Raw genomic sequence first — 143,223 nt, forward strand, 5'->3', positions numbered from 1 at the left:
AGTTTAAGGGTAGATTGGTTGGAACAGAGGTCAGTATTCCTACTCAGTCTTACATGTGTTGTGGAACAGGTAAGTCTGATGATAAGCTCTAACTATATGGATGCTAATGAAGTAGTGAACTATCATGAAGAAAAACCACAGTTGGTATGAATGTGAACCACCTGGGCTCTATGATAGCCATGCAAGACAAATAACCTAGTCTACAGATGCATTTAAACAATGCAAGCATTTATCATGAATGCTCATGGCTCCCAGAACTCACACATCAGCACCTGTGCTGAAATGTCATGGAAGCAACTCCTTGCTTCTGCATCTTGGAGCTCTTGCTGAATTTTTAAGATGAGGAAGTAATGGAAATGCTCCGAGTGGAGAAAATGCACAAGCTGGGAATACTTTGGTGTTTCACATCCTTCCAAATGTGCTCTATTCTGATGACCAAGAAGAATAACTCTATAGACCCTGTATAAAGTTTGTGCTATTGGACAAATCACAGTATGGTACTATGTGAAGAAGGTGAGCCACATAATTTACACAAAAGTTACTTTTATAAAGCATTACTGTCAATGTTCTCCATGTTCACTTTTAAATTCATATGAAACCTGCAACTAACAACCGTATATAAAAAAAAGTGCTAGCTTCTGCACCCACTTGCTTATATCATGAGTCACTGGTAAATCTGACTGGCCTCCAAACTGTGTGCAAAAGAAAAACTTGCTGTGGGTTAATGAAGTTAGTGGCACTGTGAGTACAGAACTTCTTGCCCCCAAACCACCACTTGCAGCTAAGAACTTGCACCATATAAATGCACTTTTACAAAGTCCTGATTTAAGCTTTGTGATAAAGAAAGTATACCAACATAGTTAAAATATATTTCAACATTTTTACTCTAACCTGGCCTAAAATTGCTTTCTCTCCATCTTGAATTATGAGCTGTTACAATATATTAACACTAGAGTACAATCCTGTCAAGAAGACGTACTGTGTGGAAAGAATGTAGTGCCGTAACACTGTCGTTTTCTGCCATTTAGCTACATAAAATAAGCTGCAAAAGGATGAAAATCTGGGGGGGGGGGGGGGGAAGCACTGCAACATGAGGTAAATGAACTGCAGCAACTGTAAGAACATCATTGACTCCAGAGAAGTAAGGCTATTTGGAACTGTGATATTCAGGCCGTAGTTATGCAAATGTGTGGTATACATGAGGGTGGCAGGACAGCAATAGTACCACAACAGTACAAGGTAAGCTGCATGTTGCTTACACGCCAGTAACTAGAACTGTTAATGTGCTCTGAATATGTTATTTTATTATCTGTTTCATGTTACCTGCTACACAGAAGTGGCACCAACTATCTACCAAAGCTTTACCAAAGCATCCTTGACATGCTCAAAACAGTGCGGCACACAGGGGATAGAAATCAAAGATGATCATCATCATCATCATCCAGACCTCCTTTCCCACCCTAGGGCAGGGTAATGTTTCTGAAATTCAGAGTTCCTATTCATTAACAATAATACACATCTGTCTTCAAAAACAATACAGTCAAGGCACATGGCCATATTTTAATTCAGTAGTACAGTACAACTGCGGGTCACTAATTCGTTTACACTTCTTCAACTGATGTACCAAGATTGCAACATTTCATCACTGTTGACCAACCTGACAAAGATTTTCATAAACATTTACACATATGAGGTTTTAAAATACTGAAATATTAACCACTTCAGTCATCACCGATTACCTCATTAAAATCTAAATAATTTTCAAAATTCTTTAAACATTAGGGATTTCAAGCAAATTAGCTTCCTGTAGTTGTGATAACTAATTACTGGGTTACGCAAGTTCCTATTAGGTTCTGACACTGCGTCAAAACTATAAAGGAACAACTGTGTCTTGACCCCAACATTTGCTTGTATGTTTGTGCTGAGACAACTCCCCAATGAACTGCTCCTAAAAACATGCACCTTACAGTGATGTGGTTAAGTGCCATGTATCTGTGGATGAATTATACCCTCATCAGGAAGAGTAGGATGGTTATCTGCCCATAAATGTACTGGACTATGGTACTGTATAAACTCATATCCACGCATCTCAGAGGGGTATTATAGGACTGGCTGTTACTGTTACTGTTTTTTAAATGTTTACAAGTACTGTACTATATACAGTAATTCATGCACTTGAATACTCATGACACTCTGACCAAGAATTTTCCATGCCTGTATTTTCTACAGTGTCAGCTTCCACAGCATGAGGATGTGAGAGTTTAATGGCAATGGCAACTGTTTTACAATTCACCTCTTCAGTCCAAGTCTCTAGGCTGCATAAAATTGCTTTGTGGTAGCAAGAATACAATAAAAAATAAGTAAATAAACAGAAATAAAGTCACCACACTGACAGGGTTATTGTGACTGTAATTAACCCCTCCAGTCCTAGAGGTCTCTCCTAAGCTGAATCAATCTGTCATGCACTAGCAACAAAAATATTTTATAATGCTATTGCACTGAAGAGGTTAATTAGTCATTCTTATCTTAACTGCAGCAGATAAAATGCAACTATAAGTACTTTCAGTCAACTGCACAAATCTGGGATTTAAAATAAATTATAAAGCACAAAGATAAAGTCAAAATGAAACATTAATGTTTTTCACCCGCACAAGCACAGAGATGGTAGTAAGAGTTATATTGTTACTTTGTTACAAGTCATTATTTTTGTAGACAGTGTTGCATACTTTTATACTTCCAGAAATGCAAACAGTTATGTTAAAATTTAGTTACCTGCATCATTTTTACTTCACCTGTTCTATACATTGGACCATTCACTGTCTAATAATTTACACCATTTCAGGTTATCCTTTATTTTTTCTGTTTCTAGATCAAGTACCTTAATTACACTCCTGTCTTCATTCACGATGATGTCCCTTCAAGCTTTTTAAACATGTAATTCTTAACACACCCTTTAAACTTGACAGTGAGGTTCAAATTAGCAGAGCTATGAAAATGAAAATATTATTACCCTGTTATATATGTTTCCCTCATAATAAATATACAAGTCATTAGAAGACCCGACTACATCTTATAGGACATACTCTGTTAAATGCTATCACAACATGCACACACACTTACACATTATACTCCCATACCTCACAGTGTTACACTGCACACATCACAGTTAACCTCATACTGCCATAATTCACAGCCACATCTCACACTGCCACTCTTCACACTGCACACTACGATATCTAACAGCCACACCACAAAATCAAAACTTACATAGTCACACAAAGAACATCTAACACCCAGTAGCTCCTGTAAATGGGATCCCCACCTGTTCAACTAAGCAGAAATTGATCACTTACTGAAACTCTACCTGTGTATTAATAGGTAGAGAATGTAGCCTGAACACTCTTTATAACACTTGTATATTATGGATTTTACAAAGACTTTTATGCCTCCTTATGTTACTTAATGAGACAATGAGTTATTCTCCTGTTTGTTTACGAGTCTCTCAAGCACCTCTTCCTTAGTCGCTTATTCTGCATATTGGAAAGGGGTATAAGACAGCTCAAATACTGCCCCTTGTAAGGTGCAGGAACCCAAGACAAAAATACCCTAATCCAGAACATTCATGGTAGGTAACTGGCCACACATTAATTTTCTCTTGTATATTGTAAAGATCTACATACATTTGCACTTTGCACAAATAAATTACAGGAAAATATCAATTTGCCACATGTGGAAATAAACTGTTAAGGAAGAGGTGCTTGGAAGCCTCTTCACTGATTACAGTGAGCCCCAATACAGTACGTGATCAAGTTACTGTAACTTGGTCTAAAACTGCTACCTCTCCAGCCTGAATGCTCAGCTGTAAAAAAAAAAAGAAAGAAAGAAAGAAAAAAAAACTAGAATATGATGCTAGTTATAAGAAAATGCTATAGAGAGGATATAGGACCACAGCACTGTCTTTTTCTGCCTCTGGACTATGTAAAATAAGTTAAAAAAGGACAAAAGTCTGGGTCAGGTTAAAGAAAAAGAACTAAAGTGTAGAAGACTAGGCACATCCAGACTAACCATCATCAACATCCTGGTCTCTCTTTCCCACCACAGAATGGTGTGAGGTAGGGTCCAAAAAGAAAGAAAAACCTTTAAAGAGTGGAACTATCAAATATTCTAAACAATAACATGTAAAAAAACAAAGAACCATAGATATTGGCATTACAAGGAGACCAAAAATAGGTAAATAATCAGGAAACAGATCTGCATTATTAATACTCTGAAATACTCTGAAAGAGAGAGGGTTACAACAGACCTCAAGCATTCCTTGATTATTTGTGAAGCATCTTTCAGCATAATACATAGTGAGCCTACATGTCACATTCCAGGGCATAACCAACAATGAGGCAGGTAGAAAAACAGAAATGGCAACAGCCACTGACATATTACCCCCTTCAAGGCAGAAAGAATGGTAGATGACTAAGAAAGCCCTTGGTGGAAATACCTGATCAAAAAATCTCTCATTCTCCATCAGAAAATCAAACTGACACACACATATTGGGCTTCCATCTCAATTAGACATTAAACCACTAAATCCACATACTATATTGCTGAACAGCTAATTAAAACTAGGAGTTGCAAGAAAATTACCATATAACCTTACCTTCGTTAATACACATCACGACAGCCACATATTAACCTAATCCATTACAACTTAGTATTCACTCACATTATCTCTAAAATTTTTATTATCTACACAGTTTACATAAATAACATGCGAGAGAACAATTCCATCACTTTTAACTGTCCTGTGAACCTAAACTCTATGAACCCAGGAATGGATTTCTGTATTACTCTTGCCACCTTCAAACAGAGACTCTGAACTGGATGAACTTAATAGAGCCTCCATCAACATCTTCACAAACAGAGGTTCTTCTGATGAAAAAAATCGTCACGAGGTAGCAGAAAGAAAGGTTAAAAATATGTCATCGGATTCAAGGGGTTAACATTCTCATCTGTAACATATCAGTACTGTGTATTTTTTTTAAATATCAACATATCAGGTGAGCAATAATAATAATAATAATAATAATAATAATAATAATAATAATAATCAATAAAATGACTATAAAAGTAATATTACAGTAATAATCATAGCTTCACCTTTTGTTTCTCAAAAGTACCAATTCTTCCTAAGCAATTCACTAGCACTCAAAACATGTTTGTACCTTTAAAAGAATAATGACACCACTCAACATACAAAGCAAACTACACTTGCAGAAATGGCAGCTACTAAACCCTGTAATAACAAATAAAAAACAAAAATAGGCAACAATAATGAAGACAAATCCTGATGAAATTAATTAAAGGCAACTTACTGTTTCTGTTTTTGTCTGTGGTGCAGGGAGACAGGGGCAGGAGTTGACGATGAAGAGGATGACCCCCCAGTGCAGGGACCAATGCCCTTCGAGCCTGATGATGCCCCCTGGAAGAAGGAGGAGTCTGGCATCAGGAAGTTGTGAGTTGATATTTCTCTCACTCTCTCTCTCTCTCTCTATTGAGTACTCGGTACTGTTTATATGTATTGCCCCCAACGTGTACTTATTCACAGAATCGTCCATTTTCATACGTGTTTGTACAAGCTCTTGTTTATGAAATATTACTTTAAACTGATGCTATTCTCACCATTTATCTGTTTCCATTGATTCTAACATATCATTCTAACTCACTAAACAGTGATATATTGAAACTGGCTGATTCTGTCACATTTTCACTAGAACACTGAGTTTTCTTTTGATGATGTCATTCATCATAATCTCCCTTGTCAAGATCCCTCTGGGAACCTCCTTTATGGTGGAAAGCTGTAAGAGAAATACCTTAAGGTTCACTGATGATTTATTTTATTTATTTATTTTTTTTTTTTCATTATTATTATTTTTTTTGCATGAGGATCAATGTAGCCGTTGATCAGTCACAAACTTTACCACACCTTAGCTAAAGCTAAGAATACTAAATATAAGTCTGCTACTAGTGTACATCCTAGTTCTTACACATCTGTTTTCCTGTGCCTTTTACTTTATGTACAAACACAACTTTGAACATCTGTGAGGATTGTGGCATGCACAACTTTACTAAGCCCATCTGTGAGGATTGTAGCATATCCTGTGGTACAATATGCATTATACAAACATTTCCATGATGACTTCTGTGTTTCAGCACTTGACAACTTGTATATTTAACAAAAACACAACCTCTGTCTCCTCTCCTATTCTAACTTCATTTTTTTATTTTTTTTATATGTATCTGTCTCTGGACATGGCTGTTATGCACATTTCTAAGGCCTAGAAGTCCACCTACCACACACCAAGATAGGTCTAATCAGATAATCATAATATCCACCATCTCTTGGGCATTATATTCACCACTGGTGTGATGGTGAACGTATTTTTATGATGTCAGTGGGTATTGTGGAAGCCAAGATCCTCAAACCATTCTCAGCAACAGGTGGAATAAAAAACCACAACTACATAGTTCCTAGCCCACTGCTATATCTGTTCAGCCACCATCACCACCTACTAGCAATCCCTGACCTGGTTTACCCTGTGAACATTTCAGCTTTGGCCTGCTGGGATCCCTTGGGTCCCGCCTGATGCCAGCGGAAGCAGAGGGGCATGCAGGAGGCAGGGCAGAGGGCAGGCAGGGTGGTGAAGGCAGGATTAGGAAGCTGGTGAGGGGATAGGAAGGGTGTTTGTGCCTCTCTGCCACTCCTCTGCCTGTCTTAATCACCATCATTATCTTAACGATCCATTTACTCTGAGGCCAGAATCCATTTCTAACAAATACTTTCCATTCATGCAAGTCAGGGTAAACAGTTAACAAAGAGCATCCCAATTTGCTGATTCACACAAGGAACACTCTTTCTCACTGTCACCTACTGTACACTGTGTCTGTTAGTGAGACACAGTTTGGCCAGATGTGGCCCAACAAGACTGGGTGTTCTTCCAAATTTTGTCCAACTGAATAGGCTGTATTAGAACAAGTGCAATTCCAGCCTCAGTCTGAATGCATCACAATCCTATTTCTCAATAAAAGATGGGGCAGGTACTATCCAAAACTATAAAAGGTTAAGCACAAACACAGAGTAACTCATTACTGTAGCAGGCTGGGTATTTGGCTTACTGGTAATGATGAAAGTGGGAGTGAGGCACCAACTGAGTGGGTTTCGGTGTTTGTGTGATCCTGATTGACGTGACTTGTATATCATACCCCTAACAAAACTAACATATTTAGGAAATAACTCAGACTAACAACAAAGCTGCTTTGTAAAAAGATCTCAGTAAATCAAGGGATGTTTTCATTACTGTACATTACTATCCAACAATGCTTCTACCAGTACTGTACAAAGTATGGTACTGTACAGGAATATGCTAAGCATTTTCTCTGATTGTATAGTATCCACTTAAATTGTTGAATTATTACAACAATCATGTAAATCACAAAACTGCACTCAGTCAGATGGTGTGCTACTTATCAGTATACAGTACTGTGTACAGTAGCTATGCACAATCTGTCAGCATTCTTACTTGTGTAGGTCTTAAATCAACACATCTCTGACTGACTGACATAAATTAACAACATGAGGAACAAACCATTACTGTCTTTTACCTTCTGTTACCCATTGACTTTGCTGGGCAAAGTGTGTGATATGTTATTAATATGACTGACCTGACAGGTTGGCAGAGCTATATAAATAATGAGATGATTGTCATATGAAGAGTAATGAGGGGTGATATATCTGTTACAAAAAATATATATATATATCTTGCTGTTATGTGGTATATATATATATATATATATATACCACATGTTATCAGTTTTACCTAAATACAAAGTATTTGAAAATGGAGCTATGTGATAAAAAATATATAATAATAATAATAATACTGTGTAAGGGATAAACAGATGCTTACTGTTATTAATTTCCAACTAGCCATTCACTGGAGAAAAAAAAAAAAGTTTCATAGTACTCTTTGTGAGATGTCGAGCCCTAATGCTAGGATATCACTGTTCACAGTCCAAAAGATTTATGGGTAGGTGACCAGACTAAACACCTGATAGCACATGATCAAAAAACATTGCAGCCACCTTATGGGCATTTGAACTGATACCAGTGGGCATGTTAGATAGGCTGAAATTGTTGGAAAGCCAAAAAGAAGCTCAGCTATCTGCCAACCTGCACAGCCTTTGATTGTACTCTCCTGAAACCAATCCTATCCCTTTATCACATTCTCTTTAGCACCTATATAACAAGCGTATTTTCTAAGCTAAATAAAATACCTCACCATAACCTGGACATAGCTAGTACTGTAAAAGGTATTATATAAGAAAGGGGTTATACACCACCAAACATTAGCAACCGTCACTCATAGTTCTTCAGTTAGTATTCTCTTCAACCAATAACCCTAACATATTCTTGGTTTTCTGATTTTTATATCCTACCACAAGTTACAGCTTCAGTACTGTATTATTTTTCTTAATTTCAAATCCGAACACAGTCTTAGGCTTCTGATTCAGTTCCTGGTGCTAGTTTCTTTATCAGTATTTAATATCATACTTCCCTCTACTAATTTCTATATTCATCATCATCATCATCAGCCATTGCAAGTCCACTGCTGAACAAAGGCCTCCCCCAACCCTCTCCATGAATTCCTTGGCTAAGCCAATCTCTGCCATGTTTTTCCTGCAAATTTCTATATTACTACTCTTTAAATCACAATTTTCTCTGCTATTTCACATATATTCATTATCATTCACTGTTTATACACCCGAATAGTACAGCATAAACAACTACCTTACAAAAATGGATTCAAAACAATTTTCCTTTTTCCCCTGGACCAAAGTATCTTCTATGTACAGTAGTTTCTTTTTGCTACTTTCTCATGATTAACCTTAAGGGTTTATTAACAGTATAACACCCTCTGGCCCCTACATCTCCAAGGGGGTAAAAACGGATTGGGTGTTACTCTTTTACCATTACCTTTAATAATTACCTCCTGCTTCCCCAGTTTCCGGCGGTTGTTTGGTGATGAAGGGACCAGCTCGGCCACCAGCCCCAAGAAGAATATTCTCGGCTTGGGACGCCCGTGAAAGTAAGCACTGTTACAACACTCCACTCCGATATTCAAGCCCAAAGGTCACTGCGGCTCTGGGCTGTTGGGTCCTGTGGATGTGGAGATTGGAGAGGTTGGTTTCTGTAAGCGAGTGGTTGATGATTCCCATAAGTTACATATAAAACCTGGAAATTGTAAGTTTGAATACTGTATATTATGGAACAGAATCCTAACTTTACATGTGCTATAAAGTCTCAAGAAATTATTAGTTTATAATATGGTATGGAACTTGAAATATGTTTAAATGTGCTATAAAACCTGAAAATCATACAGTATTTTTTCTTATACAGTATTTATAATGTGATGCTTTGAAATATTATTCTTATATATGCTGTGGAACATGAAAATTGATGGTTTATATATATATATTATGGAGCTTGGAAATTATTTTATATATACAGTAATACAAAACTTAAAAATCTGACTACATGCTGTGGAATCTACCAAACAAGTATGGTATGCTGGCAAAAGTTATAAATATTTCATGAATATTTTAGCCCCTTCACTATGATGATGTATTTTCCATTTTATTTTTGCTATCAGATAAGTTCATTTAGATTCAGAGAGCCCATGCCAGAAAAGGGGTTAACAGAAACTATATCTAATCCCTCTAACTTGAACAGTTTATTTTAAACTAAATAACATCAACTGGGGATAGCAAGAATGAACTCGATATTACATCACGGACTGAAGGGGTTAATGCTGATAAGAATTACAGTATGTTACTGAGTTCGTATCTATTATTATTTCACACAAGAACTTACAATAACGCTTACCGATTACTTGATCCACTGAGCTTTAAATTTGTCCATAAAAGTACATGATGTACATTTTTAAACTTCTGTCCATAAATTAGGTGGTAAATTGTCTCTACAATATGTTTAGGAATATGAAAATAAAGACGGAATTCTCTTAGTAATTGGAGAGGCTGGATACTGTGATTCTTTTTGAGTTCAAATAAGATATCACAAACCTAATATTCAAATACCGGTAATCATAGGAACATGTAAAGTCTAAATGTTTTCCCCAAAAATATATATCAGAGAGGTACCATCTCTGAGTGAAGACAGTAGATACTAAGCATACATGTATAATTAAGAGTGGTGATATATATTGTAAGACACTAACAAAGATCAGCATGATTTAACCTAAAAAAAAAAAATAAGAGACTAACTAAACCACATCAGAACCTTCCATCATTACAATACACACTACTGATGATACAGACACTTTGTAGTACGGATAACGTATTTAAAAAAGGAAAAAAATGTGACTGACATAGTGTTTTGGACTTGGAGACTGGTGAAGGAATCATCACCCAATCAGACACCAAAGATGATAAAATAGGTAAAGAATAACATACATAATTTTAATTCAGTATAAGCAAAATGCATTTCTTAGACACAGTTTAAGTACTATGGAATTTTTTTTCTCATAAGGTAATGACAGGTCTTCCCTGTACAGTGCAGCAGATATTTCTTCAGATGTAACGAGTACCAGTCTGTCCAGCATTAACACACGAGTAACTTTTTTTTTTTTTTCTCTCCTGACTCTGGGCATAGACTTCACGACCTATTCCCTGAGGCACAGCAGTCCTCCAATAAACTAAACATCTGCACATGTCCTAAGCTGTATAAATCCTCCACAGCACTTGCAATGCTGCACAGACTTTACGGGCAATGAAGAGATATATGAAGGTAATTTCACTGGTTCCATACACAGAATATTTAAAACATGGCAGCAGTTAAGTAAATGGTATAAAGTGGTTGTGTGATTGTGCTGTTGTATAGTTCTGGCATTTTTTATACCATACCTTGCAGTGATGGAAGGTTCTATACAGTAATCTAGTAACATTATCTGAAAAAAATCTTTATTACTAATTACAAAGATAACATTTATTGTGCTTTATAAGGCAAAAGTTTGAAAGATAAAATCAGGTACATCACACTTTACTACTAATCACTGTTGTTAACCCCTTCAACAAAAGAAATCCTTCTTGAGATGCATAAAACTGGCAGTAATAAGATAGTAAAAGACATCAGTACTGAAAGGGTCAGTAGAGATGCCTCCTCATACCTTAAGAGGTGGGAAAAGTATTCTGAATGATGATGATCATCAGTCATCACGATCATGATGATGTTGATAAAATTGTCCAGCAAAATTAAGAGTGAAATAACTGAAGATGCCATTGTACTGAAGGGTTTAATGACAATGTTTGTGTGTGTGTGTGTGTGTGTAAAAATTAGGACCCCCTCCAACCCCTTGTGTCTGCCACTCACATAAACCAGTGGCTCTTGAGGTGATGAAGTTGTGACTACGGGCAAAAATGGTGTGGATTTATGAGGCTTTCTTGCAAATCTTCCTTACCAGCTGCTTTTTGCTAATGGCCTCTTCATATTCTCACTTTTTTTTTTTCTTCTTCTTCTTCCCCAATATCACTGTCAGATCTCACTCTCAGGCTCTTGTGACTTACTCCTGGCAAAATAAATATCATCTGGCAGTAGCTGCAGTAATGCTAGATTTGTTCAGGGTTAACGGTGACACTCCTGACTCTCCCATGCTCCGATGACTCATTTTCAGCTGGATTACAATACAGTACTACAAATGACTACAAAAGGCATGACCATGAGAGTTAAAGATGCATAACAGCACATCAGTGCTTAATATCCAAAATATATCACTAGAAAAGGTGCAAGAAAGCCTCCTAAGCCCTTGAAATTAAGGCCCAAAGACTGACCAAGAATCAAGAGAGAGACAGAACACGACTCCATTATTGAGAAAATAAGGCTGTATTATCCCTCTGACCAGCTGTGTGAAGTAGGAGAGAGACAAGAAAAGTTTCATCAACTGTTTCATATTCTGGACAAGTATTCTGCATATTTCTGTGGTGTAGTGGCAGACATGTCAGGTATATCTGCACTACAAGTCAAACCTAAGAGGCATCAAGATATTTTTCTATCGTGCCTATTAAAGCCAATCTGATCATGTGATGCCACCAGGAATGTTGCTCAGTCATTTAACCTTTAAGGATATTATGGGACTGACTATAATCACTTTTTTTCCTTGGGCTATAACAGGGGTAATCAAATGTATGAAGCACTACACCTTCAGTATGATATCTTGTATGTCATATTTGCTACTGGACCACCAGAAAATATTAATCAGCTTAGAAGTGTCTCGTAGTGATGGGTTAAGAAAACACAAACATTAAACTCTATTGGTACATCTCCCCATTGCCAAATAAAATAATCTGGCATCAGTAAACAACACGTGAAGAAGGCATCATCATACTACAGGAGTTAAATTACCAAAAATGAAACTGAGCTGGATCTAGAAATGTACGCTGGTCAGAGTGTTAAATATACAGGCCTACAATATATTTTTCTCTTGCTTCTGTAACTCTCTCTGTCATTTTATAGTTTATCTGGATCATAGCTATTAACTGTTGAAAAATGTATTGTTAATTTAGAGACTTTATGTATATATAGTACATCCTATAACAATGTTTTCAATTATTTGTTTCTCATATTTTGTAAACTATACTGTAGTGTAGTCACTTAGGAAACTTGTCTCAATATCAGCCAAAGTTAATGACTTACTAGAGTCCAGTTGTTTTAACTTGGCAAAACTGAGCCATGCCCCCAACTTAATGCTGAGCTGTGATTAGGTGAATGCCAAGGGACTACTATAGGCAAAAAGTTTATTACATACTGTAATTTTTAAAACTATAATTTCATCATCAACCTTGCAACTTTTTCCCCACACACCTAAAGACTACACCTGATGGTGATATGACTTTGAAAGTGATATAAAAAAAACTTCTTACATGGAAACAAGAGAGAGCTGTAGCATTGTATTTCCTACAATTACATCAGCCAATCGGCTACAGAAGGGGGCTGGGCAATTTAGCCAGGAAACTTTAAAAGGACTATATTTCTAGATACTGTAACAGTAATGTGTCTAAGAATTACAGTACTTGAACTACTAAGCTTTTATAACAAGAAATACTTGTAATCCTGACGACCAATTAACCCTTTCAGTCCATGTGATGTCCTTCTTTATCTATTCTTGCTGCTGTTTGATAGTTTTATTCAACTTAGGAAAGGTCTCTCTTATTGAAAGGAGGGTAGTAGTAGTAGTAGTAGTATTCTGAGGTTAAAATGAAATATGAACCCATTGGACTGCATGCTGAAGCTGCCCTTCTCTGGCAGTACATCATCCACCTTTTGGGGGATACGGAAGAAGCTAAGGGATGTTTGCATAACTAAGCAGCACACCTGTCTGGCTACATCAGTGCCACTGCATGGAAGCATCCCTTTCCAGTCTTTCCTCTGTTGAATAACATCATCATGAAAGTGTAATAAAATTTAGAAAGACATCCCTTGGCTCAAAGAGTTAAGTTATACAATGCAGTAAACTGAAAGCAAACTGCTATATGAACAGGATGATGTACCAAAGCTTTAGTTCATACTTCCAAAAACTGTCAGAAATTGTAATGTATAGCGTAGAGTGATATATTTTGTAACTTAGCGGGTGTTCTAGGGATTTAAACTAGAGTTGTGGCGAGGACTCCTAGGCGTCTGTGCATTTTAGACTCTTTGTGATGGGTGATGATGTGATATACGTTTGCTATGAGCCTATAAGTATGTGCAGGGCCATTTGAAAATTACAGAGTCAAAGGGATTTTGTGGCGGTGAGGCGAATATTTTAGTTACCCACTACATTTTTAATTTTGAGTGGGAAAAGGGGGGTGACAATGATGACAGGAATGATAATGATGAGGACAATGATAACAATAATGTATGACAGAAGATTAAATGGTGATAAAACAGTAAAGGTCAGTGCTGCCATGAATGAAGCCAATAGTAAAGGCTGTGCAGTCACTTTCACAAAAAAAATTAACAAAAGAGAGAGATGGAGTTAGTAATCCCTCTATTATCCAGACGTCCATTACCCGGACACTGTGATCTGGCTGTTCGAAACCATTATTCGTACATTTTTCCATTTTATCCAGACAAAATGCATGTGTCCGGGTGGATATGGTCGCGCTAACATTTTCGTGCCCAGCCAGGTGGAAATAGCCCAGTGGTGTTGCTGTCTGGCTAGGTAGTTCACGCAGCATCCGCTAGAGACCCCCCTCGGTCATTCTCAGTTCCCACGCAGTGACAATGTAGTGAACAGCTCCTCTCTCACAGCAGTTATGGCAGAGCACATGGTGGCTTTAGTGGCTGTTCTCTACCTGCTTCAGGCCTTGCCATTCCTTGCATGCCTCTTCCTAGTGTGTGTGATGATGGCCCCTCCACCAGGGAAAAGGAAGAGGGTAGTGATGACTAGAGAACCGAGAGATCCTGGGTAAGACTGATGCAGGATGGTTGAATCGTCAGTGTTAACGTTGATTTTATTCTAGCTTACTGTACTGTACCATAATTTTATTCCATTTAACCATTATGTTTTGTGTTCCCACAGCATTTTTGTGGAGCTGATTTTTCATGTTTTCAAGTCACTGCAGGGTATGGCCCTTCAGTCGTGATTGCTTGTCTGTGGTTGATGGGTCTGCTTGACCATGGTAATTGCATGGCTGTGGTTTATAGGTCTGGTTGACCAGACAGAGTAATTTTAAACTACAGGAACAAGTGTTGTACGATGTACTTTAGTAGCCTTTTATGCTGGCTTTCAAAGTTAGGTTATGTATGAAGGAGGGGCAAGGGAAAAATCCAGTACCCAAATGGAGCCAATACCCATTACCTGGACATCCCTTTGGCACTATTATGTCAAATAATCGAGGTATTACTGTACTGTATTCTTGTAAGCTTGGGATGCTCCTTAACACCTCTTCCTGACCAGTTATGTCTGCATTGAACATGTCAATATTCTCTTGTGTGACACTGACTCACCCCATCTACAGATAGGATAAAAGGAGGTCTGGATGATAGTGATGATGATATGATGAAAACTAGGTCAGTGCTAAAAGAAAATTAATACCACAAAAAAGATTATTAAAGTGTACTATGCCAACAAAGAACAGAAATGAGGTGCTGTGCAGCCTCCTCAGCACACAAGAATATGGTATAACTTTCACTGCAATCACAGAAAATAACAGAGAAAAAATATTACAGATACATGCTTTTGAGCTAAGAACAACTATTTCTTGACGGTTCATTTTTCGGGATGTTGACATTTTGTAATTTTTAAATGGCCCTAAAAGTGTACATTGCATATACCTGTACTGTGTCTGTTATGGGACATTATACAATCAAGCTTTGTAAATAGGATGGCAAAAAGAAAAAAAATACAATTATATAAATATTATACTGATATACTGTATACAGTGGTGAGTAAAACCATCAGGAAGCTTATCTTGGAGGGAAGATAATGGTTAAGTAATTGGTGTTCATGACTATGATGATTGGTGTTAATGTGAACAGTCTCTCTTTGTTTATAGCCAGTTCATTATTAACAATCTCAGGCTCACATGACTCACTCTCACCTAAACTACATTGTCTGGTTTTAGCTGGAATGGAGTACTAAAGTGGACCTGACCATGAGAGAGTTAATGAGGACAGTATTATAACTCAGGATTCTATTACTGCACTATTTTACTTTTATTATAACTTGGCCTAAAATTACCATCTCTTCATCTTGAATGCCAAGATGTAGCAATAAATTAGCACTAAAGATGACCTAACCATGAAAAAATGCTATGGAACAGACACAGAGCAACAGCACTGTTGCTTTCTGCCATTGAGCTACTTGAAATGTGCTGCAAAGGGACAAAAATTTTAGCCAAGTTAGGGTGAAAGAACCACAGCAAAAATAAAACCCACAATGCAGTGACTGCAGAAGGACTAACTGTAATGATAAACTGATATTCTTCTTTCTCAGTAAACCGTTAACATTGGGCCGAAACTCTGGGATAATGTGAAATGTATAGTAAAACAAAATCATATCGCTCATAACCCTTTGACTGCTGGGATAATCAAAACCACCTCATTATTCTAATACAATACTGTACCTGTGTGGCTCCACAGCAGTACACAAGAGCAGTACCAGGTTTATGACAACAAAATTCATACTGCATGTAATCCTTGGACTAAGGTTTACTAGCACTTCTCTCAACTAAATACAGTATATATGTCTCAGGCTAGGCCCACATCAAACAATTGCTGATGTGGGCAGTTTTGGATCACTGCAACCTGTATCTGCCCACATCAAGTGGGGTAACTTGTATGAGTAAAATGATGCCAAACTCCACACTGCAACTGCCTGTGCCAGCAGGCATTTGGTGTGGATGCTGCCAAAGGCAGGCTAAATAAAAATCATATCTAGCTAAATCCACAGCAGTACATAACAACATAATTCACATCGTTTGTAATAATTTAACCACTGAGATGACTTTTAAATGGACTATACTTTGTTCAGATTATCTCGCCGTAAAATTTCATTTTCACCATCTTCAGTTAACAGTGGAATATATTGCTGATCATGAGGAAGTGCTATGAAAATGATGTGAAATTGTGGTACATGTATCATCTTACTGTGTCACCAAGTTATGAGAAATAAACTGCAAAGGGATTAAAACTTCTGACTAGCTAAAATGAATGAACTAAAGTGCAAACCATTTCAAAATAGCCTGAAAAAGTAAATCCACTGAAACATAATGGTTACTCATGAATAAAAACTGCTCTTAGCCTAACCACTGGAATTTTTTACAGGTGAACAAAATTAACTGAATGCTAAATAACTGAATAAAATACTGTACTGTAGTTGGGTGAATCCACAGCAGCAAAGGGTTAAAAGAAAGGACCACTTTTTGTTACTAACATTACAGTACTATCAAGGGTACTTGAAGTGTTCAGTATGGTGATGTTCCTTTGTATTTTATTCTCACTACCACCAGACTGTATTATTCTGATTAGGGAAGACCTCTCGTAGTGAATGAGAAATTCTCATACAATAATCTCCTCTACTCTCTTCATTCACTGCAAACGGTATTTCCTCAAACTGAGTAAACTATCTGATGGCTGCAGGAATAGAGAGAAAATGTCACCATACTGAAGAGGTTAATGTATCCATACCTTAATACTGTATATGAAATTTATATAAAAAAACATACACACAAACCAAAAGAAATTCATAAACTGATGCTGAAACTATGAAAGCATTACCTTTTACATATCAAGTGTTCATATACTTGAAACCACAAATAAACTTTAAAAAAACAGAACAAAAAAAAAGTATTGTGCAGGTGAATACAGACGTAACACTGACAATCACATAGACAACACCAGAAAATCACTGATGAACGTGTGAACCCAGTCAATGAAACACAAACACAGAAATTATTGAAATACACACACACACACACAAACACACACACACACACACACACACACACACACACACACACACACACACACACACACACACACACACACACACACACACTTAAAAGCTCTATACAGTACTGTACAGTACTTAAGTGATAAATGCATTAAAGCCAGAACATCATGACTTATGTTACTTAGGTACAGCACTTCAACTTTTGATTTAAGATTAAATCCCACACAAGGAGAGAACTTGCTTTAAGCAAAATAAGTTACAAATTATGAAAATACAGCAATGTGTTGCACAAAACTATCAAATCTCCCACATGAAACTGAAATTCTTTCTGTGCAAAACTAGTTTCTCATGTACGAGTATAACAATGAAACTTGCTGCTTGAGGTTATGAAGTTTGCTATACAGGTCTATAAAACCACTGCTGAATGAAAGAGAAATGCTTGTTGTACAAAACTGTTCAATTTCCACATTATGAAACTATAATATGCTTTTGCTGTCCAAAACAATTAATTGCTTGGTGTACTAAACAATAAAACTCAACTTTACAAAGTTCAAAACACATATCGCTGGCACTCAGCCCAATTCTCCGACCATATCCTGTCCAGTCATTGTTTAATGTGATTGTATGCTTCTTGACTTGCATGCAAACTGCTTTATAATGATGTAAGCAAATCTCAAACAAATAGTACTGATAACTACGGTAATTCCCCTCAATTTCATTTCTTTGGAGGCATATGAGGCTGGTCACCTATGCCTTAAATGTTTGAACTGAGTAGCTTAGCCCCAGGGCCCTATGCTGTTGATGAGGCAATGAAAGGATTGAATAATGAATGAATGGACAGATGGAGGATTATAATGTAACTGACTGTATTGCCCTTCCCAAATCATCTTTCTCTGATGTTCACTAAATGTAATACAGTATCAGGTTAGGTGTCATTATTACACATCATATCCGTTGGTCAGTCTCAATATCAGTCACCAAAAAAATAAATACACATACAATAATATTTACACAAATACAAATGAAGAATAAAAAAAAATCAATGGCATATTCGGCGGCTGTAATTACGGGGGTATTTTACTGTAGATGCTGTGCTATTGACAAATCATTCAATTATATTATGGTATTCTATATTAACTGCATGTAAATTTCATACTGTAATTATTCTTGATGGCTGTCTTCATATGTGTGCTGTAACTAACGGCAGTCCTGTCCATTATTTCTTAAGCAAAAGGCATATTTTTAACACAGAGATAGTGAAGATGTATGCAAGCCCTGAATTTGTGACTGTCAATTATGCAGCAATTATATGCACTGGATGTGGTTTGCCTGCAGGTTATGTTGCAGAATGCATTTAGTAGCAAAGAACCATAATAGTAACTCCAGGTTTACCTGGATATGAACCCAGTGGACTGCAGGTTGAAACTGCCCTTTTCCTGCAGTTCAGCATCCTACTTTTAGGAGATAAGGAGGAAGCTGAGGGATGTCTGTGTACCAGGGGAGCATACCCAACTGTTTATCAGTGCCACCACATGAAGGCACTCCTCTCCAGCACCCAGCAGTGAAGAAGAGGTGCTAAAATTCCAGCTCTAATCATGACTCATTTATAAAACAGTTAAGAGCATCCTGTGTGCTTACCCTGCATGCCACATTACAGAGCACAATTAACATAGCAGCAGAGACTAAACACGTTTTATTTGCACCATGAGTTACACAAATGACCGTGAAATTGGGGGCTTTCCAGGACTTTCAGCATCTCTTGTTTTGAGAATACAACTAAGAGAGTTTTGATAACACGCTGTTTTTATCCAGGCCAACACCCATTGTCTTCCCTCCAAAAAAACAGTAACAGTCACATTTTCAAGAAGCCAATTTTCTCACCGGAAACCTTTTGTGAAGCTTTAATTTTACCCTAAGATTTTGTGTGACAAAGTTGCACACCTACTATTCGAGCCTGCACTAGTCTGATTCACTGGCACCACTGTAGTCTCTGGGCATTGGTCTCGTGGGCTTAGGAGTCTTTCTAGTACCTCTTCCTTAATCCATTGGCAACAGATTACCCCTATAGCCAGGAACCATAATCCTATAAGGCGTGAATACAAACAAACTGCCTCCATATCATCCTGTCCTCTGCTACCTTACTGCCCTCTCTACTACTCACATCCTCCTCTCCCATATGACTGCCCTCTCACCAACTCACACCCCATTCTCTCATACACCTTTGCATCCCATCTCTCCACATTATCCTTAGTCTCCCCTTACCTCCCACACCACCTCTCTCATATACATTATTCTGGTCAGTCTGTCATTCTCCATCTCCTCCTAATCTGCATTTTATACAATCTTACTGTGTTCAAAAGGAAGATTAGCCACTAAAAATCACAAAATATATACACAATTATCACATTTAATGTTTTTGTCCAGAGAAAGGGAATTTGCATTTTATTACAACTTCTTACAAATTACTGTATAGATATATACTGGTAAGGAAGAAGTGCTGGGGAGTCTCTTTAACCAATGAGGAAATGTCCCAATGTGTTGCTTCTCAGTGCAGTCGCAATTCTGTGTCCAAATTAATCCCTCTGGTACACTGGATCTTTGTTTATTTGAACTGTGCCAATGCCAGATGACTTTAATTCAGCTTGGCCCCTTTAAATCAGTGATGTATTTCTTATACTATTCTGGCTGCCTTCTGATGATTTTCACCACAGGAGAGATCACTTGCATAGAAGTCTCTCAGGAGATGAATAAAACTGTATGAAGACAGTATGACAAAATGGAAATGACATCTTTAGAAAGAGGTGATTAACAGAGATCTCTTTTGTTTAATATGAGGGGGTTGCATGATCTGAACAAAATTATCCAGGCATAAAAAGAATAAAACAGAGATGCTGTACTGGAGGGGTTAATGTGTGGTACTGTAGTCGATTATTGGCACATTTTTTAGAAGTCTGCCATCGTGTTTATCGGTATGTTAGTGATTTAGCTTTGTGGGAATTTTATTAGCATTCAGGATCTTTCAGCCTCATCTTTAGAAATCAGTTTAGCTTTAAGTCAATTTTGTGAGGACACTATGCCCCCCAAAGAATAATAGTTTGTCTTCGAGTTGTCTAGCATTGCTGTATTTTGTCCAATGTGTTGTGCTTCGAGCTGAGGCACATGCAACACCCCAGCACAAGGCGATCATCTGAAGGATGGATGAGTACCACAAACTTAATTATGCTTATTACTGTAATGGGGTTTCTACCTCACAATGTGGGGGGGAAAAAAAAAAAAAATGGTCTAGATGCTGACGATTGTATTTACAGCTCATTTCTTCTTCAAATCAACATCGTCATAACTTTTCTTTTTAGTATTACTGAAGAAAATTCAGAATGACAATGATGAACATGTTGGCAGCTTGCTTGCATCTTATGCTAGATGTGGCAATCAGGTCATGAGTTTGTAGGGTAAACCATGGTTTATACACACTGTATAAACATGGAAAATGCCACTATGATATCTGTGTTTAGTGCTTGAATTGGTTACCATCATTTTAGTTAAATCCTACCTCACCCCATACTTTAAGTGCGAACTAGGGTTAAAATGATAATGATGATAAAGACGATGAGGATGATAGTGATATTGACAATGAAGAGTTAGTGCCTGAATTCAGTTGATCACCTGGTGCATGATGTCAACATATTGTTCAGTGTTGCAGTGTTTGGGATGTGTGATGCTCCACACATCAATCTGGGACACAAAAACGAAAATACGAACTGGAGGGAGGAGGTTGTTATTCACTGTTGCTTTTTACAGATTGTGTATATATAGTTTTGTTAAGGGCACACACAAAAAAATTCAAAATATTTCTCTCAATGTTGATTTACTATTGTCCCATGTGTGTACGTATGTATGTACAAGATGTAAGTTTTTGTGTGTATAAGTGTGTGTGCATGTATGAGCATTTTTGTGTAGTACACAAAAGTATTAACCAAACATTCTTCTTTTTCTTCAATCAACCAATATTTGCACAGCATCTTATTTGTACTGCATACCTTGTTCACTTGTTTTAACCTCAATTCTTGTTTATATAAAACAGCAGCCTTCGAATACTGTGCAGTTACTGAAAGCAATGTTTTTACCCACAGGAGAGCATATAAGTTACTGAAATACATAGTGGCGGAAAAAAAAAACAATGAGCTCTGGCTCTACAACAATGAAATGCAATGCTGACAAAGAAAAAATGCTGTATAAACAGTTCAGCAAAAAAATAATAATAATAATGATAAAAAAATAAAATAAACAAGACTAAAGCTGAGAACCTATGTAGGTGCTCAATATTAGCCCCTTCTTTTCCATTAAAAAAAAAAAAAAGTGTAATAGTAAAATATTAAGTAAAGGAAAAGTAAAAGGAGGAAGAATTAGGAGAGTTCAGTATTCTCATCAGTGTAAGCCCCTAACATCACTGCAGCCAAGAGATTATCTTAAACCTGTCAACATCCACAATATTACAATCAGTACACTAGAAAAAAAACAAAAAAACTCACTACTACTAGTATGCTCTCTAGTGATAACTAGCACTGCAATTTACCTGGGTATTAAAGCAATGAGGGAAAAAAATTGCTTCGGCTATTTGCACAGCACCAGTAATCAGTAAATACCTACCAATGCCATACTGCAAATTAGTCCAGAAAGTGTACCTAACCCCTTCCATATGATGACATTTATACAATAATTTATTCTGACTGGCCTTTAATTATTTTATTCAGTTTATGTAGGACCTCATGAGGTTATTATTGTTGTGAATCCAGTGGACTGCAGCCTTAACCTGCCCTTCTATTAGTCCACCAACCCATTTTTTGGGGGTAAGAAGAGAACTGAGGGATATTTGCATAACCAGACAAGAGTGTTGCTGTTGTACTGGTGCCACTCCATGAAGACACCCCTCTCCTGCACATCTGGCTGGCCCTAAATTTTTACATTCGGCTTATGTAGTAACTCACGAACTAAAACGGTTACAAGCAATGATCAATAAGCCCTGCACCACCAAGAGGTCTCTTTTAAGCTGAATAAAATTAATTGGTTGCAGCAGTAATGTCAGGGTACTGACGGGACCGACATGTTACAACCAGCTGTCTATGCTCTCCTTTGATATTAATTTCTATCAATTCTAGTATTTATGCTCCCCAATATTAATTTCTTACACTACTTGTTTAAGTCAGAGTTGTACATAACATATATTATTATTATCTTATACAGTATATGCTGTAGTTTTAGTTTAAGATTCTCAGTTTATATTATATCTATATATACAGTATCTGTACTAGTATATTTAATACTGGTTTATATATATATAGGTATATGGATATACCTTATATACAGTTTAATCATTTACACATCACTTTGTTTTTGATACCACAAAATCCATTCACAGTGTCTATAGAGCATGCAAGTTAGTTAGTGTTGTAATCTGTGATGTGGGTTGGCGGTATGAAATAAAATGACACGAAAAGCTGGCTTACCAAAAATGTTGCTATCAAATTCTATAGTCTCCCTGGCACTGTGCTGTTGCTTTTGCATTTTTTGTATACACTTCTATTACTTGAAAAGCTTCATCCAGATGGCAGATGATAAAACAATGTTTATTATGGATATGGATATTCTCTTTAAAACTTATGCTATACATCTATAATTTCAAAGGCTTTCTTTATACCAAGCTTTCTAAATAATATTCCTCAATACTTTTCCCAAACCAGTGCATATTTTAAGTTACAGCCATGTACATTATTTAGAAACCTTTCCCACATCCCCACTGATACAAATCTTCTCTGCTTCTTCCAAATCTCTGAAAATATTATTCTTTGTGTATATATATTTTTGGGGAGAAATATTATTCTTTATGTATGTACATTTTTATTAAAAAAAAAAAAAAAAATACATCCACAAAGAATAATACTTCCTGAGATTTGGAAGAAGCATAAAGAAAGTCATAGAAATACCAGTGGGGATGTGGGAAAGGTTTCTAAATAATGTACATGACTGTATCTTAAAATATGCACTGGTTTGGGAAAGGAAAGCCTTTGAAATTATAGATGTATGGGATACGTTTTAAGGAGAATATCCATATCCGTAATAAACAATGTTTTATCCTTTCCTCTTCCTTTTGCCTGCAGGTAACTTTATACTCCCTCTTCTGTTTTTCTTTCCTTCATTCTTTCCTCTTCATTCTGCCTATGGGTGACTACACTGAGTTACAAGCCAAATGGTTTCCCATACACCAGGAAACCATTTACTACACTGGGTGGTAACCATATACCCAAATTATGGCACCTGGTGGTTTAGTGGGTAATTAAGGTGCTCCAATCGGATTGAGCCTGTGTCGGTTTATATCCAAGGGGTGGTTGGGGTTTATTGCTCGCGTAATGCCACTTAGGGATGAGTGAGGCTGGTCACTCTCACCTTAAATGTCAGGACCAACTTGCCTAGCCCCGGGCTCCTGCGCTCCACATGGGGCAACATAGGATTGGATGATGGATGGATGGTATGTATATTTTTCTCTAAAACTAAACACTACTCCCAAAATACTAAAATATTGTTCCTTGAGTATGTATAATGTCTCAAAGTTTATGGGCTTCTCTCAAATCATGACATCATTGCTCTGGCATTATTTTTGCAGCACCAATATCTACATGTACATTTTCTCTAACCCTGTAAGCTTATCCCAAATCAGTGAAAATATTACTCTATGTTCAATTGTAAATATTTTTCAACACCTCTTTAGCAATTCATCACCTATTGCAACATTACTCTTTATTCATTTCTTTCACAACATCGATGTCCATGTGTTAATTTTTTTGTACCAATTATCCTATTCCAAATACAGTATTACAAATATATGTGAAACCATGAATAAATGTGGGCATTGGATATGATGTGGTTGTGGTGTAATATAATATTCATGTGCCAAAAGAAAACAAATGGTTATGTGCTATATTAGAAAATGGTCACTATGTAGAAAATGATCGATGTTTTGTAAAAACTTCACCACTTAAATGGGATGACATAGGTTTCATATTTTATTCTTGCTACTATCACATGATTAGGTTCAGCTCAAGGATGATTTTTCAAACTAGTGGGGCTCAATATAACCTTCATTAAACCCTCCAAACTGAGAGGCCTTTCCAAAGTTGAATAAAATGGTCTGGCAGCAGCAAGAATAGAATCTGAAAATACATCATCACAGTGAAAAGATTAATATTTTATACTAAGATCTGATTTTGTAACACAGCATTCACTCCGCTTGTACCCAGCTGCTTGTTTTAAAAATGTATGATAATGTGAGACGGCACTGACCTGCAAGGTAGTACTGAATATTCTCTTCCCCAGAAAATAAATACAGTACATAGAATTTTCATTTCTACTCTGTAATTTACAAAACGAAGAAGAACCCTGCTACTGTATATTTTTCTTGCATGTACAGAATTTGATTATCAAGTACAGTACTGTAGTATTTTACTTTTAACTATGACAGGCCTCTCCAAGAATGTACAAAATAATCCACTAATACCAAGAGTAATATTTATAAGTCACATTGACGAAGTTAATGGTGAATATTTCTAATGTTTTCACATAGAGGGATCTCTCCTAGGCTGAATACACCAGTCTTGCAGAACCAGGAGTAAAATGTTAAACATGCCATCCTCTGAACTGAATTAAACCGTTTGGTAACAGCAGGTATATATATATATATATATATATATATATATATATATAAACTATCATACCAAAGAGGTTAAGAAAGCAAATACCGTGCTGTAATCAAGTGCAGTACCATACAATATTCAGTATCAACCCTGCAAATCAATACCAGTCCACCTTAATGCAATTATTGGTGATAGATGTTTGCCATATCACACGTTACAGCTGTCACTACTGTAGCCTATTCTCGGGATGGTATACTTCAAAGGGATTGGCTGTTACTTAGTACTTCTTTATATTTCTTTGCACCTGTACCAAATCAGAATTTAAGTATAGTAAAGGCAGTGGAACTCTTTTGCACTCACTATATCAGCTGTTCATTCCCAATTATTAGTGTACGTCAGATGAATCTTTTTCTCAATGGGTTTCAATGAGGGGAATAAATAATGTATTCTCACTGCTTTCACCAACTTCATATTCTCATATTTTGGTTGTAATTTTACAATTATTTTTCCAAAGTGAATGATTATTTGACAACCCATTCACTCCAATGATGTATTTTTCATTATAGACCCACCATGATTTTTTCATGCAAAGAAGAATGATCCAAAGGCTGTACAGGGCATTTAGCTTTGGAAAGATTTCACATTTTAGAGATAATAATAAAGGGTACATCTAAACACTCTAGTTCAAAATGTCTCTCCATTGCTAAATAAAATCACCTGTAGATAAATAGAATTAGAATGGAAAAAATAAATTAATGGACTAAAGGAGTTAACTTCATTCATAATTTATTATCTAATCCAGTACTATTCAGAGACAACTCTACCATCCAGTTATGTAAAATTATTCTGTATCCTAACATAGTAATTATTATGTTTACAATCACTTTCAGTCCAGTATTATCAGTGTAATCTTGCTGTTATTAGTAGGCTTAGGAGAGACTTTCTAACTGGAGAGTCAAATACAGCCTTCAACAACCCCTTCCAAGTATGAAGTCTTTCCGAAAGTGAATAGAATTTCTGGTAGTCACAAAAGCTGACAAAAAAATACAACACTGGACTGAAGCGGTTAAACTACATTGTAAATTACTGGTTCCTGCCCAACTCTTCGTACAACAAAACCTACATTAAAATTTCAAAAACAATTCTGCATGGAATGTATGGTGATGAGCAAAAGTAATTCAAACTGTACAATAATATTATGGTAATTCCTGGAGAGCTTGGACAAAACTCTTACTTATAAAAATTTAAAATGGTGACTTCCAGCTCCAGTCTGCATTTTTTTATGTGAAGGGGACACACTGTTACTGTTTTTCTTATAGTTCTCCAATTTTAAAACTTTCTTATTCTACCTCATTTACTGAAGAGAAATAAGGTGACAATGAAAATGATGATGATGACTTTGCTTCCTCTCATTTCTAGAATCAAAATACCCTGTCCTCTACATGATTAAGAAAAAAAAAAAAAAAAAAAAAAAAAAATTACAACCAAGCTTTCTGGGAGTTACCATTCTGTAGCCTGTATATGGCTGAGTGATGGACCAGTACAGTATTATCAAACCCTTCAATTCTGGCAGCATCATTTTAAGTTCATTATTCCTATTATCAAATGATTTTATTCAACTTACAAAAGACTTCTCGTACTGGAGGGATTAATGAAGGCGATATGTAATCCCTCCAGTTTGAAACATCTCCCAACAGCTGAATAAAATCATATGATTGTGGGTAGAATACCATATAACAAAAATGATGTTATCGGATAATAGGGGTCAACTGTGCGTGTATGTGATAATGTCCCGTTTCCGCTTGCCTTTGTTTCATTGTAGCTGTCGTGAATATACTGCATAGTAGATGCTTTAAAAGAATTCTGAGGTTTATTACTGAGTTAACTTTGTGTATAAAATAACCCATATTATTAACAGTTGAGCAGATACGCAGACTGAGCAGATTATATGTCTATTGATAGAGGATTTGACAGACTTACAAACAAACCTGCATTTTATTATTACATAAATGAGTGTGCCATTTTTTTTCTTTAAATTTATCTCGGGTTCTGCAACTGCTACATGCTTGTTTTTGTAAGCTAGTGATTATTGTGATGGAGACCAACACTGAGATATTGTAATTTCACACTCCTTGGTTTGCAATAAATTGCTCAACTATACTTGGCATTTTCTTTCCCTAAAACAAGGAAAGGGAGAGTGAGGGAGAGAGAGCTGGGCCACCGTACAGTAAATTAAGAATCACTGCCTAATAAAGTTCCACTGTTACCTATGAAAGTCCACTGTCATTCTTTTGGAGGGACAGGGAGGGGAAGTGAGAGATGGTCATACTACCAGGCAACACAGTCACTTGGTTCTTTTGGTGCCACCATGAAAAGGTGTCCGTCACCAGCACCAGCTTGTGATTGGACATGTATATAGTGTACTCCTTATACAGTAATATCTTTAACTGCTGGTGTGAAAGAAAGAAAGAAACCATGCACAGGTCATCTCACTGACTATGTAGACTTTCTAGCACAACCTCCTCAGTGATGTATCTTGTATATTACACCATGATGTTCTCCTTTGCATTACTCGTAGCCTTTACGTACCAACATAGTGCTTTTTGCAAATGGCATTGGCAAAAATACTAGCATATCGTATAGAGAAATAAAGTGGTTCAAAAAAGGGGCAAGAGAACTAACTAATCCAACAAGAATATGACTCCAAGAAAGCCATTTAGCTGCCATACCTCTATGGTAGGAAGGGTTGGCTGCTCCACAATACGTATGCAAGGGGAATTTGTGATCAGAACACTTTTAACATCTCTTCCTCCCTGCATGTTATAAGCATTATAGCTTCCATCCCTTCATCATCCAGGAATATAGGGGTCCCAGAAGAGGCTACTCACTTCATTCAGGATGAGGGTGACAGCATCTGAAATAAAATTACAATCACTTTTATGCTGCTAAATGATACACTTGTTGGGCCAGAAAGCACTCCAAAGCGAAGTGCGGTTAAGAAACGGCTCTCATCTGGGCAAGTGCCAAGTGGTCCAGTAGGACCAGAGGCACTTGTCATCCATATATAACTAAAAGCCTTACTCATAGATGGGGCAGCCTCAAACAAATCACCCCCATGTCACAGTCCTCCATCATTAGGCTGCCCCCCATTCAACTTACAGTAGCAACTGTATAGAAAAGTTGTGATATTCTGGAACACAAACCTTTACAATGCTAACTGTCAGTGTGGGAGTCACTTCCTGACTACGATCAATCGCTTCTATTTTGTTCAGGATACCAATAGCTATCATCCTACCAACGACAATGAAGAGAAACCTACTCTAACACAATAGCATATGAACGAACTACGGTACAGTACTTCTCTTTATTTTCATCATCATCCAGATCACCTATGGATGGGGTGACAGGGGTTTCAGAGAGCAGGAAAAAACCTGGTTCAAAGAAAAACTAACCACTTTACTATTACTACAGTACATTAGACTCTTTCTATACCGGGGCAGTTGGGGAAAGAAGCCCTATCCATTAAAACCACTAATCAGGTAAGTCTTATCATGGAGGTGAAAAAGTTACTGTGTGCCTCAGTGTAGGAGGCAATGATATTAGTAGCCGTAAGAGTGAGGTACTGTGGAAAAGGTACAAGTTGATGTTAGAAAAGGTTAGGGAGGGGGGAGGAACCCCTGTAGTGCTTGGTGTTTTACCAAGGTGGCGGGTTGGAAGGGAATGGTTGAGCAGGGCAATAGGGTTTAATTGCCGCCTTGAAAGGTATTGCAAAGATAATGCAATACCTTTCATAGACAGCTGGGACCGGTTTTATGGACGGAGTGCCTTGTATAGTTGGGATGGGACTCATCTTAGTAGGCAGGGAGTAACTGTTTTAGCTGGAATGATAGATAGGGAGTTGGAGGGATTTTTCGAGATTGAGAAGTAGGTGTACAGGAAGATGCAGCAACTACACTCAGAAATCATTATTACCATGTTTGGATAGATGCATCGATACTTGCAAATTAAGAACAAAAGTTCAACCAATAGTGTAGATACATCCACTCAGGCACCTCAAATTGAGCAGGCGATGATAGATGATAGAACAAACGATGATAGAAGGGCGATAAGCGATAGTACAAAAAATTGTTATATTAGTAAAGTAAAGAGTTTCCCAGTTAGTAACAAAATAAATAACAGTAAATGCCAAGGTAAAGGCATAACTACTCGTAATAATCTGAAAATGCACTACACAAACAGCCGGAGTTTATGTAATAAAATGGATGAACTGAGGGCTTTAATTTGTACAGAGAAAATAGACATTGCCGTTATTAGTGAAACTTGGATGAATACAGACACTCGAGAATTTTTAGCAGAATATCAGATAAAAGGCTATAATATTTTTGTGTCAAACCGTCAGGGAAGAAAGGGGGGAGGGGTAGCTATTTATGTAAAGGATTCATTAAACTGTTACAATAAAGCAGACATTAAAGTAAATAGGGACACAGAAAGTGTCTGGGTTGAAATTAGTAACAATAGGGAGAAATTAGTCTTAGGAGCAATTTACAGATCTCCTAAATTAAGTAGAGCTGATAGTAAATACCTCTGGGAGGAAATTAGGAAAGCATCACAGTCCAGCTTAGTAATAATTGTTGGGGACCTTAATCTGCCAAGGATAGATTGGAGAAATCAGACAGGAGATGCAGAGTCAGAGGAATTTCTAGAGGTAGTACAGGATAATTTCCTTTATCAGTATATCAGGGAGCCCACCAGAGGTAATAATATACTAGATTTGGTTTTAGCTAATAAAGAAAATATCATTAGCGATATAGAGGTTGGTGGACGACTTGGTAATAGCGATCATGAAGAAATTAAGTTCAAATTTATTTGGGATGTCTGTTCCACTGAAAATACCTCCACCGTTCCTAATTTTCGTCTAGGAGATTTCGATGGCTTAAGAGCTTATTTTCGAACGGTATTCCACAGGGAGATTAGCTATTTGAGGGAATGCCAGGTCAGTGGGGATCCCCAGGTCATAGGTCAGGCGCAGGAAACAGGTGGGGATGTCCGTCAGGTGTCTGTGAGGGGGGAGGTGGTAGATAGGAATGTAGTCCAGGTGACGGAAATTAACTCAGCTCCAGTACCAAACAGACGTTCAACCAGTGAGAAGTATAACGATTTAATAAATATAATACACGGAGGCCAAGATAGATATAATCCTTCAAAACCGTTTAGAACTAACAATTCAGAACCAAGATGGTTAAACAACAGATTAAAATCTCTCATAGGCCAAAGGAAAGGAATATATAGAAAAATAAAACGTGGAGAGGAACACTTACGTAACCGGTACACAATTTTAAATAGAGAAGTAAAGAGGGAGATAAGAAAAGCAAAGAGAAGTTATGAAATTAAGGTTGCAAGCGAATCAAAAGAAAACCCCAAGGGTTTGTATCAAATGTACCGAACGAAAAATAAAGATAGGATAGGACCACTCAGAACAGAATCAGGTGACATTACCAGTGAAGATAAAGAAATGTGCTCCATCCTAAATAATTATTTCATATCAGTATTCACCAAGGAAAATCTAAGCCTGGTCCCTCAAGCAGCAAATCTTTACCATGAGAATACGGAAAATATTCTTAGTAAAATAACCATTAGTAAGGAGGACGTATTGAAAGAAATTAATAAGGTAAAACCTCAAAAATCGCCAGGTCCGGACGATATATATGCAAAAATTATAAAAGAAACCAAAGAAGAATTATGTCAGCCACTTTTAACGTTATTTAATGACTTTAAGTTCAGGAGAAGTTCCAGAGGCGTGGAAAACCGCAAACGTAGTGCCCATCTTTAAAAAGGGTGATAAATCAGCTGCGTCGAATTATCGTCCGATAAGTCTAACGTCAATAGTAGGAAAAATGTTAGAGTCAATTTTGGCAAATAAGATTAGAGAACACTTAGAAAGTTTTAATCTTATAAACGAAAGTCAGCACGGATTCAGGCAAGGACGATCCTGCCTCACAAATTTGTTGTCATTCTACTCGGAGGTCCATGAGGCAGTAGATAGCGATAAAGCTTACGATGTTATTTATCTGGACTTTAGTAAAGCTTTTGATAGAGTCCCACACGAAAGGTTAGTTAGAAAGGTTCGAGCACACGGTATAGACGGCGATATCTTAAAATGGATAGAATCCTGGCTGAAAGGACGAAAACAGAGAGTATTAATAAATGGAACTAAGTCGGACTGGGGATTAGTAACTAGCGGTGTACCACAGGGTTCAGTACTCGGTCCCTTATTATTTATCATATATATAAATGATCTAGACTTAGGAGTCAATAGCAGAATCAGCAAATTTGCCGACGATACAAAAATAGGGCGTATCATTAACTCGACTGACGATTGCCTTAACTTACAAAAAGACCTCGATACATTGTCCAAATGGTCTAAAACTTGGCAAATGGAATTTAACGTTGAAAAATGTAAAGTACTTAACGTAGGCAAGACCATTGGAGATACTAAATACAGCTTAGATAACAAAGAAATTAGCAATTCGGAATGCGAGAGAGATCTAGGAGTTATGATTAGTAACGACCTTAAACCAAGGCAACAGTGTATTAATGCGAGAAATAAAGCAAATAGGGTCCTAGGATTTATTTCGAGAAGCGTGAGCAATAGATCATCTAAAGTAATACTGAAACTTTATCTAGCATTAGTAAGGCCACATTTAGACTACGCAGTACAATTTTGGTGTCCTTACTATAGAATGGATATTAATTCGTTAGAAAATGTACAGAGAAGAATGACTAAAATGATACATGACGTCCGGAACCTGTCATATGAAGACAGACTAAAAAGACTAAGTCTGCATTCGCTAGAGAGGCGTAGAGTAAGGGGAGACTTAATTGAGGTGTTTAAGTGGATGAATGGTATAAATAAGGGAGATATTAGCAAGGTACTTAAAGTGAGCATACAGGATAGAACTAGAAATAATGGTTTCAAACTAGAAAAATTCCGTTTCAGAAAGGAAATCGGTAGAAATTGGTTTGGTAATAGAGTAGTAGACGAATGGAATAAGCTACCTAGTAAAGTAGTTGCTGCCTCATCCATTGAGAGTTTCAAGCATAGGCTAGATAAGCATATGACAAATAAGGGGTGGATATAGAATAAAGAAAATCTTATAACCAATACTAATTCAAAAAAATTTTCTTTTCAGGTTACACTATGATAGTCTCTACTGTATTCTTCTTTCACACTTTCCTGTAAAATGTCCGCGCCAGTTTTTCTATACGGCGTGGTGTTCTTTCTGACTTTTTCCTGCCGGCTTCAGCTGGAGGGTTTGGAGGGCGGGGGAGAGCCTTCTTCTTTGCTATCCTTGTCTCATTCTGGTAGTTCAGTTACTCTTCTGGGAGCTGCCTAGCATGGGCCAACCGGCCTACTGCAGTTGTCCTCTCTTCTTATGTTCTTATGACAGGGTTGTGATACCAACTCAACGTATGGAAGAGAGACTTGGACCTTGTTGGAGGAACACAAGTCAAGAGTGAGAGCAATGAGTTATTTGAGAGCATGTGGTCACATGGAGAGACAGACTGACACATGAGGAAGTGAAGGAGCATTGTGGTATAGATGTGGATGTGATAGGAAGTGTAAGGAGAAACACACTGAGGTGGTTTGGCCATGTGGAGAGGATGGAGAGCAAGAGACTCATGAGGAGAGTGTATGTGAGTGAGGTGGAAGGGGGGAGAGGGAGGGGGAGGCCAAGGATGAGGTGGAGGGATGGAGTGGAGAGGTATAAGAGAGAGGGGTGTGTGAGCTGGGAGAAGGGCATTGAAATGGCGGGGGACAAGCGGCATGGAGGCGATTTGCTTGTGGCCACCCCTTACAGGATTGAGACATCTGGCAATATATATATATATATATATATATATATATATATATATATATATATATATATATATATATATATAATGGTAACACGGATGTGATAAAATGGTTAGATATTACTCCATAATGTCATTGCAGTTTTAAAATTACAATAAATATGAAGATACCAACTCCTACTCGCAAAGAAATATAGGTAGATTTGCAGTTATGGACAGTCAAGTTTAATCTGATTTTTTTTTTTCTAACCTAACTAACAACTGATCAAAACCTAATTAAACTGATCATTCTGGCCAATGTGTGGTGTGATTGTCCAAAACTGAACAAATAGCAAAATGTACAATACTAAACAATATACACGCAATAAACTCTGAAAGTTGCAGCTGCTCGTACGTGCATGGCATGTAGGAAGGCTGATGAACGGTATGAACGTCTGAAAGCAGTCAAAAATGTCAGAGCAGGACACGTAATAATAATAATAATAATAATAATAATAATAATAATAATAGTAGTAGTAGTACTAGTAGTAGCAGTAGTCGTATATAGTAGTAGTTGTACAGTAATAGTAGTAGCAGTAGTCGTATATAGTAGTAGTTGTAGTGGTATAGTCTCACCAATCTAAAACCAAGGTTTGGGTGGAGTCTAGCCGGGGATTTCCCGGCGTACAGCGTTGCCTTGTTTCCTATACTCTCATTGGCTAGTGGCTGACCTGACACCGTTAGAGTTCGTCCGCTCCCATCTCGCCACCTGGCCTGACATGACTTCACCCACTTCTGTGTGTGTGTGTGTGTGTAAAGACAAACTAGTTTAAGTTATAAATATAATCAAAATAATGAATTTAAAAGTCGCATTCTCTCTCTCATATAATTTATGATTTTTTACCTGGTTATAGCCTTTAAATTACACTCTACATATTAAAACTTAGACTTTCTTTCCACACCACCCAAGAGGTAAAAGTCACGGCGCGTTTTTTTTTTTTTTTTTTTTTAAGAGGTTTCCCCGATAGGCCTATTCCTCTTCTCTTACAGCATGTAAGAAATTATCATGAATCCTCCTCATCAGAAGAGGTGAGAGTGATTTTCTTGGGAGACGTAAACTCTGGAGAGTTGTTTTCTTCATTATCTCTTGCTTCTCTGCGTATTGCTTCAATCCTGCTCTTGCTAAGTCCTGTTGCTGCAGCTGTTCGATGAATTGCCCTTGACACATCATCGAAAATTCCTCCGTACTGCTTCTCCTGCAGAAAATACTGGCTTACGTTGAAGGCCATTTCTTTGGCTTGACTATGTAGATGCGAGCGAGTTGGCGTAGCTGTCATTGTGTCTGCATCAACATAGAAAGTGAATAGTGGAAGCACCTGACAGAAGCTTAAATCTCCCTCCAATGGATTAACTCCCAGTATGGGCCTGGTGTTGCCGCTCGTGAGTGTTTTAACTTATTTATTTCTATTAAGAAAATAGCGTATGTTCTACTGATTCCTTCAAATTATATTATAAACGTAATTGTTACATTACTTACCCAACTTAGAACTACCGTGAAAGTCGGTAAAAGTAACTACATGTTTTTCAGCACCACTGTAAAATATGTATGACACGTTTATTTATTGATGTACAAGAGCCATATGCATTACACGTTTACCTTCCTTTGATATGCTAGAATACTTACGTTTATATTGTATTAGTACGTGTGTACCTATCTGTGATGCCTATTACATATATAACAGAATCTACTCATCGCTCGTTTAGGAAGTATGGCATGGCTGCACCCAGCGCCAGACTCCACCCGAACCTGGGTTTAAGATTGGTGAGACTTTTTTTATAGTAGTAGTAGTAATCCTCGTCATACGTATATACTACTGTACACTAACAAATTCAAACTGAAGCGACAGAAGTTACCTATTTTAATTCTTCACATTGGAGCTAATATTCAACTAAAGACAGTATTGATTATATATTATGCATCTTCAAATTCTCAGGCTTATTACGCAGTAAAATAAATAATCATACTCACTATAATACAGCAGTGCTCACGAAGTTTTGCGGAGACAAAATTCAACGCCCCGCACCACGTTTTGTTCAAACTAAAATGTCGCGCACCTAAAAACGTACTAAAAAGATGCTAATATCACCGCTTACAAATTAAGTATTGGTTTTAAGTATTTTTATGATTGTTTATGTGACATCAATTAAAGCTAACTTAAACAGAACGCTTTTCTTATAACCGAGGAAGATTTACTTTTTCAAATTTTACATAATCGACTAAATACATGTACCTACCAGTACTTACGCGAAGGGAGGGCTGGCGGGTAGGGGTTGATTACTAAAATTACCGAACTCTCCCGCCGCCCATACTTTAATTTTCTAATATTCTTTATTTTCTATCTCAAATCACAATTGATCAATGACTTCCATGAATGGATTATTATCAGTGAGGTTCTAATCATAATTTCTGGTATTAACTCTTGAGAAACGGATTGTCGTTTCTAAGATTGAACTCTGCGTCTTTACACATCAACCGCCAACTCTTTCAACTCGAGGACGTCATTATTAGTCTAACTAATTTCACTCGTCCTCATTCACCATAGGAAATACGCTCTACAGCTTTCTATAAGTGTTGAGGGAAATGGCTTTATTATATGCAGTACATAATTGCGTTAAAAATAAAAATAAGCATGGCTGGTGATGGAGAGGGACACCTTAACGTTGCTGCACTGTGCTTGGTTATACAAAGGTCTCTCAATTACTCCCCTACTTCACGAAAGGAGGATGGTGGATTGTAGACAGGCAACTTAAGCCTGTAGGCCATCAGGTTCACGTATCAGATGAACCTACATCATCATTATCATCACGGTTCGTTTACCTGCAGGCTATCAGGACATGCATCACAGAAGAAAGAATGCCTGTCGACCAATGAAGTGTCATTAAGGGAGACGGTTAATTTTGCTAAGTATGTCTTTCCCTATAATACAACCTGCAACCATCAGTGTTACATTCTGGTTCCCAAGCTGTACAGTATTTTCCAAATCCAACAGTTGCGAGCTGCTCTTACACACACACACACACACACACACACACACACACGCACACACAAAGGATGCGGGAACGTGAGTGTAGGGGGCGGAGTTAAGAAAGAAGGCGGAGACTGGAAAATCAATCCGCCAATTACGCGAGGCGGGCAGGTGTGGAGGAGGGGAGAGCGGGATACTTAAATGGCGGGCAGGGCAGAGAAATTTCAGTATTTCTCAGATCTCTATCGTTTGCGGTTGTCAGTCCGTAGCTTCCTTCTCAGTCAAATCACTCGCTGTTGAAGTCAAGATGGCGCGGGTTGTAGGTCTTGTAGCCATTATTCTTGTAGCGTTTGTGGGGCCTGTCCTCTCCCGTAGCCTCCACCACGAAGAGATCATCCAACGTCTCTGGAAACGTAGTAAGGACAATATTGAGAGTAACAACGATTCTGAAGGCTCTCCCTGGTACCATCACCCCTTGATACAGGATACCTACGACAATCTGTGGGAATATCTAGACCAGGCCAAGGAAGCGAGGTTCTGGCTGTATGTGGTTAATACTTACGGCGATCGGATAACAACGGAGATCAACAAATTAATAGCTGGAGGGATGAGTGGTATCAATGATGCAGCAAAGGCGGCTCAGTCAACGGCGTACAATTATGCACGGGAGGTAAGTTATTGCTGTTATTACTACTATTCCTACTGCTACCACTACTACCGCTATTACAACTACTACTACTACCACTGCTGCTGCTACTGCTACTACTATTACTGCCATTATTATTATTTTTTTTCATACCAAGGTCCTAATTCTAGTAAGTTTGGAAAGATTTCTGGCACCTCCTCTTTAATATAATTTTTTTTTTTAAGTTGACCTAAAATTGTCATCTCTATCTTGAATAACAATCTCCACTGTCTCCCTCCTCTATCTGTCTCTCTGCTGTATCACTCCTTATCCGTCTGCTGTGTCTCTACATCCTCTCTCTATCTTTATTGTATACATCTCACTATCCGTCTGCTGTATCTCTCACCCTCTTCTCTATCTGTCTCTATATTATCTCTCCCTATCTATCTGCTGTCTCTCTCATTCTCCTCTCTCTATCTGTCTCTCTATTGTATCTCTCACCTTCTTTCCCCTAACTATTGCTGTATCCTCTCTAACCACACACTCTTTCTTCCTCAGACCTGCCACAGCACTCTCTATTGCCACGTCCTCTCTAACCACATTCTCCCTCCCTCAGATGTACCACAGCACCGTCTATGAATCCAAGTGTTTGGAAAGGACCCTCTGCTACCTGAACCCAGTGAGAGAAAGGCTACTGGACTCCTGGGCCATACAGCGGGTCATCTTCTGGGCTGCGGTCCAGTTCAACATGCTCCCGGACCCGATGGAGCGACTGATGCAGGCTGCTTATGCGGTAGCGGACGCACAAGTAACGAGCCATGCCTTGTGTGAAGAGAAATTTGCTTGTGATACATTCATTTGGCCGTATTTTGTTCAGCTTTTTGAGGTACAGGAATGATTGTAATGTTTCAATTTTAGGGCTACACCAATGATTGTTTCAGCCTTTGGACTCCGTGATTCTCTTGCTGTAGGTCGGTATTCAGGATGGAGATAAGCAAATTTTACGCCTAAGATTAATGGAGTACACACGTTTTCTTCGTCATCATTATTATTATTGTCTTTATCACCATCTTCATCACAACCTTCATCTTCATCATCATTCAGACCTATTTCCACACCTAAGGATGGGGTGAGGTGGGTCCAGAAAATAAGATAGAAAAGGAAACTGGCGAGAAACTAATAAAAACTCTGCCTCAGTTGAATATGGCATTGTCTCGTCACTACATATTTACCACTGATCTTGTTGTCACTGCACCCCCATTGCTCTTCATCCTTATTCATGGAATTTTATTTATTTACTTTCGGTTCACCTCGTTTGCATTTTTATCATTAGTTAAGTAATTTTGCTGTACAGTTATTTGAATTTCAGGTTCTTGCTTTGTTGTCCTTATTGTAATAATGTATTCATAGTCTTAGCCCTTTTACTAAGTATTTTATATTTTATTTATGATGCTTTCAGAAGATTGTATTAGGGTATGGGTAATTTTTTCAGTCTTGAGGGCTTACGTAGTTTTTTTTTTTTCTATGTAAGGAAGAAGGAACCAAAGGCCAGAAGCCCACAACTGTTCCCTTCAAGAAAACCCATATAGCCTTTTACTTAAGTAAGGATATTTTTTAGACACAAAAATTTCGCCTGAGGGTTATACCAATCTATATTATAAAAGCAGCTGTGCCTCTGTACGTGGTTGTGTGGTAAATTACATACTGTAGTCATCCTGTTGGTGGTCTGTGCTTGTAAACTTGACCGCCGTACTGAAGAGGTTAAACTTTAGCTGTGTCTGCATCACTGGTCAAATTGTCTACCTCAGTCATAGTTTTGTAATAGTACTTAAGTGTGTTTTTAATAAAAATTTGATTATTATATTCAGTGTATTCGTATTTTTCACCAACCATAGTCTAATATATATCTGTGTATATGAGAGGGAGAGAAAGAGAAATACAAAGAGAAAAAGAAAAACATCAACTCTTCACTTTCTGTTGGCAAAAAAAAAAAAAAATGTTATAGACAATGCACTTCCCAACCAGTTTCATCACAAAAAACAAGTAATTAAATGACATACCGGTAGTGCTTCTTAGTATACTGGAAATGTACTAAAAATGTTCCATATAAACGTTCATAAATTTAACACATGCAGGTTCCTAGACTCGATCTTAGCTACATGATAAGATAATTTAGTTTTTTGTTTTTAAAGAGAGGGAGGGAAGAAGGAAAAAGATGGAGACGGGGAAGAAAGAAAAGACGGGGGGGAGGGAGGGAAGTAAGGAAAGAAAGTAGAGAGGAAGGGAAGAAAGGAAGGAATGAGGGAGGGAAGAGAAAGGATGGAGGAAATTGAAAAAGGAGAGTAGGAGCAAGAAAGGGGGAGAAAGGCATAGAGAGGAAGGAAAAAGGAGAAGGGGAGTGCAAAGATCATGTATAATAACGCTCCCCTTCCACTCCACCTGCCGGGTTGTAGCAGTGCCACCACATGAAGGCGTCCCTGGCCAGGTGGGATGAAAGACCTGCATAATAATAATAATAATAAAGTGTATTGTGAAAGAATCCCCACCTGGTTATTAAGCCATGTGATATTCCTAGTCAGAGAGAGAGAAGAGGGGGTAGGGGGGAGGTATTATCTCCTCCTTTCAGTTTTCTCCCTCCCTCCTTCCTTATCTTGCCTCTTTCTTCTTCGCTATCCTTGTCTTATTTTCGCAGTCACACTATTAATGGACCTGTTTAAAAGAGGCCAACCAGTATACTGCAGTTATTGTTTTTTGTTGTTCTATCATCTTCCTCCCTCTCACCACCCTTTCCTTTCCTTTGTCCTTTTCTCCCTCTCTTCCCTCTCCTTTCTTTTTTTATTCATTTTTTCTTCCCCCTCCTTTTCTCCATCGTTCACCCTATTCCCTCCCTTTTTTTTCGTTTTTTTCCTCTCTACCCTTTCTCCATCGTTCACCCTATTCCCTCCCCTTTTTTTTCCGTTTTTTCCCTCTCTACCCTTTCCCCATCGTTCACCCTATTCCCTCCCTCTTTATTCCCTCTCCTTTTTTCATTTTTGCTCCCCTCCCTTTCTCCATCGTTCACCCTATTCCCTCCAATTCCCTCTCCTTTCTTTTTTCATTTTTCCTCCCCTCCCTTTCTCCATCGTTCACCCTATTCCCTCCCTCTCCTTTCTTTTTTCATTTTTCCTCCCCCTCCCTTTCTCCATCGTTCACCCTATTCCCTCCCTCTCCTTTCTTTTTTCATTTTTCCTCCCCCTCCCTTTCACTATCGTACACCCTATTCCCTCCCTCTTTTTTCCCTCCTTTCTTTTTTTTTCCATTTTTCCTCTTCCTCGCTCTCTCTTTCTTTCCTCTTTCCTTCCTTCCTTTCCTCTACGATTGTCTTCAAGGAACTGCTTACACGGGTCAACTGGTCTGCTGCAGTAATCCTCTTTACTCATGTTATTATCTTCCTCCTCTCCTTTTTCTTCCCTCCCTCCCGCCCTTCTCTTCTCTCCTTTCTTTCCTCCCTCTCTTCCTTCCCTCCCCCCTTTTTTTCCTTCCCTAGCACTCCTACCTCCCTATTTCATTGTTTCCTCTCTCTCTCTCTCTCTTTCTTTCTTCCCTCCCTGCCTCCTTTCTTTTCACTCCCCTTCTCATTTTTTCCTCCTCTCTTTGCCTTCCTCCCCTCTTTCGTTCTTCTCTCCCACTCTCCTTTTTCTCTTTCTTCCCTTCCTCCTTCCCCTCTCATTCCTTTCTTCCCTCCCTCTCTATATTCTTTCCTCCCCTTTCCTTCCATTTTTTCCCTCCCTCTCTTTCCTTACTTCCCTCCCTCCCTCCGTCTTTTCTTTCTTCCCCTCTTCCCTTTCTCCATCCCTTCCCTCCCTCTCTCCTTTCCCTCTCCCGTCTCTTTCTCCTTCCCCTATCCTTTCTCTCTTCCCTTCGCCCTCCCTCCACCCATCTTCCCCTCAGCCTCACCCCCCATTAACAAGACACAAGGGAGATGAAAAGCTTGCCTGGTTTGGGTCAGTTTTAATCTCTCTCACCCCTCACTCATGCCTCCACCTGCACCCACACCCACACCATCATTCATACCTACATCCACACCCACACCATCATTCATACCTATACCCACACATACATACATGCACACCCACACCATCATTCATACCTACACATACACACCCACACCCACACACATATCCATACATACATACATACACACACAACAGAGCAATTGATCAATGGAATGCACTACCGAATGAAATAGTGTGTGCCAAAACAATTCACAAATTTAAGGATATGTACGATAAATATGGTCTAAAACACGGGACAATACGAGCTTGACTCATTCCTGTAAAGATACAATTAGGTAAGAACACACACATATATATATATATATATATATATATATATATATATATATATATATATATATATATATATATATACACACACACACAGTCTCTCTCTCTCTCTCTCTCTTTCTCTCTCTCTCTCTCCATCCTTCCTAGAAAAAGGATTGGAGGTCATTAGCCTGTTAAAGCAAACTCTCTATAGTAATTAATCCCCAATCTATCATAATGCCCTTTGTTTCTTTCCATTAGCAAGAATTAACATGTTATATCCAGTGGTGTAGCTACAAGGGGATCCGGGACCAAATACACTATTATACCGGTTTTACTCTAACGACCTAAAGTTGACACGTATCTCTAGTGCTGTATTATGGCAATAGATTTACTGTAGAATGTGGTGTATGTCACGAAGAATTGCTATGGAAAGGATGTAGAGCCATAGCATAGTCTTTTTTTTTTCCGTCACTGAGCAACGTGAAAAAAGTTGTAAAAGGACGAAAGCATGAGTCTGGTTAAGATTAAAGAAATATAAACTTTTGAAATTTTGGCTTTCGGTATTTTAGGTAGTAGTGGGTCCTTGCAGAATACACTTAAACACCGCCCCACCCTTATTGGTGAATATTTGGATACGCCACAGATTCGATCCAGTTTAAAATGTCCAGACTAGAACGTGTACGCTTGGCAGTTCAGCGAAAATACCTACAATAATGAAGTATTTTGCGTGTGTGGCCATTCATGGTAAAAATTACGAGGCACTTGATATAAATTTGGCGAATATTCATCTTATAATTACTCTGGCTTTAGTAATGCCTCTGATACAGGGTCACTTGGACGAGTTTAAAGGATAATTACACCTGACTACACTATACACAAGGGAGTGGGATGTGTCTGTCAGTGGGACGTGGGGAAAGGATTGGAAGTTGTGAAACCTTTCTCATATTCACATTTATCAGGCAGGGAATACTTAAGCCACTCTCTCTCTCTCTCTCTCTCTCTCTCTCTCAAATTCACAATTATCACGCAGGGAATGCTTGATTCTCTCTCAAATTCACAATTATCACGCAGGGAATGCTTGATTCTCTCTCCTATTCACAATTATCACGCAGGGAATGCTTGATTCTCTCCTCTCTCATATTCACAATTATCACGCAGGGAATGCTTGATTCTCTCTCTCTCTCATATTCACAATTATCACGCAGGGAATGCTTGATTCTCTCTCTCTCATATTCACAATTATCACGCAGGGAATGCTTGATTCTCTCTCTCTCTCTCTCTCTCTCTCTCCTGATCTATTGCTACATCTCTGCACTGAAGGCGGACATGGCAACTTTAGGGGACTACAAGCAGGCTGTTCCTTGAAAAGAGTAAAACTTTTGGAAAGATAAACTGAAGCAGACAAGATGATTCCTGCTAGATTCCTTTAGGACTGGCTAGACTATTCGAATAAAACGATAAAAAAAAAAAAAAAAAAAAGCTCTCCCTCGATCATCAAACCCTCCAGCCAAAGGTAACAGAAAAGTGATAAGGAACACAACGCTCGCAGTCAAAAATTAATAAATAAATAAATAGGAAAGGACGAAATGAACACCGGAATTATTAGTGAAAGTGAAAATGTCAAAGAACTGAAGGGGTTGAACTTTTTCGATAAGGGGTTTAGCTTTTCTCTGCATAAAATTCCTTCTCCTCCTCTCTCTCTCTCTCTCTCTCTCTCTCTCTCTCGGTGGTAAGACATTGAAGGTACAAAGGATTTATAAATATGCCAACTACGTCCCCCACCCCCCAAGGGAGGCTTTTAATCCCTACCGTGTTTCTACCTTAGCTTAAGCATTTCCTCCTCCCCATCCCACCACCGCTTTTCTTTGTGTGTGTGGATCTGTCTGTCAAGGCTATACAGTACATGAATAAGAGAAGGGTAACACGATTTCCTGCTTCCCCTTCTCCTCGCCAAACAATCCAGCCAAAACTGGATGATTATAATATACAGTAGAATTGTCTGGAATCGCATACATCATAATAACTTACAAATTATTCTGAAAGTGCAATTGTGCAGTCATTGCCACAATGACAAGCATGATTGTGCAAAATCTGACTGACGAACAATTATCAGCATCTGATATTCATCATTCACTCCAGTCTTAGCCATATATAATGAAATTGGATACAATATCGCCATGATTGCACAATCATGCCTTTCAAGCTATTGTTCCTAGCCATACCTCTCAGCAGTCTTGGTGAGCTCCCGTCACCTCACACTCATAATCAGCCTCTTCCTTTTCATCAAGCCCATGTGACTCATGCTTTAGGATATGAAAATTATCTTGCGGCCGTTGTAGGAGCAATAGGCGGCCGAAGGAGAGGACTATCACCACTGTCACGATTAAAAAAGGCGGGAATACCACCGGCTTGCGAGTGAGCCTACTATATAGACCTGTATTTTTAATCCGCTTTGGATACCTTCAAGAACGTATCCGTTAAATTTAATGTTTCATTTATAAAATTAGTGTCGATATTATAAAGACAAATAACAAAGGGAATAGTAAACTGTAGTATGCTAAGGAAATCGCTAAGGAGGTGCTAGAGATCCTGCTAAGCCATGATACGCATTTTGAATCCAACAAGACTCTCGGAGTGTTTTTCATAGCTTCACACGCACAGGGTTAGCACAAATTGTACGGCAATGGCTGCTTTATTATTTCAAAGCTAAAGACGAAATTACTGTATTTCACCAATGAAGAACGTTTCCAAATGTGGATATACAGTAATCATTTTTTTTTTTCCACCTGAAAATTGGGTGTGGTAAGCCACAAAATAATGAAAGAAAAAGTACTAAGATGGAAGACTATAAACACCGTGTCCAAATGGGCAATACACTCATTCACACATAATTCAAGTTCCCGGAATCCTAGATCCATCTGACAGGTTAAACTACCTGCACAAGTAATCGATAGATGCAGTCCCTATACATCTGCCAGATGGCCGATTCAGCTACACTATATATGCATGCAGTACAGATGACTATTCATAATTGTGGTAATAAAACAATTTCCTGTTTTCCTCTGTATTATATCATAAACATTACATTTATTTCCTCTTCAAAAAATACCTGTACAATAAAAGCTTACATAACAATCCATTTATGCCTAAAAAAAAAAAAATAAATAAAAATAAAAGCTGACCTCAGGAATGGGTGATTGACATTCACATTTCTACAGAGATGCATGGCGATTATTTTCACACATATTATATACAATCTGGGACAAAAGTTTGCCTACTGATTCACTGCATTTACTTCACACTTAGGGCATGTCTGTTACTCGCCTCCCTGACCAATCATATCAGACAGAATCACATATGGTCTGAGAAACATATCAAGACTCTCTAAGGTTTGGAATATTATCCAACAAGGAAAGTAAGATGTAGCGGAAGTGAAATATTAGGCAGAGAAACATGCCAAGTCTCTCTCATCTTAGGGATATTAGCCAACAAGGAAAGTAAGAGGAAGTGGAAGTGAAATATTAGGCACAGAAACATACCAAGACTCTCTCAGGTTATGAATTTTAGCGAGCAGAGGTAAGTGACAGGTAGAAGAGGTGAAATATTAGGCAAAAGAACATAACAAGCCCCTCTCAACTTAGGAATATTGGCCAGTGGAGTGCAGTGAGAAGTAGATATGGTAAAATATTAGGCAGACATACAAAGCCTCTCTTAGCTCAAACATTAGCTAGCAGAGGAAAGTGAGAAGTAGAAGAGGTGAAATATTAGACGAATTTTTACCCCCCAACTGTACATTAGGTGTTCTGTTCAGCAGTGAGATGAGAAAATTTATACATCAGGCAGTCAGTGTACATAACACAAGTCAGGAATATATTATGAAAATAAATTGGATCTGTCACACTTTTCAGCATTTAAAAAAAATTAGACCCACATTTTGAAATTCAGTTAATTTTCTTCACAATAAAAACAGGTGCTGGAGAGGGGTGCCTTCAAGTGGTGGCACCAACATGAGGTTACAACAACATCCCTCAACTCCCTCCAAATGCACTGACCAAAAAGGGTGGCGGCCCTCAGAAAAAAGGGCAACAACAGCCTTCAGTCTAACAGGCTCACCTCAAGATGAACCTTGGTCCACAACAACAACAACAACAGTAATAACAAATACAATTCTGAGATGTGGGTATAATTTCTTCCATTTGAATCATTCACAGCACTGTACAACCACCTTACAATCAACCCTATCGTAATTATCTGTTGTTGCTGGAAGGGCAGGGAAAGCATCAGACGGATTGTAATAGTGAGGACATGGATTCATGAAACTTGCAACTACTTCTCTATCATAACCAGAATCTGTGGCACTGATGTGGAACCTACATGTGGTGGTTTTGTGCATCCTTGGTGTTGCACATTCACCCAGGAGCCAAGCCTCCCATTTCCTTACACCTCGCTGTGGGAAGGCCTCTGGTCTGACACTGGTGAGGTGCTGTCTACCACAAGGGCGAGCGAGTTCCCTGCACAGTATATGTACTATATTGTACCTGTAGGATGGTGCCACAGAAGCAGTTGACGGTCTGCATGACCAAACAGATCTGGGTGAAGCAATAATAACAACAACAACAACAACAGCCAAGCATTGTCTTTGCATGGAGAGATTCAGCATCTGTTATTCCTTTGTCTTTCAAATACAAATTTGTGACAACAAACAAGTACTCTTGGCTTGTTCATTAATCCCTGCCCTCATACACATAATGCAGCATAATCTAAACTGAAGAAAATGTCAAGAATCACACAATTTCAGCAATAAATATCTATTAATACAGCTGTACGATCACTCCTTATTACTGTATAAGTAAGGAACATGTTCCAAAATAACAATATTTTCTATATACAGTAACAGGTAATGCAAATTAGGAGAAGCTGGGAAATCCCCTCTAGAGGTAGTAATGGAACTTCAATAGGCAATTTTTGGGTAATTTACGTTAGATTTAGCGGCAGAAAATAACATGGAAAATGGCAATATGACAAACTAAATGTAGTCCAATGCTTTACTTGCAGAACAAAGAGTTTTAGTCCAAAGCATAAATACAGGTAAGAAATTACCATACTGTACAAAAATAAAACTTATGAAGCTAAAAAAAAAAAAGAAATATAACAATAATGGACGAAATAAAAATAACTGTCGTACCTGGGCATTACAGAGGTTAAAATCATCTAATTTTTTTCTCCTGTCATCTGGTGGTATCATGAATAAATAACAAAGGTGGCATAGTGAAAAAGATATGAATGGAATGATGGCACAACACTGAATGATGAAGATGACATGGTAGGCATTCAGAAAAACTGTAACACCCTGAATGAATCTCATGTTTACAGTGTCTTGCACATGACAATCTCACAGTGTAACAGGTAAAAATTAAATTAATAAAAGTGTAACAGATCCACAATGGTAAAACATGACCTTCAGAGTCTGTAAGTCCACATTAAGAGTAACAACAAAGACAACATCCTTGTAAACAATAAACACATGATGACATAATAATCATAGAGAACTGCTGCTCTACACAAACATTAGATTCTGTGTTCAACTGGACAATGCTGATTTATCCCCTTTCATTCAGCAACATATTTTTACCCTACTCCAGATGATTTTATCCAACTTACAAGACACCCCTACAAGAGGAGTCATTGAGGGGTATATTAAACCTTGCAAGTCTGAAAGTCTGTCATAAGTTGAACAAAAACTGACAACAGCAACAATTAAAAATACAGTATAAATAAAGCACTGGAGTGACGGGGTTTAAGATGATACAAAATTTTACCGAAGACTCTGTTAACTTCACCCCAACTCTGTTCTCACATTAAATTACAGTTCTGTATTGATCCTGTTCCTCTTTGGGGATCCCCATAATGGTAATAAAGGACTGGATAAATTTACCTCTTTGTGAATGGAGGTATGGGGAATTAATGGATTACCTGTATATTCTTAATTCTTGGAGATCAGTAATTTTGGGCCTCTATTTCAACACTCCAGACCATAAGACATTAACAGCTGATCCTCTATTACCTCCATTAGGGTGTTCAGAACTGAGACTATGCTACCACATTTCAGCACAATTAAGTGTACTGTAGATAACCAGCCTGTTTCCCTTGGTGCCAATGCATGTTCCACAAACCTCCAGTTTCAATACAATTATTCAATGCACTTTCATGATACAACACTACACAGCCACTCCTAGAGATTCTCCCAAATCCAAAAAGGTCTCCTCTATGTTGCACAAAATCATCTGGCAACAGAAAGAACAAAAACAGGAAGTCAATATACAACAGGGGTTTCATAACAGGTGAAAGACTGCAGTGCACATACAAGACTGAAAGATATACAGCAGATGTGTTGATTTTCGCAGCAACATTTAAAAAAGTTGTCAACACCATCATCATCAACATCAGCATCAGCATTATCACTATTCAATCCCAATTTCCCACAGTTTCAAAGAGCCAACTGGGATCCACATACAGTATAGGTAAGCACAAACAAAAATAATCTAATAAACACAGTAATCTCACCTCAAAATGTTTTCTGGTGAACAGTGCTAACTTTAAACATTGCAATATTTTGTAGGCAATATCCTGAAGTATTAGCATTTGATAGACGAGTTGAGTGTTTGTCAAGTATCTAAAAGTACAAAGCTTGTGGCCATATGCTTATCTCCTCAAATCCCATGACCTTGGGTTTTTTCTTCTTCCATCCTCTAGATGACCATATAAAGATTAGGAAAGACTCTGTAGTTGTAGTAGTAGTAGTAGTGGTAATAGTAGCAGTAGTAATTGTAGTAGTAGAAGTAGTAGTGCAGTAGTTGTAGTTGTAGTTCCAGGTTCATCTGAAATAATGAACCTGGTGGACTGCTGGCTGATGCTGCCCTTCTCCACCAATCCATTGTCCTCTTTCCCGATATAGGGAGGGAGCTGAAGGATATTTGTATAACCAGGCAGAGGATCTGCTTGGATATGTAAGTGCCACCATGTGCAGGCATCCTTCTCCAGCACCAGAGACTGTTAACTGGAGGAGTTAGATACTGTATAAGCTTCCTTCACCAGTCCACAACTAATGGGTTGGAGAGGAATGTCTTTACACTGTGGGAATAATATAACTCCTCTACTCCCTACCTGTCCCCCAAAATAAAGATAATGGACTGATGGAGAAGGTTAACTTCAGGCTGAAATTCACTGGGTACACATATGGATTAGCACGGGATAAAGAGAGAGGAGGAGAAAAAAAATTAGGAGGCGATCTTCTATGCTGAGTAAAACCGCTTGCAAGAATAAACAAAAAGGACAACCAAATTCAAGAACTTTAAGCATATGGCCATCAATCTCTCAATCCTAATGCCTTGCAACATCACAAAGCTGTTAACATCAAATATGGATGGAATAGACATTTGAAATAATCTCCAAACAGAAAACACATACAATGTCAGATACCACTAACCTATTAAATCTGATGATGCATTTTTCATTTTAAACTTCATGTGGTGGCCAGTGATACAACTGGGCTATGGAACTACCCAGTTATACATACGTCCCTTAGTACCCCCTCCACTAGTAACAAAAGGTTTAATGTAGACTGTACATGTCTAACTCCTCTAGTACAGAGCTTCCTCCAGGCTGTATAAAACTGTGTACAGATTGCAGACCAAAATGAAAAAGATGCCAAAAGTCTGAAAGAATTACTCCCAACTATGTGACAACATACTATACATTTAATTTTGCAATTTACAGATAATACTATTTAGTTTAGGAGAGAATATCCATACTAAGAGGAGCTAAAGTAACTCCTTCATTAGCACTGCTGAATATAATCAGTGAATAAAATCATCTGGTGGCAATCTGATGAGAATGTCACTGGGTTCAAGGAGATCAGAGAATTAATGAATGCTGTATCTAACCTCTTTAGTTTGAAACATCTCCCCACAACTGAATAAAAATGCTGGTACCAGCAAAATGAAATACAAAATATGTCACCTGAGTGAAGATGTTCTAAGTAAGGATGTAAAAAAATGAATAATTATAAAAACATTAAAAATGCAACATACAACAAAGGCTTACTGTAAACCCGCTATAAGTTTTCCTTCATCCTCTGACATCCCATTTGTTGACATGGATAACATAAATGTAGGGTATTGCATATTTACATGTCCTTTCTCTAATCCCTTCAGTCTAATGATGTACTTCTCACTGTAATCAGGCTACCATCAAATGATTTTAATAAATCCTGGAAGGAAACTTACAAACTGGACAGGACAGATACAGTCTTCAACAAGTCCTTCACCATGAAAGCAGCAAAAAAGAAATCTCTGTCTGTCCATCAATAATCAGACACCTTACTCCCACTAGAGGTGGTCATAAACTGCCTCCATGTCACTCTGTCCTCCATCATCAGTCTGCCATCTGGAACTCATGCCACTCTCACTCATATAACTCTCCATCCATCCCTTCATCTCATCCTTGGTCTTTCTACCTCTCCCCTTGCACCTCACTTACATACACTGTCCTACTCAATCTTTCATTCTCCTTTCTCTCCACAAGGCCAAACCATCTCAAGGTACTACGTGTAACATTTTCCAGGAAAATGTCACTATACTGTAGAGGTTATGTAAACTATCTACCTGTCAATCTATGTATCTATGGCCAGATGCTTTAATCTCATAAGGGGTGGCAACAAACAAACTGCCTCCACGTCATACCTGTCCTCTGATATCTGCCTACCCTCCCCCCAGCTAACACCCTTCTCTCTCATGTATCTCTCCACCCCAACCCTTCATTTTATTCTTGATCTATGCTACGGTATACAATTATTTTACAAAAAACTTCACTGCTTGAAAATAAAAAAATAAGAAATTTTTGTTAATTACAATTCTTAGTCACTAATGTACTTTTTAAAATATGAGACTGTTAAAACAATAAAACATGGGGCACCTCTGTTATGCCATCAAGCCCAGGGATTTCTCATTCATTTTACTCTTGCCATCTCCTGAAGTATTTATTCTGCATGATAAAAACTTTGAGCTGGAGAGGATAGACATAGCTTCAATAAACCCCTTCAGTACAATCCTTTCCTAAGCTGAATAATATCTAAGCTAATTAAAATCATCTGGTAGTGGCATGAATAATCAGAGAGACTTCACTAAGATGCAAGGAGTTTACATTTGGTGAGTCAGTATAACCACGTAAAAGCATTCAGTAACAACACCGTACCACAAGTGACATGTTCATGGAGCACATACTCATCACAGAATCATGCCTCTCTAATTTAAAACACAAATATTTTCAGGCAAGCACCTATGAACAGAGTGCACAGACTATTGTATGCAGTTTCATTCTCAACTATTTACTATTTCTCTGTCATCTGTGAGAGAAAGTATCATAGCAAAAAGTATTTAAATTTTGCATAGCCACCCAAATGCCATTAATTACATGATGTGTCATATTCGGGCATTCATGCTCACCTTCAGCGGGTGGATGATTCGGTACTTTGTTAAATAAAACTTTGATATTTTTTTTCACAGATGACATAAATGCTGGTGTAAATTGTCTCTAACCCCTTGAATCCAGTGACATTTTTTTCATTTTATTTTTACTTCTATCTGATGACTCTATTCAGCTTAGGGAAGACTGTTCAGACAAGATGAGTTAGATACAGCCTTAAATGACAATGTTAGTACAAGAGATTCTTCCTAAGCTGAATAAAATTGTTAGAAAGCAGCAAGAATGAAGACAAAAATGCATCATCAGATGAAATGGGTAAAATTTAATTGATAATGAAACACCTTGGGCAATCTGTGTGTATCATAATTATTTCCATGCAACCCACTATGTGTATATTCATCACATCTGCCCAGGGTTAACTGTTTATGGTACCAGATAAGCAAGAACTGGTGCTGGTTCTGACTGGTGTAAACAGAGTGAGGTGAGGAAGCTCTTTAACTACATGGGTACTGTGATGCTGCTGACATCTGGCACTTCTATATACAAGTTCACAACAAGGACTGCGATGAGATATATGGACAACAGAAGCTCTCGTTAATCTGCTAAGGGTCGTACTCTTGTGAGTTTGTGAGGCCTTCTGCAACACCTTCCTTGGCAATTCACTCAGCATAAAATCTCTCAGTATTCTTTTACATCTTTTTTATATTTTTTTAATATCAATGTACAGTCAATCAAATATGTATTGTGCTAGTGGGCTATGATGACATCCAAAATTATTACTCAAGTCACTGAAGTCCCCAAAACATTAATCACTTATCATCTGAATATCATCATCACCATCTGGACCTCCTTTCCCACCCTAGGGCAGGGTGAATATACATACTATAAAATATCCACTCAATAATATCACAGATAAGTGATACACTGCATCCCTACGTCAGCAGGTTTACCAACGCAAGGAAAAATTATTGAGCATTTTTCATTAGCCACCATTTGGGGTGTCAAATTATTTTGCACAGTGTGAAGCGATACTTTTCTGATCGACTGAACATTGCATTAACCCCTTCAATCCCTTTATGTATTTTTCCACCTTATTTTTGCTACTTTCCCTTGATTTTATTAAAACTTATGAAAGATTTCCTGGACTGAAGGCATTCATTAAAACTGTACCTAACCCCTCCAGTTCAAAAAGTCTATGCCAATAAAACTACCACACAGCACCAAAAATAAAAAATAAAAAATCAAGCAGTGAATGAGTTTAATACCATACAAGATATATCAATGTGCATCACTGAAAAATGGCCTAGTGGGGAAGAAGTGCCAGAATGCCTCCTAAGCTGACAAAAATACAGGCCTAAGACTCCAAAATGTCAGGTCCATTCAGGTCCTGCCTGAGAATGTCTTGACTGCTGGCATCCTTCTGTACATAGAAAAGATGACTAAGCTTGTACACAGCATCAGAAAATAGTCTTTATACAACAGGGGTACAACAAAGGTGAATCACAAAGTATTGCTCTCTAAAGCATTCAAAGTTCATCTCATTCCTTCTTAGTCCTCAATTTAAAAACAGCAAAATTGTACCATTAGTGTGGTATTTGTTATGTACAGTGGAAACTGTGCATGCCAAGGCTGACCACAGCCAGCAGCACAAAAACTGGCACTTTTGCTTCTTTCTTATTTCTCTGTATTATGTTATACAATTAAACCTTTGTACATTACTCCATGCACTTTTTTCTATCATTCTAATTCACCCAGGCCTACACAAAGTTTTGATAAAATCAATCCAAGCTCCCTTCAATTTCTTGCTTGTGCCCAGCTCCTAAAGGTATAGTCGGATGTCATTTCAGACAATGACCAAGAAAAGCTGATTCTACTCTATAGATGAGCCTCCAGGAAGCTTACAAACTGCCATCATGGCAGAATTTGCCCAGCTTGTATGTTTTCTGTCTTCATTTCATTGGTGTACGTGACTTAGTATAAACAATATATCTGGATAAAATTGTGGCAAATATTATTTAATAATCTTTACATCGAGCCAGTCTTAGTGAGTATCTTGGTGATCTGCTTGTCAGTGTCATGGGCACGCTCAATCTGCTTGTGATACTCATGGAAGCAGGGTACGATGCACAAGTTGGTGCGACATTCGGGGCAATGGTACTTTGTCTTGCGGCGCAACACACGGCCCTGAGGGTCTGTGGAGTTCCAGCAAAAGTTACAGCCCAGCGCTGGACCCTGACGCAGCACCGGGCAGTGGCCAGGGGTGGAGGTGGTGCGTCCCAGCAGAGGTGGTGACGACACCAGCTGTGGGGTCGCCACCATGCGTCCGGCAACACCCACGTCCAACCCAGAATCCTGAGACACACTCTGCACCAACACTGACTGCCCCTGAGTGCCCAGTAGGTCAGGAGTGTGGCCAGAGCCTGGCCTAGTCATGCCGGGCTCCTCACTCACTGCCCGCTGGGCCAGCCGCGGTGGCCCGCTGGCCCCATATCCAATTGCACCAGTGTCTTCAGAGGGAGTCAGGCGGATCAGCGGGACATCCTTCTTTGTCGGGACTTCCTGGCTTGGAATGGCTTCGGCTGGCTTGGGCTGGATGGGCCGTAGCTGTGACGCCGCCTGTGAGGTGGGTGTGGTGGCAGCTGGGTGCTGCTTCATAAACACCTGCATAGGGATAACCTGCAGGTGCTGACCCGTGGTGGATGGGGTGGGGGTGTGGGTCAGGACACTGGGGTGGGAACGCTGTTTGGTCATGGGTGGGGGTCCGGGCTGACTGGTGGGTGGGACCCGGGACTCTGGGTGTGACAGCTGTTTTGTCACCACTGGGTTTGGGGCCAGGAGAGGGGTGGGGTGGGAGCGTTGTTTAGGCAGTGGTCCAGGCCCCAGGTGGTCCCGGGGCCCCACCACCACGGCAGGAACCTGGAGGAGGGCTGGGGGTGCAGTGGAGACGGTGAGAGACACGGCCGTCTGCACCACCGTGTCTGGAATGATTAACTCACCTCCACTGGATCCCTCACCCTTCACCTCCACGCGACTCTCTGCCTTGGCCTCCCCTCGCCCTCCTTCCCGGCCCTCCTCCCGCCCCTCACCCCCGGCATCCCTGATGATGCCCTGCTGTCGCTGCAACACTCCTCGCTTTCCCCCACGACCTGAAACACAACAACACATGATTATACTCCTTTTACTCCAACTTGGTCTATAATTGCCAAGCACAAAAAACATAATGACTATACCTGTACTCTTTTTACTCTAACTAGTCATACAATTGCCAGCTCTCCATCCTAAATGCTGACTTTCACGAAAATGAATTACGAAAAGGATGTAAAAATGTCGTAGCAGTCTGTTTTCCCGTCACTGAGTTAAATATGGTAAGCAACAGACAGATGGAAACCTGGGCCAAGTTCAGCATCATCCTTACTGATTCCCACTAAAAGATGGGGATAGCGGTAGGTGGGGGCGCTCACCATCCACTCGCTCAATGCAGTGCTGCTCTCATGTGACTGTCCTTTCCTCTCTTCCTTCCTTCTTTCCTTCCTTTCTCTTCCGTCTTTTTTTTACTTCAATTCTTTCCTTCCTCTTCCTTATGTCTGTGGGTGACTCTACACTGAGTGACAAGCCAAATGGTTTCCTGTACACCAGGAGACCATTTACTACACTGGGTGGTAATCAATAACCAAATTATGGCGACTGGTGGTTTAGAAGGTAATTAAGGTGCTCCAATTGGATTGAGCCTGTGGAGGTTTATATCCAAGGGGTTGTTGGGGTTTACTGCTCATGTAATGTCACTCAGGGATCACTGAGATTGGTCACTCTCATCTTAAATGTGAGGACTGACTTGCCTAGTCCCAGGCTCCTATGTTCCTGATGGGACAACACAGGATTAGATGATAAATGAATGAATGAAATAAACACTAATACACAGCACAAAATCACCGTACCAAAACCCAATACTACCACTGATATTCAACAGCATCATAAACATAGTAACATCATCATCATCATCATCCTAACCATACCTTCCACTGAAAAATAAGGTGTGTAAACAAGGACAGACACTAAAAACGCTGAAACATAATCCAACATAAAACTACTGCACAAATAAAGTCATATACCTGGTACAGGAAGGCATTATACTCTTTGACAAACATAAAATTATAAAAGCAGTACATAACACAGACTACACCCCATAACACTGTGCCATATGTACTCCCAGGCACTAAAAGGATTAATCTGATGAGTTTGGGGATATCTTTTTTGATATGTTCTTGCCATAACCAAATTATTTTATTAACCTTAGGATAGAAACTTTGATACAGAGGGGTTAGATATAACCTTCATTATCCTCCTCCAAACTAGAGATCCTTACACAGCTGAAAAAAAGTCAGCTATTGGAAGCATAAATACACACACACACACACACACACACACACAAAGGAACTGTCACCTGGATTCATGTTGTTCAATGACAACTTTAGCTACGTCTAGAAAATTTTTTTCATCTTAATAATATATATATTTTTAAACATATTCTAATAAGTCAACAGTATTTTTTTTTTCTTTCCATAACAAGTTACTTACCATTACCAAAGTAGACATTAAGGAGAGGTGCTGTATATCAAGCAACTTAAGGCAATTACTTTCACAAATAAGTCACTTAAAACTCTGATTTTTTTTTTTTTTTTTAGTTTAATATTGCCACCTCCAAATTTTCTATTCGAATTAGGAAAGGTCTCTTATCAAAAGAGCTAATGAAGGCTAAGTCTAACTCCAATATGTCAATGCCCAGTGGTAGCAAGAGTAGATGAAATAAAGGCATGCTTCAAAGGATTAAATTCTTTCATAACACACACACACACACACACACACACACACAAAAGCCATATTATACATACTGTGGTCCCAAATAACCCCTGCTCATATTTTCAACAAACTACTGGTAAGTTGGGTATACAGTGGATGCTCAATTTAACAAACAACGATGTAGTGGACACACGAGATAACGCAATTTTTTTTTCCCCGGTATTTTTGTCCCATTTAATGGTAAATTTCCATTAAATCAAGCATAATTCCATTAAGGAAATTCCCTACACAATGATGAATTTCTCGGGGTATTGATTATGGGTTCAGACTGCCGTGTGTAGCGTTGAAAGTTACCATAGTTTGCTAGGTTTGGGTTGCCTTCAAGGACTTAGCAGAAAATAGCTTAAAATAACAGAAAATTTTCCTTTATACTGAGCCTTGGTTAGGGAACTCAATTTAGCAGAAAGTTCAAGATAATAGAATGGGGGTTGGCTGAATTAGTTCGTTAAATCAAGTATCTACTGTATGCTGTAAGTATTCGCATGTTGCCATTTATAATATTCTTTTCAATTCTCAACAATATTCCAAGTACAATATGTGACAATCAGAACTTACAACTTTAATGACTGTCTCAAACTATATAGCAAGACGTCTTAACCCTGGAAGTGGCCATACACAAATCACCTTCACATCATATTTTTCATCCCTGTCAAACTGCCCTCTCTACAATTCATACGCCCCTCACTACTATACCTCTCCAAATCCTTACATATATCTGACTTCCCCCATTCTCTCTTACCTTTAGAGATATAAAGATAATGAACACAAGATTCTTCAATGCTTTTCACCTCATGTGATTTTTACTTTCCAACTCTGACTACAATAGGGATGCAGACAACAGGTACAGGTATCTTCTTTAATATTAAGTCACTGGATACAAAAGACGGAAAGCTTACAAAACCCCATGACTGGGACACATTACACCTGCCTCAACTCTCAGTAGGTAAACAATTTCTGCTCTAACAAATGCTTTTTTAAAGGGGAAATTCCACATACAGCTTTGTTTATATAAAATAATCTAAAAGTACAGGCATTTCACACATCTCTTAAAAGTTCAATGGTGCACCTATCAACACAAGGGTTCTTTCACATTACAATACATATACAACTGAATACTTTTTTTAATACTGTACTCCTATACTGTATGACTACAGTGTATTTACAGTGGTTCTTTTAATACAGTTTTGTTGCTGTTGCCCCAGGCTCATCTAAAATGTGAACCCAGTGGATTTAAGGCTTAAGCTGTTCTTCTGCTCAAGTCCATCACCCTCCTTTTGGGACACAGGGATGGAGTGAGGGACAGTTGTATACCATAACTAGGCAGTGGAAATATCCAGTTATATTGGTGCCACCATATGAAGATGTCCCTCTCCAGCACCTTTAATATATTACACAGCTATAATGCTGTATAAACATGACTGAACACACACACACACACACACACACACACACACACACACACACAAACACATACATACAGTACTGTACAGGAGGCAACACCTCATTACTGTACACCACGTCCTCATTGTAAGTCAACAGTGTTTCAAATTTCACAACTTTTTCTATATGACTGGTAAAGTAAGCTCTTGTCTTTTGATATACTTAACTTTGCTGTCCTAATTTTTTGTGTATTAGTATTCCATCACAAAATATTCTAGTTCCACGTATATTTTGGGATAATTCAACAAAATTTAATTTGTTGATATCTCAAAATACACTTTAAACAAGTAAATTCTACTGTTTGGTGACTTGGGGGACACTACAAAGGATTTATAGCCCACAACATACAGTAGTTATGGCTTTGGGAGCCCCTATTAACGGTTTTGTTATTTTGCGTAAATTCATTTCTTGCAGGTGTTCCCAAAACAAAATCCTCATAACAGACAAGCACTAACTGTACTATAAATCAGGGGAACTGGCAAATCAACTTTAAAAGGTAGAAATGTAACTGTAATTTTCAATCTTCCTGTAAAAAAAAAAAAAAAAAAAAAAAAAAAAAAAAAAAAAAAGGGGGGGGGCAGGCACCTTACAATGATGATATGCTGTAGCCAGACATGAATGAAAATCTGTACCTAAATACATTTGGGTAAATCTGGGAAGTGTTTTATAGCAACTATACAATGAAGCTCTTCTGTGATATTGACTGAGTTTCTCATCTGTTCTACTGGTACTCACAACTGGGGTTTATTATACAAAGTAGGAAGATATGTGGATTTTCGGACCATTCTTTTGTGAGATATTCACAAGATATCAGAATTCATTCACAATTCACAACAGGACAAGATGACACAAAGTTGTTTTCATCCACATACACATGTTAACTCCTTCAGTACAATGACATCTCTCTTATTTTATTCTTGCTATTGTTTCGTTTCGTTTTACTTTAAAGGTTCCAACATGCTTGCATGCGTTGGCCTTGGTCACCTAATGGTGGCTTTCCATGCTGCTCGATCTCTGGCAGCTTCGCTATTCGGTTCCTTATCCCTGTGGTCACACTCACTGACATCCCAGGTCTTTTATGGTCCACCTCTCGAAATCCTACTCCTAACATTAACACTTCTCACTTTCTGCACCCAATTATCATCCCCATCCTCTCCACATGCCCAAACCATTTCAATCTACCTCTCCTCATAACAACACCAATACACTCCAGTCCCATCCTTCCTCTCAAGTTTTCCATCATAAACCTAGCCCCCCCAGGCCTCACACTCAAGGACGCACTGCACATCCACCTAATCATTGTCATCTCTGTATGTCTGAACCTGCAAATATCCTCTTCCTTTACTGCCCAGGTCTCACTTTCATACAGCATTTCACTCCAAACACATGCTATCCCCAGATGATTTTATTCAACTTGGGAAAAAACTCTCAGATTCAGGGAGTTAATGAATCATATATTGTATCAAACCTTCCCAGTTCAAACAGTTCATCTATGTTGAATACAATCACCATGAGACGAAAAGAATAAAATGTAAAATATGTCAACATACCAAATGTGACATCTGCAGGAAATTTCCTATAAAGTTCAATAATCTCTTGAAAAGTTTTAGATTCTGTTTGCCACATGTAGTGCACTGGACAGTGCCAACAGCTGTAATTGGTTCAAGATAATCAAACTGACACATAATATGATGCAGATAAAAGTACAGTACTACTTTACAGGCATTGTGTGCACCCTTTTAGCTTCAATTTTCTGATGCTATATATTCACTAAAGCCAAAGTACTCTTCAGGCACAAATTTGTACACCATCATGCTATAAACTTACACAGTCATCAAGTACTGTACCAGTAAATATTTTATCCGATTATATTCTGAACTTGCACCTGTAGCTCACAAACTCAAAATGCAAACACACATTCTCTTCCATGCATGAAAAATGCTTCATTAGTTTCAACAGCAGAAATTATGCATAGGAATTGACACAAAAGAGGACACAGAGAACATTCGCTTGGTAAGGACGTGTTTCTAGCTGCTGGCTGGTATAGAAATGGATTCTTGCATACAGTGTAAAGATCAGGTGCCACATATAAGCTGTTTCAACAAGAAAATGTATTGTGTCAGCTGACACATTTTTTTCAATTTTTATGACTGTCAACTCCTGTACTTCACACATACACCGTTAATTAATCAATTTCTTCCATGGGAAGCAGTTTACCAACCGACACCTTTTCCGTAATTAAAAGCTGTGTACAGTATTTCAGCAGACAGTTATATGTACAGTATATTTGCTGCAAAAAAAAATGCTCTTTTATTAAAAACACACAAACTTTCCTTCACTGTACTCATCCTCAATCAATTACATTAGTTCTACACACAGACTTATACTTGAGATATGACAAAATTACAAAGGTACACTTTATGACCTCTATTCACCGAAAAAACCCATCTAGCAATAACAATGTATCAACCTAAACTACAGTATCTGGAGAAATGGTAACGACTTGTTATCACTGATCATTCTTAAACTCTTTCAGCATAATGTCTCCCATTATTTCCTTTGTTTTAGACAAACAATTTCAATGAACTAGAGATCTCTTGGAGTAATGAGGTTTAAAGGTCTCCAGTCACCTACTCAGCTCTACCAGATAACTATGTTCAGCTTAAACGAAACTCATTAACAGTGAACAGGGTAGTGAGAGCAAAGACTTCACGTTCAAACACACTACCCTCTTCTCACTTCTCATTATTTTGGTTTCCTTTAGTGTGAACAACTTACAAACCATTCCCATGTTCTAAACTTACAAAGTTCCCTAGCAGGTTAGAAAGAGTAATCCACAATATAAATAAGGAAGGGGTGGTAGGAAGCCTCTGATTCCTGCTAGAATCTGGTTTTATAACAGCAAGTGAAGAGAAACTGATAACTTACAGTATATTTCTTTCATGATCAACATAATCCCTTCCAATCTGGTGGTATACTGTTGCCCTCATGCAATCTCCAGACAAATATATTCAGCTTTTTAGACTTTTTCTGAGCTGCAGGGGTTAGATGTAAACTGCGAAAACCCCTTCACAGCTCTGGTAAGGTCTAAGATGAATTAAACTACATGGATGTAGCAAGAATAAAAATGATGTCCTCTAACTAGTGGCTATCATCATCAAAACTCCAATTACATTCCTACTTTTAAGTAGGAATGTAATTCATTTTTCCCTAAACTGTTAATACTGTCAGATTATTATATCAATCTCTCTCACTCTCTTTAAGGTGTTACTAAAGGTTTTACTCAACTCTGCCTGTTTGAAAAGCCTTTCTTATGCTAATAAAAACTGTCTGGAAGTTGCAATGATTAACTAAAAAGCCGTCACCATTGTGAAAGAGTTAAGAAATAAAGTGATATACAATCCAAAGACAAAGAAAAAGAAAGCAGAAAAGTAGAAGAGGAATCAAATAGGATACCCAATCAAGTTTAAACATGTCAACTTCACAAACACAAGTAATCTTGCAAGAATAATGGATATTTTGTTGACCAGAATGAAAGCTCTCACGAATGATTTGTAAATAATATATAAAGCTTAAAATCACTCAAACTGGTTCTGTACATACTGTAGCTATCAACACCCACTCTGCTGTTGTCTGGATACAAAATTAATTCCTTGGCTGTAAATCACCTACAGTCCACTTTATTTCAGCTTAAGTTCAATGCTGTTACTGTGCTTATGCGAAACCTATATATTTTTTTTTTTCTCCCCTTCCCAGTACAGTATAAAGTTTAGCCAGACCACCGAGATCCAAACAATGGGGCTCTCAATGGGCTGGCCTAAAGGATTAATTCATGGAGGTTCTATTAAATTGGTGTAATTATTAGTGAAGAAATATGGTCCAAGAGTAATCTCAAAAAGTTAAATATGCATCATTTCAAGTCATATTCAAAATGCTGAAAACTACCATGATTAACACTTTGGTCGAGAAACTGGAACTTTGCTAATTCATTCCGACGTAAGAAAGGAGAGTTTATTTAGTTTATAAAAACTCAAAGCAGTCAAAGGATTAAATGATGTGTTGGCAGTTTTGTACAACCTCAGTGATCACTTTATTTTGTCTTCAGTACATAATTACACAGCATTAAGTAAACCTCTTGCCACCTCATACCTTTTATCAGTACAGTATTTTTTCAGCACTTCCTCCACATTAAAAAAAAATAATAATAATAATAACAACAACAAATACTGAAACTGCACATTTTCAACACTTCCTTCCTTCCCTTCAAAAAAATGAACAAAGAAAAACGAAAACTAACATGAAATACTGTATATTTCCATCACTTTCTTCCTTAAAAACTCTTCTATATATTTCTTTTTACAGCACTGTACTTTCAAACACTTCTTTCCCTTACAAAAGAATTGCTTCATTTACATCTTAATTTATTTACCAGTACATTTCCAACACTTCCTTAGCTTACCCATCAGTACAGTACAGTCTATATATCAACACCTTCCCTAAAAAACAGCTGTAATAAATTCTATCAAAAATGCAAACTGTGACCAACATCATTGTTTTTCCATTTCCACGGGATGAAAACAGGTGATGGTAATACTTGACTACTTTGTGCTTCCAACTAACAACAACAATCATTACAGGACTCATACTCACACACACAAGCATGCAATAACAAAAAACTAAACGCCCACATTTACTGACACTATTTTTACCATTTTTACAAATACCAAACATTTTTTTTTTTTTTTTTTACCATATTTACAAATTCTAATGCTTGCTTATCGTTTTTTTCAACTTCCAATGCTTATTGCTTTGTGTACTGTTACCAGACTTATCATTGCCTCATACTTACAAATTCAAGTAACTGCTTACCATTTTCCTCAATTTGCACAGCTTACGTATGTTATTTTTATTTTTTTTTTTTACCAATGCCTCATATTTACAGATTGCAATGCTTTGTGTAGTATTGTATTTACCCATGCCTCATTTACCACTTTCCAAGTTCCCTACATTTTATTTACTATTTTTACATTTACCAACACTTTATGATACCATTTTTATTTTACCAATGTCTTTATAATTGTTTTACACCTATCACCACTTTGTTTCAACACTTTACACTTATCGCCATTTTTTATACTATCTTGTATCTACCACTTCTTACAATTTCCATCACTATATTACCCCTTTAGAAATGCCATTTAAACATCTTTCCATCTACCAACACATTTCTTACAGTTTTACATATACGAACATAATCTTCACACGTACCAACGCTTCTTCCATCAATTTACATTAACTCACTTCCTGTTTACTACTTCACATTTACCAACGCGAGCCTCTGTGTGTATTGTCACAGGCACCAACTTTCTATGGACCTATCGTGCTAAAAACTGTGCGTTACATTTCCTTCTAAATTCTCTCTTATTTACAATGCCACGGAAAACACCCATAAATACCATTTTTTATCAACAAATGACTTTTTCACAGTTTCAATGTAATATAACTTACATAATGAAATTAGTTTGTAATATCTATAGCTGCTCAGGCAAAGTTGCTTTTTCTACAAGGACTGTACAACAGCACAAGCATACACTAATAATAAAAATAAAAATAAAAAAAATAATAATAAATGATAAAAATGCAGTCAACTATCAATTATGTCATCGTAATATCCGGCACTGCTGGCTCGGCTCTATTAAAGCAATATCGGTGCCAAAACGGGACATAACTGGCGGTTCTATGCAATATCCAGCATCGAACTTTACTCTATTTCATGCTTAATTTTCGTCTTTACCCATGGGAGAGTTTTTAAGACAGAGGGTTAAAGGGAATAATAACGCAATATCCAGCTCGACACCGAATACTGAGCCTATGGGGGGGTACCATGAGATATCTGGCATTTTGCAATATCCAGTGTGGGGCTTGGCTGAATTACACCAGATAATTGACAGCTTACTGTACAAGTAGTAACAGAATATGACCACAAAACATCAATAATAATAATAATAATAATGATAATGATGCATAAAACGAAACTGGCCACAGGCATTCCAGTCTTACGAGTATCACTTCCTTATGCCCCCGTACACCTAGCACCACCTCAGCTCAACAGTCTACAACCTAAGAAAGCCCATCACAAAAGCACCATCAATCAGTCTAACAGTTAAAAGAGGAATAAAAGCGCTTAAACTTGGCACTAAATGAATACTGTAATCTAATGACAGGGAAGATTAAGCTTCGGGTGAGTGGCGAGGCGGTGGGAAAAGGGAATGTCCTCATTATAAGGAACAACTAAAATTAATAGTAGTAATAATATTAATAATAATAATAATGGAAAAAATAAATAAATAAACAAAAATAAACGTTTTTTTGCATGTATCCAAAAATATACTGTCGATGAATGATGATGATCCTAAAATACCTCAGTTTTATCATGTCCCAAAATGTTGCATATAAATACAGTAGTGTGGTAAGATGAGGGACACTGGCCAATTTGCTTTTCTGGAAGTTATGGAATTTAAATAAGCAGCTTTTCTGATATTTAACAAGGATTTAGGACAGTTTCCATAGTTGATGTATATTGGCATCTGTGTACAGAAACTCCAGCATGGTAAGGTTCACTGGGAAGGTATGGGGCTCAATGACTATTCCATGGTAACTGTACTATTAAGGGTATATCTATGGGTCTTGGGCTCATCAACATCACTATTAAAGCTGAATGTGGAAGCAGAAACAGAGGTACGGAGGAAAAAAAAAAAAAAAAAAAAAAAAAAAAAAAATCTATCAGTCACATCAAAAGAAGCCCCACTTCTTAACGAATTCCCATACTTAGGTTGGTCAAGGTACAGATGATATTTTCTACAGACTGGAAACTACACCAAGTGCCAAAACCAACTAATTACTTAAGGATCTCAGCATAAAACTACAACTATGGAGCAGACCTTGGTACCAAAAAAAAAACATCAAACATATACACCTTATAATGAGGATTTAGTATATGAGGGAGGGAGGGAGGGAGGGAGGAAGGGAGGAAGGAAGGGAGAAGACACAGTTACTGATATGGGCGTTACATGCCGGTCTTGAGTTTACTGTTGTACAATACGTTTATCTCACTTTATGCTGTGAAAAAAAAAAAAATATACTGATGTACTCAAAAAGATTTTACTGTTACATGCTTTAAATTTTTCCTGTCATATGTTTGAATCTTTCCCATTCTATGTTAAAAGGTTTTTCTATTATATGAAAAAAAAAAAAAAAAAAAAAAAAAAAAAAAAAACCTTGTGACTTTCCCGTGGTATGTTAAACAAAAATTTTCTGTTTAAAAAAGTAAATATTTTCTTGTCGTACAGCTTAAAGTTATTCTGTGGGGGGCTCTGGGTACTGCTGCAAAGAACACTATATAAATATGACTGCACAATCTCATCAACTTAATCCCTTTAGCACCACAATGTCTTTTTCTTTCTGATCAAGCTACCACCATATGACTGTAATAAATTAAGAAGGACCTCAATCCATGACAGGGTTAGAGAAGGTTGCATATGACTCCTCCAGTTCAAAATAGTCCAGTTTAACCCTTCAGTAGTGATGTCTTCCAGTACCTTGTTCTTGCTGCTACCAGACAATTTTATTCACTTATGATCTCTCTAGTAAAGAGTAAAAAGTAATAAAGGCTATATCTATCACCACCCAGTTCTAAAAGTCTGTCACACATTGAATAAAATAGTTGGATAAAACTAGAATAAAAGAATGTTACCAATTTGAAGAGGTTAAGTTGAATAAAATCATCTGGAGAGAGCACAAAGAAAACAACAACCTATGTCCTCATATTCAAGGGATTAAAAGAATTAAGTATAATCTAATATAATAAATACACTAAAACTTATCAGGTGGATCAGTATTTTACGAGGGCATTCAATTTCCAATCACCCCAATATATCTCACTATTAACCAAGTACTAGTATAACCTGCATGCTAACTAAAACCTGAAGTACATAACTGACAATTTGCCTAGATTTGATATATTTACCTGCCTTTTTCCTTTCTACTTAAGTTCATTGCACAGTAATAAAGAACTGAATTCAATATGATGATGAAGTTATATTCTTGCTACTGTTAAATGGTTTTATTCAGCTTTAGATATATCCATCATAATGAACGGGTACAGTGAAAGGGTTAGAAATTATTTAGAATAACTTTCACTATAAGCTGTTCATTAATAGCGGAACTCAGGCCATCATCAGATATCCAGCTGTTTAAGTGAGATATTTCATAGTGATTGGGTTAAACAAAGGCTGTATCTAACTCTTCCAGTTCAAAAAATTTTCCAAGAGCTGAATAAAATTGCTTAGAGATGGGAAAATTAAATATAAAATAGATTACCGTAATGAAAAGGCTAATGTGTGGTAGTGGCGATGCAGTAGTGCAATTAATTCACTCAGTATACACAATATTATTCAACTTAGGAAATACTTTTCACATTGGAGAGCTCAGGATACAAATAAGGAAAAATTCCCCATTGTGTGAAGTGGTCAAAAGTGATAACCAGTACTGTAATGAGTTTCACATAACTTCATAAACTGCAGCACCAAACACATATGCAACCTGCAAATGTTAACATATTAGCAATAATTAACCAACAAATCACAACCACTCAAAAATGACCACCTGGTTCCTTCCATACTTATATTTACCTTCCCATACTCTCATGGGCCACAAGCATCACAGGTTTACTAAAAAGAATTATTTTCAGTATGTGCCAAGTTTTATTTTGGCATTAAAAAAATTAGGTACAAAATTAAATAGAAACTACTCACATACACCCAGCACAGTTTTCAAGAATGTAGAGGAGGCTTGAATCATTACATCACATAATCATGAAATAAACTTTATCATTCTTTATAAAGTCACCATTATTTTTAACAACTATGTATTCTAAGAGAGCACAGTACCAAAAGTTAGTCATATTAATCATATTTCTTCATGTCTACAAAAGCTTATTACCAAAAAGTTAATAAATCATTATCATTTTTTCATATTTCCTAAAGCACAACACATTTACCAAAAAGTTAATAATCTTATACTTTTTCATACTTCCTAAGAAAGTGCATTACCAAATACTGAGTTCCTTACCACCAGTACAGTGTGCTTTGTGAGCGCGACGAGCGAGCGAGCATTTGTACATACGCCTATCATCATACTTTCATCTTGGTGTAAACTTTCAACATTTCCAGAGAAATAATTGAACAATAACAAAAGAATCACTGAGCTAAATATTTACTTTCTCACGTTTTCTCTCTGGATGTGCACATAGCAAGACGTCGCAGCATTTATCACATGTGCAATGTTCGATTCTCTGCTCCTGACTTGCTGTGTCAATGAACTGCGTCGGTAAACGCTTGGCTACTGCTTGAGTGATACAACCCACAAATGGGGTGATTACCCTTGCTGATTTCACCCCCTAAACATAGAAAAAAACATTCATGTAAAATTATGAGCATAATATCCAATATTTAATTGTCAGTAGTCATGAAAAAAATCATAGTGTTACAAAATGAAATCTTTTTTTAATTTGATTTCATAGTGGAGCATGTCAACTGACGCCCTCGTTACATTCCCTTGGAAAGCTGGAACTCCAAGGGGTTTCTTTGGTCTCATGAGTAAGTATACAGTTAAAAACAAAATTTATTGAATGTATCTTCTACCTCCTGTACTGAATGTATCTACTATCTCCTGAATCTATTCTCTATCTCACAGAGTAGAAAAGTTATTAGCCTCTGAAAACCAATGCGGTCGGACCATGTCGTGTCATGTTGTGCCACTCATTTCTCAGCTGAACATGGAGTAAACATCGCTTCGCTCGCTCGTTCGTAACTAGTGCAGGGTCATCCATAAATAACGCTTCACTGAAACTCATCAGGTGGTATTTTATGTGTTGAAAGGATGGTTCAGTCTGCTGGTATGGGCATGGGTGTGGCAGTGGGAGTAGGAAATGAATAAATGACGTAAGTTAGACATTAATTACATACTGGGCCATCCCTGCAACACACAAGAAATTGCCTGGTTTGAGAGAAAGTGTTAAATATGGATTATCCTATGTAATCAAGCTCTACAAGGATTAATACCAGACTTAGTTAAACCTGTTCGTATACCACTTTGGCACTAAATCTAATGGTACTTAATGGGCAGATATGTGTTACTCAAAACTTTCAACTACAAAAAAAAATTAGTTTCAATCAAAACTTAGCAAATACACATTTTAATACTGCTTAGCAATTGTGTAGCTTTAGTTTACTAAGACTGCTACGCTTTGAAATACAATAGGTTAAGTACAGTACTTCGGGAGCAGAATATTAAGAAGGTGTTTTTCATCAAACTTACTTTGTGTTATTTCTGCATTGTGACATATTTTGTATATCACATCTGCTACAGCCAGACTTTATTTAGCTTATGGCAGACCTTCCATACTGAATGGGATATACACGTTCTCCACTACCACAATTTTCCCCTTCCATATGAACGGTTTGTCCTAAGCTGAACATAGTCCAATGGCAACAGGAATACTCTAAATTTTTCATGATGAGCGCAATAACAGAATATAAGCTAGGTCACCATAGTGAAAGGGTTGATCTATTCATCCATCCATCATCCAATCCTACACTGCCCCATGAGGAGCTTAGGAGCTCGGGGCTAGGCAGTTGGTCCCGACATTTAAGATGAGAGTGACCAGCCTCACTCATCCCCGAGTGGCATTACATGAGCAATCAAACCCAACCACCCCTTGGATATAAACCTTCACCAGCTCAATCCAATTGGAGAGTGATAATTACCCACTAAACCACCAGGCGCCAAAATTTGGTTATATGGTTACAAACCAGTGTAGTAAATGGTTTCCTGGTGCACAGGAAACCATTTGGCTTGTCACTCAGTGTAGAGTCACCCACAGGCTGAAGGAAGTGGAAAGAATAAAGGAACGAAAGACAGAAGAGGGAGTGTAAAGTCACCTGTAGGCAGAAGGACAAGGAAAGAATGAAGGAAAGAAAGACAGAAGAGAATGGAAGGAAAGAAGGATGAGAGGAAAGGGCAGACACCCGAGAGCAGCACTATATCGAGTGAGTGGATGGTGAGCGCCCCCACCTATCTATTCAGTATTACATTTTAATAATTTTATCTTGTTACCATCAGGTGATCTTATTAGACATCTTAGATGCGACCTTTCGAAATCGTGTTGATTTGAATACTTAATCTAGTCTGGGGTGGGGGGAAAAAAAGGGGGTGGGGGGGTGGGGGGGAATCATGATGCAAGAACCAAAACATAAATACAGTGAATCAAACCTGTACAGTATTCTTTGACAATGACTTTCTATGCTAATTTGCCAAAATTTATACACAACACATTTTAAGGTATTTATGAATATTAGAGTAACTTGAAAACTTTCCCCCAACCTTTCACTACAGAAACATTTCATATATTGTATTGCTTTTGCTACGGCCTGATGATAAGCTTAAGAGAGATCCCCAGTAGGAACATGCTGAAAAACCATTACCTTATAATGAATGCTTACTTAAGTTCAATGACTAAACGACTGACTTCAGCAACCTTCTATCGCCAAAACTTGTCAACAGAGAACCAGACAACCAAACGAACATCAACACCACAATCTTTATCACCACCACCACCATCAGCAGCAGCGGCAGGAACAGCACCATCATCAACATACCCAGTGACACCATTCCAACAATATTACCACAACTGATCATTAAATAAGTAGCTCACAGTAATCTATTGTTAGTCCGTAGTAAAACGATTCTGCAAGGATCCTTGGTCAATACAGCATATCATGTCAAGCCCACACAATAAAAACATGAATACAGGATTATCCTTTGGTTCCAAATCTCTGTGGAAAATAGCACAATGCCCATAGAACTCTACTTTGGCATGACGTTTATAAGTTAAAATACTAATGTAACACTGACAACTAAGACAAGGAGATCAATTTGTGCTTCTACTCAATAAACAAATTTTAAGGAACAAAAGACCAACATGACACACGACTAACAACCAAACACGCATCATGGCAAAGATGATTCTAAATATTAACCCCCTGATTCCAATGTTTTGTTCTAATTTATTCTTGCTACTTCTAGATAATTTTATTCAGCTTACTGGAGAATTTTCAAACTGGAGAGGTTAGGTATAGCCTTCACTCCCTCACAACAACTGTCCCTTTAGTTAAATATATTCACTTGGCAATAAGAATACAGTACACTAAACTGCATCACTGGATTGAACGCATTACTTCCTTCAGTCCTGCGATGCATTTTCAATTTCATTCTTACCATCTCGTGACAATATTATTCAGCCTATGAGAGATTTAGCTGAAGAGATTATACAGCCTCCATTAACCCCTCTGCTACAAGATATTGCCCCTAAACAAAATTATCTGGGTAACAAGAATTAACCCAAACAAGACATCCAATAGTTGACAGGGTTAAATCACTTGCCAACACTGCAGCCTTTCTTCTAAAATAAATGTACCTATAACCTGTATACAACAGTACTGTAAATGACGCTGAGTTATCAAATTCTGGATCTTTAGTATAAACAAAAAGATGGGTCACCACTGCAATTAGCTCTAAAGTCTTCTTTATTTTTCACTATTGAGCTGTTTCTTCAAAACCAAAACTACTAAATCATCATCATCATCATAACAAAATATTAATATTAAAAGATGACGAAACATCACAAGCCATTTTCAAGCTCGTAAAATACAATTAGGTACAAACTAGTTTGAAGTGAAGTTTTATCTTAATTTTGTTTTAATAACTGTTTTTACAATTTGGGACTAAACAATGCTTAGTTCTCCTTGTAGTGTATTTCACTACTGAATCATCATCAATCCCCCACTATACTGCTGTTATACAGTATGAGTATTGTAACGTCTTTCATGACTGTCAAGCTTGTAGCCATGATAACCAAAGCTTGTACAACACTGTGATAAAAGGAGAAAACTGCAAAGATGATGAGCAGTGACACTCATTCCGCTGTTCAAATGTACTTGCAGCATACATATCTGGTACAGTACTGCTATATACAGTACTTATGCCTGTGTGCATATGCTGAGTGTAAGATGTATCTGTAGAATGTATTACCATATAAATGAGATGCAAAGTATTTAAGCACACACTGAATAATATAATCCATCCATCTATCAATCAGCCAATCCAGTATTGGTTCCACCCATCAAGAGTGTAAGGATAACCTAATCAATCAATTCAATCAATAAATACTGCACAGTACTATGGTAAATGGTAAAAACATCAATACTATGCATGGCACTACGCTGCTTAGTCCCTACACACAGTAAGGCTGTCACATTCTGCCACTCTGACCACAACGAATCAGCAAAAATCAAACAGGTTCTCATAAGTCAACTTCCACCAAGCAAACTTGCACATCAAATACACGTTCTGAATCAAACCATCTGCAAGAATTTCAATAGCACAAAGAGAGTACTAAACCATCCTAACCCTGTTTTTCACTAATTCTTTAAGTGTGAGGATTCCTCATACATCTTATCCTTGTTATATCCAGACAATTATATTTAGCTTACAAGAGGCTTTCGGAACTGAAGATGTTGGACATAGCTATCAAGAACCCCTTCAGTACTACTGCATTTGTTCTAACCTAACAAGATTCATTTCCCTTTACAGCTTTATTGAAAGCCAAAATGCAGTCAGATTGAAGGGAAAAGTTGACTAGTAACCAAGGACACTTACTCCTACCCCATAACTCTCATCAAATTTCATGCAACCACAACTTAGTATTCAAGCTGTGGGAGTTGCCCAGTTCCATCAGATGAAAAACTGGTTATTGAGGGCTCTCCCGATGTACATAAAATCATCTGGTCTCAACACACTGACTAGGATAATGGGGCAGGGAGGATCCAGAAATACAATGACGAAAACATAAAAGTAGACTAATCATTCTCAAGATGTATCATGTTTTACAATGGTATGATTAAATATAAAAATCTATGTATTAACAGCGTCCAATTAAAAAAAAAAAAAAAAAAAAAAAAAAAAAAAAAAAGCAATGCCACAATGAAAGAAATATATAAGTATCAGCTTGCTGCTGAATCATCTCAATAAGCAAAATTTATCCATGTGTTTATCATTCATCCATTTTAAAATATGACAAAACTGTGCTTACTATAAAATTACCTTACTAAACACAATCTGACCATGCATCTATCATTCATCATTCTAAAATATGCGAACCATTCATTCTCCGACTTCCTTACTCCAGAGACTGATGTAAACAAATACTGTACTTACAGCTTCAAATTTACACAATACAGTATAAAAAAAACACTCATTGCAAATCATCACATTTTAGCACCTCTCAGAAAAAATACAAAACATTACCTTGTGGTCATCAATATGCTCCCTAAACAGATGGCTTTAGATGTCTATTATCCCACACAGTTTTAGAATCTGCAACTACAGTATGGGCCGAGATTCACAAACTTACGATCTTTGCCCTCTCATAACGAAGATGTGTTTTTTGTATGAAGAATCAGAGACATGGGATGATATTATATTTTCCTCCCACTGCCTTTCCTATAAGCCATATCTTAAGTTATAAAAGGCGAATGACTTCAAGTCTGTGAATCTAGATCACAGACTATCTAAATGATTACTATCATACTCGACTAATGTTGTGAGGCAATGAGAAGAAAATCAAGTACAGTACAGGGTAACACATATGAATCTACTGTATGCAATTTGATTTACCTTCATACAAGGTTAAGTGTTAAAACCAAGAAAAAGCAGTTGTTAGCAAATCGCTCAAAGCTACTAATAGTCCTTTCCAATTATACAATTACTGTTCAAACTGCTCTTTGATATCTGGTTGGCTGCCATAGTTAGCTGCACTGCCAGAACTCTGAACACCAGCTACATTGAGAAGATAGGGAGTACTGAAGCTGCCAGTACTCTGGGTTGTGCTGTTACTTGCTGCTGTGCTGTGGTCATACGAGCTGGTACTGGCTCGGTTTTGGTAGTTCAAGAATGGCTGAAAGTTGTTGGTGCCTGTGTTTGTTGTTTGGGGATTTACTCCACCAGGCTCTGGGAATATACTTCTAATTCCACAATGTGACTGAGACTGTGAGGTGTTTGTTGTTTCACTCTGATTTTGGAGGACATTTCCAGATCCACTGTGTGTTTGAGGGATATTTGTCAATCCATCATTATTCTGGGTCATGTTTACTGATCCAGGAATATTTTGGAGAACATTTCCTGACCCACCAAAATTCTGAGAAATGCCAGTTGCTCCACCTTGATTCTGCATGGCACTCCCTGCTCCACCATGACCCTGGGAGGCATTCACAGCTCTGTTTTGATTCTGGACTAGACTTATTGAGATGCCCTGCCTCTGTGAACCCACTGATAAATAGCCTGCTGGGCTGGATTCATAAAATCGATGATCTGATTGTGCCTCCGGGACAGAATGGAACCTCCTCCTGGGCTCTAGTGGCACCCCATCAGGTCGTCTGCGAAAATTTGGATTGTGTGTCTGGTTGCGGAGACTATATCCCATGGCTTTGTAGTATTTTTGCAGAGTCGCATGGCTCACCCCATACAGCCGACCGGCTTTACAAAAACCCATCCTACCCTGCCGTACGGCTTCGATGGCTCGCAGGAAGTCTTGGGGCGTGCCGTTGCGGATGGTGACGTGGGATCCGTTCGCCGCCTCCAGCCTGGGGTAAGCAGTGTTAGGATACACATACACTGGCCGCCCCAAAGCAGGACCAGAGACAGGAGGCCGAGGGGGCGGGGGGCGGGGGGCGGCACACCCTACACCCCCTGTGGTGGAGAAAACGCTCGTCAGTGGTACAGTCTCCCCTGCCTCATTAACACCACCTACACCAACACACACCACCAATCAACACAACATAATTACATCACATACCACTAAGATGATTCAAAGTACAGTATTTTAACTAAAGCATATTTTTATCAGTCCCTCAGTTAGCAAAAATTTCCAGCAAGGCATGAAACTTTTGGAGGAAATTTTGTGTAATCTCTTGTCTGATCCACAAAAGGGCATATCATCTGATCTGACTGTACTGGACATTAGGCAAAAATATTATTACAGTATATGCATTTAAAACTGAATGCTGAGATCTTTGGCTTATGCAACAATAACAAAATTAAGTGATACATTGCAAAGTTAAAAAAGTGGGGAGTGTTTTGACAAAGAACACATAGTACTATATACTGAACAATAACTAATACTGTAAACAAAGCTGCACCGTTTACTGTATATGACACAAAAAACTGTGTTCGTTACTCCAGAAAACACTCATGAGATCAATTACCTTCGTCTTAGCCTCCTTACTACAATGGTAACACAGTTATTTTTTAAAATTAACCTTCAGACAACTGCATTCACCAGTCAACGGATTATAAACTATATCTTCCACTCCAATGACAGAATTCTAAGCAAAAACATTTTACCATCCTTAACTCCTGACAATATTTCTTAGCAGCAGAAACAATGGATTAAATAAACATATAAAAGACAATTCCATACATAAAACAGAAACATGACCATTTTAAAACTGCTGCACTTGAAATAACATAGCCACAAGCACTTCAAATTTACGTCCAAACAAGAACCGGACACTGAGACAACAGGTGACTGTACCACTTGACGAGCCCACCACAAAAACACCATCACACCACACCCCCACATCCCCATTACCACCCTCGATCACCCATCAGAGTTACCTTATTTGCTCCCCAACCATATCATGCGTTTACATCTCCGTTACCTCCTTTGCTCCCCCATCACATTGCTTCATATCTCCATTCTTTGCTCCCCACCATATCATAACCTCACGTCTCCATACCTCCCATGCTTCCCCACCACACCACCCTTCACACCTCCGTTACCTCCCCCACCACACCCCTTCACATCTCCATTACCTCCCTTGATCCACCAGCCCTCCACTCCTTCAAATCTGTGATCTACCTCATTCCCTCATCACACCATGCTTAACAACAGCTCAGACCTTGTCTTCCTTCAGGGCATTAATATAAACTTCCTGTAACTTCCATCTCAATAATGAACTTTATCTTTCCTGGGTCCTGTTTTTGCTTCATGAAGAACAGTCATCTATAGTGGGACCCTTTACACATTGAGAGATCCCATCAAGTGAAAAAAACCTACATTGTATGTATGTATACCATCTCAGTTAATCATCATCCAATCCCATGTTACCCCATATAAACACAAGCACAGAGGCCTGGGTCTAGGCTATTTAGTCCTGACATTTAAAATGAAAACAAAAACAAGCGACGAGATGACAACAATCGTAACAGCCAATCCCATCTTGCCCCTTTTTGCAACCTATGCTTAACAACAGTACTTGTAACATTTAACCCCTTCAGTATTATAATCATTTAATCATTACTACTCCCGAATAATATTATTCAACTTACAGCACATCCCTTATTCTTAACCCCATCAGTACAGTGATATCATTCTCCTTTTAACCAGGCAACCACTAGATCATTTTATGCAACTTAGGAAAGACCTCAAGTTTTAAATGGGTTAGTAGGCTATATCAAACCCCTCTTAGTCTGTGCAGTCTCTCCTCAAATAAAATAATCTAGAGATACCAAGCACGAAGTATAAAGTATATAAGTTACTAGACAAAATGCAAGAGTAACACTCCTCATGGGGCAATGTAAGATTGGATGATGGATGGATGGATGGATGGAAATTAAAAGTTACATTGGCAAACTGATGGGGCTAAGAGGAATTTAGTATATCTTAAGTGTTCCTTCATGAGCCAATTCTAGATGCTATGTGGAAATAATCATAATCATCAACATTATCACCACCATCCTAACCCATTCCCCACTAACAAGTACTGCAGCACATCAAATACTGTATATCTCGCACTCTGAGTAAAGGAAATAATTTGGGCTCTGGGTTAAACACAGTAAACTTCTGCTCAAGCCAGTCTCACCACCCATACACTCATTAGCATTCCTTCCTCTTCAGAATAAGTAAATACTAAAGTCCACTTATCCTTCCTGCCTCTACTTTCACCACTGGATTCACAGACACCCAAATGTGACACAGTGGCCTGAGGTGCATACCATCCTTCATTTCTGTGTGACAATATGTACCTTTGTCCACAATGTCTTATTCCAGTCTCTATGACTCCAACCATAAGAACGGCAGGGGGTGACAAATGCACTTTCGGATTTTACATCATCACGAACCAAAGTCTTTGCATCCCGTCTAATCCTACCACAAGATGAAGGGAAGTTTAGGTCATGAGTTCACACTGACAAGTGAAGTAATGTCCAATGTTAGCTGCTTCAATTTGGGTATGTATTTATCCATTTCATTCCTGCTGCATATAGATTTTTCCATCAGTCTGGGAGAGGAATCTGGTTGTGAGTGGGTTAAAAGAAAGCTACAGCCAAATTATTCAGTTTGACAAGTTCCTCCTCAGAAAAAATACATTAAGACTGACAAGTTTTTAAAGACATACATCATCAAATTGAATGGTGGCAGTTTGGGGCTTTGTGTGACTATAGAAGCAGTTAATAATAAAACTAACACTTTCTTAGTCTATCTGAGCTACAATCCACCACCTTTGCACTTGCCAAATGTAGGTTTTCATTCAGTGTGAAGCCCTGACTACCTCTTCCTTTTGACCAATGGCAGGGACAGAGAGTGATCAAAAACTCTGATTCACAATTGTACAGAGGACACTAAACAATTATGGCAGCTGCACTGGAAAATACTGTATAATATAACCACTACATTACACAACAGATCATACATGGCAGGTACAAATATATGAAAGATCACTGCATGCTACAAAACTATGTAATGCAGACGTTCCTCATCACTGTCTTCTCTTTCATATGTTAAGCTATTGCAGTTATAGTTACTAATCATTACTCAGATCTCCGCAATAAAAATTAAATAAAATAAAAATTACTAAATACATGACAATATTACCCATTCTACCTCCCACTTCGATTCAAAATTATTGTTGTGAAGTTTGACAAGAAGAATTTTATTTAAAAAAAAAAAAAAAAAAAAAAAAAAAAAAAAAAACACTCTATCTCCCATTTTCATACCTCTTTCTTTGTGAAGACTGACACCAAGTTCTGGGATGTTTTCCATCAAATAAATAAAATAAGAAACACATAATGTTCAGTCAAAAATCATTCTATCACCCATCTCCATACATAAATAAATAAGATATTCACAAGCTAACTACTTCCATCTATCATTTCCATACTTGATTACTTCTTAAAGAATTCCATCTTCCACTCCTACACATAATTATTTCTTTGTGGATTCCATCTCCCGTTTTCAAACAATTATTTCTTTATGAATTCCATCTCCCATTTCCATACATAATTATTTCTTTGTAGATTCCATCTCCCATTTTCAAACATAATTATTTCCTTACAAATTCCATCTCCTGTTTTCATACATAATCATTTCTTTGTGAATTTCATCCCACATTTTCAAACATACTTATTTCTTTACAAAGTCTGACGTCAAGTTCTGAGAGAGTGGTTTTCCTTCCACCACCACAGTGTTGAGAAAATTGAACTAACACACCGGCACACCATGAGATCACGCCTCCTCAGAAATGAGATTATTTTGCATATCAGTAACCAAAGTCAGTAGGTTTCTATCACAGATAAAATTCAGATAAGAACGAGATAATATGAAGTACAAAAAAAGTGCAAACTGGGAATGTATAGATGTGTTCATTTGTGTCTATACATGAAAGGTACTACTGCCACTGTATAAAAAAAAAAAAAATAATAATAATTTTTTAAAAAGGGGGGGACACCTAAATCTATATATAGCTCATGTCTAGTAAAACAAAAACATCAGCGACTACCCATGGTTTACAAACAGGGCGTTACGATATTACAAAAACCCTCAGGCGCTGTCATATAAACTTTCCGTCTATGTAATATAAACTTCCAGGTTATAAGAGACAAACCCCAGGTCTTCTATACAAACCCACACAATTTACAAAAACAAAATGGCCCTTTGGACTATCCACAGGTTACAGAACAGCATTACAGATCCCCCCACATGGTCCTTAACCCCTTGAATCTGGGTGATGCTCTTCTTTTAGTTTCATTAGCTGCTACCAGAGAGATTTTATTCAGCTTACAAGAGCCCTCTAGTGGTGAAGGGGTTAATGAAGGCTGTGTCTAACTTCTCCAGTTCAAAGTCTCTCCTGGCATGAATAAAATAGCCTGATGATGGCAAGAATACACCAGATTATTTTATTTGGTCCCAGAGACCTCCTTGACTGTGAATGAGTTAATGAAGACTGCATCACACCCTTTAGTTTAAAAAGTCTCTCCTAATCTGAATAAAAAATCACCTGAAAACAGCAACATTAAACCAGATGATTTTATTCAAGTAGGGAGACCTTGGAAGTGAAGGGGTTAATGAAAGTTACATCTAACCGCTCCAGTCGGACAAGTCTCTCCTAACCTGAATAAAAATTGCCTCAAGACAGCAAAAAATACAATTAGAGATAAGTCACTGGATTCAAGGGGTTAAGTTGGGCTGGTCCACATGTTTCGCAAATTGTACGACTCGAGGAGAGACTGGAGTGCCCGAGACGCATCTTCCGCCTGTATGTCGTCTTGCGTCATGTCCTGGGCCGAGTGACCGTGACCGTAACCGTAGGACTGGTCTAAGGGCATGACCGCCTCATTATAAGGGCCCTCAGGTAGTTGGTCAGTGTGTGCTGGTAACTGTAATTCCTCCTGTTTTGGGATGATGGCGTTGGGGACAATGGGTTGCTGTGGTGGAGGCGGTGGTGGCTGTGGTTGTGGTGGAGGTGGTGGTGGCTGTGGCTGGTGTATAGACGGCTGTTGCTGTGGCGGTGGCTGTTGGTGCTGTTGTTGCTGCTGCTGCTGCGGTTGTTGTGATGACCCTGAACAGTTGATCTGCTGGTGCTGGACGTTGTTATGTGTCTCCTGTGTGGCGGTGGTGGGGGTCTGGGGAGTCTTGTTGCGGCGTCCCCTGAATGTATTGTGAACCTCATAGCCCAGTTTACGGTAGTATACCCACAGAGTGCGTCCGTTGACACTGAAGGTCTTGCCTGCCTGAGTGAACCCCATCTTGCCCGAGCGCACGGCCTCAATTGCCATCAGCATGTTGGGGGACATGCGGCGGAACTGGGGGGACCACCCTTTGGGGGAGAAGTAGGCTGGGGGGGGAGGATGCATGGGGTACTGCAGGATGGAGGATGGGGAGAGTGGGGAGGAGGGCATAACAGGGTGTGGGGGGGAGGATGCGGGGGTGGGGGGGCCCGGGGGGGTGTAGGGCCCTGCCAGGAGCGACTCCAGCGAGGGGGGGGGCTCTCCTCCGCCCCACCGACACACCGACCCTGCGGGCGAGAAAACAGCAGAGGTCAGCCTCCTTGCCCACACCTGGCACCCCTCACACCTCACCTGGCACCCCCCCAGCCCCCTCAACTCACCCCCCAGCTCTCACTTCTCCCCCTTCAGTATAACCACACACCCTCCTACAAAGCTACAGGACAGCCACCATATTCCACTGTTTCCCAAGCAAGTCCAGAGTTTGCAGCACCATCCACCAGGTGGGACTCAGTCTACCAACAACCACAGATGTGCAGTAAATCATGACATAACAAACCTTTCCCTACCCAAACAATCCTAGAAGTCTTCATTTTACATAACAGTACTACTGATACATAGCCTCTACTAAATAAATATGATGATTAAGGATCCCGATTTTTTTATCTACGAACAATAAAATCAGTTAGGTACTTTCCAAGTAAAATATACTAGTTGCTACATGTATAAATATGAATGGGGAAAAAAAAAGGCCCATAAAATACAGAAATTCTTAAGGAGAAGGATATCTTAGTTTATAAGCAATATTAATCATTCTATGTGGCTTTGTGTGGCTCCACACTATACCATACCTGAATTTAATAAGGCCATAATCCAGGGAATACAACATAACTTCACTGTAAAAGAATTAAGGAATAAATAATCTCAAACCTCAAGAGTCTGCTGCACTTAGACTGTTATTTTCATGCGATATATTATACAGTACTGTCCAAATCCAATGGACAATATATATCTTGATGTCTGTGGCTTCTTTTTTACACCAACCACCCTGATATTTCAAACCCAACAGACAACGCCACGAGACTGTTCAACCTAAGGATGTCTTTTACATTTCATTCTTGCCACCTCCACATGGTTTTACTCAACTCAGCTGAGACTTGAATGAGAGGGGTGACATTCACTTTTCACCAATCCCTTCACTACTAGTGTTCTAAACTGAATAAAATCATTTGGAGGTAGGAAGAATAAGTCAAAAATGACATCTTCAGGATGAAATGTTAGTCACAGCCAAATATAAACATACATAATTTCACAACAAAGAAACTTTACTGTAGGCAACTTTTCCATATGTGGATAACATATATATTCTCTCTCTCTCTCACATTTCAAGCAATCTGGAAAATCTCAGCATGATGAAAGCGAGTCCTGTGTCCCTTTTTTACAACACTTGCCTTTCTCATGTAAGTGCTACTCACCCTCCAAAAATCTGGGTGATGTCTTTTTAATTTACTCTTGCTGCTACCAAATGAAGATTAAAGTCAGGCGTTGCTTTGTACTGAAGGGGTTTATAATTACTATATCTAGCCCACCCAGTTCAAAAAGTCTATCCAAAACTGAATAAAATCCTCAGATGAAAAGAATAAAATCAAAATGACATCTCTGACCTTAGTGAGTTAAACTTGTAGCATTAACCAAACTACCTTACCCTTCCCTCCCATACCTTTACTTATTTGAACACAATACTATACTTCTTTCACCTTAACTTGGTCCAGATTTTCTTGTTCTTTTTGTGGCTTCTTTCTTAGAGTTCAGAGGAAGAAAAGGGGATACTACAGTTCTATATCTTTCACAATGCATTTCAAGACCACCATCATGTTTTCATGTTAATCTCTATTGTACTGTACAGTAGTTACAACTCAGCACTGAATGTCGAGAGATAACAAAATAATCCAAGTTAGATAAAAAAAAAAAGTATAATTTTTTTTTTTTACTATAATCTGTCCATTAAGTCATCTTGAGGCAGCTACAACACGGTACTGAACAGGTTAGGGGGGGGGGGGAAACTACACCCCTGGCAGCAATTTACTTGACTCAACTGTGATTAGCTCTTATTGTAATGACCATATATAACCACCTGCATTATGACAGGCAGTGACCCACATATACTCCAAAGATAATATCCATTCCACGACATGAATAGTGGTCCATAAAAAGCACCATACATAGAGATTTATTGTGATGGCTCTATGCTTCCTTAGCTGGCTCAACATACACAATTTCTAAAGCCTGCAAGAATATCAAAGGCTTGAATGATATCTCAATGAATGCACTGTCAAAAACAATAGTCCTGTCATCTCTCATTTGCTTCTTTCATTGTGAACGTTGAAAATCAGTCTGATGAATCCAGAATGACACTGATGACCTACAAGTATGTCTGCCACAGATCAATGCACATATTAAAGATTCAACAAACTGATTTTTATATCCACAGAAGGAGAAGCATGGAGAGGCAACACTACTTTCCCTGTCAATGGTCTAGTTGGAGACTAAAGTTCACCAAATATTTCACCTCTTCTACTCACTTCCTTCCGCTGGCTATTACTGTATTTCTAAGCTGAGGGAGGCTTCATATGCTTTCTAGTCCACTGATGATTCTCTCTGATATAGTGCATCAGGGAGGAATGTGACAGACATGCTGTAAGCATGAAGCTGATGCAGTAAAATAATAAGCATCCCATTTTGCTGTACACTTTGTTGATAGCTTCTCCTACTCTGGGACATTCTTTTTGCAGCTTTTGGATACTACCCACACCACTGTAACTGTGGAACCATGGTATGATGATCTCTCTCATCAATCTGTCTATAGCCTGACACCTTAATTCCAGAAGAGGTGGCCACAAATGAGTCACTCTATGTACCCCTGTTCTCAGCCATCTCATCTCAGGCTGTCATCTCACAACTCATAATCTCCTCATTGTCCACAACACTGACAATCATATCCCTCCTCTGTCTACCTTAACAGAGATGACAGATTTCACCACTTCTCTATAAGGACATCCCTTTTATAGACCCTGTTTGTAACCTGCCCTTCTTTCTCATAATACACTTCAGAATACAACTATTACAGCTCCATCACTGCCTCTAATGGTGATTTACCATATTTCTTTAATTAAGAGTACCAACTCTATAGAAGAAATGGTGACATTTTGGAGTATAACTCTTAGCCTATGACAAGTTTGCCTCTGCAGTATTATCCACTCCATTGTAATGACAGGTAATGGTTCACTATGGTACTGCCACAAGAACAATGGCTGTTTTATCCAGATTCATCTTGTATTTATGGCAATGGATGATTTACCTTCTTTACTGGGGTGAAATCTCACATTACAGTATTGCTAATTATTATACCCAACTTCAGACAGATTTTCTCAACTGAAGGGGTTAGATATGGTCTTCATTAACCCCTTCAGTTGGATGATGTCCTTTAACCAGTTGATTTTACTCAATGTAAGGAGGACCTCTGGTAGTCAAGGGGTTACTGAGGCCTGTATGTAATCTTTCCAACTCAAAAACTCTATCTCACACTAAATAAAACTGTCTGGAAGTACCACAAACAAACACTACATCTCCAGAAAGAAATGGTTAACCTCATCTATTGGAGGATATTGCATATCTTATTCTAGCTACTTTTTTGCACCCAGTGTCCTCAATACAGGACGGAACTGGGCATTATCAAAAGTTAATAACGGTGGGAAGCCCAGGGTAGGGGCCTATGAGCTTCACAATTCAAGCCGATAGGCAGGGGGCAGTGTGCTTCATACCCTTCCAGCACAATCCCTCACACAGGAACCATGGGCACTAATGGGTTAAAGCCAATTTCACTCAGCTCAGAGAAGTCTTTTTTCAAGTTACAGAAGTATACAGCCTTCATTAGCCCCTTCACTACCAGGTGACTCCCTTAAACTTTATCAAATCCATTTTTCAATAGTCTGAATATAATAGATACAAGCTTCTTTGCACTGAAGGGTTTAAACTCTTTATCCTAAGTACACATTTCTTACTTTATTTTTGCAACTGCCAGATGATTTTATTCAGTTTAGGAGAGCTCCTAGTAACTGAGTTAATGGAGGCTATCTCTAACCCCACTAATCTGGAGAGCTTATTGAGGTGAATATCACGAGGAGACTGAAAGAAGGGGATACAAACTACGTTAGTACCCTGAAGAGCATATATGCTTCTACATGAGAAATTTTTCCCTGACGGGTTTTGAATTTCATTTACTCATTTATAAAAGCCCAAACGTGCTTGCAAGCATCACCCTTCATCATCTTATGCCAGCTCTCCATGCTGCTTGATCTCTAACAGCCTCTCTGTTCTGTCCCACATCCTTGAGGTCACACTGTATGACATGTCCCACATTTTTAAGGTCTGTCTCTTGCAATTCTCCCCTCAACATTCAGGACTGAAGATGGATTATTATCAAGTCAGTCCAAGGTAATCGGAAAGTCGAAGCCTTCAGGAGCACATTGAAGTTGAGTTTGGGGTTCGACTGGAAGCTTCTCTCTTCCCTCCTAATCAAAGGATTTTGCATACAACCAATGTGTATAGTTTATGACAAAGGGGTTCCTGCAGAACTGTAATACAACGGAATATGCATTTCTTTCTTTTTTCTTTCTCTCTTATATCACTATATTTTCTTCATCCCCTACTCTTCCCTTACTTTTCTCTCAACACTCACTGAGGATACTTATTTAGTGGAAACCCCCATCCTAATTACATCGATACATCCCTTGACCCAACAGATGTAAATATTAATTTGATGATTTATTTGGACTTTAAAGTCTGCTGGAAAAAACTTACTTCTCCATCAATTAATATGATCTTCTACGGATAAGTTTTTACCAATACTGTACATTTCTCTGCAGCTAGCTTTCCCCCCCACCCCCACCCTCACCCCCACCCCAAGCAACTGGATAAGGTATTCATGCATGGGGGTACAGCAGTTGAAAAATCCTGCTACAGCAAACTCTCACCTCGACCTCTAAAGGTATTTTCTGAGCAATACTGTATAGTACTCACATTCTCTCCCTGACCAAAGCATCACTTTCATTTTCATCTTTGTATTTTTTTATTCTACAATCTTTTTTATATGTAGTTGACTTCAGTTCCTCTTACAGAAGTTCTGAATGCATTCATGTTTTCAACATATTGTACTTTAAACCATACTTTGAGCTTCCTTTGGCCCAAACAAATTTGTATAGTACAGTAATGCTCTATATTCTCAGTCCCCTCTTTACCTTCCCTGTTTCTCTCTTCAATCACCTTTAAACTTTCCAATACACTATACTCTGAACTTCCCTTGGCCAATAAAAACTTGCACCGTACTACTCCCAGTCTCCTTTTTACTTTCAATGCTTCTCTCTTCAGTCACATTTAACCCTTCCAGGACGTAACAAAATTATCTTACTCTGACTCCTGTCAGACTGCTTCATTCAGTTTGGGAACAAATTTCCACCCTTTCAGTAAGTGAGGAAGCTAGCGCACTTCATTCTACATCCGCAGGGCAATTCTATGCAGCTTAGGAATGGATTTTCCATTTTTTATAGTATAACTACTACCTTTTGTTGACATTTAATTTTAACTGTTCATGAAATGCCACAAGTGGATGAGCAACAGGTCAATCCTGCCTTGTCTTGACTGAGTGGCTTAGCTCCAGGCCCCTACATCCTTTATTTATTTATTATTTTTTTATTAAAGGAATTTTACTGACTACAGCTGCCACTCTATCTAATTCACCTTATGGGTGGTTTCCTGCTCTCCCCATTTCATAATAGTTTTGCAATTCATTCTTCACTTACCACAGCAAAGTTGCACAGAACTGTGACTTTTCATTGGTAATAATAATAATCTTGTCTTTTGTTTCTCAAATATAAAGCATTCTCCTTTACTGTTAAGTCCAAAGTACATTACAGAGCAATCACTTACAAACCTGCTTAACAAATTGATTTTTTCACCCCTAAGCTTAATCTTACTACCCTAACAATTTACTTCAGCTTAAGAGAGGCAACTCATTATGAATGGCTAAAGAAAGTTTTATCTAACCCTTCCAGTTATGTCTCTCCAGTGCTCAGTAAAATTACCAAAACACAGCAAAAATAAAACTGAAAAAATGTAACTGCATTTTTAAGAAGAAGATTCTTCCAGTTCCTTCAATTTATGTTACTAGTCAAGTGGAAAACAATTTCCATCAATGTATCCCCGAGTTACTGAGAGTATCATCTGTAACCATAATTTTAATATGAGGGTTCATCTTGCCCCCACTCAAAATTCAACCCATCACTATTTCCTGCAACACATTACTGGCTCAACCTCGTATACAACCGTAGGTTTTATTTAATTATACTTGCAGGTGTTATTCCTTATGCTTGTGTATCTTATTCATCCAATTTCAACCCTAAACTTCGTCCCATCACAGACACTACTGCCTTAGCATCGACTTACTCCATCATCTTATACAGCTTAACACATATATCCCATTACATTTGCATGTCACACAGTTAGTTTTATCTTACCTCATCTCTACTTCGTTTTAATACTTCATTCCTCATACTTCAGAGATCCCTCCATTCCCTTACCCTGGATTGCTTCAAGTTCAGTACCTTTCATGGTGCACTTCTATATTATTTTACTAGTGCTTTTCATTGCTCCATGTTTATTTTCATCTATTTTTTCCATATGCCACTGCTTTACTTTAATCCATCTCATCTCTATTTGGATCCTTCCTCTTTCTACTACCACAGAAAATTACCAGTACCATCTGAACATAATTATTTCACCTTCTTGAACAGTCTATGATTTAATCTTACTAAGTCTGCAAGTGCCTTTGTTTCATTATCAAGCATCTTGTATTTCCTCAACTTCCTCCTGTGGTTTCTATCCTCTATAATTTTATATGCTATGGCTTGATTTTAATTTATCTCATCTACACTTCCTGCTACACCATTACTGTACCTCCTTATAGTACTTTATTTCACTAACTTCCATCACTTCATATAAATTCTGGGTCCATTCATTTATGTTTAAATGCATTATCACACATCCCCTTCAGTCATAACCTTAAACTAGCTTCACAACATATGTTTATCATCTTATGCTCCATGGACTTTGAGTATTCAGGATTACGCTTGCCATTCCAATGACAATTCATGTTGAACTGTTTTTTTCCCCAGGCTAACTCTTCCTTTCATCCATCCATCAACTGTACATAACATTCATTTATTCCACCAGCTCATATAGTCTTGGCTTTGAAGTCCTGTCTTTCATTTCTGTTGTCTTTTAACCTTCTGTAATGCCATGCTTTTACCTTTCCACCATTACCACTCACCACAGTTATAACTTGCCAGATAACCAAAATTTCACGAAACTTGATTATTTTTGTAAATTTTTCTCAAAATACCACTTAGATATTTACAAGATCTGAAACCTTAATACTGATCATTTTTGCTAGTTTTCTTCCCATGGTTTGACCTCCCTGGTAAAAACATTTTTTTTTTTTTTTTTTTTTTTTTTTGCAAATTGTCATTCCACAAATCCCAGCTCAACAGGCAATAACACCTTTACCTCCTAAGCTGTTCATTACCCCCACCCCCTCTAAAAGTACCAGCCTGACAGATTTCAATAACTTAACATCTTAACGTGGTCTTTAGCTCAGTTTCTTTCCATGATCCCAATGTGTGACATTCAAACTAGCTCAACAGTTCACGGCACCTGTATAGCAATATAACTGATTATTTGAACTAATCTACCTACATTCCCAGATTGGCAATCTGAAGAGGGCTGACATCAGGCTAAAACTGTTGCATTTTCCTCATAAACATATTTCCACACCTCACCATCCACTCATCAATGTAGTGCTGCTATGGGTGTCTGCCCATTCCTCTCTTCCTTCCCTCTTCTTGTGCCTTTCTTTCTTCTTCCTTCTGCCTATGGGTGACTTTACACTCCCTCTTCTGCCTTTCTTTCCTTCATTCTTTCCTCTTCCTTCTGCCTATGGATGACTCTGCACTGAGTGACAAGCCAAATGGTTTCCTGTACACCAGGAAACCATTTACTACAATGGGTGGTAACCATATAACCAAATTATGGCACCTGATGGTTTAATGGGTAATTAAGGTGCTCAAATCAGACTGAGCCTGTGCAGGTTTATATCCATGGGGTGGTTGGGGTTTACTGCTCATGTAATGCTACTCAGGGATGAGTGAGGCTGGTCACTCTCATTTTAAATGTCAGGACCAACTTGCCCAACTCTGGGCTCCTACATTCCTCATGGGGCAACATAGGATTGGATGATGGATGGATGGATTATTCTACCACCCTATCATTTTTTTTTTTTTTTCTGTTTTCTTCCTAAAGTACTAGCTTGGCAGTTCATACTGAAACATCCACAATTCTGTCAACTTTTGTATACAGTACTGGCCAAACAGCTAATGATGTAGAAAAACCAATAGTTTTATTCTCCTTCATGAAATCCCTGACTGACAGCTTACAACACTCTTCACACCAATTACTGACAATTTTTGCCATTTTTCCATCTATGGGCCTATTGTGATGGTTTATAACATCTTAACATTCAAGCAAGGGTGAATCTGTACTAGTTTTCTTCCTGTGATGTGAATCTGTATTAGTTTTCTTCCTGTGATATTAAGGTGACAGTTTATAGCAACATCTCAACCTTGCTGATTTCTGCTACTTTCCTTCTGACAGTCAAACCTTGATAGACTACAGCACATCCTAGAATCTGTCACCTGCATCCTTGCCTTCCACCCCAACAGTTCAGCTCCTTTTGCAAGTCCACAATACCTAAAATCTAACTTTTGCTTTTTTTCTTCAAGTACAATCAGGACAATTTATAAAAACTCCCATACTCTTTTCTATTCCTTACTTTCCACCCCACCAGCTAAAAGCTCTTGACTGATGCCAAAACCATAACAATGATGAAGTATTTTGCCAATATTCTTCCCCTGCTCCCATCTTTACATTTCACAACACATTAACATCCCACACACCATCAGTTGCATTCCTTACCCTTCCACTCCTGTTAAGCTCACACAGGTTACAACACCCTGACAGCTTATAACCGGTGAATTAAAAATGTTACTCTTTCCTACTTTAGATAACTTTCTTCCCATAATCCTACCTTTACAAATTTAAACATATCCTACACTTCAGTTCTCTTGTATCTACTCCACCAACTAAACCCCAATCAACTGTTTCAAACATTTCAATAATGAAATGACTGAATACTTTTGTTAATTTTCTTTCCATGGTTGCAAGATCAGTCTTTATCACAGTATCTTTAATATACTATATAGTGAATTATCTCTTACCTTCCAGCCAACCAACCCAATCCACTTGACAGACTGCAACACCTTGATATCGAAAGTATTAATAATTCTTTCCCTGTGGTCCCACCTAAACTGTTTAAAACACACCCTTTATTTTATTTCTTCCATCTCTTACCTTTCAGCCCACCAGCACAACCTCCTTCAACTGTATATAATGCCTTGATAACATTTATCATTTTTGCTATTTGTTTCTTCCTACAGTCACAGCCTGAGAGCTGACAATACTGTATCATCCTACAACATATTTGTAGCTGCTCTTACCTTTTACCCCACCAACCGAACCCCTTTTACACCTTAGAGAATTACTGAGTTATTATTTTTGCAATTTTTCTTCCAACAGTTGCAGCCTGACACTTGGACAACATATTATTACCCTACAAATCACCTGCTGCAACTTTTATCCATCCAGGCCAACCCCACTCCTACTACCCCCACCAACTACCACCACTAATATGAGTGAGTACTGTGCATGTGTGGGGTCACCTGGCATAGATCACCTCATAGCTTGGTCGCAGAATCACCATCGATCATGTTTGTTCTCCTGTGGCTCTTGCTGCTTGACTCACGCGGGATAAAACAAAATCCGGGAGTACCTGCAAAACCTTATTTATTCACCTTGTCAAAGCTATAAACGGCTATATGGTATTGTAAGTGAGCAAACTGTGGAGTATATTGGATGAGTCATTGCTTAAGTGTCCTAGAGGATACATGCAGAGTTGAGCGTGGCCACGGGGGCTTCACTTGTGAGCAGAGTGGCCGAGGGGACTCCAGCTAGGGGGCAGGGGTCTGGTTGTCCCCGGGGCACTGTGAGCAGAGTGGGGGCGGGGACAATTAGTGTCCCCGGCAGTGAGCAACATCGAGGGCGCCGGGCAGGCAGGGGGTGGGCCGAGGGCGGGCCGAGGGTGGGGGTGTCACTTGTGGCTAGAGTCTGACAGCCCTAACTTCTTGGAGTAGCGCCAGAGGGTTGTAACAGACACAGCGTAGAGCTTGGCGGCGGATGAGAAACTCTCCCGACGTGCAGCAACGGCCTGCAGTGCCTGCACCATCTGGGGTGACACCTCCTTGCCCAGCGCCGCCACCAGCGACACCTGGTCCAGTGGCCGTGACCCACCATTGCTGCTGCCCCCACCCTCAATGCCCTTACCCGGGGATGCCCGACCCTGACCTCGCATCGCTCCCGCCGCCATCGACGACCGCATGGACGGCAGATGGGCCATGGAGTGGTGCAGGGGCGGCGGGTGGAATGCCGGGTGGCCGGGGCGGGGGTGCATCTGCTGTTGTTGTCGGGAGAGGGCAGGCAGGACGGACGCCCACCACGGGCTCAGCTTCGGCAGCAACCACCCCGCCCCTGTGGTGGAGACCTCACCATTACTACCGCACGCAGCAGCAGTACAGTATCACAGTAGCACAGCAGCCCTATGAGCCCAGTAGCAGCACAGCGGCAGCAGCAGCAGCAGCAGCGTGTGAGTCAGCCATGCCCAGCCGTGCATGAGGCGCGGAGTCCGCCGGGTGAAGCCTTGAGGTGAGTTAGCCAAGCCTGGTGGTGTGAGGTGAGTGACCCACATGCCAGTTTAATGACCGCGCGGCCACCACCCCAGTGCTGCCCAGTGGTGGTGGTGGTGGTGGTGGTAGTGGTGGTGGTAGTGGTGGTGGTGGTGGTAGGTTGACTGGGTGGGTGGGTGCAGGAAGGTTGGTTGGTTGGTTGGTTGAAAAGGTTGAGTGGCAAGTGATATACTGTATATATATAGTATATATAATATTTATATTTTATATTTTTCCACATTCATCCACCCTTTGCCAAAGTAAATAAACAAAAGAAAAAACTCATAAATAATAAACTTCCCAAGGTGAGGTCTGAACTGGGTCCCCAAACACCAAGATACGTATGAGTTGCGATATCTCCCCCGTGTGAGGCCGAACAAGTCACGTGTGCCCTTTGGTTCCCCCCTCCCCATCCCAAACTAACCCCCCCCTGAGGTAAAAGCCCAGGAGGGAGGGAGGGAGGGGGCAGGGAGAGGGAGAGGGGGGGAAGAATGGGTACAGGAGCAGAGATGGTGCAAAAAAAAGTTAAAATGAAGCGTCAAGACCTGAGTTAATGCCGAGGAAGCAAGAGACCACACACGTGGCATCCAGACACCACCAAGCAGACAATAATAAGGTAGTCAGCCCAAGAGATCATTCCCATCACAAAAGGAGCTCGGACAGACACTCAACTCTATGACTGGATGCTATTCTAGATTCAAATACTATTGTTACTGAGCACTTTTTTTTTTTTTTTAAGGCATGTTTTCTACAAAGAACTGGATTACAACAGCACTATCTGATATATTTACAGTAATGTTTATATATCTACTGAAAAGTTCAGTCATATTTTATCCAATGAATTTACAGCAAATATTACAAATCCAGTAACTGATTTTGTTCATCGTTATATTGCTTAGCAACAAAAATATCACAATGGCAGAGAAATTTCATATTTAATGGAACATTTGTCAACATCCAGTGAGAGTTGGGCATCCATCCTCTAATCACGTCAATGCATATATAAAAAAAAATAAGTGTAAGCCCGATTAAAAACCCCTTCAGCAAGCATGATAAAAACGGGCTTCCGAGGCGACCAACACTTAACATTACTGAGGCATTCCCTTAGCTCTAGGGTTCCATACTTACACACAGACATATTACTCTCACAAAAAATATGAGGATGAGGGCAAGGCTCTGGCATGGGTACAAATATACAGCTTTAACAGTAATTTGAGGAGAGAAGGGGGATCATTAACCTTCACCCCTTCACTATGATGAGGCCTTCTTGATTCAGGACTGTATTCTATGTGGCTTTGGAGATTCTGTAACACATTTTCCTAGGCTATTTATTCTGTACTGCACCTCTGTATCCTCTTGATGGTTACCAACACAAATTATGTCAATATCAAAACAATATCAATAATACACAAGAGAATGTTAGGGTGTAAATCTGCTGCTTAAATTACTATGGAAGAAGTGCTACAAAATTTCCTATGCCACATGAGATATAAAGCCCACAATTCTTACTACCCCCAGCTGACTTTATTTAAGTAAGGAGAGACCTTTTGTAGGAGAGGGATTAACTATGTCTTTTTCTAACCCTTCCACTATCCAATGTCTCATCCAACAAGAATACAATCCGCCAGGAACAACAAGAATAAATTAGGCCTCATCATACTGTTGGGGTTATGGCATTAGGCATGGGATAATCAAATACAGTAACTATATTAGTACACATAAAGAGAATGACTGTACACCTTTAGTTACTAAATAAAGAGGGAATGTTCAGTTTAAAAAATACATAAATAAATAATGAGGAGGAAATGTTGGAAAGGCTAGGGGGAGCAGATGAAAACATGAACCCCTTTAGTATAGTGATTTTTGCTGGTTTATTCTTGCTACCTCCAAACTATTTTATTCAGCCTACAGAATACCACGGCAGTGATGAGGTTAATGAAAACTAAATATGATCTCACCAGTGATAAAGTCTCTCCACAGCTGGGTAACACTGCCTGTTACTTCCAGTTTTCCAGTTTAGGAAAGACTTTTCAAACAAGAGGTTAGATACAGGTTTCAGTGACCCCTTCACTACAGAAAGTTTTCTGTAACATGAATAAAAATGTCCAGAAGTAGCAAGAATCACCCAACAGATTATATCATCTGAGTGAAAGGGATTAAAGCAATGTGTCTGCCAATACCTTGATTATGAAGGCTGCTGCTGCTGCTGCTACTACCATGCTAAGTGGCTGCTTCTACTGCCACAGCCATGCTAACATCAGCTACTAATTTATGACAGCAACTACGGTACTTTAAGCTTGTTAATATGGGTACCTTTCATAGATAAGTACTACTGGTGTCCTTTCACGAATAAACAATACCTATATAATTATTTATAATATTCAATTCTTATGATGTATAATATCATTTGATATGTAATTTCTAAATCTAAATAGAGTAACATGACTGCCTAATTTAATGCTGATTAATTACTAAATTTAATGTCTTTATTAGTTTCACTGCTAAAATTTATAGCATGGGTCTTCATTTGAAAGCATGTTCTCATGGACAAATGACAGCAAGACCTGGGAAGAAAGGGTATTATTATCCACCCATCATAACCTACTACTATACTATTCTCATAACAGCTGCATCACAGGGTATATTTTGTTGTTGTGAATTTCATCTTGATTTATGAGAACCTGCACACCAGCAGTCAGAGTAATTCAAAACAGCTTTGACAACAGCAGTTGCCCTCCTTGGTGGAGAACTAGAAATACAGACAGAATGACACACACACACACACACACACACACACACACACACACACACACACACACACACACACACACTATTCAAAATTCAGCTACAAACAATTCCAGAATATGAAGCCAATCATTCCTGGGCAGCTTCACTCCACATATGGTCTTGGAGAAAAAAAATCTATGCCAAATCCTAATACCATATAAGATTAGTGAATTTAAATAGTTATACCTGTCTGAATATCTACATGTCACCTAAAATGTTCTCATATATCATCAATATCATCACCAACACCTTATCTGACAATTTCAGTTCTTTGACAGCCATGATCTTAGATCTTTAGTGGAAAAGTTTCTAGAGAAGGGAAAGAAGTTATATGAGGCTTTCATGGGCTTGGAGAAAGCATATGACAGGGTGGACAGACAAGGATTGTGGAAAGTATTAAGAATATATGCAGTAGATGGAAGGTTGTTGAATGCTGTGAAGAGTATGTATGATGGTGCTAAGGCTGCAGAGCGTGTGGATGGTGAACGGATGAATTTTTCTCTTTGAAGGTTGGGTTGAAACAGGGATGTGTCATGTCTCCATGGTTGTTCAATCTGTACAAGGATGGGGTAATAAAAGAGGTACATGGTAGGGCAGTGGATGTTGGAATGGCCCTGGTGAGGGAGGGTAGTGTTTGGAAACTCCCTGTACTGTTGTTTATAGATGATACTGTACTGTGTTGTTAAGTGAAGACGAAGGGGAGCTGCAAGGCTTGGTGGATGAGTTTGGGAGAGTATGTAAAAAACGAAATCTAAAGATGAATGTAGGGAAAAGTAAAGTGATGGTCTTTGAGAGAGGTGAAGTTAGTGAATGTACAGGGAGGTTGGATGGTGAGGAAATGGAAAATGTGAGTACGTTTAAGTACTTGGGTAATGTAATGAGTAAGGATGGAAGTTTGGAGGGTGAAGTGCTTGAAAGGGTACAACAGGGAAGAAAGGTTGCTGGTTCCTTAAAAGCAGTGATAAGAAATACAGAAGTGAGCATGGAAGTGAAAATGTCACTACATGACAGTATTGTGATACCAATTCTAATGTATGGAAGTGACGCTTGGACGTTGTTGGAAGGACACAAGTCAAGAGTGAGAGCAGTGGAAATGAGTTATTTAAGAAGAGCCTGTGGAGTCACATGGAGAGACAGGCTGACAAATGAGGATATAAAGGAGTGTTGTGGTGTGGATGTGATAGGAAGCATTAGGAGGAACACATTGAGGTGGTTTGGCCATGTGGAGAGGATGGAGGGTGAGAGACTGACGAAGAGAGTGTATGTGAGTGAGGTGGAGGGGGTGAGAGGGAGGGGGAGGCCGAGGATGAGATGGAGGGATGGGGTGGAGAGGTATATGAGAGAGGGGAGTGTGAGTTGGGAGCAGGGCAGTGAAATTGTGGGAGACAGGGCGACATGGAGGCGCTTTGTTTGTGGCCACCCTGTATGAGATTGAGGCGTCTGGCAATAGATAGATAGATAGACAGTGATGACTGCTCTTCACAGACCAAAACTGGTTGATAACAACCTACATAAAAAAAGTCCTTAAATGCATCCAAAAAATGAAAGTGTTAATCATGACAAGTTAATCAACAATTATTATGTTTTCCTCCTTGCTGAATCAAACTACCTAGTACTGGCCTACCTGAGTAACCTAAGTGCATCCACTGCAGTGACACGGTTAAGTTGACGCAACTGGGTACTTTCAACAAGCAGCTGCCACAACCCAATCAAAGAATAGTCCACTAGCATTACTAACTGAAACACAAGCCAAGTGCAACCTTAATCCAAACACACACACACACACACACACACACACACATGCATACACACAAAAACACACACAAGCGCAGTTCTACAGTCTACAAGCTGTGAGGTGCTTGAGGCTAATGGCAGTATTCTTAAAGCCGTGAGCATGAAGGTGTGGGCAAGCCTTTTACTTCTGAATAATCTGTGAAACTCATGAGTAACACTCATTTAGTTTCTCTTCTTCATTAATGAATGCACTCAGTAATATGCCATGCAGGCTTAAATCATGTAAAGTCCACTTGCGTCTCATAAATGACTGCCTACAACTAGGGATTTGCAAACATCACCACCATTTCAAATTTTAGAATGTGGCTGGTAGAATTAGGACATAGCTGTAGACAAGGCCCCATTTTCTGATGATCCTTAGGCAACACCTGTGAGCAAGACATGGTCAGCCCATAAACCATATTACAGAGTACATTCAGCAATTAATTAGAGTAGCTTTGTCTGAGCTACCCTCATTATGCCTGACACAAATGATCATCAGAAACGAAGATGCGATAGGCTCAAAAGCTGAATGATGGGAAAACGCAAGCTCAGACAGTGATGGTGGTGGGACTGTGAGGTGATGGGGTTAACAGTACACCTTTACCGGTAAACATTACGTTACAGCCTCACTAAAAGGGCAGAAACACCACAACTTTTATCAAAACATCACGCACTACTATTCAAATTCTATTAACAAGACTTTTCAGGCACATATTAGTCACCGGTCAGGTATTAATATATTCCTCTTAGACACAGAGTCTGAATCTTATATTTCACAAGCTAAAATTAACGTGGTACTCTGCAAACACAGTATTCAACGTAAACGGAAGTTTTACTCAATTCAGTGTTTATGCAGCACTCATATCAATGCACCAGAACTGCACATTTCTTGGTTACTAATGCCATTAATCATTCACAGTTGGTAAACATTTCATTCACACATTAAAAATCACACACATATGGTGAAAAAAACTGTTCAACACTAACTTTTATCCATAAATCTTCAGTCACATTCTTTCTTCCATAAACGAATAACACAATCATGGTAATTATGCTTTTCTAGCACAACAGTTTAACCTAACAAGTGACAAGAGTTACTTTTACTGTACCAATCAAAAACTGCACCATCAAAATATCAAAGGAAGCAGTATCTCGATGTTGGATAAATATGATCCGGTGCTTGGTAAACAACACTGAAATTAACACAGGTATTACCCACCTTTACCATTTTCTCAGCTGCCACCACATTTAGCTGATCTCAAACATTAACACAAGGCACTACTGTGCACTCACATACAACAGTTGTTCCCTGTGCACACTCAGTTACAAACATCAGGGTTCAGAACAAATACTAAGTGAAATGAAGATTACAATTTCATTTCTGGACAATAAACAGACATCAACACCCTGATCTTTTACCCCACCTATAGATAACTAGTTTGAAACCTCGACAAGGTGTTGGGCAGAGTATGGATAAACTTTTGCCCAAAAGTTTAAAACTGACGATTTTTTTTTTCTTTATTCCTGTAACAACCAGTACAACACTTTATTTATCACTCCTCATACCCTGTGTAAATAATTTCGTCCATCTCTGAAGCACTGCTCTAAATCACTGTCAATGACATATCAGATGTATTTCAAACCTACATGGAAAGACAGTACTTAGATTGGAATTTTCATAATTCAACACCCATAATGCTGCAACTACAGTGATGATCTAGAACTGTCTGGCTAATGAAGGGAAAAGCATCAAAATCAACAGTGTCCTCTCAACATTCATACATGCTTAATATCAATATATTAATTTATTACTGTACTTAGTTCAAACAATACACAAATCTCATCTTTCTTACCTAATAATACAAGTGAACTGTACTCAAAAATGCTACTGGATGTTCTTTTCATTAACTAAATATAATTTTGTCTATTCTTGTTACTACATCATGTCATACAAGTTGTATTATCACTGTAAGTAATGGGTCAAGCCATGAACAGCAACTTTATCTTTTGGAAAATATTATTTCCCAACCAAGAGGCTGCTGCATTACTTGCTTAACTGGTCCAAATGATAATGATCAAGTAAAGTATTCAATTATCCTTCATTCACATTAATTTCATGCCGGGCATGTGCTAGTCTTAACTATTTCAATCTGTGGATAATTTTTTCTTCCACCACCAGTTACTTTTGTCTTAGCAAGAGTCCCTTCATTGTGAAGGAGTTGATGAAGACTATAATTAACCCCTTCAATTTCAAGTCTCTTCAAAGTTGAAGAGAATCATTTGCAGACAGTTAATAAAACAGACAAGTTCTCACAGTTAAGAGTCACCTGTTAGCAATATGGCCTGAATTGTAAGTAACACAGCTACAGCCTTGTGCTCAGTACTATAACCCTAGCTACCTTCCCTTTCCCTACCCAGCACAACCTTCAAATCATCAAGGTATTGGAAGGACACGTCAGCATCAAGTGACAAGATAAAATGGAGTTGATGAGAGGTAGTGTCCAGGTTTGCTAAAGACAAAGACTGCACTGATGTCTGTAAGACGCAGAGTACAAGCTTAGCAATGACAGCTAATCTTGGTGAGAGTGGCATGTGTCAGGAAGTGAGTACAGTACAGTATAATTGTTGAACACTCCCGTCAGCTTCCTTGACAGAGTGGCTAACTGGCACAAAGCACTAACAAAACAATGTGGTAGAGGGGAACTGATGAATGAATGCTCTAAAATGGGTTTATAATGCTAACAAAAAGAGTTGCTGATTCAATGATATACAATGTTGATAAAATATAAAGTAAAAAGTCACAGTAACAGCCAATCTTGTTTCACCTCCTTCAGGACACAAAGACATGCAGCCACTCTACAGCACTCCAGAACATCTAGGGATAGGAAAATGGCCAATACACTGGGCAACATTTTATACAGGCCATTCAATCTGGCAAGCTATGGTTATATTCAATTCCTTTGGGAGGCGAGGGCTCTGAACCCTACCTCACACCTCCTTACGGCAGGAAAGGAGGTCTGGATGATGATGACGATGATGATGATAATGATGATAAACCTCCTGTCACTTCTCACTCAAATTTTTCTTATTGTCCAACCAGGAACTTATGGCTGTTTCTTACTCTTAAATGTTCTGGAATACAATTGTCTTGCACAATATGCCCTTATGCCTGATTGGGGTTAATATGTGATTGATGGCTGCTGGCTACCATACTCATTTTAATATCTTTAAACTCATTACAACTGTATCTCATTAAATCAGTCTTCTCTTTCTGTCCACCATTAAAAAAAAAAAAAAAAAAAAAAAAAAAAAAAAAATAAATGATATGGTACAAAACATTATATGCCTTGATAATGGAATGATGAAAAAAAATAAAAAAACTGAGGGAGAGGTAATATACAAAAAGTATTCAGGGGAAGCACTACATAATGAAAAGTACCATGGGTGAGTATAAATAAATAAATGAATAAATAAAGATGACAGAGCGAGAACTATGCAATGAAACTAACATGGGAAGAGGAATAATAATAATGAAAACGCAAAACACTGGATAGGCATCAGTGGGTGTCATGTACTGTGCAGTATACAGCACACAGTTGACGTACCTTGAGCATGTGTAGTGGCGGCCAAGGCTGGTTCGGAACTAGTGCCAGGAGCCGCACCGCCACTTTCATCTCCACCGCCACCACTGTCCTGGGGGGCTCCCTGGGTGACAAGACACATGTTACTTACAGGATCATGAGGGGGATGGAAAACACTGCAAACTTACCAATACTGTAGTTCTCCTTAGGGTCTGCATTCTAACTGACAAATATGGAAAATAATGTAAACCTACAGTAATACTAATTATGGCATTTATTCTCAGTAGCACAGGTAGTCTTCACAGCACCTCTTCCTTCATGATTTATTTAGCAGACCTATGTCCCTAATGAGATGATTCTTTGTGAGGTGCTTTACCTCCCCTCAGTCAGTGTTTTATAACCAATTTAAAGTACTGTATACCTCATATGAGGCTTGCAGCTTGAGCCATGCTGACCTTCATTGTTCTACATGAGGTCTGCAGCTCAGAATGAGTTAACATTCTATTGCATCTATCTAACTATTGCCAGATGTCTTAATCCCATAAGGGATGGCCACAAACAAATCTTCTCCATGTCTCTCTGTTTTCTGCCATTTCACTGCCCTCTCCCCAGCACACACACCCTCTCTCTCATATACCTCTCCACTCCATCCCTACATCTCATCCGCAGCCTCCCCCTCCCTCTCTCTCTCTCTCTCTCTCTCTTTTTTTTTTTTTTTTTTTTTTTTCCCCCCCCAACATACTTTGCATCAGAAACATACAAGAGGATACTGAGATGCAAAGTAAAGAATAAAATGCAAGGAAAGGTGGTTACAAAAGATTCCAAGGCCACTTACAATGTGGCCCTTTGTCACCCTTTTTCCAAGTTCCATTAACCCTTTTATAATTCTAGTGGTGAATGCAGTAACTAGGTAGCCTAGGATTTGCTAGAGATTCTGCACTTTGTATCCTTCACCTCACTCCATCCTCTACCAGGCAATGCTAAGGCTATACTCATGTATTATTATCAGGAAGCACTGGCATACGTACAAAGCAAAGAGAAGACTACAAATGCTTACAGGTGTTACACACATTTCATCTAAATTAAACTTACAAAGTTCAAATATATTTAAGCTGTCTGTAAACCCTCATCATAACTACCTCCTATGAGCTGTGCTCATGCAAACTCGGCCAAATCTTATTTGCCAGTTTTACCTACCTTACAATATCAACTGTATGGAACAGATGTGATATTATAAAACATATCCCTTACTAATACTGAGAACTGTCTGTATATACAAAATCAAGGTCTATATCAATGCCCTTTGGTTATTTTGTTTTCTTGCTATCATGGATAAAATAAGTATCAATAAAATACATGACAGTTTTCATACACTGATAATGAAAGAGGGCATGTCACATGGTGTTGCTAAGTGGATGAAAAATAAAAATAATGCTGAATGGATAAATAGTGACTTGCAGGCTCTCTCATGATAGTTCAACAACTGACACGTAAAGGATGGAGCTGGAAAAACAATGAGAGAACAAGGGAGATGCATAACGACAGAGTAGCTTGGAAATTCTTATCTCTTGGCCATCCTTTGTGGGAAAGTTCCTGGGAGTGAAAGAATCAGTGAGATAAGATAAAATTCATCAAGAAATCTTATTTATTTCATTTTGTTTATAAAGGCTCCCACATGCTTGCATGCATCAGCCTGGGTCACCTAATGGCAGCACTCCACGTTGCTCAATCTCTGAGAGTCTCACTGTTCAATCCCTTACCCTTGAGGTCACAATACCTCATCCCAAGTCTTTTTTAGTCTGCCTATCACAACGCTATCCCTGACATTCACACTTCTCACCTTCCACACCCAACAATCATTCTCCATCCTCTCTACATGCACACACCTCAACCTACCCCTCCTCATTACAACACCAATACATTCTGGCATGATTTAAGTATCTCATACTTCCCAGACAATCTATCTATTGATCTATTGTCAGACACCCCAATCCTATAAGGGGTGGCCACAAACTATCACTTTATAATGATACCTGGAAAGCAGCAATTAGTTACAAATAAGTGATCATTCTAGGCAAACAATAACTATAGTTAAAACCTATCTCCATTTCTCACCACCAGGACCCAACAGAAAGTGATCTTGCAAAAATGTTTATGCTGTGTTCTATTGGGTACAGTGTGTGTAAACTATAGCAACTGACTTGTTCACACCTGACATGAAAGAACTACTCCTGTACACATGTTCAAGTCGAGTTTTACAAGTCTTGAAGGACAAATAATCCATAGGACTTAAGACCACCCCTTTCAGTCACTGCAGAAAAGACCCATCTCCATCCAATAATTCAGGCATGAATACCCTGTACAGGTGTGGAAGGCTTCTGGACTGTGGAGGAAGTGCTTGAGGAAATTTGTTTTTTAAGTGGCTGTGTCTGTGAATGAAAGTATGCATGTGACAATGAAAGGAACCTCAACATGGTGTGAAGCCAAACCACATGAAAGGACATACTGTTGCACCCTCTGAATCTGTCCTTCAAGAGATTAATTACCCAAGAACTACATCTCCACAATCAATATAATTGGAACTCTCATAATGTGTATGAACATCCTGTGGTGATAGGTACATTCTTCCTTTTACAATCCAATCAAATATTTGATATTTCTGCATTTCTGTTTCACTGTTTTGCTACTGAAAAACCTCAGTTCTCTCTGCTCATTAGGATACACCAACCATCACTGATTATGGTGCATTTTACACAATTTAACGGTTCATGTGATATTCCAAACACTGTCACTAATCATGCCTGGCGCTTTGCATTGTTCAAACTCCTTATTAATGAATGACTACACCAGGAACAGTTACGTTTTTTCTTCTGCAAACTGTACAGTATAAGAAGTATTGGTGTATTCAGTCTGTAACAAGAGAATTTTCAGAGAAATTACAAAATGGTCATAATCGGTTTTGCTTAAACATGTAGTTCCTCCCATTAATCTTTAATGAGCAGCAGAACAAAGTAACTTTCCATACTAATTCATCCAAACATATGTCCCCAACTTCATTTTGTCAGTCACTAAACTTTCTACTGAAAGTCACCTGATCCCAGTCTAAGGTAATTGTAACATAAGCTCCCCAAAGCTTCTCAACCACAACTCAATACCACTGGCTGCATTGCACATACTCATCTATGCCAACAACACAACATACACTCCTTGAGAGCTCTGTGGGAAAGCCCGATCTTGGTCGTGGCCTTCCTTAGGTACTCGAGGCTGTTCAGAGAGACTGCCTAGGGAACAACTACTTCTACTACTACCACTGGTTCCTATAACTCCAAGCTGCCTTATCACATTTATGCAAGGTATTAATACACATTACTGTTCCGTCTACTTATACAAACTTCAGTTTTAAACATTTATAGAATTGTAAATCTATAAAACTTCATCTAGTTCTCATTTCCAAACCTCCTCAACTAATTCCTCTTAACTGTCTGTGATTTTAAGGTGCAAGTCATTCATTCAAATCCTTGCTTGGGCAGTCCTTTAGTTTCCTCATCTGCATATTACACTTTCTCAATTTCATTTAACTTGTCAACACATCTTCCTGGCCCCCCATATCCCCTTCTGCTATTAACCTTTTAAAAATCTCTCTCCCTATATGATTATATCATTGTGCACAAACTCCTTAATCCAGCAGATTTCTTTTTTTCCAAGTCTTTCCTGTATCAGTATTACTTCCTCCACCAAGATAAGTCTCCCTGCCCCTCCAACACATCTCATCACTCCTCGCTATTCCTATTAAAGCTGCCCAGTTGTAGGTACCATTCCAATTTATCCTTCAATCCCATTCTTGACAATGATGACAATGAAGATTGGTAGTTAATTATCCTCAGTATACCCTTGAGTAAGAGTATGTGTTGTGTGTAAATATATGTGTACCTACATGTGTGATATACATGTGTCAACAATGGCAAGAGTGTTCAAATACTGTCAATGCGTGTGATATTAGACACACATACCAGACTGTGGTCGTGGTCAGGGTCCCTGGAGGGAGTCTTGTCGTCATGTTCGTCTACCGGTTCATCTTTTACATCACACGACCGCCCTCGTTCCTCACCCTCACCCTCCTCTGCAATAAAAATCAAATGGCAAATAGTAAAAATGAGTATATGCGTGGCTTGATGTGGTAGGACTCTGCGTGGCATGTTGTGGTGTTGCATGATGTTAAGAAAATAATAACAATAATAATAATAATAATTATCATCATCATCATCATCCAGACCTCCTTTCCCACCCTAGGGCAGGGTTTGGAAAAATAAACTCTCACCCTTACCCTCCTCTGCAACAACACCAAGTTGCAAATGATAAAAATAAGTACAGCAAGTCTATGTTTTGTCACCTCACGGTCCTCTTGCTATTATGACCTCAGTTAAGGAAAAACTGCCTCCAGTAGTTCACCAAAAATTTTTGTTGCATTTTATCTTTCTTGACTTGCTTTTTGCAGGCACATAATCTCCAATTTCTTCAAATGGCCAAACCCTCTCAATATTCAGCACCATGGTTAACTATAATCTCCATTTATCCTTTCATTATAGTGACCAAACCTTTACTATACTCTGCCCATCACAAGACAATTTTATTCAGCTTAGGAAATGTCTCGCACTCTGAATGTGTTAGACTTACCAGAATAAAACAAATACTTTGGTCATCATAATGTAGGAGTTAACCATTCAGCCTGAAGACACCTATTATGGCTTCTTGCTACAAACAATTTTAGCCAGCTGAGGGAAAGATCTCTACCAGTAAATGGGTTATATCTTTTATATCATCATCTAATCCTGTGTTGCCTCATATTTTCATACACATCTTTCCACACTGTACTCTTACGTATGTTCTTTTCTTCCCTTCTCATAACAGCATAGCAATCCACAGTCCTTTTTACTCTCAACACTTATGCATGTCCTTGTTCTTTCCTCCCTTCCTCACAACGGCATACTCAGTGACTCCCAGGGGTCATGAAGTAGCATATACTGGATTTCACTGCTTCTCCTTATATAACTCATTTTTTCGAGCAAGCTGTTCAGGTGGCAAGAAATAAGTAAATATAATTATCAGATCAGGAACTCTGAAGACTTGTGCTGCTGCTTTAGTTCAGGATCCAACCTACCTCTATTTTATGGAAGTCTGACGATGACAATAAATGTTTGCTGAGTGTTAATGTACTCAAAAATGGCCAGTCTTGTGTCAAGTAGGTTGGCCAAGTGTTAATGTACTTAAATCATGGCCAGTCTTGTGTTGCTTAAGTTGGCCAAGTGTTAAATAATGTACTTAAGTCACGGCCAATCTTGCGTCACTTAGAAGCAAACGTGATTAATAACAGCCGAAGCAACAAATAATCATTAAACACCTTATATTTTCAACAACTTGGAAGAATCATGCTAGTAATATTGGCAACTGCATTTACACAATAAAATTTTTGTTACAATCTATATAAATAGGCTTCTCTCACAATCATACTATTCTAAACTCAAAATTCTGTACCTAACATATTCCAGTTCAAACCCTAAGTGATTTTGAATACATTTATTATTACACTGTACCATACCATATTTAATTCAAATGCTCTAACAATACAGACAATAAAATCAGTATATCAACCATCATTCTTGTACTATGACTCCATACGCACTTCTTATATACTGGATCTAACTTGTCATGCTGAAATACCTGTATTAATGAAAATCAACATCACGTCTGTCTCCTTCCTCATTATGCTTGGTGGTGTGTTCCTTGTCGGCTGCGTATAATTTACATTAACTTTCAAATTGCTTCTATTTCTTAATGCTGTATGCCATGGAAATGTGTGTTTATGCATTATCAATCATATATGCACGAAAACATATATATGCCATACATATGGCTTAACTGAGTTATTCACAGGCATACTGTATATTCATACACAGGAAGATATAATCACACACCAAACATGAATAAGCACATCCTAAGCCACACAAACACACACACACACACAAATAAATAAAATAATATATAATACTAAATGAGGGGCCATGCAACGTCAGGGGTTCACAGACTACTGGCTGGAAAATGCGTTTTTGTTGGATAACACTATTTTCACCCACACTCTATCATGTGGCCTTACATGAGATCACCTACTGCCACTGAAAGTATGGTTGAATGTCCTTAAAAAAAAAAAAAAAAAAAAAAAAAAAAAAAAAAAGTACTGTGCATCGTTCTTTTGCTAGCTACTCGCCACTCGCCCAGGAGAACCAAGGAGCGCGTCCTGGGTGTGTGTGCCTGTGTGTGCATGTGGCCAATGAGAACAACAGCCAAGCCACGAGCTTCGCTTACTGATTGGCTGGCCATACGTGGTGGTGTGTTTGGCTGGAGTTTTTGCCATGCCATTCATCAGTCCCTACCATTGTGCTCTACTCATAGCATACAAAAAGAAATTCTTGCTGTTTTACAGCCACCTTTTGCAACTTTTACACAGTTTCATGTGATTACTAAGGTGACAATGTCCCGTCATGCTGGTGATAGTGATAAAAGTGCTCCTGGGCACTCAGAAATTTGTGAAAATGGTGGTTTTGTAGTGAAGTCATTCTACAGCAATATGAACTTTTCGGGGAGGCCACAGCACATTCATTTTGTATGGTGGTACTTGCAATGCTACTTGCAAATACTTGACAAGAGATTGGTAGACTAGTGCAAAGTTTTGTAGATGTTTGTGAGTTTTGTGCCTTGAGAGTAAATGTGGTAAAGAGTAAAGTCATGGTTACTGAGAGAGAAGATGACTCCCAGTGCAATGTTACAGTGAATGGATAGAGAGCGGAATTGGTGAGAGAGTTCAAATACCTGGGAACAGTGAAAGGAAAATGTGCAAAAGAAGTGGAAAGTAGAGTGACATAAGGAAGGAAAGTAGCTGGAGCTATGAAGGTCTTGATAAGAAACAGAGGCTTGAGTGTTGCAGCTGCACAAGGCTTACATGAAGGAGTGTTAGTGCCAACTTTAACGTACGGATATGAGACATTGGTGTTGCATGAAAATCATAAGTCAAGAGTAAGAGCAGTGGAGATCAGAATGCTGAGGAATGTATGTGAAGTACAGAGAGTGGATTGGATACAGAATAATATGATACGTGAAAGATGCAGAGCAAGGAAGTCTGTGGACACCACAATCGAAGAGAGTGTACTGGGATGGTTTGGTCATATGGAGAGAATGGATGACAACAGTAGTGAAAAAGGTATATCTGAGAGAATTTGAAGGGGGAAGGAGGCAAGGTAGGCCAAGAAGAAGGTGGATGAGTGTCTGAGGAAGAGGTATGGAAGTTGGTGAGGCTAAGGGACTGACAAGAGACCATGCTGGCTGGATGAATTTTGTGTGGAGAGGCACATACCCAGGGATTTAGCACCCTTCTTTAACATGACAGCGTTTGCATTAGCTCTATCAGACAGGTGTATGTGAAACTACAGAACATGGTGAAATTTTTTTTGGCCTATCTGTTGGATCCAGGATTTTGAGGTCTTGAATGATGAGTGAATAGAAGCGTGGCCCACTGAATTGGGCAAACATTGGCTGTTTGGACGTTGCTCTTCCTCCACCTGCCCTAGGGTGGGGAAAGGAGGTCTGGATGATGATGATGATGATCTTTGTTGTGGTCAATGTTGTTTTTTATTTAAGCAATCAAGTTTTTCCAGAAAATGGGTTGAAAGTTCAGCAAAAAAAAATAAAAAAAATAATAAAAATAAAAAATAAATAAAAAAATATCATTAACCCCTAAAGACTGCAATTCTCTCACCCTGTCTGGCCCCAGAACCACATTTAGGGTCCGATTTTTCAACTTTCATCGAGGTAAATTTTGGTCTTTTAGATTTCCAGAGCTTGATTTTACACACCAGAAAATGTATACGGTATTTCACTCTCATATGTCTAATGATTACCGCACTGTCGACCATCACACACACACACACACACACACACAAAAAGTCACCCCTCGCTACTAGTGAGAATGGGATGACGTAAGAGGGAATACGGGGAACAGGGAGGTGGAGGGAGCGTAGGGGGGCATCAGGAGGGAGGAAAAGGGAGGGAATATGCCTGCCACACACAGCCAATATGACCTTGAGGGGGTATGGGGGGTAGTTTGGGTGGGAGGGGATACAAAAGGCAGGATCCAATGGGGCAGAGGGAGGTGGAGAGATGATGTGGGGGGGGGGGTCCTCCCCACACACGGGAAGGGGGCCGGATCATTCCTCCCACCACCCGATCTCTTAGCTTCCATTGGCTAGGTACTATTTATGTCATCAAAGAGGCAGGGTTTCCACTCGTGGGTTTTGGTGGCCATTCTACGGTCACCTGCAATACGTCCTGACACATATAATATGGTTGCAGCCAATTCCACGCCATAGGTCTTTAGGAGTTTATCAATTTCATAGATATGGCCAATATTTTATAAGTATCACAATCTACACTCGAAAACATTTCCTAGAAAAAAAAAAAAAAAAATCTACGATCAAAATTAAAAAAGTTAAGGCTGTGAGAATACTGCTGAACTCTGAACCTGTTTTCTGGTGTTTTATGATTTGGCATGAGAACACCTTACATCGTGCGACCCCCTCAAATGTACAACCCACAAACAGGAAAAGGAAGAGCATAAAAGTTGGAAAATCAATCAACAAAGTATAGATTAACATTAGTCACATCAATTCACCCATCAGTAATGCTTTAAAAAAACCAGCTGTAGCACCCACAAGATCCAATAATGGATCGTCAATAATTTCCTCAATTAGTGCTTGCCCAGTAGCCAACAGCTGACTATACACCATTTTCTCCTAATTAAAAGACACATCATCTAAACTGTTGAAATTCAGGCAACACCTTGCTTCCTCCCGCATTCATAGACAATCATTCAAGCCTTCAAATCACGCTTGCATCTCTCTTCTTTTCCACTCCTTCATCAGTCACACACAGGACTAACCATGGACACTCTCAGAGCTGTCATGTGAAGTGGTGATCTTGCGTCTCTTGGAGGTTGGAGGTGTGCCTGGTTCTCCCTCTTCCTCCCCTTCCAGACTCAAGGACTGTTCCCGTGAGTCCGTCAGGGAGGACCGCTGCCGTGTTACCTGTTGTATGGGAGAGAATGGCATGGTTGGATAATAACATACAGCAACAGCAGTCCTCAGGGGCTGGAAATGGGATGCTTTCACATGCTGGCACTAATGTAACCAAGCAGGTACATGGCACATTTATACAAACATCCCTCAATTCACTCCCTATCCCTTGAATGAAGGATGGTGGACTCAGGAGATGGGCATTATCAACTTGCAGCCCACTGCACTCATGTTCAGATGAGCCTGGGGCCACAGAAACAACAACAATCAGCAAGCCTATCATTATATATAGGAGCTAAGTTGGCATAAAGATGGGTCGAGTAACAAAAAAAATGGATAACAAATCCCTTCAGGGTATCATAGGCCTGAGGGTGATCTACCGTGAATGTTTGTATTGAAGTGGCTGGCATGCATACATCCTAATCATATATTTGTCACATAAGACCAACCTATGTCCCTAGCAGTACTTTATATGACAAAATCCCACCTCTTGGATTACAAATGTTATGCAAAAAGAACAGCTGAAATCAAGAGTGACTTCAGATTTTCCTATAATGGTGTGTAAATGGCTATGAAAGCTGGTAAATTAGCAAAAAATAAATATGGTTTATGGGTTGTTAGTGATAATATATAGTCTTAAAAGTTAAAGGGCATTAAGAAGCATCATTATAATTGGAGAAGAGAAGCTGACAACACAGGTAACTGCTTTAGGGAAAGAAGTTTTAAAATTATCTGTGGAAGAAGAAAATGTGTCATACTGGACAAAAGGGGTTAAATGCAAGCCATTACGGAAATGGCAGCTGTCATATTCACAGATGATCTACACCATATAATAGTTTAGTTCAAGGCTAGATCAAGACGGGACTGTATGTTTCACTTGCAATCAAATAAGTGTATGAATACCGGTAAGTCTCCTTGAGGTGAAAGTAAGAGTACTAGATAGAAGGAATATTTATATTAACAAACAGGAACAAAGATGTTAACAATTACTTGTTGATAAAGGTAACATTTGCTGCAGAATTAGAAGACAAGAGTGTAAATTAAGAATATCGCAGTAATCAAGTTATAACAGTTTTGGATGTGTGATGCCATTAACACTTTCAATCCAGGTGCTATCTTATTCTTGCTATCAAACTCTTTTATTCAACTAATGAAAGACCTCTCGCACTGACAAGGTTGACAAAGCTGTATCTAACTCTTACGGTTTGAACTCTATCCAAAGGTGAAGAAAATCTTGAGAGATAGCATGGGTGAAATGAAACAGACATCCCTGAACTGGATGGAAGGTGGATTTCTAAACACAAACCTGTGAGCCGAGTGTTGAGGATGCGAACCGAGTGCCACCATGACTAGACATTTCATCGTAGCTGCGAGGATTTTCTGCCAGACCCTTTATCCTCAACGATTCTGCCGTCTACGGGAAGACAGTGGGAGAATTTAAACAGATTCTTTACAGCAAAAGAAAAAACAAATCCTATAAAGCTTCCACAGAGTTTCTAAGCTAGTCCTCATCACACTGAGTTTAAATAATACAGCTTGTCCTCATTATATGTTAATTCTCTCTCTCTCTGGTAAGTGTACTCATGAAAAATTTTTATTACATTTCCAGTACTACATTTAAAGTAGCCATGTAACATTTTTCCCCCAAGTTTTCTTTCATATCCCAACTACAAGGGTTAAAATCCACTGTATATGCACACTTAAAGCTGCCTTCAGTGAAAACATGAGAGTACAGAAAAAAATTAGGTCTCTATATAGCTACACCATTTCTGGGACCAGGAAGAACTATGTATTGAAAAATTTGATTAGCTAGACTCTAAAGTATACACAATCTTTGGCAGATGCCAGGGGTGTGTTCCAAAATAATACAACTCTGTGAATGATGATGAAACACCAAGAGGTTACGAATTAAAACTGAGAATGAGTCAATGATGTAAAGAAATTTAGAAGTGGAGGTTATATGTGCAAAGACCATCTTTGTATTTAAATCCAGACTGGCCAAAGAGTACTCGCAGATAAAGACAGGACAACACAAGCATAGCTGAAGTCCTGTATACTGAAACTGGGTATGTAAAAACAACAACAACTGGTAATTAAAAAAATGAACTTACTCTGAGGACATCCTGAAGTCGATCCTGAGCCACATTGACCTCGCCGCGGTAGATGAAGTCTATGACAGTCTTGAGGTCCTCTATACGTATGTCTTTCAGGATCACTATCGGGTGCTTGCACGGGTTCGCACCAAATAGGTCCTACAGTTGAGAGGAAACAGCATGTTAGAGTACACTTTAAATCTTTTGACGAGGATCTTTTGGACAGCAAGTCTGGTACCCAGTATTTCAAGCTCCAAGAGTGAATAAAGTTGACTTCAGTACCACACTCCATCCACATAAAAAATTCTGTGACAAACTATCAGAGACCTAATGGAATTTGAAGCGTATGCTCCATGCATGAATTTCATTCTGAAATTGCTTAGCTTACACTGTTTTCTCTACAAACAAAGCCCAAAATTCACGGCTGAAAGATGAAAATCACTGGAATTCTCACGCTTACTTCATCCCACCCCAACTTTCAAAATAACAGTACTCCACAACCCTATACTGTATTTTCACCTGACACCATCTGTGACATACTACTCCACTGTATGGCAAAGATTCCTTCACTCTGACTTATTACTCTGCTAGCCTGTTCCATTCAGCACAGAATACTTACACAACTCAACCCTCCATCTGGCTCTTTCTCTACTACCTTCATTCCATATTTAATGTTGCAATCCACTGTTACAGTTCTCTATCCAAGTGGTTTAACAGTTACTCAAATATATCTGCTTTTCAGGTCTGCATTTTACTGATAACAACCTATCCACCATGAAAATGTGTCTTTGGGTTAGGATTTAATGATTCAACTGAAATAACTGCAGTACTGTATCTTTCTATAACGAAACAGTTGGCTTGTGATGATAACGAATAAATTGTACACCAAAGCTTATGCAAACAAGCAATTTTACTAAGTGAAAAGCGAGTCACAAATGCCTGAGTTACATTAAAAAAAAAAAAAAAATAAAAATAAAAAATAAAATAACGGACACTTATGAAGATTCACTGGAACTAAAAGCAAAGGAGGATGGGCAGCCAGATGTGTTGACAAGGTAACCAAAGAAACAAGGCATCCAATATTAAACCCTGTAAGGGGATTTTCTGCTTGACATCATGCTAAAGAAGGTATGACATAAAACAGAGATAATATAGTGCAAAATTCAAAGAAGAGGTGAAAGGATGAGCTGAAAGCTGTGGGTTGCTGTGTTAAAAAAAAAAAAAAAAAAAAAAAAAAAAAAAAAAGAGTAAAAGTGAAAGAAAAGAAAGGGGGAGGGGGGGTTGACTGACTTACAGCAACAACACACATGGAGATAATGATATAATAAAGAATGAGAAAATACAAGAAGTAAAGGACGAGGGGCCTGCTCATGTTTTGACAGGGCAGCCAATGAAGCGAGGCGGGAAATGAGGCAAGCTATATTAAACCCTACAAGCGGAGGAGAAAGGACTAAAATGAGACAGTCTCAAACGTCAGTTTTGGGTGGGAACATGGGGGCAAATTAAGACCAATTAAGTGCTCTAATTTAAATGAACTGGTGACCCCCACAAGCTCAGACTGACAGTGATAAACAGTCACACCACCAACACCCACACACTTTACAGACAACTATACACTGATTATGCAGATATTTATGTCATCATCATCATCATAACTATCATCAATATCAGGGTAACAAGCAGTCACAGCACTAACACCCACAGATTACAGAGACTGCTATACACTGTACTAATGCACATTATCCAGCTCTTTATATCAGGTGGAAAGTAGGGGTCAGGACAATGACGATGACAAACAGCTGGATAATCTGCGCAACCGCAAGTTTACAGTTTGTAGGAGTCAGTTCTGTGACAAATTAGTCAGGATCATGGTCCACAAACTATTCAAGGTCATTTAACACTGTGCAGATAACAATTTTGGACTTCACAAAAGTGGAAAATTTTGAAAAATGAAATACAGCATCAGCTACCATGGAAAAAATAACTTTTTACCCGTGTATTCTCATATGTTAGCATTCAGTTTTACAAAGTTTGTTAGTTTTTGTGGATTACACTAATTTCAGAATCATTAAACACACAGCTATAAGTAAAGAATGCTCTGGCTGATAACATAATTCTGCATTTTGGGGACATACTAGAAAAAAAAAAAAAAAAAATGTTATTGAACTGGAACATCAAGCCCAATATTACAGTACATAATTCTCCATTTTGGTCTCAGAAGACAAAGCTCAAAAAACATAATGATATCTCTGGGGAGTCTAGAAACAGCAATACTGAACGGACTACTTAGCCTAAAAGAAATATTAGTTCCCATTCATGAATTGGGAGGGGATTCAAGGTTGTGATGATGATAGTTATTATGAATGCTGTTACACATTAAGTGGTGAGACATCTTATTTCCTCCCTAAATGAGTTGAATTGTTGGTGAAACAATGGAAAAGCCACAATTTCAATGCATATATTTTGACAAATTTTTATGAATACAGTCAGCAATCCTGTTCTAATTTATCCTTCTCTCTTCTTTTTAAGGATACTGTACATCTTAAGCTGACTGCACATTGAACCTACCAGAATTAACAACAAAATGCAGAGCACACCCACATATGATTTTTCAGGTTTGAATGATGTGACTATGTTGCCCATTTCACTGGACATGCTATATATTTCTACCTTTGTATTTTATCTTTGTTCATGGATCCTACCTCATTTCATCTTTTAGATGTGAATTTGGATTTGGATGATGATGAAGATAATGCTGAAGGAGCAAGGAAAAATTGGAGGAGCTTAATGGGTAAAAGCATCAATATCTGACCCTTTTAGCACCAAAACAGACACCGTTGGTCTTTGCCTCTCTGTTATGAAAGAGATCTCTTCGAGCTGAATAAAATTGTCTAGTGCCAGTAAGAACAAAACAGAAGGTATACAGCTACTGAATGTGAGAATTTTTCCTGATGTTTTCACTAAGAGGGTCTCTCCTAAGTTCAATGACTCGAGGCAAAAGGAGTAAAACATATTAGTAAATTACATCATACCGAAAGGGTTAACAGAAACATTTGATGCAAATATCAAAGTTCAGAACATTTCATTTCTCCTGACACCATCACTATCATCATTTTGATATCCATGATATTTATGGCCTGTGCTCCCAATAAGTCCAGTGAAGTGACATTTTACTCTGCATTTAATCAAGTCCAAGAAACTCATCTACATATGAAGTACACTGGAACTGGTTTTTGGAAACTGAGTGTGTCCAGTAAACATGGACTACGGAGAAACAAGCATTGAGGATGTACCCATGAGAGCTGTCCCCATGAAAAATACTATTAGAGCTTCTGCTCTTGTAACTAACTACAATACAACTTTGTATGAATGTTAAACAATAGGGCAAGTTAGCTAAATTCACTGAGATATTTCATTTAGCTACGCTTTCCAGACATACTGGTAACTGTTCTTAGATCATAACTCATTATTTGTTTATTAATAAAATACTGCTTTGATATGGGAGTCTGTTTTAGTCATGATTCAAGGAAAAGACAAATGGACAACTCTTGATGTGAAAATGAGATTAATATTACGAGAGCAAGTGATGGGAAGTACAAGTTATTTTAAGGATAATGAGAGGATTGAAAAAATGCAAAGCAAAGCAATTACCAGTCACAAGATATAAAGTGTACTTGCTTCTTAATGAAGAATGAGCAAAACAGAACTGGGATGACAGTTACATGAAAAAGTATCATAAAGTGAAAATGGATAGATTTCATTAAGCAAAAGCCTTCTTCTTCTCACCATATTTTGGGGGTTGGGGGGGTAGGGGGTGGAGGAATGAAGCATGATCTGGTACTGAAAACTAACTAATTGCTAAGCAGTGCTAAGTGTCAGGGATACATCTTGAGGGGCTTAAACTGAGGTGATTACAATGCTTCTTAAAAATGAATGTCTGCTTATCAAGAATCGTACAGACGTTGAGCAGAAAGTGTGCAATGTTAGAACTTAGAAGAGGCAACCCTTGTTAGTACACACCTTAGCCTTTCATATATCACTGTGGTAAGCAATCACTAAGGGATAGGTTATTACTGAAGACCCAGAGACAAAAAAAATATATCAATACATAGTGTGGTTACCTTGAAGTAGACACTGCATGCTGAGAGGACCAACTTGTGTGCATGTATATAGTGACCGTCAGTGGCGAGTGTGACGTCTACCAAAGCCTCTGAGGTGAGAAGCTCTGAGAAGACAGTCACGAGGTTGGGCCGGTGGTTGTTCCACCTTAGGCAGTACTCCGACATCACGCCACCCCCGCACTCTACATCACTCTCTGCAACACACAACTGGAGTTATTTCACACTTCATGGTGCCCTAACACTCAACATTACATGCAACTACAACTACAGTGATGTTGGTATTCGTTCAATGCACTACACCCAGCAATGTTTGCAAGGCACTTTTATGTTACAAAGTAGGATACACCCTCGGGAACACACAACTGGAGGTATTTCACACTTCATAATGCCTTAACGCAGAGATGCTGGTACCGGTACATCTCCATCACACACTTCTGCACACTACGAGTGATATTGGTATGTCATTTTCACACTAGGTATCACACTCTACTGTACATCACTCCAAAACATATTGATTCTATAACACTTCATGTTGCCCTTCCACTTATAGCATCACTTGCTACAACAGTCACAGCAGTGTTGGCACACTTTTGCACAAGCTATGACCAAAAGGATGGTGCTCCACTGTCACTTTCACATTAAGCACTACTTTCTATGTACAACAGTCGTTCTGTTAGTATGCCTACAAGTAGGCACAGTTTCACAACACAGTACCGTATAACAATTTTCAGTGACTTATCACCAAACTAAAAATAATTGTCACTTTATAACAAGGCTTTTCACTTGAAGAATAATGGTTAGGATACAGAAAACAATTAATGAACAGTGCAAGTGCAATAAAATATCACTTTCTATAGGCCTAACCTGAGCAGTTTTATGCAATACCACTAGAACATTATTTGCTACATCAATGACAGCACTTAAAGGTCTTTGCTCCTTCACAAGTTACAACAGTTCATAATACAGCAGCCATATATATATATAAACTTTCTCCTTGTCATCAATGTTTTATCAAATTAAAGAAATGAAATACAAAATGTAGAACATGCATCTATCTCAGGCAAGATTCATGAAAGTTTGCTACCAGTATCACAATGCTACAGTGCTGCATGACCCAAAATCACAAGATACATATTTTGACATATAATTCCTGACTTCCAAAGGTTAAAATTAAGAAAGTAAAAAATATTATTTTTCAGGACATATCACCACAAAACACAACAGATTCAAGTTTGCAATATTAAAATACACACCAACAAAGGTAAGGTAAGGAATTTCACGGAAAAATCACACAGTAAGTACCGTAAATAAAACAGGCCTGAAAATATAAAACTAATCCTGCCTGCAAGTACTAAAAGCAAGATATCTATGTACCAGAATTTATATGACAAACTTCCTGAAAACTGATGCACAATACTAGTACATTCCATAACTTTAATACACTGTAGGGGGGAAAAAGGGGGGTACAAATTAAAGACACAGGATGACACAAAACAAACCTCCCACATAAAAACTTGCACAACCCTGAAAGCAACAAAAGACAAAGGAATACAACTCTAAAGTTAATTTGTACCTGAACATTGAAACAAAATGGTTAAACATACAATAATTATACATCTATTACAATATACAGCAGAAATGAAAATTTTTTTACTTAGTATGTGAAAGACATTTCACTATAATGAAAAGACAATTAAGAAATCAATCATAAACACATAGTTTTTCTCATGCAAAAACCATTACCACTAGGTTCTTTATATCTCCCATATATTCCCAGTACTGCAAAGATAATAATAATAATAATAATAAAAAAATAACTGACAATAATGCCTTCATAGTAACCTTTCTTCCTATCATACCTAAGGATACTACCATAGTAATCATCATCATCATCAGCCCATCTCTTTTTCCAATCCAACAGTGGGGTGAAGTTGAGTCCAGAAAAAGCATGATGGTGGGGGAAGCAATCAACAGCATGCTCTGTGAACTGAGCCACATACACACAGTCACTCACCATTCAAGCCCACAGAATCCTGACTCAACATTAAACAACTCATCACATCAACCAGTAAGGTTCCAAAATATCGCCCAAGTACCATGACCATAACCACAAAAAAGAGCCAAACACCAATAATGTACTACCCAAACACCTCCGAACATTTATCCCTGCCACAAAAACCCCATGGCATTATCAGGAGACTTAGCCCTCCTGAGATCTATGCCTCAAAAACTGGTGTGAGCGTCTAGTGACAGTTGTGCTGCTGGGGGTATCGGGAGTGTATCTGCAGTGTAAAATATCATGGCCACACCAAATTATAGCATGTAATTTAAGCATACATTTAAGTGAACTGTTTTATTAGTGCATTAATACTAACGTGAAACAGATGCTTTAAAAAGTAAAGTTAGCCTACATGACACAGTTACAACTTATTCTATTCTTGTGATCCTAGACTACTACTCAACTTAGGAAAGGCATATTTTTTTTTTTTTTTTTTTTTTTTTTTTTTTTTACTGAAGGGGTTAATGTAGTTTGTCTCTGATTCCTTAAACACCATATGTACTACAAGGGTTAATGAAGGTTGTACGGCATATAATTTCTTTACATCCAAGTCTCTCCTTAGCTAAATAAAAGCCTGACAAGAGTGAATAAAGTGCTACAAGTACAGTGGATAACAACCCCATCTTTTATATACTGCCTTCAGCATAAGGATGTCTCTCCTAAGCGAGTACAATTATATGGCACTGGTGTTAATATGAAACTGGAATCTGTCCTCTGATTTATGGGTTTGACATTATTTAAGTCTTATCTAACTTTGGCAGGTTTGAATTATAAGTGACTGGAAGTATGGCACATTTTTCCTGGGTACTGATGAAAAAGGCTACTTCTTTCAATTTACTTCTGTCCTCACTCAAGATCCTTTCCACCCCATAAATACCAAATGCAACAGGGTTATGATGATGATGATGATGATGATGATGCTTTACCTGTACCATTCACAGTCATACCACTAAGGAACTGAAATGAATCTCTGGCAACATGAAGGTACAGTACACTGATATAGGCTATCCAGTCAATAATAGTCTTAAGTTATACTCCATAGTGGCATAAGAGACTTTGATATGAGGGGTTGTGTTGTCCAAGATGATTTAAAGGAGCCCCATCTTTGCTTGCATACAACAGTGACTTCTGAAACAGACTATGGTATATTCAGGCCATAATGTGACCATCAACTATTAAGGTTAGCCAACAATTGGATCAGATCAATGTTATCTATTCATCCCTAACATTACTGAACCTACGTCACCATTATTATTAAACCCAAGCAAACTTTCAACTTCCAAATTGCATAGTACAGATTACCAGTATCCATTAAATACAGTAGCAACATGTACCTTACAAAGGGTTCAGATTAACTAAAATTTAACCCAATAAACTGATCTTAACATGCAATCTAAATGCAAATTCATCTACTAACCAATATACTATATAAAACAAAAAGGGAATAATCCTCTCTATCCACCTTGTCTAGCTATTCTGGCAATCTGACTGGAATCAAGCTGAAATTACATATTGGTTTCCTTGAGTCAAAGACAGGCTATGAAACAATACACCTAATAGGAACCAGTCTGACATAAAATACTAAAGATACCAGTACCATCCCAACACCCAAGAATCCCTTCCACCCTGTAATCATGTACCAAGTAGGTTAGGATCAGGAATGTTTTCAGTCCGGTTATCTCCGAAACAATGGAAACTCCACTGTACAATATGCTGTGGGGAAAATAATGAGTCTTACAAAAGCTTTACAACAATCAGGCATATTCACAGTCAGCTGCTCTCAGCAACCCAACACACTTACTCGCCTGAGGCAATGTAGGCTATGCTATAATCTGAACTTGTTGCAAAGCAAGAAGATACTAATAACAAGTGTCCTGCCATGTAGCACAGTTCTGGTTATAACAATGGTGAACCAGGCTGCCAGGTTCTTGTCAATGTAACCTGAACATGTAACCGTGAGGAGAATACACCAGGCATCGAACAATGTCAATGGGTTCACATCAAGACATTTGACTATGGTACGACTAAATGCATGATTAAATTACATTAAATAACAGCTACTGCTACCAATGTGACAGATACCTTTGAAGCTGAACAAACTGTGCTTAAACCTATCTTAAGCATTAGCAAATCTATCATAATACAAACCTTGCACTTTATTCAACATCAAAGCTAATACAGGTTGCTACATTTAGCTACGTACCGGTACTATACTGAATATAACGGTATCAAACCAGCATACAGCATAGCATCATACCCGGTAGAGTACTTCATAACACTTACACACTATGTTCACAAATCTAACTTTAAAATTTAAGACAAATCTCCAGCAAATGAATGAAGGTTAGATCTGAGGCAAATTTCACAAAAAGATTACACATTCAAGGTAAAAGCTGCTTCAAGGCATACTCACATCCACAAACATTTACTCTATACTCATACCTAACTAAACACACAAGGTGTTAAGTGGTGAGCATCATCCACTCACTTGATGTAGTGCTGCCTACTTCTTCCTTCCTCTTTCTCATTCTGTCTCTGTGTCTGTCCTCTTTTCCTACTCCTTTCTCTTCCTGTCACTTTTTACTTTTCTTTTTTTCACTTCAGGTGGCTCTGCATTGAATGACAAACCAAAGATTTCCTGTAAACCAGGAAACCATTTACAGCATTGGGTGGTAACCATACAACCAAATTACAGGGTGAAGTGAAGTCTGCTATGGTGCGCCTGTCATCTGGATGGAGAGAAGCAGATACCGGTACCGGTACTGCATCCATCGAGGATACAAACCTCCACTTTTATCTGCGCATAAGGTACAGTCAGCCATATGGAAACATTGATTCACTGCATGGGACTGCTCTATAGAGGCAGTCACTTGCCTGCGGTTGATAGGTCTGTTCAGCCAAGGGTTGATCAACAACCTGAACACAAATGATCAAAACTTTAGGCTTTAAAAAAAATACAAACAGCTCACCACATCCTCCTCCAGAATCCAATACATATTAAATATAGTTACATCAACTTGTAATCCAACTCATAATTCTTCCCATATATAATATCAGGCATCATAGGAATGATCCAGAACATGACAACACAAAAGTAGCCTACCATACAAAAACTATCAACAGAAACATGAAAACACAAAAGTATCCTGCAAAAACTAGCAAATTAGCCTACCCTATGAAATAGCTAAGACTAAATTTAGGCAGTCATCATTAAAGCCAATTATGACAATAAGTCTGATAATAGCTATATGAATATGTGGTATACAGCTATTAATATTAATCCTAGTGACTATAGTAGCCTACAGTAACTTTACCAAAGACAGCAGAACATAAAGTCTCATAGCTACTCAGAGTAACTGAAAGCAATGTACTATACATACAGTACTGAACAATACCAGTACAAAGTATAAATGCATATCTTTTATTTGTACAGATCAGTATGGTATACACTGTACATGGCCTTATAGCTAGTAGAGAGATGTACCGATATGAAGAAAGATTTGACATATATATCATGCAAGTTATAACAACCCTGAAGGGGGTGACCACAAACTGCCTTCACATCAACCAGTCCTCCACCAAAAGGCTGCCCTTCCTCAAACTCACACCACCTTTATTCATAACGGAACAACTCTAGAAATTTATCAGTAGCTTTTCCAATGGGGCTCCTGACTCAACAAACATTCCACCAAGACCAACCAAAAGGTGTCTCATACATAACATTTTACAAATACAGTTTTAATCCAGGAGTAGTATTAATTACACCAGATGTGACACAATCGCTGAACAGATTCCAACACACACACACACACATGCGCACGCGCACACACACACACACACACACACACACACATGCGCACGCACACACACACACACACACACACACACACACACACATACTGACAGTCACCAAGGTCAATATTGTACATATAAAAAGTGTCTTGTTTGTGCAGGCAGACTTGGACATAAAAAAAAAACCTGCATTCTTACAACTGGAAACATTTTCAACTTTGCATTTTCTTTACAACACTGTGGCTGTACTGGTCTTCTCACAAAGGCAAAGACACATGAAAACTATTCCTGTATTCCCTTTATCTCAAGCTCCTTACAGCTATCTTGGCAACCTGAGGACATCTTTTCATTTTGTTCCAGCAACTATTTTATTCTTCTTTAAGGATTCCATTCAACATTCATCTGAACATGACCTCCATCAACTGAAAGCTGAAGCTGCCCCTCTCCTGCAGTCTACCACCAATCTTTTAGGGGACTGGGAGGGAGCTGAGTGGCATAGGTATAACTAGGCAGTAGAACTGCTTGGCTATATCAGTGCCATCAGAAGAAAGTATCCCTCTCCACTCTAAGGGTAAATAGGAGCTTTAAGTCCCCTTTCAGTTCATAACCCAATAATATCACGTGGTAACAGCAAGACTAAAATATAAAAAACTATTGTATACAATATATCAGCAAGTAGTACAGTATTTTCTAGTTATGAGTCACAGAAATCTAGTAATATTCCAGTATTTTCCACCAACACTGAGTAATCAGTGCCTTAGCTCACAGATGGTGGAGGAAGGATTAACTTCAAAGATATCATGTTTCATACACTTCTGTTGTGGCCCCTTGCTCACAACAACACTTTGGTAAACAGAAATATACTGGTAACAATGTGCTTCCAAACTCAACAGTCATCACATTTCTGGTATAAATACAGTATCAGATTCACAAGGTTTCTCTTAGGAAAAAAAAAAAAAAAAAAAAAAAAAAAGCCAGGTGGTTTAGTGACTGAACACAAGTTGGGGGTGAACACCATGCCTTATATGTAATAATTTGAACCTCAACAGGCAAATGAACGTTTTTCTGGCAATAATCACATAACATTCAATATTTTATGTCCAGTAGTATGCAAGGGGTCAACTTTACCAACTTCTTGATACACTATAATTGCTGGTTACAAGTCCTAGCCACACTTTCTTCACAAACATCTGAGCTTGATCAGAAGTTTCAGTCACCACAGAAATTCACTGGAGAAACTGTACATGTGTAGCATTAAGTATTTTCATGTTCACTTTACAGTTTCAGTGTCTTGCTGAATTGTACATCACCTTTTTTTTTCTTAATATTATGACCATTTCTAAAGCTGCATGTCACTTTTTGTAATACATAGGAAAAATTCAAAGAGCAAACATTTCACTGTATAATATCCACAAAGCAAGCACAAATTTCCGGAATATCACAGTAGTACAGTCTTCTGGGAGGAGGTATGGTAACTTGAGATGTTCAGGTTTCACAATCACAGGGCAGGTGTAACTTATACAAAACTGTGTAAACTTTTAAACTTCACACTGCTTTGCTTCATTACATCCACAAATTCCCATTGTATGTGAGTACTGTAATGTCGATGAGTGGAGTGAGGTGACTGTATGTACTGTAGATATGTGATGGTTTGGGATGCAAGTGGTAATTTTTTAAACATATTCTTGCTTTCCCACAACTAGTATTTAAAAAAGACGTGATAATTTGTGATGTAAAGGTGCATGTATGTGTGTGTCTGAAGATTTTTTGCAACTTTTTTTTTTTCAGTATTATTATACAGTAGTTTCAGCCAAAAATACAATTACGAGAATTTAATCCATTTATTCAGTATTTTAGACAATTCTAAGACACTTTTCTTCTATGGCATTTTCATTGCAATTTATTTTTATATTATTCTGGGAGGTTAGGTTATCTTCGAGCAAAATAAATAATTTGCGACAAAAATGGCACAGAAGTGTCTTAGAATCGTCTAAATTAACAAGAACAATGGATCAAAATCTCGTAATTGTAATTTTGGCTGAAACTATAATTCTACCATTTTTTCTGCTAGTACTTTAACACACAGTATCCCAACAGATGTGATAAATTATGATGATGCAAGTGGAATGTGGTAATCTGTGATGTGAGTGTGGCTATGGACTGGTATGTGTATATGTGTGCTCAAAGATTTTCTGTAGTACTTTCTTAATCACAGCTACAGTTACCACAGCTAAGGATTTAACAGTGATGCAAGCTCTCATAAGTTTTGATGTGATGGTGGTATGTGTGGGACTGTATGTGTGGATATTATAACATACACATTATTTCCAGTATTTTCTTAATCATATTCACAATTCCCAATACTGATGAAATGAACTGGATGCTGCACTGATAACTGTGATGTGATAGTATAAGTATATGCGCAGACTAAAAATTACACATTTTCCAGTACTTCCTTCACCACATTCACAGTTTCCCATAAGATGTAATAAAATTGAAATGCAAGATGGGATAATCTGTGGTGTGGGTGGTTGTGGTATGTGTGTGGGTGTGGTGATGATGGTGAGGGGAGGCCAGACAGACAGACCGGGCAGCAAGTGTGAGGGAGGCTGCACCATCACCAACTGTGTGCTGCTGGAGTGAGGCTGGCCCGGCACCACCACCACCACCACACCTCCACCACCACCACCACCACCTCAAGGCCACCCTAGCCACACCTCGTACAAGCGACTGCAAGCAAATTCAAACAGGCTTCACTAGTCCCCAAACCCTTCATTTATGCCTCCCTACCTGACTAGCAGCCCAGATGACGTCCCCGGGGAATGGGAAAGTGGAGATGTGGGATGCTGGAAGGGGAGTGTGGCTGGATGTGAGTCATTCACCGTCTCGAGTTCTGCTCCATCGCCCTCACAGCAACATGCACTGCCTCCCGCACACTAACTCATTAAAACCGCTAATTAAACCCGCTAAACCCCTCCCTCGTTGCCCCACACGCCTCGGTAACCATCAAGTGGGTTATATCGCACTAAATAGCCGGCCCGGTCATCCTTACCTGACTGGAAATTGTCGTTATCCTTAGAAATAAGAGTCTCACAAACAAAACATCGGTCACAGCCTGGCCCAGCTACTGAACAACTAAAGTGTTGCCAGTCTATTTTGAATCGGAAAAATTTACTAACTTGCATCTTTAAAGTGCATGGTACTGGAATAATAATGATAATAAAATTGCTACCAGAAACTCGTGAAAATTGCTTAAGTTATATTTCTACATTCCTTATGATATTGATTTTCATTTGACGCAGCGGTGGTGTGACGTCAGGCCAGCTGGTGACGTCACGGTGATGTCACGCCAGGAGACCAACTTCACCACTGCTTGATATTACGTAAGTTCATATATTAGCTATAGTTCTTTATCATAGCAATACCTTTGTGTTATAATGAACTTCCTAAACTACGACGATTTAATCTGGAACCAATAAAAGAACTATAAACAAGCTACATATTCTTATGGTGGTACAATACTGAGGTTGGCTGCCCTGTAACTTCAACGCAGTTTAAAACATTCCTTATCAGTCTCAAGAAAACGCCTAATGTGCATTATTGGCACAAATTTTACTTCATGTGCAAAACGATACCTCTTACCTTTACCACTGCAGAATGTGATTAATTGTATACAATTTCTGCAGATGTATGTACAGGCTATATGTTTAGTTTTTAATCTGTTCAATTTCCCGAGAAGTTAATCGATCATTAATTCAGCACACCTATAAACCTACACGACTGCTGTTGCTGCATAATATCCATACTGAAGGTATGCATGGGATATTGCGTCATTCTCAGATTAATTAGTATGTTCATTACCATTTGATAAGTTGTTCCTAGAATATTTTTAACATACAAGAAAATACAGACATGATCTCACCTTTTTTAAATAAAATATGCAAGATGTCGATTAATTCAAAGTATTTAAGCGGATAAGCGACGACTATCCTGCCAAGAGAACGATGCAAGTGTGTGGAAAATCCTCCCATAATAGAGCTACATAAATTCTGGGAGCTTTTACATTTAAGATCCTCTCATAGTTGGAACAAATCTAGTTTGTTCTTATCTAGCTAATGTCAGACGATTTTATTCATTGGAAGCGTGAGAGGAGCTCGTGGTAACATTAGCTCATTATTTACCGTTTAACACAGAAGATTGTATTCACCAGAGTAATCATAGGAGCCAGCATGTAATTAATCCTCTTTTGGTCGGGATTCTTGTATTCTATTCCAGCCAGAAAATTTGAAAACGAGACACACACACATACACACACACTGAAATGACTTCCCCGAGCTAGACCTTGATCGATCATATAGCCCCGCTAGGTGGCGGGAGAGCGCCACCTCTCCCAGCAGGGCATCTACCACTGGCAGCTACCCTGGCGGGGGCACGAACTCTCGACCCGTCGGACTTGAGTCTGGCGCTCTACCACTGAGCCAACCTGCCCCCAAAGAGAGAGAGAGAGAGAGAGAGAGAGATTTTTTACATACTTAAAACACTGTCCCATTATATTCTAGATAATCGTTAGCTAGTCATCATTGCAAGTCAACCAGGCAGAAATTATATACAGTAGTTGTCCAATGACTTTGCTACCGTGCAACACAGTACAATTTGCTTATGTTTAAAAGGAACACTATCATCAGTCAGTATCTGTAGACTTTGCGGCTTCTACCCATATATTTCGGTGCAAATTTATCAGTGTCAGCATTCGATACCAGTGGCCGTATATGCGTGCGTCCATTCCTCGGCTCTTAATTCTCGTCGGGCAAGGAAACCCCCTAAAACCTCTTCCCTGGCGGTTTACTTTTGGATATGGCTGGGTAATATCAGTTCGTACATTATTTATGCAAGGTATGGTGATATTGGAAGAGATTATATAGCACAGAAAAAGAAAGTAAGGAGTAATAAACAAAATAAGTCACCTAGGAAACGTGTTAAAGAGCTGCATGAACTTACTAGAATACAGATCCATGTTTACGTTTGTGCATACCTCGTCTTTCACACTGCAACGGCTACTAGACTGAATTAACAAACGTACAATCAATTCCTAGCCTTAACTGTGTGTGTGTGTGTGTGTGTGTGTGTGTGTGTTTTGCGGGAAAAGCGTTACTGTATATACTGTAGAATCTCGTCATATCTAATTCGGCCAAAATTATTATGGTACTTATTTATCTGTTTATTTCTTGCAGGATGAGGAACCTTGAGTGAAGTGACAAGATAGCTAGGCTACATCTATAACCACTTCAGTTAAAAAAAAAAAAAAAAAAAAAAAGATAAACTACAGAAAAACGTTTGATATGAGCTAAGAACTTTTGTCGTCGTTGGAAGAATTAAGATGAAGATTTATCTTAACATTTGATCATTTCGTTAACTAAGACAAACTTACACTTTACTGTCTGGTAACTGGGCTATTCTATACCCAACCTCATCACATCTCCGGCTGGAAGAGATAGGGATATCTGTGTCTATCTATTCATCTATCTATCAGCCTCTCTATCCATCAGTCTTATTATCTTGCAACAGCAGCCGCAGCAGCAGCAGCAGCAGCAGTAGTTGTAGTAATAGTAGTAGTAGTAGAAGTTGCAGCAACCTAGTTGTAGTAGTGGTGGTGGTGGCGGTGATGGTGGCAGCCTTTGTTGTTGCTGCTGCTTCTTTTGATGCATTTAGCAAAGTTAACTTATTGCGTTATAGACACACTGATCTCAGAACAGGCAAATGATACGCTGAGAGTTCCTTCACCAACAATATCAGCTATGCTTGGGTCAGTAGTCCTTATTTCTTTTCCTAACCGTGTGAAAGACTGCTTAATTATCATGAGGATGTGGGAAGCCGCGAGATTCGTGCTAGCTCCTTGGCCAAATTAACCCTGAAATTTAATTGTCTCTAATTAAGCGACTTAGGCTTTGTTGTTGTGTGTGTAGTATTGGGGTAAATTACCCTGGAGCCAGACAGTGCTAACTACCACTGTCTGAGCTGTCTCTACACACTGCTTTGTTAAACTGTGTTGATTAAGACCCACAATTTCGGCTCGCATCATTAGCGGTCAGAGTTTCCCGCCATAGATTAGAGTTCCCTAGATTAGTACAGCCATGCTATTTTGTTATGTTGTTTCAATGTCGACTGGATCCCAAGGAATTTCAAGTTTTAAAAATAAACTATGTAGATTAATCAAACTAACTCAAAATTGTGCCAGAAAAAAAAAAAAGGACGATTTAACTTGCATGTAGCCTACTGTTCGCCTGTGCCATAACTTGCTCATATTGCATTAGTTCTGGTATTTTGCTTAAAAAAAAAAAAAAACTATTAGGAAGATGAGAAGGCAAGAGACAGATCAGGATAACAGAATACAGCAAAAGAGTGTGGTGTATATTATAACTGGAGCAGCAAAAATATGATTAAATATTTTGTAATTATAGTGTTTTTCCTTATTACGTTTTATATTACTAGACTAGCAAGGTAATTAGAAGAGCAGATGATTAAGTCTTTGCAACAACTGTGATCGCTGAACATGGTTATTATATTCTAACTCTGGGTAATAAATCTGACCGGCAATCAAGGAGAACCATCCCTATCTCATAACTAAGGTTGATAAATTTAACGCTACCATGACTTCATATTCGTAAGAGTGGACCAGTTCTGTCAGAGGAAAACAAACGGTCCATAGTTCCAGACAGCTACAGTTACTGATGTCAGATTCGTCGTCTTCATGACGTCATATCTAAAGCATCCGGTGTGACTGCGATAGTAACACCATCACACGACGTAGACATCTCCAGCCCTCAAACTTACTCCGTATCCTTTTTGGTTTAAATTACGTAACATCTATTCTTATGCGATTTATTTTCCAGTTACACCTTAACCCTTTAGCTGCACAGGGATCCTCTCAGCTGAATAAAACTCGTCTGGCAATAGCAAAAATAAGATTAGGAAGTCCAACATCGTAGTGACATGGTTGGAAGTAATATGAATCCTTTTGCAGCTCAAGGATGCTGAAAAAATCGTAAGTGGGCATTCAGAATTAAATTCCTCAGTCGGCCATGTTAATTGTACTGTACGTTTACACACAGTACATCCTCTTCTGTATGTTACTGATGGATTGTCGATAAATTTCATACAAGAGCATAGTAAGCTGCGGTATGGAAAAGAAATCGCTAAGGAAGAAGTGCTAAGAAGTATTCTTTAACTGAAAACTCGCGACAGCTTAGGAAATACTCTGTTAGACACGGAGATAAATTGGGGTGAGATTCTGGAACATAATTACGACCGCTTCTCTGTCGTAACCATTTGTTCATGAGGAAAGACAGTGAAAGTAGATTAGAGTCTTCCTTTATCTCCAGTTCTTACTTTAAAAACAAACTCGAGATATGACAGGGTATCTTAATCAATCGTAAACATATCAACAAGTAGTCTTAAATGATGAGAATATAGAACCATGACCCTTTTGTCTGTTTTCCGATCCGTATTTTGAATTAGAAAATTACATTGCGACCCTTTTAATCCGCGTAAATTTTGCTGCTGATTTTGGTAAGGTCACTTAAAGACCCTGTTCATTTTTGCTCATAGCACATTAACATTCTCGTGTAAGAGCGTTTTTTGAATTATAGATACTAAAGAAATATATATTTACACACGAGAGTATCAAGGTGCAAAATAAATCGTCAATAGAGGTGCTACGAAAACTCCTTCAGTGTAGAGGCCCTGTAGGGTCTCTACTTCAGTATAGCCCTACATAATATCGTTAAGAGCCTCTTTCAAAAATAGGTTACTAATTAGCTGAGTTACCTCCACAATTTTCAAAAATATCTAAAGGATAACTCGCAGGTCTTGGTGGGTTATGCCAATAAGAATACAGCTGGTTATAATGTTACTACTACTCAAAACTAATTCGAATTTTCTCAGCTAATATGTAAGCTAAGGTGCAAAATAAGTCGAGACTTTCGTTAATCGTTCTCTTACCCCACTCGGGAAGCCTCACTAATTCATGGAAATGACTTTTAGTGCCATCCCCCTATGCTGTAAGTATATCGTTGTTTTAGCTGAGGGACAATGCAATTTTCTTCCGCCCAGCAAAGTAGGACCATACGACTTAACACAGGACCCTGTACAAATTGTGGGGTTCGTATATCCTTTTATCCTATTTTAGATAAATTTTCGATTTCTGCAAGTGTCCTGTAATTTGGGAGCTTTATTTGTATAACGTTTTGATCCTGATAATTTGTTTCTCGCCTATAGGCGCGTATGAATACAATTAGTAAGCAGTGTTGTCAACTCAACAGAAAAAAAAAAAAAAGATCTAGCAGGTTTCATAATCGAATTTGGGATTCTTTTAGAAGGTAGAAGTTATTTGGCGGATTTTCAAGAGCTGTAGCGGAGATTCTCACATATTATGTGTAATCCGTAATGATATATGAACTTAATTCACTGACAATTGCTATCCATCCATAGTTGTCATTTGTTCTATCAAGGGCGTGAGACCTCGGGGTTAGGCTGTTCTGTCCCGACGCTTGAGGCGAGGGCGATCAGCCTCACTTTTGCCTGAGTGGCATTATGTGAGCAATAAACTCACGGAGAAAAATCCTTATAGTTACAGACTCAGTCCGGTTGGAGCGTCTTAACTCACTAAACCATCAAGCCTCATTTAACTCTATGGTTATTAATCAATACTGTGAAGGGTCTCCTATTTTACTGGAAACCATTGGATTAACTGTCACTATCGAGTTCCCCGAAGGTAGCACTACATCGAGTGAGTGGATGATAGGCTCCCACCTACTACTATATATAAAATCTACTACAATTGCCGTCATGGCAAACCTGCTAGCATTGTTAGTTACAAAGCTGCCCGCCCATTAGTGCCAGGATTCTTTTCTTTGTGCGAGTACTGGGTGCCACTCGACTTAGGTTTACATCCACCCTTTGTAGGTTGTAAGTAAAATGAATACCCAGGCTAACACCTAGGATAGGTAGCTGTGACAACCTGAATGAAGCATTGGTCTTATCCTAGGATAGTGAGTAATCTTTTACAGGCTCAAAGGCAAAAGTCAGGGAGATGAACACCGCGCCTTGGCACCTCATGGCGTCTATCCCCATTTCAACACAAGTTTAAAGATTAGACCTTGAGTCACCTTTACTTTTTTCGTAAGTCTCATCGGTGAGCGGAGGGTCACGCATTCAGACCATGTTCACATAACTTGTATGATAAGATCAACAGTGAAATTCTGGACAAAAGCTAATAGTTACAGAAGCGGTTAGGATTAATCCTTTTTAAAGAGCTTTCAGAAATGGAAAATAGTATAATAGCCATTTCACAATCTAATACGCAAGTGGAGTGGTTCAGCTACTTCAACATAGTGAAATGAAAACTTAGAAATCGTGTAAATAATGAGCCCTCTTCTTGCTTTGAAAGATGGTCTCAAAACAGATAAGAAACAATGTAGTTCTTATGAAATGCCTAAAAATGTAATGCATTTTTACTGAAACATGGAAGATTACGACACTGGCTTCTGACAGTAGTGATGCAGTCCAGATTTCAAGTCAGGATGTGAATGGAGACATTGTCTTCCATTTATCTGGCTCTGTGGTGTGTATATGGCATAGATGTACTATTAATCAGAATAATCAATATGAAATTAATCAAGTCATTGAGCTATTATTTTAAAATGAATCTAACGAAATTGGGGGGCTCCGGTAGCGGATTTTGACTAGGCTCCGTTGGTAACGCTGTTGGTGTCTTCAATTGTTCCAGTATGGCGTAGTAGGAGTGTATTGTCGGACTAGGGCTTCATCTTCATTTTACCGACGCATCCCATGACCCATTACATCGGTATGTGATTCATGGACCAATATTAAAGTCCTAGAAGCGCGAAACATGTGGAAAAGCGGCTATGATGGAAGTGGAAAAGTTATTTTAAGGTACCAAAGTGCGTCTTGGTGAGGAAAACAAGTGGAGTTGTGAGTGGTTTTAAAGCCTTTTCATTCACATACGCATTGAACCAGTGAAATTGACCCTTCCCAAGCCGCTTGCCGTGTTAATATGTAAAAGGGGGAACTGCTCTTATATCAGTCCGAGACAGGAGAATTGTGATTCAGTAAAATGACTTGGTGGATTACGTTTTTGCCTCGGAGTGTCGATCGAGTGGAACATTGACACTACGTAAATTGAGGTTGAAAGAGCAAGTTTGATTACCTCGGGAACCCCCACCTTCACCACACATTGCCACCAGCTTGAGATAATCCTACAGTGCACATGGTTAGTAATGTATATCAGTTGGCAGTTAGATTAGGTTCGAGGTAACATTTTGGTTAGGTTCAGTTTGGTTCGGTTAGGTTTAGTAGCGGGTGTACTGATTCCCAAAATGAACCAGCTAATACCCAAGTGAACCAGAATTAGTACCAAGTGAAGCAGCTATAACCATAGTGAACCTGAGTATGAGATGAAGCAGCTAACACCCAACTGAACATGAATAAATATCAGATGAAGCAGCTAATACCCTGAGGCATGAATAAATGATAACAAACGGCCAACACACACACGAACATAAATTTCAAATGAAGCAGCTAACATTCAAATGAACCTGATTAAAACCAAGTAAAGCAACTAACACCCAAATGAACATGAATAAATATCAAAAGCAGATTGGGTGTTTTCTACTCTTGGTTTCATTTGATATCAGTGTACAGTAGATTCATGTGTTTTCTAGTTACTTCATTTAGGTTCATGTGGGTATTAAGGTTCATTTAGGATTTTTTTTGCTTTCGGTATTTATTCGGAATCATTTGTGTTTTCTCCGTTTGATATGAGTACCAACTTAGGTTCGTTTGGGTGTTTTCTGCTTTGGTTAATATGAGAATGTTTAGGTTCATTCGTTTCTTTTCCTACATTTGGATTTATTTGTTTAGATTGATTTGTTTTTTGCCTCCATTTAAATTAATTTGTGTTTAGATTCACTCGTTTTCTCCTTTATTTCGATTCATTTGTGTTCAGGTTTATGTTTTTCCTTCATTTCGATTCATTTTCCCCCTCCATTTAGATTCGTTTGAGTGTCCAGGTTTGTTTGGGTGTTTTTATCTTTGTTTCGTTTATTCGGGGTATTTAGGTTCATGTAGGTGTTTTGCCCATGTGATTTTTTTTTTTTTTTTGTCCAAGGTTTATTTGTTTATTTTGATTTGTGTTTACCTCACTACAGGTGAAGGATATCTTCAAACGAACGAACGTGTTTACTTCATTTTGGTTTATTTGTGTTTAGGTTCATTTGGGATTTCTTTATATGTGTATGTACTTATGTTCATTTGAGCATTTCTTCTTGATTTGTTTATTTATACAGGTTCAATTGGGCTCATTCGTTTGAGTTTGGGGGTATTTATTAAGGTTCATTTTTGTTTTGAGTTCACTTGTGTATATGTTTATTTGGGCTTTTCTCCGTTTTTGTATTATGTTCATCCGTTTCCTGTTAGGTCTGTTAGTAGGTTTATTTTAGTTCATAATTTGTAGGACCGTAGTTAGCTTCTTGTGCAGTGACGTAGCTACGAGGGGCCTCATCCCTCCCTCCCCCCCTTCAGTCAACTCTTGGCCTTCTGTAGATTTTTTTTTTCTTGGTCCCATGTTGCCCAGCATTTGTTAAGATTATACTACACCACTGTTCAGGAAGAACATAGTTTTGCTTGTATCAGGCTAATACAGTGTTATGAAGGACAGTGGACTGATATCTAGAACAGGTTATTCGTATAATTAACTCCAATAAAGTGCAAAATACAAAGATAGTTCTTGCTTGTAGTTTATCTCCGTGGTGTTGATTTCTCCATCCAAGAAAAACCGTAGCGTGTTATGATGGATAATGGATTACAATTGATGAATAGGCTGTTCTTTTTTATTTATTCCAGTAAAGTACAAAATAAAAAAACAGCCCATGTATAATCTGTAGTACTTCCCCATGATTTGGGTGTACCACGAAAACTTCTTTGTCAACTAGGGTAAGCGTTCGGTGTAAAGTAACGATAAACCGTAACTGTACTGTATTTCTAAAGCTGGATGCGTCAGCTATATCGTGACATGCCTCTCAGTAACGTTCTCATGCTTTATAACGGTAAGTCAGCGTCGGTAACAAGGAGCTATCATGCAATGCCTTGCTGTTTCTGCAAGGACCGTACATGTTGCGGAATTTCTCGCTCGTAAATTTAGCTCTTCTGTCTGCGTTAGTTACCCTTGTTAGTTAATTGTCGGTGCTGTAAATGGATGCCTTCACGTGGTGGCACCGATATAGCCGGTTGGCTAAGTGTCCTGACTATAAAAATGTCCCTCAAGTACTTCCATATCCCCGAAAGGAGGATGGTGAACTGTCAGAGAAGGGCAACTTCAGCCCGCATATCACTAGGTTCACATTACAGATGAACCTGGGGCTGCAACCACGTTCGCATTACAGATGAACCTGGGGCTGCAACCATGTTCACATTACAGATGAACCTGGGGCTGCAACCATGTTCACATTACAGATGAACCTGGGGCTGCAACCATGTTCACATTACATATGAACCTGGGGCTGCAACCACGTTCGCATTGCAGATGAACCTGGGGCTGCAACCACGTTTACATTACAGATGAACCTGAGGCTGCAACCATGTTCACATTACAGATGAACCTGGGGCTGCAATCACTACTGTTACTATACGACTGTTATATAATTGTTTTTTTTTTTTTTTTCGCGTGCAGTTAGCACCGTTCTCCTTCCTGTGACGTCCATTCTTTTAAACATACTTGTCAGAGTTATTTTGCTCAGTTTATATTCCCGTATTGCACAGTTGCAGCCTTGTATCGGGCCACGGCTAGCACCAAATATCGTGCCACCGCTAGCACCAAATTTATGTTTCAGTTTAGCTGCTAATTCCACCGGATCCACCAATTTAATGTAGCCGTTACATTACTACAACTTCATATGGAAAAAGATGTTGACACCAGAACATCCTTTCATCTTGTCTCACAAGTATTAAAAGATAAATGACATACAAGGGAAGCTGTAACAGTCAAAGTAAGTCGCAGTGGAAAAGATGTTAGGGATTTCCTATGCTATGCCAACGGGAATGTCTCCTTTCAGTATGCCAGGCATCTCGAAATGACATCATAGAGATTGTATTTTGTCTTTTGAGAGGGATGCAGCTTTCCTCTTCAGCATGAGAGAGAGAGAGAGAGAGAGAGAGAGAGAGAGAGAGAGAGAGAGAGAGAGAATTTCCTCCTTGACTTCTTTCACGTCTCTGCCTTCCGTACTCATAAGACTTGGTTCGTTTCAGATCGTCACTTTGCCATCTAGCGGTGTAGCCTATCCTGGAAACTGATGAGAGTGGGGGATGGTATGTATTTAATTTCTTTAAACCCCTATAAATAGTGAAAATCTTGGATTTAGCTCTTCTAATAGCATTGAAAATATAAATTTTCTCATGTATAAATAAATCGAAGTAGCCTAGTAGCTTTGTTAGTAAAACTGATCTCTATTTTCATTGCAGTGGATGATGCGACTTGAGGCCTAGAACGTGAAATCAGGATCTCCGTGGCAAAAATAAGACTTCCTTCAAAAGATGATTCCGAAAAGAAGGTAGGTTAAATTATTATATTCTTCTGTACAGTTGCGGTTGATAATTCGCAATAATGAAGTGGTGAAGCAAAATTGAAGCTTCTCCAATCTTTTAGTATTAGTTTAGAAAGATCTTATTAGGTTTTTGCAGTTGTGAGGCGCTGTAAAGGAACTGTTGACCGCAACTGTACAATGTGCTTTGTGTTTGTATATATATATATATATATATATATATATATATATATATATATATATATATATATATATATATCATTTGTATGTAATGTGGATATTTATATGATTTTTTGAGGGAGAACTCCCAGTTGGAGAATGACTAAGCATGTGACTGCATTAGTACACGAGATGAAAAGCTTCTGCTCGTGTGATGCGTTTGTGCACTGGCTGTTAAATGTCACATGAATTTCCTAATAATTATAAACGTGTGATTTGTATGGCTAGTTTAAATCATTGGGTTAAAAGAATGTGATTTTTAAACATATGGCTGACACGGTATAAGCTGCAAATTATAAACAATAGCTTGGCAAGTGAGCGGAGCGAATAAGTATGGTTGGGGCGTACTTCTTTACATTTGTAAAAGGGACGATGATTTGAATTTTTACTATGGCTGTCTCCCTTTTCAGTAACCGAGTACGATACTTTTTTTTTTCTTCCCCTGAATTTAATGATATGGAAGTAGCATGGCTTTCCAATTACGCGGAGCTGCCTTTGTCCTCTCTCTCTCTCTCTCTCTCCACTTATTCTCAGCTGTTTCTCCCATCTGCCCATTCTTAAACGATTCCTCATTTCTATTTCTCGGCCTCTCCCATTATTTCTTATCCCCCATCACGTTATATTGACCTTGTTTTTTTTCTTCCTAGTCTTCGACCTTATCCATGTAGACTTGGAAGGCCCCTAACCCTCTTCTATCTTAGTTTAGTTTCGTATATTATGACAACCAAAATTTTCTTATATTATAATTTGCAAACTATGTAAAAATGCATTCCGGATATTAATAAGATATTTGTCAGTACTTCTTAGTAATCAAACGGTCAGTGTTCAGTAGATAAGAATAATATATTAAAAATATAGATTATTAAGAAACATTAATCTCTTGTTGCAGGTATGTTATTTATGCAAGCTGTATAGATATTAAGGATACATGAATAACATAAAACGAATGATTAGGTGCAATAAAAATAAACTGCTTAGCAAGAGGCGCGAAGAAGCCACATAAGCTCTGAAATACAGGTGTTAATACCCCCATATATGTTAATTATCGAAACTATCGATAAACATGCGAAAATATTTAGTGCATTAAGCAAAATAAATCGCTGAATGAGAGGTGCAAGGGAGCCTCAGAAGACCACGAGAATATCGCTTCAAAGTTCACCTCCTTTTCGAAGACTTTCCACCTGCCTGCGACACCCCCATCATTTTGTCTATATCGGGGACCCGGATGGAATTTAGATTGTTGCCGATGAGGTCTTGAAGATTGGAGCGTAGAAAATTGATTGTTTGCCTTAATGATGTCGATATGTATAAATATAACTGCTTCATTATTATTATTATTTATTATTATTATTTCCTCCTCCTCTTCCTCCTCCTCCTCCTCCTCCTCCTCTCCCCCTCCTCCTCCTCCTTCTATCATCATCTTGTTCTTCTTTCCCTCCTCCTCCTCCCGTCATCATCCGTTTTCTCCTCCTCCTCCTCCTCCTCCTCCTCCCGTCATCATCCGTTTTCTCCTCCTCCTCCTCCCCCTCCCCCTCCCCCCGTCCTCCTCCTCCTCCTTCTTTGCATAACTTTCAGGCCTCCAGCCCACTGCATTCACCCTCTCATAGTCGCAACTCCTATTATTTATACATCAGACGATTTTATTCAACTGAGCGTGAATCCCACGCCCGTAATATCGTTGGGTAAAGAGGCTTCCTGACACCTCCATATGCGCTTGTTTTTTTGTTTTTTGTTTTTTTTAATGTGTTATTTCTGTAACTGCCGCATTAATATTCTCATTTGTATTATTTATGCAACCTGCGTCTGTATTAAATGGATATAGCAACACAGGTGAGAATACACAGGCATAATATTGAATATAAATCGCCAAGGAAGAGGTGTTAGAATCCCTACTGAACCTACTTGAACACGATGCATAGAAACATGGGAGTGTTAATACTGATAGCATTGATATTCTTATGCCGTGTCACACTCTGAAGTTGTTATAAAGTGAACCACCTAGTTTCCGAAACACGTTAGTGAGTGACAGACGGACAGTTGCATAGAAATCTGGGTATGTTAATACTGATATCATTAATCTTATCGTGGTATACTCGCTAAAATCGTAACAAAGTCCTCGAGAGTGAACCATCTCATTTCCAAAACGTTAGTGAGTGACAGACGGTCCTGGAGGAGCATACGTGCCCCAAAACAGATCTTATTTACGACATGGGACTGACAATAAGTGTGGAAATTTCTCTTTTCTCTTTGTTTCGAATTTACCTGCGATACCTTAAAAATAATTCAAGAAGGAATGAAAAATCCGGAGCGCATTGTTCTTTTCTGTCGTGAATATTTAAATAAACCCAAAGAAAAATATCGTTTCACGTATGTGGTGAAAAGAATAGGAAAATCTGGAGCAGTGTTCTTTCTCGCCCTGAATATATAAGTAAAATGAAAAATAATATATCTTTACAGCAAGTCCGTTGTGGAAAGAAAAGATGGAGCGCTGTGTTCGTTTTGTCATTAATATTTCAGTGAACAGGGAACAGGTATAAAGGTACAAGATGCTGGAATTCAGGCCCCTTCGTTTAATGCCCGTGGTGTGGCGTGATGTTGTGCGGGAGGATGATTTAGTGTGGTGTGGTATGGGAGGGTGATTTTGTGTGGTATGGTGTGGAAGGGTAACTTTGTGTGGTGTGGTGTGGAAGGGTGATTTTGTGTCGAGTGGTGTGGAAGGGTGATTTTGTGTGGTGTGGTTTGGAAGGATAACTTTGTGTGGTGTGGTGTGGAAGGGTGATTTTGTGTGGAGTGGTGTGGAAGGGTGATTTTGTGTGGTGTGGTGTGGAAGGGTGATTTTGTGTGGTGTGGTGTGGAAGGGTGATTTTGTGTGGTGTGGTGTGGAAGGGTAATTTTGTGTGGTGTAGTGTGGGAGGGTGATTTTGTGTGGTGCGGTGTGGAAGGGTGATTTTGTATGGTGTGATGTGGGAGGGTGATTTTGTGTGGAGTGGTGTGGAAGGGTGATTTTGTGTTGTCTGGTCTGGAAGAGTGATTTTGTGTGGTGTGGAAGGGTGATTTTGTGTGGTGTGGTGTGGAAGGGTGATTTTGTGTGGTGTGGTGTGGGAGGGTGATTTTGTGTGGAGTGGTTTGGAAGGGTGATTTTGTGTGGTGTGGTCTGGAAGAGTGATTTTGTGTGGTGTGGAAGGGTGATTTTGTGTGGTGTGGTGTGGAAGGGTGATTTTGTATGGTGTGATGTGGGAGGGTGATTTTGTGTGGAGTGGTGTGGAAGGGTGATTTTGTGTGGTGTGGTCTGGAAGAGTGATTTTGTGTGGTGTGGAAGGGTGATTTTGTGTGGTGTGGTGTGGTAGGGTGATTTTGTGTGGTGTGGTGTGGTAGGGTTGTTTTGTGTGGTGTGGTATGGGAGGATACTTTTTATGCAATGTGGGAAGGTGATTGTGTGTAGTGTGGTGTGAGATGATTTTTTGGGGTGTGGTGTGGGAGACTGATTTTTTGTGTTGTGGTGTGGGAGGGTGATTTTGTGTGGTGTGTGGGAGGATGGTTTAGTTTGGTGGGGGAGGGTGGTATGATGTGATGTGGTGTAGTTTGGTGTGGCTTCGTTAAGGTGTACGAGGGTAAAGCACCGTTTCCGAAAATCGTCAGTGAGAGACAGACGGACCCGTATGTAAAAATATCTTCGTACTGGATGAGTTCCTGCCAGTTGGAAATCCCATGGACCCAGACACTGAATTAGTATAAGGAAGGCTGTATGAAATTAGGAAAATGAGTGAGTTAGTATAAGGAAGGCTGTAGGAAATGAGGAAAATGAGTGAATTAGTATAAGGAAGGCTGTATGAAATTGGGAAAATGGGTGAATTAAGGAAGGCTGTATGAAATTAGGAAAATGGATAAATTAATATAAGGAAGGCTGTATGAAATTAGGAAAATGGGTGAATTAGTATAAGGAAGGCTGTATGAAATTAGGAAAATGTGAGTACGTTTAAGTACTTGGGTAGTGTGATGAGTAAGGATGGAGGTTTGGAGGGTGAAGTGCTTGAAAGGGTACAGCAGGGAAGAAAGGTTGCTGGTTCTTTGAAAGCAGTGATAAGAAACAGGGAAGTGAGCATGGAAGTGAAAAAGTTACTACATGACAGTATTGTGATACCAACTCTAACGTACGGAAGTGAAGCTTGGACATTGTTGGAAGGACACAAGTCAAGAGTGAGGGTGAAAGACTGACGAAGAGAGTGTATGTGAGTGAGGTGGAGGGGGGAAGAGGGAGGGGGAGGCCGAGGATGAGATGGAGGGATGGGGTGGAGAGGTATATGAGAGAGGGGTGTGTGAGTTGGGAGCAGGGCAGTGAAATGGCGGGGGACAGGGCGACTTAGAGGCGATTTGTTTGTGGCCACCCCAAACGGGATTGAGGCGTCTGGCAATAGATAGATAGAGAGATAGAAGACCCGGAAAGTAGTTGAGCTTAGGAGGATAGCTTGATGAATTAAGAGCTGTTGGAAATCCCATGGACCCAGACACAGAGATAGGCTAGTCTGAGGAAGGCTGTATGAAGTGAGGAAAACGAGAGAGAAATAGTTGTGCTTAGATGAATAACTTGGTGTCGTTAAAATGTTCATCAAAGTCTTCGCCATCAGCACGTCAATTATCCAACTCCGCTATGAATCTTACCGTACAATTAACCCACTCGTGGTCCAGATAACTCTTGTATCCTATTCCACCTAACGCCAGTCGATGTTATTCAGCTGGGAGTGAGTCATGGTAGCCCAGGAATGTTAATACTGCCAACACAAAGCATCTCAAGGTCGCAACAGCTCTTGGTATTCTACTCCATCCAACGCCAGATGATTTTATTCAGCGTTAATCAGAATGAAATACAAGAAAAGTCGCAGCTAGAGGCATATTGGTATAAGTATTAACATTCATACCGCCATACAGGACATAGACCAATAAAATCGTGTGGTGTTAGCTGGAATAGATTGCCTGAGTTGTCCCTAATGTGAGAGGCTAGCAAGCGACAGGTTCCCCCAACGTAGGAACAAGTCGGACATGCCTAGACCAGGAGTTCCCAAATGGGAGGAATTCTCCTCTGGGGGAATTGGACATTCCAGGGGAGAAATAAACAGATAAAGCCACATTGACTGTAGCCTTTTTAATGCGTTGTTTACAGGTTTTGTATATTTTATGGTCAGACGCTTTTTGTCGTTTAATTTGTGCTATTTAAGGGTAAGGTCAGTATTTGGGTTCTCAATTACCGTATCTTGCTGCATATTGTAAGTGCAGAAAATATGAATCATTTCCAGAACTTTGTTAAAATCTCCATAGTACCACTAAATATCTTGCTGTTACACATTAAATAGTACCGCTGAACAGAGGTGAGTAACTACAACTCTAATATCTAGAGTAATTTAAATAACTCCGAAGCGGTGGGGGATTCCCCTCTTTGGGAGGGGGGGGGGGAAGTCATCCAAGATTTTTTGTCAGAGGTGAGGAGTGGCGGAAAAGTTTGGGAACCTGTGGGCTACAATATGTAGCTCTGCCACCAGTTATGTTCGCCATATGTCAGGACGATTTTTTTTTTTTTCCGCAGCAGGTCGCAGAATAAATAATTCTCCATGAGCAAAGGAATCTATCACTTGGTTATCATGGCATACCTCACCAGAAGACAAATTGAAAATGCGCTGTTTTATATATGCTGTGAATCCCCTATTATTTCAACACAAACTCTCATTCCAGTTATCTTTAGCCACCGGTTTATTTTACCAAATTATTAACTTTCGGTGCCAGATCGCAAAGTAACTGACAAATTCCTGATAAACATGAGGATACATTACATTGCTCACCTTTCCCCGCCATGTCTTACTAGAGAACAAGGTAAACGCACGCAGTTTTGCGGAAAAAATGATAAAATGCGCGCAGTTTTTCGGAAAGCAAGATAAACGCACCCACTTTTTCGTTTAGACTGAATCTTCCTATATGCTGTTATTCCAACGTCAAAACTCACATTGCACTGCAGTACCAATTTGCCAAGTAAGAGAAGATGCAATATTGAGTTCCCCTAAGCAATGAAGAAATATACCTTAAGTTCATGGTTTTCTCAGCATGTCTCGCTGGAACATAAGTTAAAAATGCGTAGGCTAGTTCCGTCAAGCTGTCAGGTTTTCCTTGTACAATTATCATTAAACACTCATCTCATTTATCTTAGGTACCGGTATATCTCTTTACCAAGTTATTAATTTTTCATTCTTAGGCCACAAAATAACCTATAAAAAATCTATAACCAAAGAGATAATGTACCATAAGTTGTTTATGGTTTTCTCGGCATATCTCAATAGAAAGCAGGTTGGAGATGCGCAGTTTCGGCTATATACACTTTAACATGGCCTAAAATTGTTAACTCTCCATATTGAATGCTGAGTTGTAACAAGAGGTGAACACTAGAATACGATGCTCGTCACGAAGAAATGCAATGGAAAGGATGTAGAGGTATACTGTTGTCTTTTTCTGCTAATGAGCTACGTTAAATGAGCTACAAAAGTACGAAATCTTGGCCAGGTTAAGGTGAAACACGGATGGTTTAAGAATCTTCCCCACAGCCCATTTCACCACAAACCATTTCAAGTAGCCTTCCTTCTTACCAGTTTATATGGTGTCCTTATAACTTTGTAAATAGGTGTACGTTCCCCATAAGCAAAGGAAGAATACCAGTTGTTTATGATTTCCCCAGCATATCTCACTGGAAAACAAGTTAAACGCGCGCAATTTTCGTCTCCCAGGTGCTTCTACTCGGTTTGCTAGGCACGTGTGGTCTACGATCCCTGCATATTTATTAGACCACTTTATTTGGCTGCACCTCCCGCCCTCCCCGGGAACATTCCAGCATTATATTACCCAGGCTTTGAATATCGAGGGAAAAAAGATTAGAGTGACACGAAATAAGAGAGACGAGGAGGGCGATGTGACAAAAGGTTCTTGCTCTGAATTCGTGGGCTGTTCTTTCTTTCGTATATTTATTTACTTTTAACATATTCGAATAGTATATTACGGTACCAAGGGTTTGAATGTCGAGTGAAAAACGATTAGGGTGACACGAAATGAGAGATGAGAGGAGTGTGATTTGACAACTCTAGCTCTGAGCTCGTAGGCTGGCCATTATTTTATTTATTAATTATTTATTTATGTATTTTTAATTTTAGAACATTCCAGCATTATATTAACCAAAGTTTTGGTTATAGAGGGAAAAAAAAAAAAGGATAAGGGTGACACGAAATAAGTGTTGCGAGGAGGGCGTTGTGACATGTTTTTACACTTGAATTGTTAGGCTGGTCTTGCATTTCTTTAGAGAGAGAGAGAGAGAGAGAGAGAGAGAGAGAGATGACCCGAAATGAGAGAGGTAGGAGGGCGGTGCGACACAATTAATCGCTTTGAACTCGTAGGCTGTTCATACATCTGCTGTTTGTTTTGTTTGTTGCTTTGGATTCTTATGCTGTTACATTTCGTGTATATATTCATTTGTAAGCTTCTCATTTTGAATTCGTTGGCTATTGTTACATTTCGCAATTTATTTGTGGTGAGTTTTTGATTTGGAATTCGTAGGCTGATTTTGGTTTTTATTTCCTTTGTGAGTTTCTTGGTTTGAATTGGTAGGCTGATCATTTATTTCGTTTTTTTTTTCTTTTTTTAAGCAAAGCAAGGAATGTTGCATGTGTACTGACAAATAAATATTTACTGCATTTTCATCTTCTTGTGTGTCAAGCGAGAAATGGTGTTGCTCGTGCATAAACAACATCACGTTTACGTTTATATTCGCTTTTTATCTTAAGTCCAATGAGAAATAATCGTAAATTTAATAACATGTAACATTTATTTGTTTTTCTAGTTAGCAAGGTGAGGTTGGGCTTACATATATTTTCGCTCGATGTCCTTAGCAAAATGAAAACATCTTATATTTTATTGGATACGTAACTTTTTATTTTTTATCGTTCTTCCGGTTTTCCTTCCATCCTTTCTTTATTTCCTCCTTCCTTCCTTCCATCCTTTCATCCTTCTTTCTTACCTTTCTTCCATCCTTTCTTCCAGTTTTCCTTCCTTCCATCATTTCTTCCTTTTTTCCTTCTTTCTCTCCTTCCATCTTCTCTCTCATTCTTTCTTTCTTTTGTTTATACACGGACATCTCCAGGAGCGACGCTGCCCGTCTGCTCGCACCAACGATTTTCGGACGCAATAGGCTACTTCATTCCTTTAAACTTTAGCGAAGCCACACCACATCACACCACACCACACCACACCACACCACACCACACCACATCACGCCACACCACACCACATCACGCCACACCACACCACATCACGCCACACCACACCACTCACATCACATCACGCCACACCACACCACACCACACCACACCACACCACACCACACCTAGGTCATTAATAGAAGGACCCTGAAGCTTCCACGTATATATATATATATATATATATATATATAGTTTTTTTTTTTTTTTTTTAAATATATACCGGTATGGTTATTCGGCTGCAGTGTGTGTGTTTTTTTTTTTATGTTACCTTGCCATGGTTCAGTGCTTTTAATAAATCGATCGGTCAGTCATATTGAAGGAGGTGAAAGTTTTATAGTTGTGGAAAGTCTCTCTCTCTCTCTCTCTCTCTCTCTCTCTCTCTCTCTCTCTCTCTCTCTCTCTCTCTCTCTCTCTCTTGTACTAATATGGTTTTAGAAAGATGTCCTTCGAATATACTTATAGGGTGTAATATATCAGTAGCCCGCATAGAAAGTGTGGCCTCCAACGTTCAAATTCCCCCTTTTGAAACTGGCGTGCTGCTTTGAAATTGGTGGGCTTGAGAAATCGAAGGAAAAAGCTTACTGTCATACGGATTCTTTCTGGAGTAGCGAAGGATAATCACACGAACCATACCATTGACTTTAGAAAATAGTGTATGTTCAGAAACTCCCCATAGGCTACTTTACTTCTTTCTTAATCTGCAATATTCCTCCAGTACTGTGCCATTCAGGCCTGTCTATTGAGAGCAGAGGAAGCTGAGAAAGGCTACACAAAGCATTATAACACGTACTGAGTTTTGAGATGTAGGGTGCATTGTTTTTGCCTCATTCAGATATGGGTGAACTGCTTGGGAAATCGAAAAGAAATGTTTGCATCTGTTTAGCAGTGAATGATTATGCTGTTCGCAGAGTCTTGTATAAGTGTGCGTATCATTGTCATTGTCGTTACTAGCTTATGATTCACAATTTTGTTTTTGTATTCTCTCAATTTTATTTTTGTTTTCTCTCTCTCTCTCTCTCTCTCTCTCTCTCTCTCGATATAGATATAGATATGCAACACATCACCACTTCAGTTTCATTAGAGTATGGATGAACTGCTTGAGAATGCTAAGTGTTTGTGTCCTGTGCAGTGAATAATTATGTCACTGCGAGTACAGTATCTTATATGAGTTTGCAAATCATCGGTAGTGTTGTTACATAGCCTTATTACCTACAGCCTAGTTTATCTTTCATTGAGTAATGTCTTCCACTTCTGAATTGTTGGAAGAGTGTAAGTGTCTTGGCTCAGTGAGAAAGAGAAAATTGTGAAGGAAGTGGTGAGCAGAGTGGCTCAGGGCTGGTGCTATGAAGGCCTTGATAGGAAACATAGGTCTAGGGAGGCTGCAGAAGGACAGCGTGAAGGTGTGTTGGTGCTCACATTGAGAATAAAGTTCTTAAGACTGGCATAAGACGCATAATGTATGGGTCTGACACTTTTGCGTGGCATGAATGTGAAAAATAAAAAAGCGAGTTGTGGAAGTGCGACTAGTAAGGATTGTAATGTGGGTTACCGGTACGTATAAATTGGATAAGACAAGAAAAATTAAATGTACTGGTATATATATATATATATATATATATATATATATATATATATATATATATATATATATATATATATATATATATATATATATACTCACACACCGTATATACTGTAGATATAGATAGATGGATAAAGAAATGGAGTAAGAAATCTTTATAGGCTAACTGCAGCACTACTGCTGCTTCTGCTACTACTGCTACTACTACTACTACTACTACTACTATTACTAGTAGTAGTAGTAGCAGTAGTTGTATTTGTAGTAACTGAGCAAGGTATAAATGTGAGCAGTAGTAATATGATTCACACACACACACACACACACACACACACACACACACACACACACACACACACACACACACACACACACACACACACACACACAAAACACTAAATTATAAGAGTTACTTTGCACAGTGGTGCACACTGCGTGACGTGGTATGTGCGTTTGTGAGGTCATATGTGGGAGAAAGTCACACTTTATACATTTGTCTTCCTGCCTTCTTTCTGTCTGTATCTCAGTCTGTCAGTCTATCTATGTCAATTGCCAGACGCCATAATCCCGGAACGGGTGGCCGTAGGCCAATCATCACCATGGCACCGTCCGGAGTCAGGCTGCCCTTTCTCGTATACCTTTCTATCCCTTCCCTCCATCTCATCCTCTGTCTCTCGTCATGCCCTGCTCCACTTTAATGTAATTAATGATATGCACTAACTTTTCTGTATGGGAAAGCCACCCAAGGGACAGTTTTCAACCTGGAAAACTGACCCCCGGGTCAGTGTTCTCCAAAGAAAAGTAGCCTTGGATGTTTTTCGGTGTGGAATTGGGACCTGGGGTCAGTTTTATTTAGGTATAGCAAAGCAACCCCGAGGCAGTTTGCTCTCTAGTCTAGAAAAGCAACGTGAGAGATTTTTCGAATTGCATGAGTTACATGTAGCCTCCATTAACCCCCTTTGTTGCTGCACGGCCCCCTAAGATGCATAAAACTGTCTGGCGGCAGTAGAAAAAGAAAAGTTCTGGTTTGGAAAAAGTTGAATAAAACTGTGAAGACGTATGAGAAATATCGCGAGTAATACCGTGTCTGTGGTCGCGTCGAACAAACAAGAGGTGCACATCATGGTCTGTTAGCCGCTGCACAATGGCGTCGGCAGTCACCTGAGCCAAAAGGTAATTGTAGATTTTTTTCCACCGATACACTGTGCTTCTTCACCCACCGTAACTACGCCGAGATTCGAGGCGTTTGTATAATTTATCAGTATATATCAGTCATGCGTGGAAAAATTATTATTATTATTATTATTATTATTATTATTATA

The 143,223-nt window shown here is 38.7% G+C and overlaps 2 protein-coding genes across 3 annotated transcripts in view; one reads left to right on the plus strand and one right to left on the minus strand.

The window, feature by feature from the left end:
• The window catches only part of Rilpl (Rab interacting lysosomal protein like), a 156,527-nt gene extending 147,392 nt beyond the window's left edge, over nucleotides 1-9,135 (plus strand). Inside the window, exons 6-7 of the mRNA XM_080272076.1 lie at nucleotides 5,393-5,506; nucleotides 9,054-9,135. Coding sequence (XP_080128202.1) covers nucleotides 5,393-5,506; nucleotides 9,054-9,135 — 196 coding nt within the window. The remainder of the gene's footprint in view (nucleotides 1-5,392; nucleotides 5,507-9,053) is intronic.
• Nucleotides 9,136-52,482: 43,347 nt separating this feature from the next.
• On the minus strand, nucleotides 52,483-121,328 carry LOC145399516 (uncharacterized). Of its 2 annotated transcripts, XM_080272120.1 has the most exons (9): nucleotides 121,258-121,328; nucleotides 112,355-112,548; nucleotides 108,252-108,392; nucleotides 107,447-107,554; nucleotides 106,008-106,152; nucleotides 101,026-101,141; nucleotides 97,109-97,145; nucleotides 77,623-77,685; nucleotides 52,483-53,603 (listed from the first exon to the last, which is right to left on the minus strand). In XM_080272120.1, the coding sequence occupies exons 2-9, from the start codon at nucleotides 112,517-112,519 to the stop codon at nucleotides 52,483-52,485; spliced, it is 1,896 nt and encodes a 631-aa protein (XP_080128246.1). In that variant the 5' UTR covers nucleotides 112,520-112,548; nucleotides 121,258-121,328. The 2 variants fall into 2 exon arrangements, with proteins under 2 accessions (XP_080128246.1, XP_080128247.1); XM_080272121.1 differs by lacking the exons at nucleotides 52,483-53,603; nucleotides 77,623-77,685 and adding an exon at nucleotides 87,934-88,683 and having other exon boundaries at nucleotides 97,046-97,145; nucleotides 101,032-101,141.
• Between the last annotated feature and the right edge of the window lie 21,895 nt (nucleotides 121,329-143,223).

This window comes from Coenobita brevimanus, chromosome 49 (assembly GCF_032717465.1).
Source record: "Coenobita brevimanus isolate Jiangsu-jjx chromosome 49, ASM3271746v2, whole genome shotgun sequence".
Taxonomy (NCBI): Eukaryota; Metazoa; Arthropoda; class Malacostraca; order Decapoda; family Coenobitidae; genus Coenobita; species Coenobita brevimanus.

Coding starts and splice junctions, on each gene's coding strand:
- LOC145399516 (XM_080272120.1), bottom strand. CDS start 112,519: ATGTCGGAGTACTGCCTAAGGTGGAACAACCACCGGCCCAACCTCGTG. Junction 108,393..112,354: donor CATGCAGTGTCTACTTCAAG/GTAACCACACTA, acceptor TCTCAACTGTAG/GACCTATTTGGTGCGAACCC. Junction 77,686..97,108: donor TGGTGGCGGTGGAGATGAAA/GTGGCGGTGCGG, acceptor TCTATACACCAG/CCACAGCCACCACCACCTCC.